This window comes from Haematobia irritans, chromosome 4, assembly GCF_050003625.1.
Source record: "Haematobia irritans isolate KBUSLIRL chromosome 4, ASM5000362v1, whole genome shotgun sequence".
NCBI lineage: Eukaryota > Metazoa > Arthropoda > Insecta > Diptera > Muscidae > Haematobia > Haematobia irritans.
Genome location: NC_134400.1, coordinates 114,365,097 through 114,509,275, shown reverse-complemented (window position 1 = coordinate 114,509,275; position 144,179 = coordinate 114,365,097). Strand labels below are relative to the sequence as shown.

Genomic DNA, 144,179 nt, shown 5'->3' with positions numbered 1-144,179 from the left:
AAATTATCTTCAAAAAGTAAATGTCATGGACCAATCTAACGTTTCAAATAAAGAACCGATGAGATTTTGCAAATTTTATGCGTTTTTTTTAAAAAAAAATTATCAAGCTCTTAACAAATCACCCTTTATATAATTGTGGACCGATGTGAACCAATTTTTGCATGGTTGTTAGAGACCATATACTAACGCAATGTACCAAATTTCAACCGGATCCGATGAATTTTGATTCTCCAAGAGGCTCCGGGGTCAAATCTGGGGATCGGTTTATATGGGGGCTATATATAATTATGGACCGATATGGACCAATTTTTGCATGGTTATTAGAGGCCGTAAACTAACATCAGGTACCAAATTTCAACCGGATCAGATGAATTTTGCCCCTCCAAGAGGCTCCGGAGGTCAAATCTGGGGATCGGTTTATATGGGGGCTATATATAATTATGGACCGATATGGACCAATTTTTGCATGGTTGTTAGAGACCATATACTAACATCAGGCTCACGCACACTCACGACTGAAAAATCATACTCACGCACACTCACGCACGATATTTTTTGGTAGGACTCACGCTCACGCACACTCACGAAAACAAAATTTGTACTCGCGCACACTCACGCACGAAAACGTCGTGACTCACGAAAAATACCGTAACTCACGAAAAATAGCGTGAATCACTAATAATTTTATGATTAATTTACCTTACCGAAGTGTCTGAAAACATGAGCATTATTAAAATCGAGAGTGTTATTAAACTCGTAACATCCCAAGTGTACTAAAATTGTAATTGAATTTAACTCTTAAGCGTTTTATGTTGGCGAGCAGGAATATTTTCGTGAGTGTAATTCTTTACTCACGCACACTCACGAAGATATTATTTTCGTGACTCACGCTCACGCACGACATTTTGGTTTGTTAATCACGCTCACGCACACTCACGCTGTTGTCATGACGTGACTCACGACTCACGCACGAATCACGAAATCTTTCGTGAGTCACGACAATTTCGTGTCACGTGCACACCTCTACTATATATAATTATGGAAAGATATGGACCAAGTTTTGCATGGTTGTTAGATACCATATACGTACACCACGTACCAAATTTCAAACGGATCGGATGAATTGTGCTCCTCCAAGAGGATCCGCAAGCCAAATCTAGGGGTCGGTTTATATGGGGGCTATATGTAAAAGTGGTCCGATATGGCCCATTTGCAATACCATCCGACCTACATCAATAACAACTTCTTGTGCCAAGTTTCAAGTCGATAGCTTGTTTCGTTCGGAAGTTAGCGTGATTTCAACAGACGGACGGACGGACATGCTTAGATCGACTCAAAATTTCACCAGGACCCAGAATATATATACTTTATGGGGGGGATAAACGGAATGACAAAGTTAATATACCCCCCACCCTATGGTGGAGGGTATAAAAAGGGGAAAACAAATAAAGCATAAAGATTTACTAAGTTCCATCGATTTTATCTTTACACTATTGATTATGGTATTGATTTCGATCCAAAGAAGCGGAGAATTTAAGACACAATTCTCTTTTAAATTAAAGTTTTGCGTATTAGATCTAAGACATGAAATCTTGGGCTTTACGACAATTTTTGTTTTCAGTGTGGGTTCACTATTTTTGAGAGTTGGAAGATACAAACATTTATGACGTTTTTCAAAATAAATTAAGAATTTACATAGACCAAAACTATTTAGCCATATTCTGTTTGTAGGGTATAGCGATTTCTTATGCAAAGACGTGCTGGAGTTGTTTCCATCAAACCGGTAAATAAAAACCCACTTCACTAATACAAAACAACTCTTTAGAAGTGATAATGGTTTTCATGCGATTTCTTCTTAGCTCCAAATCAACTACAACTTGCTGGAATTGTTGCACTTTGCGAATCTGCATTTCCTTTTGTTCGTTCTGGTTCTGGTTGAGATTTTCTTCGGTTGGTAGTGTTTTGTGCAAATTTTCTATGACTTTATTTTATGCGCGCGAGTGTGTGCGGTGTGTGTCTATTTTACTGGTATATAAAAAATTCTGGAAAACTTTATGCATAGATGCCTTGCATTCATTCGAACCAATAAAGAAATTGCGGTGTTTTCCATTCGAAAGATGGGAAAATTGTGCTAACGCACGAGCTGCACATAGACAGACATTTGGACGGACAGATATTCATACAATATATACGGAAAGACTAACTAAAAGACGGACAAATATTGAACCAGAAGAGCATTTATTTGCAATGGTTTGTTCGTTTTCTCACTTGGCTCTGGTGGCTTTTGCCGTTATAAAAGATGAATATGCTCCTTGTGCATATTCAAGTATTTCATGCATTTGGGTAAATTAAAATGTTTCTGGGGTGATTTTTTTCTTGGGTTTTCTTGCTGGCGTGCATCAACATGCCTCAAAAATGCAGAAAGGATTACTTGTCGAGCACAAGGATAAAGATATGAAATATGTTTTTGAAAGTGAACGTATCCGAAGCTATCCCATACGTACACTGAAAAAAATTATTTACGTGATATTAAAGATTACGCAACCTAAATTTTAGGATGCGAAATTTGCAAAATATTAAGGAAAAATTTCTTTAAAATGATGAAATTTCAATTAAAATAAAGTCTATAATCATTGCTTCAAAATTTTTTTTTCATTAAATTTTGGACAAAAGTTTTGTAAATTTGCGTCCCACCGTTAAAGTTGCATGTCATTGATCTAAGGCTAATTTTCATTAAAGTAAAGAAACACATTTTTGATTTAAAGAAATTGTCCTTAAATTAGCTGAAATATTGAAACTTTAGATTTAAGATAAAAACGCTTCAAATATAGACTACGACTTATTTTGAAGATTTAGCGTCTTTAGTTTAAAGTTTTTTTTTTTTTTTTGGAATTAAGAAAACAATTTTTACAAAGCAGTATTCGTTATATTTTTTTGTTGGATTTTTAAACTGGTATTTGTTTGTACGTGAGTATCACAATGGACTGAATAGTCTAAGTGATCCTAAAACTTAATCGGGCTGCCAATTTAAACTAACCTAATCTTGTACGTGAGTAGTTTTATTAATAAACCGCAAAAAGAGAATGAAAATTTGATAAATGAGATCTGTATCCCAATTGTAATTTTATTGGTCCTAGATTTAAAACCAGATAGGTCGTCTTTATTTTAAAGAAGCCGCATCTTTGGCTCGGAATCAATACCACAATTCTTAAGGGAAGGTCAAAATCTTTGGATACAAGTAAACTTTTGTTTTGAATGTACGTATATATACTCGTCTAAATTATGTTGAAGTGGGCACGAAGAACTTTGTTCTTTTTTTTATTGAAAAATAAAATCCTTGAGGTTCAAAAAGACCTTCTCTAATGGAACTTATATTGGTGTTGGTTTTTTGGAGAATTTCAATTAAGCTACATTAAGATAACACATGCACATCCAACTTTGAAGATAAGAAGTACATATTCGTGAAGATGATGTTGTTTAGTAAGATTTCGATTTAAGCAAAAACAATTGTGGAATATGAAACAAGATTACAGAATGCTCGATTCACAAAAAAAACGATTATATTATAAAATGGTAATCAATCAAAATAGACTTTGTTGAAATTTGTATGTGCTTGAAATTTGAGAATATAAAAAGAATTTAAAATTTTTCTAGATACACTGAAAAAAATATTGTCGTGAGGTCAAAGATTTCATGTCGTTAAAATACGAATGCAAATTTTGCTTAGAATAGAAGACGCATTTCTCTAATATAAAGTTTTTTCCTTGTCCAAAAGTCAATAAACTTTTCAATGTAATTAAGTGATTTCACTTAAAAATGGGTATCATAACATGAAAGAAAAAATGTTTGGGCTAAGGTCAACTTGACTTTAATAATTCAGAAAAATTCTTTAAATTTAATGAAATTGTCTTTATTTTTGTATTTTGACTACAAAGCAAAAAATGTTCTTCAACACTTTATTTTAAAGAAGTTTTTTACTTGAAACTTAGCATAATTTCTACTGAAAGTCGAGTCTGAATTTGGAAAAAAAAGTTGTCGTTAATTAGTTTTTAAAGGGCTTTGATAGCATATCAAGAAAAAAAGCTAAAAAGGCGAAAAATTAAAATTTGCTTCCTAGAAGCAAATACACAAAACCCAAATTTAAAAGAGAATTGCGTCTTAAAAGTATCCTTATTTGTATTCACCGCTTCTTTTCAGGAACGAAATTTCAAACAATTGCAATTGTTTTTTTGGACTTTAAAATGTTTTCTTTAAGAGTAAATAGAGCATATTAAAGATTATGGGTTGTGATAAATTCGAACTTATTTTTCTATAAAATAAAATATTTAAAAAATAGAATTCGTTTTCTTTTAACACTACAAAGATTTCTTTAAATATACAAATACAAAGTTTAGAGACAACCATTGAATCATAAATTCGGGTTTATTTGCTTTAAAAGAAAATGCTTTATAAAATATGGGAATTTCGTTTGTCTAAAATTTCATTGCGGACGAATGTAATTCTTTTTGGGTGCAATTGTAAAAAAATATCGTTTGCAAGAAAATTAATGTTTTGTTTTATCTGAATCATAACAAAGCTTTATTTTTTATTTAGTATTTTCTTTAGGCATAAATGTGTAGTATTTCTAACAACATTGTCTCTATTAAGTCCTATTAATCTTTGAAGAACATTTTATAAAGACAAAAAACAATTTTGTTTGTCCAAAAGGGAAAAAATCATTTTTGGTAAAATATGAAGCAGCAGAAGAAAAAACAAGTATAAACGACCGTAAGTTCGGCCAGGCCGAATCTTGTGTACCCTCCACCATGGATTGCGTAAAAACTTCTACGAAAGACTGTCATCCACAATCGAATTACTTCGGTTGTGGTATCTTAAATCGTTTTCTAAATTGTGAGTTAGTCCATGCGTGGTATATATTAGGCAAAAAAGGTATGTATAGGTAAGTCTACAAATAATTACGAATCGATATGGACTTTTGCACGGTACGTACACGGATGAAAAAGACTGTTTTTCATATGTTTGGCTATAAACATTATATGTTTGGAACACAAATTTTTAAACACAATATTTTTGAGTGCAAGCATATAATGTTCATAAACTAGCATAACATGTTTGGGACATATATGTTAATATGTTAGAACATATTATGTTTGGGACATAAAATGTTTTTAAATATAATATGCTTGGATGCAAACATATATCAATTTAGAAATAGCCTATAAACATATATGTGTTTAGTAGCTTGGAACGCTATTTAACAGGGAGCGATATTGAATTAAGTTGGTGGTTGTTGCTTGTTATTACAAAATTAACATTTTATTTTTCCTTGGGCAATTGATCAGCTACTTCTTTGATCCTTACAAACTGTGTGGTCCGCTGTTCGAATCCCCGTCCGGCAAAAGGTAAAATTAAAATAAAAAAAATAAAAAACAAACAATTGAATAATTTCTTCTACAATGTTTGTATTACAGAAAAAGGTGCTAAGAACTAAAAAATCTCGTGAAAGTGAGAAAGATGTGGTGGAATATACAATTGGGCAGAAACAAAATTTTGAGCATTCAGGTCGAAAACCTATGTTGTTAGCACCTATATTACCTGTTTATTTTCATAATTCATTATGATTGTAAATATATAAATAAACAAATAAAATTTTGAGCACAATATTGGTTGGGAGAATTTTTTTAAGCATATAATATTTTTGGGTGCAAAATGCTTCCAAACATATTATATGTTCACATAATAACATATTGTTTTTTGGAAGACAACATTATTGAATTTGGATGCAAAAATACAAAATGTTTGGAAATTGACTACCCAAACATATATTGTTTAGACCAATATGCTTTCAAACATATTATATATTGGAAGAGATCAAACATATAAATGTTTGGGCAATAGCCAAAAATGTATATGCTTGAAGCAAAATATGTTTGGGAGTATATGTTACAGAAGCGATTTTTCGTGAGCGTGTAGGGAGCCAGAATTGAAATATGGGGGTCGCTTATATGGGGGCTATATACAATTATTGATATGGACTAATTTTTGTGTGATTGGGGATCGATTTATCTGAGGGCTATATATAACTATAGACCGATATGGACCTAGTTAGGCATGGTTGTTAACGGTCATATACTAGCACAATGTACGAAATTTCAACTGACTCGGATGAAATTTGCTCCTCCAAGAGGCTCCAAAACCAAATCTCGGGATCGGTTTATATGGGGGCTATATATGATTATGGACTGATATGGACCACTTTTGGCATGGTTGTTAAATATCATATACTACCACCACGTACCAAATTTCAACCAGAGCGGATGAATTTTGCTTCTCCAAAAGGCAACGGAGGTCAAATCTGGTGATCGGTTTATATGGGAGCTATATACACACAGAAAAGAGATTGGTTAGCAATCGGTTGTAATAATGAACATTCTAATTATGGAACGAAATATCAACTGTATAAACAAATATTCTGTATTTACAACATGGGTTCTATTCCTAAGACCATCTGGGAGCGGTATCAAAAAAATGTTATTTATGATAATAGACAAACGATTGGGTTAACCAAATGCTTCAACTATGAATAATTTTATTGGAAATTGGTTGATACAACCTACCAAGAAAACATTTTGCAACTTTCATTCAGTACTCATCATAACCATACGGTTGCACAAACCGAATGTTATTGGAAATATTTTTGGTTTTCATTTTAATATTTGTCAACGACAAATTATTTATATTTGTTGTCGAGGAAAAAACAAAAACCTCTTCCTATAAAAGTCAAAAACGAGGCAATGATCAAAATTTGACTATAAAAGGGGCATAATTTTAATAACATCTTAAAGGTAAATTTTTATGATCAAATTGCTGTAATTTTCACTGATAATATATTTAATATTTACTCTCCAGACTGGACATTTAATTGCACAAAAGCCTTTACCATGAAAGTTGCAGTTTGAAATCTGATGCGCTGAACATGGTCAGTATGGGTTTTCTTTTTATAGATATCAAAAAATGTTTTAAAGCGATAATTTAATTAATGTATGTAGGTCCTTGGTCATGAGTAACATTTATTTCTGTGTATTGACGACTGTAATACAGTAATGTATTACACCTACAATGGTTTTTGGATACCCAATTCCGCGAGTCAGGTAAAAATTCTGATGGATTCTAAGTTACCAGCGGTTATATTCGCGTTGCCCGTTCATTCGACAATCCTGCAGTAGGCTACATGAGCTTCATCTAAAACCTTCGCGGATACTTAACTGTTTAAAGGAATCGTTTATTTTCATTTATATTAATATATAGATATATAATATTTTAATTTATACTCTATCAATATCTAAATAAAATAAATATATCTAAATAAAATAGAATATTTTTCGGAAAACTATTAATTTGCAATTCGGTTGTAGGTGCTATTTAGGTTGGGTAATGCAACCGAATGAAGAAGGTAGTAACGACCAATTCCATAGGTTAACACAATCAATACCATATTGAGTATTAGTTGCATCTCCCATAATTCGATTGAGTCGACCGAATTAGTCAGGTGGCACAACTGCCAACAGATATTTGCTACAACCTCCAAAATGAGGTTGGCAATAAATTCGGTTATCACAACCAATCTGTATTCTCTGTGTATAAATATGGACTGATATGAACCAATTCCTGCATGGTTCTTGGATACCATATACTAACATCACGTACCAAATTTCAACCGAATCGGATGATTTTTACTTTTCGAAGGGGCTCCAGAGGTCAAGTCTGGGGATCGGTTTATATGGGGGCTATATATAATTATGGACCGATTTCGACCAATTTTTGCATGGCCATTAGAGACCGTATACTAACACCATGTATCAAATTTCAGCCGGATCGGATGAAATTTACTTCTCTTAGAGGGTCTGCAAGCCAAATTTGGGGGTCCGTTTATATGGGGGCTATACGTAAAAGTGGACCGATTTGGCCCATTTGCAATACCATCCGACCAACATCAATAACAACTACTTGTGCCAAGTTTCAAGTCGATAGCTTGTTTCGTTCGGAAGTTAGCGTGATTTCAACAGACGGACGGACGGACATGCTCAGGTCAACTCAGAATTTCACCACGACCCAGAATATATATATACTTTATGGGGTCTTAGAGCAATATTTCGACGCTACAAACGGAATGACAAAGTCGATTATACCCTCCCCCATCCAATGGTGGAGGGTATAAAAACTGATCAGTGTACCTTATTCGCACAATTTCCTATGATCCTACATCAAAGATCTCGATTTCAAACACCCAACTCAAAAATACTTTCCCCCAGAATGAATTTTATGCAAACGAAATTGCTCTTCGTTATAAAGAGCCAATGTATTCGAATTTTATGATAAACATTGCAATGATTGTATTTAATATTTTTTATTTATTTTAAAAGACAACGTGTTTTTAGCACTGACCAAAAAATTTGTTTTTCTAAAAATTAGTTGCTGAGAAAAGAAAAGTCTTCTTTCAATGCAATGAAATTGTAATTGTCCATTAAATAATTTTCTAAATTGTTTTTATTAATTTAAAAATTGGCAATTTATAATAAAAGGAATTTTCTTACATGATAAAAGGATTTTTTTTTATTTGGCTCAAAGGTTATTTAGTAGACAAAATTAGTATATCTACAAAATAACGTTTGAGCAAAGAAAAAAAATCATTTTATCATGGAAAATTTTCTTTACGGACAAATACATTCGAATCTATAGCAATGCTTACATCCAAAGAATTTTAAAGAATTTTTTTAAACACAAAACTCATCTACCACATACACGCAAAAAAATAATTCTTTCCTCCCAAACGAAATTTTAGACAAACAAAGTTCGTTTCTCATTTGCTTTTCGTTGAACAGAAGTGTATTTGGAAGAAAAGTATATTTTTTTTTTTGTGATAAACGTTTATTCTTTTCCAGGATGTAAAAACAGTTTCATAAAGACTAACTCAAAAATTTTTTTTCTGGCTAATTGCATTTTCCCTCACATCTTTCTCACTTCCACGAAGTTTTTTAGTTCTTAGCACCTTTTTCTGTAACACAAACAATGTAGAAGAAATTATACGATTTTATAAATTTTTAAAATTTTTTTTACCTTTCGCCTGGACGGAGAATCGAACCGCGGACCATGCAATTTGTAAGCCAACACACTATCCACTGAGCCATGTAGCCGTTATTGTCATCAATAGACAATTACCCATATAACTAAGTTATATTTATATAGCATAGCTTGCGGCGCCCACGAGCCGATTAAACAAAGTTTATTTAAAAGAAAAATACATTTAGTTGGGCACCGTGGAGCAGTGGTTGCTACGTCTGACTTGCATACCAAGGGTCGTGGGTTCGATCCCTGCTTCGACCAAAGTTTTTTTTTTTTTTACTTATATACCAGATATGATCGGAAGATTCCGAAAAAATGTTCAACATTACATTCTACTATATTAAATTTTTACTATGAACTGTAAAATGTGTCTTATTAAAGACCTAAATTTAGAAAATAACAGTGTTTGATATAAACGAAATGGACTGTGTTGTTGGTTCAAAAATAACTTTTTTTATTGAAATAATAAAAATTTTGTAACAAACGAATTTTTTTGGTGATAAAAGTGTATACTTTTCGAAGCAATTCAAAAAACTCTAACAAAAGAAAAACGTTTTCGGTACACGTTTTCCAAACGTTTTTTTTCTTTGCGTGTATAGAAATTTGTGTTAATATTTGAATATTGTTATGTTTTTAATGTTATCATAATCATAAATTTTCGCATTATAATGAATGATAAATAATTTGTTTATATAGCCATTTGGCGGCTTTAGATTTATCATTAAATATTTATTTAATTAAACAGTTATAGTTATTAAGTTCATTATTCCATAAAGTTTACTTCATGAAATTTTCAATGGAAAATCTCTTTTCGTTATAGTAGTTGTTATAATTTCGTATGAATGACATTCAAATTCACTCACTAACACTCAATCACACAAAAGCACACTCATACACCCATGCACACTATTAACAGAGTGGAGAATATCACAATATAGCACTTTCTTTGTGCTAATTTGTAGTTAACTGGTTTTGTAATCAGGTCTCAAATTTGTTGACAGAATTTATGTAGTCGGTCCACTCTGATATATATATGTCAAGATACTACTTTAGATTGCAGAGAGTACATTTTCATAATGTCTTTTTTAGTTTATTAATGAATTATTAATAAATTGAATTCGATGTTTTGTTTTTTAAATATTAATTGAATTAAATATCCATTTCAGGTTAAATACCTTTTGTTGATTTAAATACACAGTTTTTGATTTTTTTTTTGTATAATAAATATCCCTTTTGGCGTGCTAGCAATTTTGTGAAAACTATGAATTGCTAATAATTGAATTTGATTAACCACTGTGGGTTTGGTATTGGTATGCGCACAGTGATCAAATTTATTTTAATCCGTTTGGGTTTAAGCACAACTTTTCACCTGGCCGCATATAGCACGACTGATAATGTAGATACTTTTCTCTAGCGGTTTTTAGTGTTAAGTAGACCGTCTGCCACACTATGTTTATTTTGTACGATTGAGTTGAGTACACACGTATGGTTATTATTGTTGTTTTTCACACTGACGGTGTTGCCACCATTGTTTGTTGTTGTCGTTGTTAACAAAAAAAAAAAAAAAACAAGCAAAGAAGCAGTGGTAGTAGTGTTGATAGCTCAACATGTTAATTGCGGCCGCGCATGCGCAGACTGCTCAGTCACAGTTGCTACATTCAATGGGGCTTGAGTTAGGTTCCACTGTACCACCACTCTTTCTTTCGTTTACTTGTTTTTCTTAGACTTTCTTCATTACCTTTTTTGTAGTTGTTGCTGAGAGTGTATTTTCTTTTGAGAGACGATACTCGGGCAGTCGCGTTTTACTCCAAGATGTGGTCGATTTGTTGGATGGGTTGTTTGTTAAGCTATGTTACTGAGCAATTTCACACCGCGACGCGTCTTCACACAACTGCTTGGTACGAGCAAATGTCTGCAACTGATCTGTGGCCATGACTTCGCTTACCACCAGACTTGTTTGAGCCATCTCAGAATTTCTTTTTTCCTACATTAAACTCTCTTTGGCCGCAATAAACATTGTTTTTGTTTTCACCTCATTACTTTTGTTGTACTGCCTTGTTTAATTTCTATGTTTGTATAGCGTTTCTTCTTATTCATATTTTCTTGGTATTTTTTTTTTATAGATCTATTATAAATGCTGTTGATGTCCAAGTTTTATTCGTTTCATGTATTATGAAAATGCTAGCCTAAATTCCCGTAAAGGGCTAAGCTATATTCCAGAGCTTATCTTTATAAGTTGTTAATATATTACTTCAGGTGTGCTATTCGAACATATCCGATGACTCAATTCAATTTGGAAAGGCGAAGGCTTATCGCATTAATTTACCAAACAATTATTAGGTATGTTTTGCGATTTGCTGAATAAAAGTGAAATATTTTCAAAAATTTTATAAGAAACCACAATGAAAGAAGAGTTTCCTTTCTGAGGAACGTAATTTTACACGAAAAATATTTTCTTTTGACACTGGAACATTTTATTTAAAACAAATAGAACAAGAAACAAGTAAGTAAAGTAGAAAGTCGGGCGGGGCAGACTATATCATACCCTAAACCACCATTACAGAATTCGTAATCATAAGCATTTTTGGGTAACATATAGGTCTGGGAGATAAACCGCAGTTGCATATTTAAGAAAATTAAGGGGTACATGTCTATGGGTGCTTTGTGTCAATCTGACTATAGCTCATAGTCAATGTTGCCACGGAAAATGTTCGGTTTACCCTACAAGGACAAAAAAAGTTCCCTACTTTCCCATACATTCCCAAACAATTTTCCCTACTATATTTTTCGTTGAATTTAAAAAATTTTACAAAACAAAAATGGTTCTAAGTACTTTATTATCTTAAAACATGAATATGCAATGTATAAAACTTAGAATATAAATCTGTATTACCACAACGGTTGCCACAGTTGGTAGAATTCTACCCAAATTAGTAATCTTTTTTGTTAAATCTCTATAAAAATAAAATTTTGGAAAAAGTTTCTATAAATTTTTGTGAGAAATTTTTCTATAGAAATAAAATTTTGACAATAAATTCTATAGAAATAAAATTTTGAAAAAAAATTCCACAGAAATAAAATTTTGAGAAAATTTTTTATAGAAATAATATTTTGAAAAAAAAAAATCTATAGAAATACAATTTTGACAAAATGTTCTATAGAAATAAAATGTTGACAAAATTTTCTATAGGAATAAAGTTTACCACACATTGTTAAAGATCAAGCCTTGCCGGCTTCTAATTTCCTCCTCTAGAGCCACCAAAATGTAAAAATTATTGCAAATTGTGTTGAATGAAAATGTCCTATATTGTGGCCCTACGTCCCTACAAGACGCTAAATATTAGAAAAACCCTACATACACACAAAAAAATTTTTGTTCTGATTCAATCACGAAATTAATTGATCCAATTAATTTTTAATTGAAATGTCTTCAGTTACAGAAATGATAGTATCAATTAAAAAATTAATTGAAGGTCAATTAAAAAGTTAATTGATCCAATTAATAAATTAACTGATACTATTATTTTTGTGATTGATTTTTGTTTCAATAAAAAAATTTGTTGAATCAATTAAATTTTTTAAAACTCAATTAAAATTTTAATTGGACAAATTTTCGTGAAATTTTTTTGTGTGTATAGGGAACTTCCCCTACTTCTAGCAACACTGGCTGTGTTGATATTGCGCCTACGGAGTTAGTATGCCACAAATATTGAGCCCATTATTAAAAAAGAGAAAATCGTTAAATTAGTGTGGGTAATAAATACAAATTTTTAAAAATCGAGCAATATTCTTATGTAAGAGCTACAAGTACGTATAAGTACGATCGGCTAGTACATCAAAATTTGAAATTTGAGTAACATTGGTTAATATATAAGAGTACTATGGCCAAATTTGGGAAAATGGAGCGATGCATATATATGGAAGCTATATCTAAATCTGAAGCAATTTGCATAATATTTTGCGGGTTTGATTAATACCACAAAAGGTTACCTTGGGCAAGATTTGAGTAAGATCAGTTAAGAAATGAGGCCTGTATGGTCAAACATAAGGTTATTAGGGGAGAATTTTTCAAAATCGGGTGATACATATATGGGAGCTATATCTACATCTGAACCGATTTCGATGAAATTTTGCACATATAGTTAGTACTATAGAGGACTGGGTCTAGCCAACTTTTAGTAAGATCGGTTACTAAATAAGGGTTCTATGGCCAAATTTGGTAAAATCGGGCTATACATATATATGGGAGCTATATCTAAATCTGAACCGATTTCGATGATTTTTTGCACATATAGTTAATGCTATAGAAGACTACATTTAGCCAAATTTGAGTAAGATCGGTTGATAAATAAAGGTTTTGTGGCCAAATTTGGGAAAATGGGGCGATACATATATATGAGAGCTATATATAAATCTGAACCGATTTGGATGAAATTGTGCAGACTTGAAGGGCGATGGAAAAGATTACCTTTTGCCAAATTTGGTGACGATCCGTTTGAAAAAACGCGCAACGTGGCCCCATTTGTCGAAATCGGGCGATACATATATATGGGAGCTATATCTAAATTTGATCCGATTTCTTCCAAATTTAATAGCGTTCGTCCTTGTACCCAAGAAACTCCTTGTACCAAATTTCATCAAAATCGGTTAATAATTGCGACCGGAATCCTGTGAACAACAAATACATGGACAGACGGACGGACGGACACCAATCGCTAGATCGACTCAGGAGGTGATTCTGAGTCGATCGGTATATATTTTATGGGGTCTAAAATCAATATTTCTGGTAGGCACATTTTTTGGCCGATCAAACTTATTATACCCTGACCACTATGTGGTTTAGGGTATAAAAAGTCGGGCGGGACCGACTTAGAGCTGCAAAACTATCGATAGCACTATCGATAGTATCGGTAGTTTTATTTTTAAGGTACTATCGATATTTATTTTCCGATAGCGATACTATCGAAGAAATAAACCAACAAGTATATACGGCCGTAAGTTCGGCCAGGCCGAATCTTATGTACCCTCCACCATGCATTGCGTAGAAGCTTCTACTAAAGTCGGTCATCCACAATTAAATTACTTGGGTTGCGGCCGATGGCAAGGCATCTTAAAACTTCTTAACATCATCTTCTAAATTGTAAGTTAGTCCATGCGGACTATTTATATATTAAACAAAAGAAAGGTCGATTAAATACGTCTATATCAGTTCTTGACCGGTATATATAAGGAAGAAATAATTACGAACCGATATGAACTTTTGTGCTGTAATTATATAGCCAGAATTGAAATATGGGGGTCGCTTTATATGGGAACTATATACGATTACTCGTATGATCACGAGTCTACCTATTATGGCAGATTTTTTACTGTTTGGTAAATTGGTAGATTTCTTGATGTTTGCAAGATTTTGCAACATATTCCTCTCCAACTAGGAAATGCTTCATAATTTTCTATAGAAATAACATTTTGACAAAATTTTCTGCAGAAATAAAATTTTGACGAAATTTTCTAAAGAAATAAATTTTTGGCAAAATTTTGTATAGAAATTATGTTTTGACTAAATTTCATTAAGACATAAAATTTTGAAAATTTTTTCTATAGAAATAAAATTTTCCATAGAAATATACAATTTTGACAAAATTTTTTATGGCAATAAAATATTAGAAGATTATTTTTGGCTCGATTGGCAATCGTGATTTTTCTGTGATTGAGGATCGGTTTATTTGAGGGCTATATATAATATAGATCGATACGGACCAATTTTGGCATGGTTGTTATCGGCCATACACTAGCGAAATGTACCAAGTTTCAACCGGATCGGATGAATTTTGCTACTTCAAGAGGCTCCGGAGGTCAAATCTGGGGTCGGTTTATATGGGGGCCATTATATAATTATGAACCGATATAGACCAATTTTTGCATGGTTGTTAGAGACCAAATACTAACACCAGGTACTAAGTTTCAACCGGATCGCATGAAATTTGCTTCTCTTAGAGGCTCCGCAAGCCAAATCTGGGGATCGGTTTATATGGGGGCTATACGTAAAAGTGAACCGATATGGCCCATTCGTAATACCATCCGACCTACATCAATAACAACTACTTGTGCCACGTTTCAAATCGATAGCTTGTTTCGTTCGGAAGTTAGCGTGATTTCAACAGACGGACGGACATGCTCAGATCGACTCAGAATTTCAACACGACCCAGAATATATACTTTATGGGGTCTTTGAGCAATATTTCGATGTGTTACAAACGGAATGACAAAGTTAATATACCCCCATCCTATGGTGGAGGGCATAAAAAATAACAATTCTGATTTATTTTAATGTCTAAAAATATATTATTTTAAAACAAGTAAGGAAAGTCTAAAGTCGGGCGGGGCCGACTGTATTATACCCTGTACCACTTTGTACATCTAAATTTTCGATACCATATCACATCCGTCAAATGTGTTGGGGGCTATATATAAAGGTTTGTCCCAAATACATACATTTGAATATCACTCGATCTGGACAGAATTTGATAGACTTTTACAAAAACTATAGACTTAAAATTTAAGATGGCTAATGCACTAGGGTGGAACACAATGTTAGTAAAAAACAAGTATATACGGCCGTAAGTTCGGCCAGGCCGAAGCTTATGTACCCTCCATCATGGATTGCGTAGAAACTTCTTCTAAACACTGCCATCCACAATCGAATTGCTTAAGTTGCGGTAACGCTTGCCGATGGCAAGGGATCTTCAAACTTCCTAACACCATCTTCTAAATTGTATGTAAGTTCATACGTGGTATATATTAAATCAAAAAAGATCGATCCAATACGTATATAATTCAGTTTGACAAAGTAGACATAAAATTTTGACAAAATTTTCTACAGAAAAAAATTTTAACAAAATTTTCTATAGAAATAAAATTTTCACAAAATTTTCTATAGAAATAAAAATTTTTACAAAATTTTCTATAGAAAGAAAATTTTGACAAAAATTTCTACAGAAATAAAATTTTAACAAAATTTTCTATAGAAATAAACTTTTGACAAAATTTTCTATAGAAATAAAATCTTGGTAGATTATTTTTGGCTCGAGTGGCAACCATGATTATGAACCGAATAAAATTTGAACAAAATTTTCTATAGAAATAAAATTTTGACAAAATGCTCTATAGAAATAAAATTTTGACAATGATGAAAATTTTATTATGAGCCGAATAAAATTTTAACAAAATTTTCTCTAGAAATAAAATTTTGACAAAATTTTCTATAGAAATAAAATTTTGACAAAATTTTCTATAGAAATAAAATTTTGGTAGATTATTTTTGGCTCTAGTGGCAACCATGATTATGAACCGATATGGGCCAATTTTTGTGTGATTGGACCAATTATGGTATGGTTGTTAGCGACCATATACTAACACCACGTTCCTAATTTGAACCGGATCGGATGAATTTTGCTCCTCCAAAAGGCTCCGGAGGTCAAATCTGGAGAATGTTTTATATGGGGGCTATATATAATTATGGACCGATATGGACCAATTCTGGCACGCTTGTTAAAGATCATATACTAACACCATGTTCCAAGTTACAACCGGATTGGATGAAATTTGCTTCTCTTGGAGACTTCGCAAGCCAAATCTGTGGATCGGTTTATATGGGGGCTATATATAATTATGAACCGATGTGGACCAATTTTTGCATGGTTTTTAGAGACCATATACCAACACCATGTACCAAATTTCAGCCGGATCGGATGAAATTTGCTTCTCTTTGAGGCTCCGCAACCCAAATCTGGGGATCGGTTTATATGGACGCTATATATAATTATGGACCGCTGTGGACCAATTTTTGCATGATTGTTAGAGACTATATACCAATACCATGTACCAAATTTCAGCCGGATCGGATGAAATATGCTTCTCTTAGAGGCCAAGTCAAGGGAAAACGCGTGTAAATCGGTGAAATCGTTTATTTAAAAAATCAAGTTAAATTTCTTTTTCAAGTTCAATTAGTATAAAATTCAGGAAAAATATTCAGTTAGGCTTTCACTTTTCAAAATCCGAATTGCCGGGCCTCACGCTTGACACCTGCCATCAGATTTTGTACAGCCACCTTGTCCACCTTCTTCGCCGCAGAAAGCCAGTTTGCCTTGAACTGCTGCTCGTCCTTAGCAGTTTTTTGGTCTTCTTTAGGTTCCGCTTGACAAGAGCCCAGTATTGCTCAATTGGGCGGAGCTCTGGCGTGTTGGGAGGGTTCTTGTCCTTTGGAACCACCAGCACGTTGTTGGCGGCGTACCACTCCATGGCCTTTTTACCGTAATGGCAAGATTCCAAATCCGGGCAAAACAGTACGAAACAACCGTGTTTCTTCAGGAAAGGCAGCAGACGTTTATTCAAACACTCTTTCACGTAAATATCTTGGTTGACAGTCCCGGAAGCTATGAAAATGCTGCTTTTCAAGCCACAGGTACAGATGGCTTGCCAAACCAGATATTTCTTTGCGAACTTTGACAGTTTTATGTGGTTGAAAATATCTGCTACCTTTCCCCTTCCTTTTGCCGTATAAAACTCCTGTCCCGAAAGCTGCTTGTAGTCGGCTTTGACGTAAGTTTCGTCGTCCATTACCACGCAGTCAAGCATCGTCGTGTACAGCCTCCGGGATCGCGCTTTGACCGTCGTATTTTGTTTATCATCGCGATTTGGAGTCACTACCTTCTTGTAAGTCGATAGTCCGGCTCGTTTGTTGGTTCGATGCACGGTTGTAGACGATACACCCAGCTTATTTGCGGCATCTCGGAGAGAGAGGTTAGGGTTTCGCTTGAAACTACCGGCAACTCTCTTTGTCGTCTCAGCGGCTTCCGGTTTTCGATTTCCTCCCGATCCAGACTTCCTGGCTGTCCACAAACGTTCCCCAAACACTTTAGTTACATTTGTAACGGTTGATTTGGCAACTTTTAGCGATTTTACCAGCTTTGCGTGCGAGTAGCTCGGATTTTCGTGATGCGCGAGCAAAATTTTGATACGCTGCTCTTCTTGCTTGGACAGCATTTTGACAACTGAAGAGTGAATTCCAAAATCAATATAGGAGCAACATTCTACACACACACACCTTCAAAATGAGGGGTGTTCAGGTTTTTTAAATGCAATATTGAAAGAAATACGTCAAGTTTATATTGACCAAATTTTGACCGTGTCACCCTTTATGGGAGCTATATCTAAATCTGAACCGATGTCAACCAAATTTGGCACGCATATCTACAATGCTAATTCTACTCCCTGTGCAAAATTTTAAGTAAATCGGAGTTAAAAATTGGCCTCTGTGGTCATATGAGTGTAAATCGGGCGAAAGCTATATATGGGAGATATTTCCAAATCTGAACCGATTTCAACCAAATTTGGCACGCATAGTTATAATGCTAATTCTACTCCCTATGCAATCTTTCAACTAAATCGGAGCAAAAAATTGACCTCTGTGGGCAAATGAGTGTAAATCGGACGAAAGCTATATATGGGAGCTATATCTAAATCTGAACCGATTTGGTTGATATTTTGCAAGTTTTTCGAGACTCATAAAATATTCGGATGTACGGAATTTGAGGAAGATCGGATGATATACACGCCAATTATGACCTAATCGGTGAAAAATATATATGGCAGCTATATCTAAACCTGAACCGATTTCAATAAAATTTGGCACACTTGACTACACAACTAATTGTACTCCTAGTGCAAAATTTCATCCAAATTGGGGTAAAACTCTGGCTTCTGGGACCGTATTAGTCCATATCGGGCGAAAGATATATATGGGAGCTATATCTAAATCTGAACCGATTTCAATAAAATTTGGCACACTTGTCTATACTACTAATTGTACTCTTAGTGCAAAATTTCAACCAAATTGGGGTAAAATGCTGGCTTCTGGGACCGTATTAGTCCATATCGGGCGAAAGATATATATGGGAGCTATATCTAAATCTGAACCGATTTCAATAAAATTGGGCTCACTTGACTATAGTACTAATTGTTCTTCTTGTGCACAATTTTTAGCAAATTAGGGTAAAACTCTGGCTTCTGGGGCCATATAAGTCCGTATCAGGCGAATTATATATATGGGAGCTATATCTAAATCTGAACCGATTTCTTCCAATTGGGATCTATTCTGAGCCAAAACACATACTTGTGGCAAATTTGAAGTCGATTGGACTAAAACTGCGACCTAGATTTTGATTACAAAAATGTGTTCACGGACAGACGGACATGGCTATATCGACTCAGTAGCCCACCCTGAGCATTTTTGCCAAAGACACCATGTGTCTATCTCGTCTCCTTCTGGGTGTTGCAAACATATGCACTAACTTATAATACCCTGTTCCACAGTGTGACGCAGGGTATAATAAAATGTGAATTTCAATCGCACAAGAAACATGATCATACTTTTGTTTAACGAAAAAGATTTCAAATCGGAAATAATAAGTTATTGCACAAAATCCGATAGTATCGATACTATCGATTGTTTTTATTGAAACTATCGAAAATATCGAATGGTGCGACTATCGATAGTTTTGCAGCTCTAGACTGACTATACCATACCCTAAATCAGCCCCACTGAATATGTAAACATAACCATTTGTGGCGTATCATTGAAATAGGTTTGGGAAATAAACCCTATTTCCATATTTAAGAACATTACGGGGTACATATTTATGGGAATTTTATCAAAATCTGAACATAAATGTCTGATATTAGGAGCTATAGTTGATTTTGCACATACAGAGTTAGTATGCCAATAATATTACATCCATCATTAAAAAAGAGTAAATCGCTCAATAAGTTGGGTAATAAATCCAAAATAGTGCAATATATTTATGTAAGTGCTACATGTAAGTGTAAATATGATCGGCTAATACATCAAACTTTAAGTAAAATTGATTAATAAATAAGAGTGTTATGGCCTAATTTGGACAAATCGGGCGATACATATATATGGGGGATATATCTAAATTTGATTCGATTTTTTCCAAATTCAATAGCTCTCAATAGTTTGTGCCAAAAAATCGCTTTGTACCAAATTTCATCAAAATCGATTAATAATTGCGACCGAAAATCTGCGAACAACAAATACATTGTCAGACGGACGGACAAGAAGCGTTAGATCGACCCTGGGGTGATTCTTAATAGAACGGTACATATTTTATGGGGTCTAAAATCAATCAGCGAAACAATGAATATTCCGTTTTGACAATTTTCCTAGGGGGTAAAATAGCCCTCTAGCTAAAAATTATTACACTGAAGTTATAGGTACAATTAATTGTTTATTTTATAACAAATATATACAGCCGTAAGTTCGGCCAGGCCGAATCTTATGTAGCCTCCGCCATGGATTGCGTAGAAACTTCTACTAAAGACCACAATCGAATTACCTGGGTTGCGGTAACACTTGCAGATGGTAAGGTATCCTAAAACTCTTAACACCGTCTTCTAAATTGTAAGTTAGTCCATACGGGGTATACTCGTATATTAAACAAAAGAAGCCGATAAAATACGTATATAATTCAGTTTGACAAAATTTCCTATAGAAATAAAATTTTGACAAAATTTTCTATAGAAATAAAATTTTGACAAAATTTTCTATAGTAATAAAATTTTGACCAAATTTTTTATAGAAATCAAATGTTGGTAGATTATTTTTGACGATATGGAGCAATTTTTGTGTGACTGGCGATCGGCAATATACAACTGTAGACCGATATAGACCAATTTTCGCATGACTGTTAAAGGCCATATACTAGCCCAATGTACCAAATTTCAACCGAAACGGATGAATTTTTCTCCTCCAAGAGGTTCTGGATTTAAAATCTGGGGATCCGATATGGACCAATTTTTGCATGGTTGTTAGAGACCATATACTAACACCACGTACCAAATTTTAACCGGATCGGATGAATTTTGCTCCTCCAAGAGGCTCCGGAGGTCAAATCTGGGAATCGGTTTATATTGGGGCTATATATAATTATGAACCGATATAGACCAATTTTTGCATGGTTGTTAAAGACCATATACTAACACCACGTACAAAATTTCAATTTTTGGACCAATTTTTGCATGGTTGTTAAAGACCATATACTAACACCACGTACCAAATTTCAACCGGATCAGATTAATTTTGCTCCTCCAAGAGGCTCCGGAGGTCAAGTCTGGGGATCGGTTTATATGGGGGCTGTATATAATTATGAACCGATGTGGACCAATTTTTGCATGGTTGTTAGGTACCATATACTTACACCACGTAAAAAATTGCAACCGGATCGGATGAATTTTGCTCCTCCAAGAGGATCTGCAAACCAAATATAGGGGTCGGTTTATATGGAGGCTATATGTAAAAGTTAACCGATATGGCCCATTTGCAATACCATCCGAAATACATCAATAACAACTACTTATCCAAGTTTCAAGTCGATAGCTTGTTTCGCTCGGAAGTTAGTGTGATTTGAACAGACGGACGGACGGACATGCTTAGATCGACTCAGAATTCCACCACGACCCAGAATATATGTACTTTATGGGGTCTTAGAGCAATATTTCGATCTGTTACAAACGGAATGACAATGTTAATTTACCACCCATCCTTTGAATAAAAAATCATAGGTTAAATCATCATAGGTTATAAACAGAGCAAGAATTAATAAAATGGTACAAATTATTCAAATTTTGTCGCAAAAATGCCAAATCCATTCTGGAAAAATCGATAATTTTTTAAAATATTCGAGGTCAAACGTTTCAGAGAAATGTAGAAATGCGGTAGAAATGATAAAAAACAAAAATTTTAAAAATTATTTATTTGGAAAAATATTACAAAATTTGTTAATTCGCATCCAAAACACTGAATTCGAATCACACGTTAAGAAGTGATGCTATGTCCATGTTAAATTCATAGCTTCTCTTGCCTTTTTGGCGACGGGTTTTTGCAGGGTAATTGAGATATTCATATATGAAAGAATATTTTTAATATCAATTACTATTTAATTAAATACACTAAAAATCAGACTCCACCAAATAATAAAGGAGCTTTAGTTATCAAACTAAAAATTCATTAAAGAACTTAAATCATAAGTCCAACCACATAATCATGCAAAAATTGGTCCATATCGGTTCATAATTCTATATAGCCCTAATATAAACTTAAATCATAAGTCCAAGCACATAATCATGCAAAAATTGTCCATATCGGTTCATAATTCTATATAGCCCTAATATAAACTTACCCTCAAAATTTTACTTCTGGAACATCATGGAGGAACAAATTTCATCCAGTTACGTTGAATTTGGTCTTTTAATTACCATACACGAATTGGTTGATATAGGTTCATAATTATAGACTTCTGTGTATAAACCGATCAAGAATTGCTGTGGCTTATATATGTATTTAGTCAGCCTTGTTTTATTTAATTATATCCTGCGTCACACTGTGGAACAGGGTATTATAAGTTAGTGCATATGTTTGCAACACCCAGAAGGAGTCGAGATAGACACATGGTGTCTTTGGCAAAAATGCTCATGGTGGGCTCCTGAGCCGATAAAGCCATGTCCGTCTGTCCGTGAACACATTTTTGTAATCAAAGTCTAGGTCGCAGTTTTAGTCCAATCGACTTCAAATTTGGCACAAGTATGTGTTTTGGCTCAGAATAGAACCATATTGATTTTGGTTCAGTTTTTTTTTAATGTTTATTTTCGGTTTATTGACTTGTGGTTACAGTTTGTACAACTATAAATAAACAAAAATAGATTTCTTATGAGTTATATATGATAAAATACATAGTCCATAAATTGGATACTCAAGTACATTATATATACAATAATTGATTTAATTGAATAGAAAATATTATCACTTGTAAATATTTAGTGTTGAGAGATCGATAACATTTTTTTATGTAATAAAAAACTTATAAAAACATTACTTGAATTTTTACTATATATGAAAAGAAGAAAAAAAAAGAAAAAGATGTTAGGAGAGATACAAAAGAGAGTTTGTGTTAATTAATTATCCACCAGTACAAGTTTTTATTTAGATTTATTCTCGTAACCAGGTCTTTTTTGGAAATGGAAGAATCAAATGGTAGATCATTGCTTAATATTAAATCGTTATTAATTGCCTTTATATTGGCCCTCCTATACAAATGGTAGAAATCGGTTCAGATTGAGATATAGCTCCCATATATATATTTCGCCCGATATGGACTTATATGGCCCCAGAAGCCAGAGTTTTACCCTAATTTGCTTAAAATTTTGCACAAGAAGAACAATTAGTACTATAGTCAAGTGTGCCAAATTTTATTGAAATCGGTTCAGATTTAGATATAGCTCCCATATATATCTTTCGCCCGATATGGACTAATACGGTCCCAGAAGCCAGAGTTTTACCCCAATTTGGTTGAAATTTTGCACTAGGAGTACAATTAGTAGTGTAGTCAAGTGTGCCAAATTTTATTGAAATCGGTTCGGATTTAGATATAGCTCCCATATATAGCTTTCGCCCGATTTACACTCATATGACCACAGAGGCCAATTTTCAACTCCGATTTAGTTGAAATTTTGCACAAATTTGGTTTTGAAATCGGTCCAAATTTAGATACAGCTCCCATATATGTCTTTCGTCCGATTTGAACTTATATTGCCACAAAAGCCAGAGTTTTGCCTTGATTTGCTTCAAATTTTGCACAAGGGGTACGTTTAATAGTATCGATAAGTGTATCAAATTTTGTTAAAATCGGTTCAGATTTAGATATAGCTCACATATATATCTTTCGCCCGATTTGGACTTATATGGTCTCAAAAGCCAGAGTTTTGCCCTGACTTACTTCAAATTTTGCACAAGCGGTACTTTTAACGATACTATTGTATTTGCCAAATATGATCAAAATCGATTCAGATTTAGATATAGCTCCCATATATATCTTTCGTCCGAATTGAACTTATATGGCCTCAAAATTCCGAGTTTTGCCGTGATTTGCTTCAAATTTCTCACAAGGAGTACGTTTAGTAGTATCGGAAATTGTGCCAAATTTGGTTGAAATCGGTTCAGACTTAGATATGGCTCCCATATATATCTTATGTCCGATTTGCACTCATATAACCAGAGGGCCCAAAGTTATACTCCCATTTACGTGAAATTTCGCATACACGCTCACAAAAAATCGCTTCTGTAACATATTCTCTCAAACATATTTTGCTTCAAGCATTTACATTTTTGGGTATTGCCCAAACATTTATATGTTTGATCTCTTCCAATATATAATATGTTTGAAAGCATATTAGTCTAAACAATATATGTTTCGGTAGTCTAAGTTTCAAACATTTTGTATTTTTGCATCCAAATTCAATAATGTTGTCTTCCAAAAAACAATATGTTATTATGTGAACATATAATATGTTTGGAAGCATTTTGCACCCAAAAATATTATATGCTTAAAAAAATTCTCCCAAACAATATTGTGCTCAAAATTTTATTTATTTATTTATATATTTACAATCATAACGAATTATGAAAATAAACAGGTAATATAGGTGCTAACAACATAGGTTTTCGACCTGAATGCTCAAAATTTTGTTTCTGCCCAATTGTATATTCCCCCACATCTTTCTCACTTCCACGAGATTTTTTAGTTCTTAGCACCTTTTTCTGTAATACAAACATTGTAGAAGAAATTATTCAATTGTATGATTTTTTTTTATTTTAATTTTACCTTTTGCCGGACGGGGATTCGAACAGCGGACCACACAGTTTGTAAGGATCAAAGAAGTAGCTGATCAATTGCCCAAGGAAAAATAAAATGTTAATTTTGTAATAACAAGCAACAACCACCAACTTAATTCAATATCGCTCCCTGTTAAATAGCGCTCCAAGCTACTAAACACATATATGTTTATAGGCTATTTCTAAATTAATATATGTTTGCATCCAAACATTTTATATTTACAAACATTTTATGTCCCAAACATAATATGTTCTAACATATTAACATATATGTCTCAAACATGTTATGCTAGTTTATGAACATTATATGCTTGCACTCAAAAATATTGTGTTTAAAAATTTGTGTTCCAAACATATAATGTTTATAGCCAAACATATGAAAAACAGCCTTTTTCATCCGTGTAGATAGCAGAATTATTATTCTAACTAAATTGTAATTCTAGAGATTTTGTAGAAGTAAACAAATTGTCTCCTTTATATAGCTCCCAGCAAATTTGAAGTACTTGAGATGGTAACACAAATATTTGTCTACATAGTGGTGAAGGGTATAATATAGTCGGCCCGTCCGACTTTAGACTTTACTTACTTGTTATACCCTAAACCACATAGTGGTCAGGGTATAATAAGTTTGATCGGCCAAAAAATGTGCCTACCAGAAATATTGATTTTAGACCCCATAAAATATATACCGATCGACTCAGAATCACCTCCTGAGTCAATCTAGCGCTTGGTGTCCGTCAGTCCGTCTGTCCATGTATTTGTTGTTCACAGGATTCCGGTCGCAATTATTAACCGATTTCGATGAAATTTGGTACAGGGTGTTTTTTGGGCACAAGGACGAACGCTAGTGAATTTGGAAGAAATCGGATCAAATTTAGATATAGCTCCCATATATATGTATCGCCCGATTTCGACAAATGGAGTCACGTTGAGCTTTTTTACAAACCGATCGTCATCAAATTTTGCACATTGTAAACTTTTTCATCACCCTTTAAGTCTGCAAAATTTCTTCGAAATCGGTTCAGATTTAGATATAGCTCCCATATATATGTATAGCCCGTTTTTGCCAAATTTGGCCATAAAAACCTTATTTATTAAGCGATCTTACTCAAACTTGGCCTTCTCTAATCTTTTATGGTACTGACAATATGTGCCAAAAATAATCGAAATCGGTTCAGATTTAGATATAGCTCTCATATATATGTATCGCCCGATTTTGACAAATTTGGCCGTAAAACCCTTATTTATCAACCGATAGTACTCAAAGTTGGCTAAATATAATCTTCTATACCTCTAACTGTATGTGCGCAATTTCATCGAAATCGGTTCAAATTTAGATATAGCTCCCATATATATGCATCGCCCGATTTTGCCAAATTTGGCCGTAAAACCCTTATTTATCAACCGATCGTAACCAAGGTTGGCTAAATGTAATCTTCTATAGCACTAACTGTATGTGCAAAATTTAATCGAAATCGGTTCAAATTTAGATATAGCTCCCATATATATGTATCGCCCGATTTTGAAAAATTTGCCCCTAGTAACCTTATTTTTTACCATAGGGGCCTCATTTATTAACTGATCGTACTCAAATTTTACACAAAGTGACCTTATGTGGTATCAATCATACCTGCAAAATATTATACAAATCGGTTCACATTTAGATATAGGTACCATATAAATGCATCGCTCGATTTTGTCATATTTGGCCACAATACTCTTATTTATTAACCTATGTTATTCAAATTTCAAATTTTGATGTACTAGCTGATCGTATTTAGACTTACATGTAGCTCTTACATAAATATATTGCCCTATTTGCAGAAATTTGGATTTATTACCCACAACTAATTGACCGATTTCCTCTTTATTTAATAATGGACTCAATATTAGTGGCATACTAACTCTTTTGGTGCAAAATAAACTATAGCTCCTAATATTAGACATTTCTGCTCAGATTGTGACAAGACACCCATAAACATGTACCCCCCTTTATGTTCTCCAAAAACTATACCAATGATACCCCACAAATGCTTATGTTTACTAATTCAGTAGGGGTGGTTTAGGGTATGACATAGTCGGCCCCGCCCGACTTTCTACTTTACTCACTTGTTATACCCTCCATCATAGGATGGGGGTATATTAACTTTGTCATTCCGTTTGTAACACATCGAAATATTGCTCTAAGACCCCATAAAGTATATATATTCTGGGTCGTGGTGAAATTCTGAGTCGATCTAAGCATGTCCGTCCGTCCGTCCGTCCGTCCGTCCGTCCGTCCGTCTGTTGAAATCACGCTAACTTCCGAACGAAACAAGCTATCGACTTGAAACTTGGCACAAGTAGTTGTTATCGATGTAGGTCGGACGGTATTGAAAATGGGCCATATCGGTCCACTTTTACATATAGCCCCCATATAAAGGGACCGTCAGATTTGGCTTGTGGAGCCTCTAACAGAAGCATATTTCATCCGATCCGGCTGAAATTTGGTATATAGTGTGTGTATATGGTCTCTAACAACCATGCAAAAATTGGTCCACATCGGTCCATAATTATATATAGCCCCCATATAAACCGATCCCCAGATTTGGCTTGAGGAGCCTAAAAGAGAAGCAAATTTCATCCGATCCGGCTGAAATTTGGTACATGGTGTTGGTATATGGTCTCTAACAACCATGCAAAAATTGGTTCACATCGGTCCATAATTATATATAGCCCCCATATAAACCGATCCCCAGATTTGGCTTGCGGAGCCTCAAAGAGAAGAAAATTTCATCCGATCCGGCTGAAATTTGGTACATGATGTTGGTATATGGTCTCTAACAACCATGCAAAAATTGGTTCACATCGGTCCATAATTATATATAGCCCCCATATAAACCGATCCCCAGATTTGGCTTGTGGAGCCTCTAAGAGAAGCATATTTCATCCGATCCGGCTGAAATTTGGTACATGGTGTTGGTATATGGTCTCTTACAATCATGCTAAAATTGGTTCACATCGGTCCATAATTATATATAGCCCCCATATAAACCGATCCCCAGATTTGGGTTGCGGAGCCTCAAAGAAAAGCAAATTTCATCCGATCCGCCTGAAATTTAGTACATAATATTGGTATATGGTCTCTAACAACCATGCAAAAATTGGTCCACATCGGGTCATAATTATATGTAGCCCCCATATAAACCGATCCCCCGATTTGGCTTGCGAAGTCTCCAAGAGAAGCAAATTTCATCCAATCCGGTTGTAATTTGGAACATGGTGTTAGTATATGATCTCTAACAACCGTGCCAGAATTGGTCCATATCGGTCCATAATTATATATAGCCCCCATATAAAATATTCTCCAGATTTGACCTCCGGAGCCTCTTGGAGGAACAAAATTCATCCGATCTGGTTCAAATTAGGCACGTGGTGTTAGTATATGGTCGCTAACAACCATACCAAAATTGGTCCAATCACACAAAAATTGGTCCATATCGGTTCATAATCATGGCTGCCACTAGAGCCAAAAATAATCTACCAAAATTTTATTTCTATAGAAAATTTTGTCAAAATTTTATTTCTATAGAAAATTTTTTCAAAATTTTATTTCTAGAGAAAATTTTGTTAAAATTTTATTCGGTTCATAATCATGGTTGCCACTCGAGCCAAAAATAATCTACCAAGATTTTATTTCTATAGAAAATTTTGTTGAAATTTTATTTCTGTAGAAATTTTTGTCAAAATTTTCTTTCTATAGAAAATTTTGTCAAAATTTTTATTTCTATAGAACATTTTGCGAAAATTTTATTTCTATAGAAAAATTTGTTAAAATTTTATTTCTGTAGAAAATTTTGTCAAAATTTTATGTCTACTTTGTCAAACTGAATTATATACGTATTGGATCGATCTTTTTTTATTTAATATATACCACGTATGGACTTACATACAATTTAGAAGATGGTGTTAGGAGGTTTTAAGATACCTTGCCATCGGCGAGCGTTACCGCAACTTAAGTAATTCGATTGTGGATGGCAGTGTTTAGATGAAGTTTCTACGCAATCCATGATGGAGGGTACATAAGCTTCGGCCTGGCCGAACTTACGGCCGTATATACTTGTTTTTTTACTAACATTGTGTTCCACTAATGCACCCTAGCCGACTTAAAGTTTGAGTTTATACACGCAAAGAAAAAAAAACGTTTGGAAAACGTGTACCGAAAACGTTTTTCTTTTGTTGGAGTTTTTTTGAATTTCTTCGAAAATTTTAAACCTTCATCAACCAAAATTTTTATTTTTTTAATAAAAAAAATATTTTTGAACCAACAACACAGTCCATTTCGTTTATATCAAGCACTGTTCTTTTCTGACTGAATTTTCTGAATTTTAATATAGTAATGTTATGTAATGTTGAACATCTTTTCGGAATCTTCCGAACATATCTGGAATATATGCCACTTCAACAACAGATTGATTTTGTTTTATTGTTTACTATTGTTAAAAATGAATTTTTCCCTTGAATTGATTACTTGAATTATTATTGAATTAAAGTCTATTTTAGATATAAGATAAATAGTAGTAGTAAAAAGCGGCAACCCTACTTACATTTCCTGGAGCCTTTTAACTGAAATACAACTACAGTCCATTGCAGAAAAGCCTGCTAGGAAATTGTACAATATGTAAAAAAAAAAACAAACAAAAACTTTTTGGTGTTCGGTCGAAGCAGGGTTCGAACCCACGACACTTGGCATGCACGGCGGACGTAGCAACCACTGCTCCACGGTGCCCAACTAAATGTTTGTTTCTGTTAAATAAAGTTTGATTAATCGGCTCGTGGGCGCCGCAAGCTATGCTATGTTAATATAACTTATATGGATAATTATCTATTGATGACAATAACAGCTACGTAGCTCAGTGGATAGTGTGCTGCCTTACAAATTGCTTGGTCCGCGGTTCGATTCTCAGTCCAGGCGAAAGGTAAAATTTTAAAAATTTATAAAATCGAATAATTTCTTCTACATTGTTTGTATTACAGAAAAAGGTGCTTAGAACCAAAAAACCTCGTGGAAGTGAGAAAAATGCAATTAACCAGAAAAGATTGTTTTTTCAGTTAGTCTTTATGAAATTGTTTTTACATCCTGGAAAAGAATAAACGTTTATCATAAAAAGTATATACTTTTCTCCCAAAGAAACTTCCTTACAGCGAAAAGCAAATGAGAAACGCACTTTGTTTGTCTAAAATTTCGTTTGGGAGGAAAGAATTATTTTTTTGCGTGTAGATTTTGTAGAAGTCTATCAAATTCTGTCCAGATCGAGTGATATTTAAATGTATGTATTTGGGACAAACCTTTATATATAGCACCCAGCGGATGTGATATGGTATCGAAAATTTAGATCTACAAAGTGGTGCAGGGTATAATATAATCGGCCCCGCCCGACTTTAGACTTTCCTTACTTGTTTTTTACTAACATTGTGTTCCACCCTACACAAAAAAATTTCCGTAGTTAAACTAACGCTAAATTTAACATATTTTTATTGGAAAAAAAATATTTGCTTGTAGTTAAATTTTATTATTTTTATCGAAATTTTCCACAGCTTAATGAAATCTTACTTTTTTTAAGTATGTCTCATAAATTTTATGAACTAAACGTGAGTATAAAGTTCAATGACCGTACACATAAGTTCAATATGAACTAAAGCAAAAGAAGATTTTCGTACGATTCCCAAAAATAGTAAGAATGAACTACTGTATGGTTAAAATGGTCATGATTTGGCGCCAATTCTTTCGATAATTTTCAGAAAATTTTACAAACGCTGACATCACGCCGGTATCACAAAAATAAGTAGATATTTTTCGACAAATTCAAGAAAATTTTTTAGACATAATTAATTTTTTTCAAGAAAATTTTGTAGTTTGAAGGAAGAAATTGGAGTTCAAAATTGAAAAAAATATCTTTAGTGTATCTTTATAGTAGGCGCACTGATCATGAAAATTGCTTGAAACTCAATGTAACATAAAATTTCCAGATTTTACTTCTCGTAATCCTTTAAACAATGGGGATGAAAATCCTCAGATTATAGATTTCAAATCAAGGCGTTATTGCATCATTTTCTTGCACTTACAAGAGATGTTTATGATTCCTCTAAAACTCAAACACAGAAAAAAAGTGTCTCGTAAATTTAAGAAGATTTTTACAATAATTTATTACAAGAATTTTCCAGAATTTTAGTTCATTTTTCGTATCTTCAACGAAAATTAACTACTCGAAAGGAAATTTTACAAATTCTAAGTAGCAATCGTTTAGTTCATGGCCTACAAAATACGATGGAAATTTCCTTAAAAAATTTCTTAACTGGTAGTTAAAAATTCGTTTGTTATGCTATAAAACTACTTGTGAAATGTAAAGTATTTTCTAAATAATAAGTGCAATTTACTATAAGATTTTTTTGTATGAGAAAATATTTTTTTACGAAAAATGAACTTGAAAGTGGATAGCAATTTCTTACTGACAATTCCTATAGTTAATAATTGTTGGTAAAAAATTACCCAATGAAATATTTTTAGTTCACATGTAATTAAATTTATAGACATTTTCGTCAAAAATGGTAGATAACATTTCATGAAAATTTTGCAAATTTTAAGTTAAACGTTTCATCGTTCATAAACTGGTGTGCCTTTACGAATATTATTCTCAGAGTAAATTTTCAGCAGATGCGATGAACTAATGCATTGTACAGAGATCTTTATCGGCATAGTAGAATGTGATTAATGTAAAGATGATGCTACTTGAGTTTTGTTGTGTATACATGAGCGTGGGGTTGTTTTTATTTTGGTTCATTTAGTGGTTTGTGTGTGTGTTTGTTATTCTTGGATGGTTTATTGGCTGGATGAGGTGTTGTTTTCAATAAAGGCACATGTGTTTTTGTTGTTGTAGGAATGTTTTGGCTTTGCTTGGTTTTGTTTGGCATGCTTCAGTTGTATAGTTGGCGTTGGCGTGGGCTGTTGCATCTTTTAATATGCAACAAGGGAATATGAAGGCATGGAGTATTTTGGAATTTTGAGACATATATTGGTGTTTGTTTATTAAACCTTTTAAATGAAAGTTATTAATATTTTATCGGTAGTTTCGACAAAAGTTATTAAGAATATTTAGGAAAATATGTTGAAATTGAAAGTGTATTGAAATTTTTATTATTCAATGTAAAAAATTAATATTCAATTCCAGATGAATTTGGAAAATTTTTGTTATATCTCAGCGTATAGTTTAGCCATTAATTGGTAAGTATTGTTTTTTTAATATGCACCCAGAAAAAAGTGACCCCTTCTTTAAGTTAAAATGAACTCATTGTGAAGAAAGTTGAACTTCGTATAGCGCCAAAGACGTTTTTATTTGTTTGAACGATGTGATTTTCGTAGAAATTAGGAATAATGCATTCCATATATTAGTTAACATTTTCCTATATTTATATACCACTATACTACAGAATAAAAAAATTTAACTAATTTGAATTCATATATGGAATGATTTTATTGAATTTTTTTCATTCATTTCGACAAATCTTACACATTTGTGGTAAAACTTTTACTTCATAATTAGAACTGCTTACCTTCGTTTTTAAATACACTTTTATTTATTTCTATAAGCAATTTTATCTTCAATAAAAGACATGTTTTATTAATATATTGAATATATTTATTAAGAATCAACAGCATCGAATCTCTTTGAAATATTAGTTTATTATTCCACTATTTCCAATTTCCGTGTGATATTATCAACTGTAAAACGCACTTTTTCTTCTTCTTGTACTTTTCACTTTTAATAAGTTGCTGCCTAACGATTTTGTCCTCCTTTTACAATTTCAATACCTACAAATATAAAAAATCATAAAACATTTTTGTTGCAAAAGGTTAGCGTCAATGAATATTACCTGATAATTGAAGATTCCAAAATGAAGACAAATGAAAGGGTTGTTATTCTGCTGGTGTTTTCTTTCTTTATACACTATCACGAACATTGATAGATTTATTTAAAAAAAAACTAAAATTTTTCTCACTAATTTAAAATAACAAATATTTTATATACTTTATTTGTTATTTATTATATTATTTTACCATATTATTTTTTTAACAATCTCTCCGTATACCAAAACAACGCGATTCCAACTAAAAAAACAACCGACGCGCAAATATATCGATTACACCCACGCGCAAACACATCGATTACGATGACAGGTATCGATTACAGGTAGACAATAGAAATTTAGGAAAATTTCCTATATTCTAACAAGTGTGTTTCCTTAAGTTTTGAAAGGATTGCATACTTCTTAGTACGAATGAACTAAAATATTTTTCTATGCCAAGTGTTGTTCGTATGTATGAAAAACTTTCTATTATAAAGGAAGTCGCAATTATCATTTTATAAGAAATTTTACTAATTTTGAGGAAACTTGGTTTTAGTTCGGTTTTTGTTTATTTTTACGAATGCTTTGTTATCGGTGAATAAAATTTTCTTTTTCAGTAGTAAATTCTTATACCCAGCGAAGAAAATAGTATGAGTAAAATTCCATGCCTTATTCTAGTTAATGAACTATTCCTAACTGCTTACAGTTTAGGATTTTTTTACTGAAACGAGTAAATTTTATTATTTTTCACAAAAATTTACCTTAATGGAAAAAAAATAGATAAACTATATTGATGAAAATTTTTTCCTTTAGTTTCGAAGGCACTTTTTTCTGGGTGTGGCTTTCTTTTAAAAATAATATTTTTTATGTATATTATTATTTGTTAATTATTTTTTTTTTGGAAACCAGTTTAATGTTTTTCTTTGTTGTAAAAGCAATATTTAATTTCAGAGCAACTCCAGATGGGTTCGAAAATAGAGAATTGGTAAGTTTTCTTTTAAAATTTGGCTTTCTTTCAAGTAGAATATTTACGTTTTTATGGCCCTTTTATCATCAAAATTATAGGTTTCTAATACCTTATTTTAGTATTTCTTTAATAATTTTTTTTGGAAACCAATGTAATATTTTAATGTAAAAAAAACAAATATTTAATTTCAGAATAACCCATTAAATATTTGAAAAAAATGTTGGTACTCCTTTGCTTGTAATTTAATAGTGAATTGGTAAGGATTCTTTAACTTTCTTTTAACCAGAATATTTGTTTTTTTATGCATAATATTATTATACCCTCCATCATAGGATGGGGGTATATTAACTTTGTCATTCCGTTTGTAACACATCGAAATATTGCTCTAAGACCCCATAAAGTATATATATTCTGGGTCGTGGTGAAATTCTGAGTCGATCTAAGCATGTCCGTCCGTCCGTCCGTCCGTCCGTCCGTCTGTTGAAATCACGCTAACTTCCGAACGAAACAAGCTATCGACTTGAAACTTGGCACAAGGAGTTGTTATCGATGTAGGTCAGATGGTATTGAAAATGGGCCATATCGGTCCACTTTTACGTATAGCACCCATATAAAGGGACCCTCAGATTTGGCTTGTGGAGCCTCTAACAGAAGCATATTTCATCCGATCCGGCTGAAATTTGGTACACGGTGTTGGTATATGGTCTCTAACAACCATGCAAAAATTGGTCCACATCGGTCCATAATTATATATAGCCCCCATATAAACCGATTCCCAGATTTGGCTTGCGGAGCCTAAAACAGAACCAAATTTCATCCGATCCGGCAGAAATTTGGTACATGGTGTTGGTATATGGTCTCTAACAACCATGCAAAAATTGGTCCACATCGGTCCATAATTATATATAGCCCCCATATAAACCGATCCCCAGATTTGGCTTGCGGAGCCTAAAAGAGAAGCAAATTTCATCCGATCCGGCTGATTTTTGGTACATGGTGTTGGTATATGGTCTCTAACAACCATGCAAAAATTGGTCCACATCGGTCCATAATTATATATAGCCCCCATATAAAACGATCCCCAGATTTGGCTTCCGGAGCCTCTAAGAGAAGCATATTTCCTCCGATCCGGCTGAAATTTGGTACATGGTGTTGGTATATGGTCTCTAACAATCATGCAAAAATTGGTCCACATCGGTCCATAATTATATATAACCCCCAATATAAACCGATCCCCAGATTTGGCTTGCGGAGCCTCAAAAGAAGCAAATTTCATCCGATCCGGCTGAAATTTGGTAAATGATGTTGGTATATAGTCTCTAACAACCATGCAAAAATTGGTCCACATCGGTTCATAATTATATATAGCCCCCATATAAACCGATCCCCAGATTTGGCTTGCGAAGTCTCCAAGAGAAGCAAATTTCATCCAAGCCGGTTATAATTTGGAACATGGTGTTAGTATATGATCTTTAACAACCGTGCCAGAATTGGTCCATATCGGTCCATAATTATATATAGCCCCCATATAAAACGTTCTCCAGATTTGACCTCCGGAGCCTCTTGGAGGAGCAAAATTCATCCGATCCGGTTAAAATTAGGAACGTGGTGTTAGTATATGGTCGCTAACAACCATACCAAAATTGGTCCAATCACACAAAAATTGGTCCATATCGGTTCATGATCATGGTTGCCACTAGAGCCAAAAATAATCTACCAAAATTTTATTTCTATAGAAAATTTTGTCAAAATTTTATTTCTATAGAAAATTTTGTCAAAATTTTATTTCTAGAGAAAATGTTGTTAAAATTTTATTCGTTTTATAATAAAATTTTCATCATTTTCAAAATTTTATTTCTATAGAAAATTTTGTGAAAATTTTATTTCTATAGAAAATTTTGTTCAAATTTTATTCGGTTCATAATCATGGTTGCCGCTCGAGCCACAAATAATCTACCAAGATCTTATTTCTATAGAAAATTTTGTCAAAAGTTTATTTCTATAGAAAATTTTGTTAAAATTTTATTTCTGTAGAAATTTTTGTCAAAATTTTCTTTCTATAGAATATTTTGTCAACATTTTTATTTCTATAGAAAATTTTGTGAAAATTTTATTTCTATAGAAAATTTTGTTAAAATTTTATTTATGTAAAAAATTTTGTCAAACTTTTATGACTACTACCTTGCCATTGGCAAGCGTTACCGCAACTTAAGTAATTCGATTGTGGATGGCAGTGTTTAGAAGAAGTTTCTACGCAATCCATGATGGAGGGTACATAAGCTTCGGCCTGGCCGAACTTACGGCCGTATATACTTGTTTTTTTCATTCGATTTTTTGGAAAACTATTTAATAATTTTATTTAATGTAAAAAATAAATATTTAATTTCAGAATAGCCCAAATAAATTTGGACAAATTTTTATATTTCCCCTCAGCGTACAATTTAATAGGGAATTGGTAAGTTTTATATTAAAACTCTGGCTTTCTTTCAACTAGAATATTTATTTTATTATATCCTTCACATCGATAACAACACAGTTTTATGAGTTTATATAGAATACTTCATTATTTCTCTAATTGTTTCAGGTACCAATTTTATGAGATACGTTTTCCAAAGAAAAGTTGAATTCCTTACACCATTCGATAAAATGCCCCCAAATATGGTAAGTTACAAGCTAAAATGAAGAATTAAAATTATATTTCATTACATGGTGTTAATTTTTAACAATTTTCATTATTGTTTCCATTTTTTTCCAGCAAAGATATGTGAAAAAATTACCTACGATGAATAAAAAAAGGATAAGTCAAAATGTCCAAACAGCGGGTTCTCTGTTCCACGTGGTCATAATTTTTATTCACAAAAAACATTGTATTAAGAACTTTCATCATAAGTTTTTATAATAAAGTACTTTTGCTTAAAGATAGTTTAATTTTAATGTATGAAAATTCTCATAATAGTAAAACGGTTTGTTGTTCCTTTATTTATTTAATTTCTCTATACTGTGGAATGATTGATTTAAAAATAGTCTAGTCGTCGACATTTTAAAGAGACTGTTAACCAATTTTTATTATCGGGTTTCCCACAAAATAAGCAAGTAAAACAAAATAATACTGACTTTTTAAATTGGTAGGGGTATATAAATCTTATGGTGTTGTAAAAATGAACTAAACTACAATGTTATAGATGAACTAAAATTTAAGAGAATTATAAACTAGACAAGTTGAAAAAAATCTTAAGGGCTAAATCATGGTCAATATTACTACAGTTTAGTTCATTTTGCAATGGAAAAGGATTCACTGTTTTTTCAGTGTATAAATTCAGAATCTGATCTAGTCTTCATAGGTAAAATCTTTACATTTATCTGTGGGAAGCGTACTGGTTGAACTGATCTGCGTGGGAAAATATCTATCATCAAACCCCCCTGAAATTTGCAAAGGAAACTATTATATTTGATTCATGGTGGTGGGTATTTAAGATTCGGCCCGGCCGAACTTATTACTGCATATACTTGTTCCAATTTAAACTGGCGAAAAACTGACTTTTTGCCGCAGAATCCGGTCACTTGCCCCATAGTGCAGTGTAGAAATATTACACCATTACAATATAAAATATTTTTGTATAAGGTTAATGAATATATGCACACAAAGAAAATTTCATTAAAAGTCAGCCAACTAAAAAAGTTTCATTGATATAACGAATCATTTTCATTAATACAATGAACATATTCGTTAATAGTACAAAACGTTACGTTATATTAACGAAGAAATTCGTTGTATTAACGAATTTGTTTCAATGGCTGACTTTTAACGACACATTTCGTTAATATAACGAAACTTTTTCTGTTAGTGTATATTGAAATAATTTTCAAGGAAATGTATACAATTGTGAAAATATTTAAAGTTAAGAATAATGTAACGCTTGACTTAATGACTATCATATTGCCCTTCCTCTGTATCACATACCACATTTTAGTCTTTAACGCAATTACTGCAAAAGACATTTGCGCTACTTATGTATTAGGGCGAGAACGTACACTCATATGGTCATGGTCCTTTCAAATGATAGCATGTGTATGGGTTTCGTGGTTGGATGGTGTTTTCAAAATTTAGCTGTGTTTGCGGTTCGGCGGTTAGATCATTTTAGCAATTTCGCTTTTACATTAATGGATATTTTCACGTATCCGACAACATTTCCTATGTATGTACATGCCTTGCCGCACATTCCGTGATTGTTTCGCTGGTGTTGATGTTGTCACCACCGCTGCCGTGGCTACCGTTTCTGTCCGCATTTTGGAAACAGAAACTGTCATGCCCAGCAGCGAGTTACTAATGACGGTTACCTGTTTGCTGCATGTGATATGTTCTCTTGTCTCTCCTGGATGGTTGGGTGGGTGGGTCTGCCCGCGATTGTGGGATTTATGAGTACGTCTCTATAAACCGCGAGCACTCAAAAGCAGTAGAGGCACATTCTTTCTTCAATAATGATGGTCATTCCACTTTTTAATTTTTCTTTGGACAGCTTATGCATTTAAATTTCTATGGAATGCGACCCATTTCTCTTACCGTATATTATACACACGTTCTTTCGTTTGGCGTACGGGCAATGTATGTGAGCTTGAATTCGCAATACGGTACGTGGGGACGAAAAACCTGTCATCAGGTACAACGTCTACACTGCCAACTATGAAATTTTTCGTTGACAAGGATGATGAAAAAGAATATTCTCAATGTGTGTTTCCCATAAAACAGTTACATTAAACCAAATTAATTTAAATATACATATTTATGTGTTAGCCTAATATCAATTCAGGCTGGTTTTATATCCAAACAAGTAAGGAAAGTCTAAAGTCGGGCGGGGCCGACTATATTATACCCTGCACCATTTTGTAGATATAAACTTTCAATACCATATCACATCCGTCAAATGTGTTGGGGGCTATATATAAAGGTTTGTCCCAAATACATACATTTAAATATCACTCGATCTGGACAGAATTTGATAGACTTCTACAAAATCTATAGACTCAAAATTTAAGTCGGATAATGAGCTAGGGTGGAACACAATGTTAGTAAAAAACAAGTATATACGGCCGTAAGTTCGGCCAGGCCGAAGCTTATGTACCCTCCATCATGGATTGCGTAGAAACTTCTTCTATACACTGCCATCCACAATCGAATTACTTAAGTTGCGGTAACGCTTGCCGATGGCAAGGTATCTTAAAACCTCCTAACACCATCTTCTAAATTGTATGTAAGTCCATACGTGGTATATATTAAATCAAAAAAGATCGATCCAATACGTATGTAATTCTGTTTGACAAAGTAGACATAAAATTTTGACAAAATTTTCTACAGAAATAAAATTTTAACAAAATTTTCTATAGAAATAAAAATTTTGACAAAATTTTCTATGGAAAGAAAATTTTGACAAAATTTTCTATGGAAAGAAAATGTTGACAAACATTTCTACAGAACTAAAATTTTAACAAAATTTTCTATAGAAATAAACTTTTGACAAAATATTCTATAGAAATAAAATCTTGGTAGATTATTTTTGGCTCGAGTGGCAACCATGATTATGAACCGAATAAAATTTGAACAAAATTTTCTATAGAAATAAAATTTTGACAAAATTTTCTATAGAAATAAAATTTTGACAATGATGAACATTTTATGATGAACCGAATAAAATGTTAACAAAATTTTCTCTAGAAATAAAATTTTGACAAAATTTTCTATAGAAATAACATTTTTGACAAAATTTTCTATACAAATAAAATTTTGGTAGATTATTTTTGACTCTAGTGGCAACCATTTTGGTATGGTTGTTAGCGACCATATACTAACACCACGTTCCTAATTTGAACCGGATCGGATGAATTTTGCTCCTCCAAGAGGCTCCGGAGGTCAAATCTGGAGAACGTTTTATATGGGGGCTATATATAATTATGGACCGATATGGACCAATTCTGGCACGGTTGTTAAAGATCATATACTAACACCATGTTCCAAATTACAACCGGATTGGATGAAATTTGCTTCTCTTGGAGACTTCGCAAGCCAAATCTGGGGATCGGTTTATATGGGGGCTATATATAATTATGAACCGATGTGGACCAATTTTTGCATGGTTGTTAGAGACCATATACCAATATCATGTACCAAACTTCAGGCGGATCGGATGAAATTTGCTTCTCTTTGAGGCTCCACAACCCAGATCTGAGGATTGGTTTATATGGGCGCTATATATAATTATGGACCGATGTGGACCAATTTTTGCACGGTTGTTGAGACCATATACCAATACCATGGATCATATTTCAGCCGGATCGGATGCAATTTGCTTCTTTTTGAGGCTTCGCAAGCCAAATCTGGAGATCGGTTTATATGGGGTCTATATATAATTATGGACCGATGTGGACCAATTTTTGCATGGTTGTTAGAGACCATATACCAACATCATGTACCAAATTTCAGCCGGATCGGATGAAATTTACCTCCCTTTTAGGCTCCGCAAGCCAAATCTGGGGATCGGTTTATATGGGGGCTATATATAATTATCGACCGATGTGGACCAATTTTTGCATGGTTGTTAGAGTCCATATACCAACACCATGTACCAAATTTCAGCCGGATCGGATGAAATTTACCTCCCTTTTAGGCTCCGCAAGCCAAATCTGGGGATCGGTTTATATGGGGGCTATATATAATTATGGACCGATGTGGACCAATTTTTGCATGATTGTTAGAGACCATATACCAACACCATATACCAAATTTCAGCCGGATCGGATGAAATATGCTTCTGTTAGAGGCTCCACAAGCCAAATCTGAGGGTCCCTTTATATGGGGGCTATACGTAAAAGTGAACCGATATGTCCTGTTTTCAATACCATCCGACCTACATCGATAACAACTACTTGTGCCAAGTTTCAAGTCGATAGCTTGTTTCGTTCGGAAGTTAGCGTGATTTCAACAGACGGACGGACGGACGGACGGACGGACGGACATGCTTAGATCGACTCAGAATTTCACCACGACCCAGAATATATATACTTTATGGGGTCTTAGAGCAATATTTCGATGTGTTACAAACGGAATGACAAAGTTAATATACCCCCATCCTATGATGGAGGGTATAACAAGTAAGTAAAGTCTAAAGTCGGGCGGGCCGACTATATTATACCCTTCACCCTTATGTAGGCCACAATTTGTGTTATCATTTGTGTTTTTTTTTACTTCTACAAAATCTCTAGAATAAAAATTTAAATCGGCTAACGCTATCCAGTTAATTGGAGGAAACTTCCATTGAAAATGGGACTAAAATGTGTAACAGTCTACCATATTTCCCCAACTCTGATGTACGTATATATGGGAGCTACATATAATCTGAACCGATTTTGACTAAATTTGACATGTATAGTTAGAATAATAATTCTGCTATCTATGCGAAATTTCACGTAAATGGCAGTATAACTTTGGCCCCCTGGTCATATGAGTGCAAATCGGACGGAAGATATATATGGGAGCCATATCTAAATCTGAACCGATTTCAACCAAATTTGGTACAATTACCGATACTACTAAACGTACTCCTTGTGCGAAATTTGAAGTAAATCACGGCAAAACCCTGGATTTTGAGGCCATATAAGTTCAAATCGGACGAAAGATATATATGGGAGCTATATCTAAATTTGAACCGATTTCAATCAAATTTACCAAGCATTGGTAGAATGTCAATTCTACCCTCCGTGCAAAATTTCACGAAGATCGGCGGTAAACTTTGGCCTCTGTGGTCATATGAGTCTAAATCGGATGAAAGATATATATGGGAGCTATATCTAAATCTGAACCGATTTGGCTGATATTTTGCAAGACTTTCGAGATTCATAAAATGTTTGGATGTACGGTATTTCAAGAAAATCGGTTGATAAACACGCTAACTATGACCAAATCGGGGATAAATATATATGGCAGCTATATCTAAATCTGAACCGATTTTTTCCAAAACCAATAGCGATTGTCTCTGTCCCAAGAAACGGCCCTATGTCAAATTTGAGGACGATCGGGCTTAAATTGCGAGCTGTACCTTGTGCACAAAATTACATATACAGACAGACGGACAGACAGACAGACAGACAGACAGACGGACGGACATCGCTAAATCAACTCAGAATTTAATTCTAAGCCGATCGGTATACTAAAAGATGGGTCTATGACCACTATTTCTTGGCGTTACATACAAATGCACAAACTTATTATACCCTGTACCATAGTAATGGTGAAGGGTATAAATATGGGAAACATTTAAATCTGAAGCAATTTTAAGGAAACTACGCAAACGTTTATTTATGATTTATCGCTCGATATATATGTATTAGAAGTTTAGGATAATTAGAGTCATTTTTACAACTTTTCGACTAAGCAGTGGCGATTTAACAAGGAAAATGTTGGTATTTTTACCTTTTTGGTGGAAATCAATGCTAATTCTACTCCCTGTGCAAAATCTCAACTAAATCGGAGCAAAAAATTGGCCTCTGTGGTCATATGACTGTAAATCGGGCGAAAGCTATATATGGGAGCTATATATAAGTCTGAACCGATTTCAATCAAATTTGGTACGCATAGATACAATGCTAAATCTACTCCCTGTGCAAAATTTCAACCAAATTGGGCCAAAACTCTAGCTATTAGAACCATATTAGTCCATATCGGGCGAAAGATTTATATGGGAGCTATATCTAAATCTGAACCGATTTCAATTAAATTTTGCACACATAACTGCACTACTAATTGTACTCCTAGTGCAAAATTTCAAACAAATTGGACCAAAAATCTGGCTTCTAGGACCATATTAGTCCATATCGGGCGATAGATATATATGGGAGCTATATCTAAATCTGAATCGATTTCAACCAAATTTGGCACACTTGACTATACTACTAATTGTACTCCTAGTGCAAAATTTCAACCAAATTCGGCCAAAAATCTGGCTTCTGGGGTCATATAAGTTCATGTCGGGCGAAAGATATATATGGGAGCTATATCTAAATCTGAACCGATTTCTTCCAAAATCAATAGGGTTCTATTCTGACCCAAATTATTCTGCCAAATTTTAAGGCGATTTTACTTAAATTGCGACCTAGACTTTGATCACAAAAATGTGTTCACAGACAGACGGACGGACGGACGGACAGACGGACATGGTTATATCGACTCAGGGAGCTACCCTGAGCATTATTGCCAAAGACACCATGTGTCTCCTTCTGGGTGTTACAAACATATGCACTAACTTATAATACCCTGTTCCACAGTGTGGCGCAGGGTATAATGAATAAATGAATTATGCGAGCTTTCTTGGACAAGACACTGAAAAGAAAGAACCAGATACCAATCTCTACAGGTTTCCGGAACGGTCCAATTTTCCTGCACCGCTCCGCTCCACGCTCCTTCTTAAAGAAAATGCAAAAATTGGTCCAAATCGGTTCATAATTATGTTTAGCTCCCCCATATAAACCGATCTCAAGATTTGACCTCCGAAGCTTCTTGGGGGAGCCAATTGAATTATAGCGAATTGAAATATGTTATGCGGTGTAAGCACACTCAAAAAAAAGTTAACCCTCTAGGGCACTAAGGCCAATTTCATTCTATTTTATTTCATGAAATTATCATATTTTGAGAAAGTTTGCTTCACTTTGCTAATTTTTTGCATATATTAGTTAAATTAACTAAAGCAGGATACAAACTTATACACAAATATTGTGCTTTATTATACCCTGCCCCACACTGTGGAATAGGGTATTATTAGTTAGTGCATATGTTTGCAACACCCAGAAGGAGACGAGATAGACACATGGTGTCTTTGGAAAAAATGCTCAGGGTGCGCTCCTTAGTCGATATAGCCATGTCCGTCTGTCCGTGAACACATTTTTATACCCTGCGCCACACTGTGGAACAGGGTATTATAAGTTAGTGCATATGTTTGCAACACCCAGAGGGAGACGAGATCGACACATGGTGTCTTTGGCAAAAATGCTCAGGGTGGGCTCTTGAGTCGATACAGCCATGTCCGTCTGTCTGTTTGTCCGTGAACACATTTTTGTAATCAAAGTCTAGGTCGCAGTTTTTTACAAATCGACTTCAAATTTGGCACTAGTATGTGTTTTGGCTCAGAATAGAATCCTATTGATTTTAATGAAATCGGTTCAGATTTAGATATAGCACCCATATATATCTTTCGCCCGATATGGACTAATACGGTCCCAGAAACCAGAGTTTTATCCCAATTTGGTTGAAATTTTGCACTATGAATACAATTAGTAGTGTAGTCAAGTGGGCCAAGTTTTATTGAAATCGGTTCAGATTTAGATATAGCTCCCATATATATCGTTCGCCCGATTTATACTCATATGACCACAGTGGCCAATCTTTTACTCCGATTTCAGATTTCGATATAGCTCCCATATATAACTTTCGCCCGATTTACACTCATATGACCACAGAGGCCAATTTTTTTGCTCCGATTTAGTTGAAATTTTGCACAGGGAGTAGAATTAGCATTGTAGCTGTGCGTGCCAAATTTGGTTGAAATCGGTTCAGTTTTAGATATAGCTCCCATATATATCTTTCGCCCGATATGGACTTATATGGCCCCAGAAGCCACAGTTTTACCCTAATTTGCTTAAAATTTTGCACAAGAAGAACAATTATTACTATAGTCAAGTGTGCTAAATTTTTATGAAATCGGTTCAGATTTAGATATAGCTCCCATATATATCTTTCGCCCGATATGGACTAATACGGTCCCAGAAGCCAGAGTTTTACCCCAATTTGGTTGAAATTTTGCACTAGTAGACAATTAGTAGTGTAGTCAAGTGTGCCAAATTTTATTGAAATCGGTTCGGATTTAGATATAGCTCCCATATATATCGTTCGCCCGATTTATACTCATATGACCACAGTGTCCAATCTTTTACTCCGATTTAATTGAAATTTAGCACAGGGAGTAGAATTAGCATTGCAGCTATGCGTGCCAAATTTGGTTGAAATCGGTTCAGATTTAGATATAGCTCCCACATATAGCTTTCGCCCGATTTACACTCATATGACCACAGAGGCCAATTTTTAACTCCGACTTAGTTGAAATTTTGCACAGGGAGTAGAAATAGCATTGTAGCTATGCGTGCCAAATTTGGTTGAAATCTGTTCAGATTTAGATATAGCTCCCATATATATGTTTTTCTGATCTCGACAAAAATGATCAACATACCAACATTTTCCTTGTAAAATCGCCACTGCTTAGTCGAAAAGTTGTAAAAATGACTCTAATTTTCCTTAACTTCTAATACAAATATATCGAGCGATAAATCATAAATAAACTTTTGCGAAGTTTCCTTAAAATTGCTTCAGATTTAAATGTTTCCCATATTTTTTACTAACATTGTGTTCCAACCTAGTGCATTAGCCGACTTAAATTTTGAGTCTATAGATTTTGTAGAAGTCTACATTTTCTTTAACATTTTCTTTAACAAGTGACAAAAATAACTATTGTCGAAAAATATTTACTTTGTTGGTTTGCAAAATCTGTTCGTTTTTTAAAATGTATTTTGCATCTGTGATTAGCATCCGAGACTGTTTTGTTGCAAGAAGTACACATAGTGTGCCGTAGTACATGCAATGATACATAATGGCTAATTTATTATCCTATCATCACTGGTTATTTGCATGGTGTATGGAAACGTAAAACTGTTGTCCATAACGGTTGGGAAGACAGCTGTTTCAGATTTCCATTGTGTCTTGGTTGTGGTGAAATTCTGTGTTGATCGAGCCATGTCCGTCCACTGGTAGAAAAAGTTTCGTTATATTAACGAAATGTGACATTAAAAGTGAGCCAATGAAACAAATTCGTTAATACAACGAAAATTTTCGTTATTATAACGAATTTTCTGTTAATTAACGTAACGTTTCGTACTATTAACGAATATTTTCATTGTATTATTGAAAATGTTTCGTTATATCTATGTAAAATTTTCGTTGGCTCTATTTTAATGAAATTTTCTTTGTGTGTCTATTTGTTGAAATTACGCTAACTTCTAAAAGCAACAAGGCACAAGTAGTTGCTATAGATATAAATCGTATGGTATTGTACATGGACCATATCGGACCACTTTAAAGTATAGCTTCAATATAAACCGATCCAAGATATGAATGTTGGAGCCTTCTGTAGGATAAAACGTTGACTTTTGTACATGAAGTAAGTATATCCATTCTAATAACCATGTATGTATTGGTTATGTATAGTACCCATATAAACTGATCGATCGGTTCGTTCGATACGGTTAAAATCCAATGCGGGATGTTAGCATATTTCTTCTAACAATTACGCAAAAATTGGACTTGCAGATCCTCTTGAAGAGTAACTTTCATCCGATCAAAATTCGTACTCGATGTTAGCATTTGCCCTCTAACAACCATGCACAAATTTATCCATATCGGTGCGTAATCATATACCATATAGCCCCTATATGAGCCCATCCTCAGATTTGATCTCCAGAGTCACTTTGACGAGTAAATATTTTCCTATTCGGTTGAAATTTTTTACGGAATGTTAGTATATGTCATCTACCAACCGTGCAAAATTTGGTCGACATCGGCCCATAATAATATACAGCCCCCCAGATTTGATTTCCGAAACAACTGATTTCCGGAGAAACCTGCATCTGATCGGGTTGAAATTCCATAAGTGATGTATGTATACGCCTTCTAACAAACCTACAAAAATTAGTCCATATCGACGCAAAAAACGGTTCCCAGATTTTACTTCCGGAAGCTCTTGGAGGAGTAAATTTTTTCCGGACATCTTAATCTCAGTTTCAAAAATCGGCACATATAGAGCATAAACTATATTTCTCAATAAAACTCTGAAGTCTATAGTCGTGTAGGTGCATTATGTATTGGATGTAGATACCCAACAATGAAAGGAACTTTCAAAAAAGTAGTTTGGATCTACAACTTGTGATTCGGAAGTAGTGTAATCAAAGAATAGGAAGGAAGAACTTCGTTTTCAGATCCTTTGTATTGCTTGGAAGTTCATTTGAACAAATTAACAAGTGAGTAAAGTAGAAAGTCGGGCGGGGCCGACTATATCATACCCTAAACCACCCCTACTGAATTAGTAAACATTGTTTGTGGCGTATCAATGGTACAGGTTTGGTGAAAACCCGCATTTCCATATTTAAGAACATTAATGGGTACATGGTTATGGGAGTTTTATCACAATCTGAACAGAAATGTCTGATATTAGGAGCTATAGTTGATTCTGAACTTACAGAGTTAGTATGCCACTAATATTGAGTCCATTATTAAACAAGTAAGTAAAGTAGAAAGTCGGGCGGGGCCGACTATATCATACCCTAAACCACCATTACAGAATTAGTAATCATAAGCATTTGTGGGGTAACATATTGGTCTGGGAGATAAGCCGCAGTTACATATTTAAGAAAATTAAGGGGTACAGTCTATGGGTGCTTTGTGTCAATCTGACTATAGCTCATAGTCAATGTTGCCAGGGAAAATGTTCGGTTTACCCTACAAGGACAAAAAAACTCCCTACTTTCCCATACATTCCCAAACAATTTTCACTACTACATTTTTCGTTAAATTTAAAAAATTTTACAAAACAAAAATGGTTCTAAGTACTTTATAATCTTAAAACATGAATATGCAACGTATATAACTTAGAATATAAATTTGTATTACCACCACGGTTGCCACAGTTGGTAGAATTCTACCCAAATTAGTAACCTTTTTTGTTAAATCTCTATAAAAATAAAATTTTGGAAAAAGTTTCTATAAACAAATTTTTGTGAGAAATTTTTCTATACAAATAAAATTTTAACAATAAATTCTATAGAAATAAAATTTTGAGAAAAAATTCCACAGAAATAAAATTTTGAGAAAATTTTTTATAGAAATAATATTTTGAAAAAAATTTCTATAGAAATACAATTTTGACAAAATGTTCTATAGAAATAAAATGTTGACAAAATTTTCTACAGGAATAAAGTTTACCACACATTATTAAAGATCAAGCCTTGCCGGCTTCTAATTTCCTCCTCTAGAGCCACCAAAATGTAAAAATTATTACAAATTATGTTGAGTGAAAATGTCCTACATTGTGGCCCTACGTCCCTACAAGACGCTAAATATTAGAAAAACCCTACATATAGAGAATTTCCCCTACTTCTAGCAACACTGGTTGTGTTGATATTGCACCTACGGAGTTGGTATGCCACTAATATTGAGCCCATTATTAAAAAAGAGAAAATCGTTAAATTAGTGTGGGTAATAAATCAAAATTTGTAAAAATCGAGCAATATTCTTATGTAAAAGCTACAAGTACGTATAAATACGATCGGCTAGTATATCAAAATTTAAAATTTGAGTAACATTGGTTAATAAATAAGAGTATTTTGGCCAAATTTGGGAAAATAGAGCGATGCATATATATGGAAGCTATATCTAAATCTGAACCAAATTGCATAATATTTTGCGGGTTTGATTAATACCACAAAAGGTTACCTTGTGCAAGATTTGAGTAAGATCAGTTAAGAAATGAGGCCTGTATGGTCAAACATAAGGTTATTAGGGGCGAATTTTTCAAAATCGGGTGATACATATATGGGAGCTATATCTACGTCTGAACCGATTTCGATGAAATTTTGCACATATAGTTAGTACTATAGAGGACTGAATCTAGCAAACTTTTAGTAAGATAGGTTGATGAATAAGGGTTTATGGCCAAATTTAGAAAAATCGGGCGGTACATATATATGGGAGCTATATCTAAATATGAACCGATTTCGATGATTTTTTGCACATATAGTAAGTGCTATAGAAGACTACAATTAGCCAAATTTTGGTCAGATCGGTTGATAAATAAGGGTTTTGTGGCCAAATTTGGGAAAATCGGGCGATACATATATATGGGAGCTATATCTAAATCTGAACCGATTTGGATGAAATTTTGCAGACTTGAAGGGCGATGGAAAATATTACCTTTTGTCAAATTTGGTGACGATGCGTTTGCTAAAACGCGCAACGTGACCCCATTTGTCGAAATCGGGCGATACATATATATGGGAGCTATATCTAAATTTCATCCGATTTCTTCCAAATTCAATAGCGTTCGTCCTTGTGGCCAAAAAACTCCCTGTACCAAATTTCATCAAAATCGGTTAATAATTGCGACCGGAATCCTGTGAACAACGAATACATGGACAGACGGACGGACGGACGGACGGACACCAAGCGCTAGATCGACTCAGGAGGTGATTCTGAGTCGATTGGTATATATTTTTTGGGGTCTAAAATCAATATTTCTGGTAGGCACATTTTTTGGCCGATCAAACTTATTATACCCTGACCACTATGTGGTTTAGGGTATAAAAAGAGGAAATCGCTCAATTAGTGTGGTAATAAATCAAAATTTCCGAAAATAGGGCAATAGATTTATGTAAGAGCTACATGTAAGTCTATATATATCGGCTAATACATGTACATTTGAGCAACATTGGTTAATAAATAAGAGTATTATGGCCAAATTTGGGAAATCGATCGATGCATATATATGGGAGCTATATCTAAATCTGAACCGATTTTGATGATATTTTCCAGATTTGGTTGATACGACAGAAGGTTACCTTGTGCGAAATAAGAGTAAGATCGGGCATTAAATAATACTATTATGGTCAGAAATAAAGTTATAAGGAGTACATTTTTCAAAAACGAGCGACACATATATATGGATCGTTAGGTTAGGTGGCAGCCCGATGTATCGGGCTCACTTAGACTATTCAGTCCATTGTGATACCACAAAGGTGAACTTCTCTCTTATCACTGAGTGCTGCCCGATTCCATGCTAAACTCAATGACAAGGGACCTCCTTTTTATAGCCGAGTCCGAACGGCGTTCCACATTGCAGTAAAACCACTTAGAGAAGCATTGAAACCCTCAGAAATGTTACCAGCATTACTGAGGTGGGTTAATCCACCGCTGAAAAACTTTTTGGTGTTCGGTCGAAGCAGGAATCGAACCCACGACCTTGTGTATGCAAGGCGGGCATGCTAACCATTGCACCACGGTGACTCCCCATATATATGGAAGCTATATCTAAATCTGAACCGATGTGGATTATATTTTGCAGGTTTTGTTGATATTGCAGGAGATTGCCTTTTGCTAAATTTGAGTAAGATCGGTTAATAAATGAGCCTATCGAAAATAGGGTTATAAGAGGGAAATTTTTGAAAATCGGGCGCTAGATATATATGGAAGCTATATCTAAATCTGAACCGATTTGGATGATATTTTGCACATATAGTCAGTACTGTAGAACATTAGAGTAAGCCAAATTTGAGTAAGAACGGTTTATAAATAAGGGTTTTATGGCAAAATTTGGGAAAATCGGGCGATACATATATATGGGAGCTATATCTAAATTTAAACCGATTACCATGAAATTTTGCACACTTAAATTGGGGTCAATTAGATTACTTTGTGGCAAATTTGACGCCGATCGGTTTGTAAATGAACGCAATATAACCCCATTTATCGAAATCGGGCGATACATATATATGACAGCTATAGCCAAATCTGAACCGATTTCGATGATTTTGTGCACATATAGTGAGTGCTATAGAAAATTAAATTTGGCCAATGTTGATTCAGATCGGTTTATAAATAAGGGACTTATGGCCAAATTTGGGAAAATCGGGCGATACATAAAATATATGAGAGCTATATCAAAATTTCAACCGCTTACCATGAGGTGGTCAATTAGATTACTTTTTGGCAAATTTGACGCCGATCGGTTTGTAAATGAACGCAATATGACTCCATATATCGAAATCGGGCGATACATATATATTGGAACTATATCTAAATTTGATCCCATTTTTCCCAAATTCATTAGCGTTCGTCCTTGGTCCAGAAAAACGACATATATCGAATTTCATCAAAATCGGTTAATAATTGCGACCGGAATCCTGCGAACAACAAATGCATGGACGGACGGACGGACACGAAACACTAGATCGACTCAGGAGGTGATTCTGAGTCGATCGGCATATATTTTATGGGGTCTTAAATCAATATTTCTGGTTGGCACATTTTTTGGCAGATCAAAGTTATTATACCCTGACCACTATGTGGTTTAGGGTATAAAAACAGGTATATACGGTCGTAAGTTAGTTTAGGCCGAATCTTATGTACCCTCCACCATGGATTGCGTACACGCACAGAAAAAAACATGTTTGGACATGGTTGCCGCATCCATTTAATGCTTATGTAGAGTATGTAATTGTCGCGAAAACCATGTATTTTGTCTTTGTTAAAATAATTTTCGAGCGGAGAAAATTATTCAATTTAAAAAAAAAATATTCATATAATCTCATGTGTAGAAAATTTTATTTATGCATAGGTATGTATACAATATTTTTATACCCACCACCATAGAATGGTGACGGGGTATAATAAGTTTGTCATTCCGTTTGTAACACATCAAAATATCGATTTCCGACTATATAATATATATATATATATATATATATATATATATATATATATATATATATATATATATATATATATATATATATATATATATATATATATATATATATATATATATATATATATATATATATATATATATATATATATATATATATATATATATATATATATATATATATATATATATATATATATATATATATATATATATATATATATATATATATATATATATATATATATATATATATATATATATATATATATATATATATATATATATATTCTTGATCAGGGAGAAATTCTAAGACGATATAACGATGTACGTCTGTCTGTTGTAGTCACGCTACAGTCTTCAATAATGAAGCAATCGTACTGAAATTTTACACAAACTCGTCTTTTGTCTGCAGGCAGGTCAAGTTCGAAGATGGGCTTATCGGTCCAGGTTTTGATATAGTTCCCATATAAACCGACCTCCCGATTTGGTGTCTTGGGCTTATAGAAATCGTAGTTTTTATCCAATTTGCCTGAAATTTGAAACCTAGAGGTATTTTATGACCATAAAGAGGTGTGCCAAAAATGGTGATTATCGGTCCATGTTTTGGTATAGCCCCCACATAGACCGATCTCCCGATTTTACTTCTTGGGCTTATAGAAACCGCAGTTTTTATTCAATTTACCTGAAATTGGAAATCTAGAGGTATTGTAGGACCACAAATACGTGTGCCAAAAATTGTGAGTATCGATCCATATTTTGGTATAGCCCCCATATAGACCGATCTCCCGATTTTACTTCTTGGGATTATAGAAACCGCAGTTTTTATTCAATTTACCTGAAATTGGAAATCTAGAGGTATTGTAGGACCACAAATACGTGTGCTAAAAATTGTGAGTATCGGTCCATGTTTTGGTATGGTCCCCATATAAAACGACCTCAAACGACCTCCCGATTTGGGGTCTTGGGCTTATAGAAACCGTAGTTTTTATCCAATTTGTCTGAAATTGGAAATCTAGAGGTATTTTAGGACCATAAAGAGGTGTGCCGAAAATGGTGAGTATCGGTCCATATTTTGGTATAGCCCCCATATAGACCGATTTCAAGATTTTGCGTCTTGGGCTTCTAGAATCCGAAGTTTTTATCCTATTTGCCTGAAATTGGAAATCCAGAGGTATTTTCGGGTCATAAAGAGGTGTGCCGAAAACGGTGAGTATCGGTCCATATTTTAGTATAGCCCCCATAAGAACGATCTCCCGATTTAACTCCTTAGGTTTCTAGAGACCGTAGTTTTTATCTGATTTGCCTGAAATTGTAAATATTCTGGTATTTTAGGCTCACAAAAACGTGTATCGGATTAAGTTTTTATCGATCCATTTGGTAATGCCTCCATATAGACCGACTTCACTTCTTGAGGGTGTAGAAGGCGCACTGATCATGAAAATTGCTTGAAACTCAATGTAAAATTTCCAGATTTTACTTCTACAGATTTAAGATTTCAAATCAAGACTTTATTTTATAATTTTCTTGCACACTTACAAGAGATGTTAATGATTCCTCTAAAACTCAAACAAAAATGGTTCTTATAAATCCAGAATCTGATATAGTCCTCATAGGTGAAATCTTTAAATTTATCTTCGGGAATATCCTCAAGTCCTCAAGCCCTCCTGAAATTTCAAAGGAAACCCTAATATTTGGTTCATGGTGGTGGGTATTTAAGATTCGGCCCGGCCGAACTTAGTGCTGTATATACTTGTTATAATATTAAATTGAGCCGACGGACTTTTTGGGCAACAAATAAATCAATGACTTCTTCAGTCGGCACATTTATTCGGCGATGAACCGACATTAATGCCAATCCTTTGGGTCTACTCTCGCTAGTCGAATTTCTAAGATACGTCTTTAATCTCTTCATTGTTGAAAATGAACGTTCGGATGAGCACGTAGTAACTGCAGGGATGGGAAAATGCAGTACTATAGTACCTTTTTCAAACCTTTTTCACCCCGGTAAGTATCGTAGTACCCCCGGGAATGATTTAGTACCTTTTGTGTAGACATTTTTGAGTCGATATCAGATTTATGGTACAATAGCTTTGACAAAATATTTTAATATTTTGAGAAAGTCTTTATTAACCTTATTTGCTAATAGTCTTTTACAAATATGGCAAAACAGACATGTTCATGTGGGAAGAAAATCTCGATTTTGTAAAAGACATAGTCAAAAACAGGATTTTATTGAACTTCAAGAAAGTTTTAGTCGAAAAAAGAATTCGATTCTATATTATCGATTTTTTATTTCGGTAGAAATAGTTGTCAACATTTTATTTCTATATAGAATTTTTGCAAAATTTTATTTTTATAGAAAATTTTGTCAAAATTTTATTGCAATTGAAAATTTTGTAAAAATTTTATTTCTATAGGAAATTTTTGCAAAATTTTATTTCTATAGAAAATTTTGTCAAAATTTTATTTTCTTTAAAATTCAGTCTCTTGGCAATAATCTTCCAGTGAAATTTTTGTTGAAATTTAGTAAAAAGTACCTTTCCGCTCAAAAAATACCTTTTTTGTACTTTCTTAAAAATTGTATTTTCCATCCCTGAGTAACTAGCAAAGTGACCAAAATTTTTAAAGGAATATGCGCGTTTGGAAAAATCTCTTTATTGCTTCCATCGCTGAATTAGGCAGGTTCTTTTCGCAGGTTTTGCGCCATTTCATTTACACATGTGTGTTTGGCTGTTTCGTTGTTGTTGCTATGGCCAAACAAAGCGAGTCATGTTCACAAAAAGAACAATAAACACACATAAAAAGCAGAAATACATTTTCCAAAAATGAAATTTGTGGTTCGAGAACAAAAATAATTTGTTTTTTTTTTTCAACCGTCGTTTGACTGGCTTTTCAACTAGTATTCTATGATTTGTGCAAGTTTTACAGGTAAGCGTTTTTCAAAATAAAACCTCCAGCTTTTCTTCAACATCTTCGATAAGATTTAGATCTATGCAGCTAAAAATATATATTTATTTATATAAAAATATTCATTCATTTCGGGGGGGGGGGGTTTGATCCCCCTCACCCCCCCCTGAATACGGCCTTGTCTAGAACCATTACATGGCCATAAAGACCATGTACATTTTTTTCGTGACCATTTAATTTTTTAACTTTTTTGCAGCGAAAATAATTTTATAAAAGCATTGAGCAGGTACACACGATTTTCATTTTGCGCGTCAGTCGTGTTGATTGTTTCTTGGAATGGACGGAGAATAGAGAATTGCTGTGTTTTGTGTTAATTTATTTATTCACGTGGTTTTATGTGAACACAAAAAAGGGAAGTGTAATTAAAAAAAAAAATTCAAAATGTTTTTCTTCTAGTTAAAAGAACATGGTCACAACCTAAAATGTTTTGATCTTTATGAAAAAACTTTTTTCATCGTCGAAAAAAGGACGCCACTTGAGAAAAGAAAACACAAAATTAACTTTATTTATTTGTTTTTATTTATTTATAAACTAATTCATTGTTTGTTTGTATTTATAATGTCGTGCACGCAAACATCACATATTTTTACACACACTATTTTATTTCAATTTCAACAATAAGTAATCATTCCATATTTACATCGTGTGCCCATCAAATGTACAAGCGCAGACATCATGTAACTGCAAATAAAAATAAATTATACCATATATCAAAAAGCAGAACAAAAAACAGGTATATTTTTCAATTACACTTTCCTTTTTTGTGTTCACATAAACCACGTGCCACTTCTGAATAAATAAATTAACACAAAACACAGTAAATCCGTATTCTCCGACCATTCCAAGAAACAATCAACACACGACTGACGCGCAAAATGAAAATCGTGTGTACCTGCTCAATGTTTTTATAAAATTCTTTTCGCTGCAAAAAAGTTAAAAAATTAAATGGTCACGAAAAAATGTAAATAGTATTTATGGCCATGTAATGGTTCTAGACATATCTATACTTAGCCTATAAAAATACTTTTTTCCCTGTAAAAAAGCAAAAAAAATTGAATGGTCAGGTACATGATTTTCCCGACCATTTAATGGTCTCAAATTCTATCATTTAAATGATAGAACATGTTTGCGGTATTTGATAACCATTCAAATGCTTATTGCCACCATACATTTTTCTCCGCTCGAAAACTATTTTTACAAAGACAAAATACATGGTTTCGCGGCAATTACATGCTCTAGATAAGCATTAAATGGATGTGGCAACCATGTCCAAACATGGTTTTTCTGTGCGTGCATCCTTTAATAGTCCATGCGGGATATATAGTAGACAAAAGAAAGGTCAATTAAATGCGTATATATTCAGTTCTTGGCCGGTATAAATAGGGAAGAAGTAATTACGACCGATATGAACTTTTGTGCGGTAATTATAGAGCCAGAATTGTAATATGGGGGTCGCTTTATATGGGGGCTATATACAATTATGAAAACGAGTCTACCAAAAATGGCAGATTTTTTACTGTTTGGTAGATTGCTGGAATTCTTGGTATTTTGGAAGATTTTGCAAAATATTCCTCTTCAACTATGAAATGCTTTATAAATTTTCTATAGAAATAAAATTCTGACAAAAATTTTCTATAGAAATAAAATTCTGACAAAAATTTTCTATAGAAATAAAATTTTGACAAAATTGTCCATGGCAATAAAATTTTGGTAGATTACTTTTGGCTCGAGTGGCAATCGTGAATTTTCTGTGATTGCGGATCGGTTTATTTGGGGGCTATATATAATATAGATCGATACGGACCAATTTTGGCACGGTTGTTATCGGCCATACTCTAGCGAAATGTACCAAATTTCAACGGGATAAGGTGAATTTTCTCCTCCAAGAGGCTCCTGAGGTCAAATCTGGGGATCGGTTTATATGGGGGCTAAATGTAATTATGAATCGATATGGACCAAATTTTTGCATGGTTGTTAGAGACCATATACTAACAACACGTACTAAGTTTCAACCGGATCAGATGAATTGGCTCCTCCAAAAGGCTCCGGAGGTCAAATCTGGCATGGTTTTTAGAGACCATATACTAACACCACGTACCAAATTTCAATTCGATCGGATGAAATTTACTTCTCTTAGAGGCTCCGCAAGCCAAATTTGGAGATCTGTTTATATGGGGGCTATATAACATATAATTACGGACCGATGTGAACCAATTTTTGCATGGTTGTTAGAGACCATATACCAACACCATGTACCAAATTTCAGCCGGATCGGATGAAATAGGCTTCTCTTAGAGGCTCCGTAAGCCAAATCTGGAGGTCCGTTTATATGGGGGAATATATGAAAATGTGTGGAACTACGTTTAGTTGATTTATTATGAATTAATTCTCTAGTTATGTTGAAGTATGATTTTTTGACTCATTTTTATAAAATAAACAAGTAAGAAAAGTCTAAAGTCGGGCGGAGCCGACTATATTATACCCTGCACCACTTTGTAGATCTAAATTTTCGATACCATATCACATCCGTCAAATGTGTTGGGGGCTATATATAAAGGTTTGTCCCAAATATATACATTTAAATATCACTCGATCTGGAAGAATTTCATAGACTTCTACAAAATCTATAGACTCAAAATTTAAGTCGGCTAATGCACTAGGGTGGAACACAATGTTATTAAAAAAATATGGGAAACGTTTAAATCTGAAGCAATTTTAAGGAAACTTAAAAAAAGTTTATTTATGATTTATCGCTCGATATATATGTATTAGAAGTTTAGGAAAATTAGAGTCATTTTTACAACTTTTCGACTAAGCAGTGGCGATTTTACAAGGAAAATGTTGGTATTTTGATCATTTTTGTCGAAATCAGAAAAACATATATATATGGGAGCTATATCTAAATCTGAACCGATTTCCACCAAATTTGGCACGCATAGCAACAATGCTAATTCTACTACCTGTGAAAAATTTCAACTAAATCGGAGTTAAAAATTGGCCTCTGTGGTCATATGAGTGTAAATCGGGCGAAAGCTATATATGGGAGCTATATCTAAATCTGAAGCGATTTCAACCGAATTTGGCACGCATAGCTACAATGCTAATTCTACTCCCTGTGCAAAATTTCAACTAAATCGGAGCAAACAAAATTTCAACCAAATTGGGGTAAAACTCTGGCTTCTGGGACCGTATTAGTCCATATCGGGCGAAAGATATATATGGGAGCTATATCTAAATCTGAACCGATTTCAACCGAATTTGGCACGCATAGCTACAATGCTAATTCTACTCCCTGTGCAAAATTTCAACTAAATCGGAGCAAACAATTGGCCTCTGTGGTCATATGAGTGTAAATCGGGCGAAAGCTATATACGGGAGCTATATCTAAATCTGAAGCGATTTCAACCGAATTTGGCACGCATATCTACAATGCTAATTCTACTCCCTGTGCAAAATTTCAACTAAATCGGAGCAAACAATTGGCCTCTGTGGTCATATGAGTGTAAATCGGGCGAAAGGTATATATGGGAGCTATATCTAAATCTGAACCGATTTCAACCAAATTTGGCACGTATAGCTATAATGTTAATTCTACTCCCTGTGCAAAATTTCAACCAAATTGGGGTAAAACTCTGGCTTCTGGGACCGTATTAGTCCATATCGGGCGAAAGATATATATGGGAGCTATATCTAAATCTGAACCGATTTCAATAAAATTTAGCACACTTTACTTTAGTACTAATTGTTCTTCTTGTGCAAAATTTTAAGCAAATTAGGGTAAAACTCTGGCTTCTGGGGCCATATAAGTCCATATCGGGCGAAATATATATATGGGAGCTATATCTAAATCTGAACCGATTTCTTCCAAAATCAATAGGGATCTATCCTGAGCCAAAACACATACTTGTGCCAAATTTGAAGTCGATTGGACTAAAACTGCGACCTAGACTTTGATTACAAAAATGTGTTCACGGACAGACGGACAGACGGACATCGCTATATCGACTCAAGAGCCCACCCTGAGCATTTTTGCCAAAGACACGATGTGTCTATCTCGTCTCCTTCTGGGTGTTGCAAACATACACAGATAAAAATAAGTTTGAGAACCAATAACTTTTGTTGGAAAACCAATAACAAAATTTGTTAATTTTCCTGCAACAAACTAATTTGTACTTTTAATAACCATTATTACAAAAAAGTTGTTAGCAATCGTTACCATCAGAAGGCAACAAATAATTTGTGTTCTTAATAACATAATTTGTAAGTAATTTGTTGAGCATCCAACAGTTCAAAATATTTGTTGTTGAACGTTACGTTTAATCCTCAACAAATATTTTTGAATATGAACGAAAAAATTTGTATGTGGTTTGTTGGAGTCTATCAATGACGTGCAACAAATTTATTGGTGTATTGACAAAAAATTAAATTGAAATTAAAATTGACAGAATTATGCTATGAATTGCACCCAAATTGCAAAAATGTCGGAAATATTTTGGAGATATTTTGTTAAGTACATACAGAGAAGGAATATGACCAAAATGTTATTTTTGGACGGGGAACATGTAACATTTTTGTGTCGAAAATCGTATACTCAGTTTTGTAAATGTATGACGATTATAAATTTGTGTAGTCCAGGGTCTAGCAAGCATTTTGACAACTAACACATTTAAGAAACTACAAAATTGAAAAATATAAATTTTTTGCAGACATTTATACATGCTTTTGTGTATTCTCTGATGAGTGAGCTCTTTGCTTGCTACTCATTTTGTTCTAACGGCATTCTTCGCTTACTTCTTTTAGCTTTCGTACATATTCTAGGCGATGGGCGCGAAACCACTCTTGTATTTTTGTTTTCATATCGATAGCAGCCAACTAATTTCGCAACAAAACAATTTGTTGAAAATTCAGAATATTTCTATTATTTCCTCTGTCAAGCATCTACAAACACATTTCAACAACAAATGCCTCATATTCAATAGACAAATTTGTTGAGCATCAGCAGATTTTACATACAAGTTGTTAATATTTATTTGCAGTTATTTTTTGTGTGTATGCACTAACTTATAATACCCTGTTCCACAGTGTGGAGCAGGGTATAAACATTAATTGAACCTATAACTTCAGTCAATTAATTTTTAGCTACACTCAAAAAAAAAAAGTGAACTCTCTATTTCACTAAAGCCAATTTAACTTTATTTTAGTTCATAGAAATATTATGTTTGGAGAAAGTGTTCTTTACTTTAATAATTTTTTGTGTACGTTAGTTAAATCAACTAAAACCGAGGATAATATATACTCAAATGAAGCATAAAGATTTACTAAATTCGTGTCTTCCACAAAATAGTTCAGAATTTCTTTAAATTTGTAAATTTTACCAAAAATGTGTCCATCATGAACTCCGTATGTCACTAAAGACATTCTTGCAATTTTGAACTCCAAGTTTTTCTTCAAACTACAAAATTTTCTTTAACAAGTGAAAAAACTTAGTTATGTCTAATACATTTTCTTGTATTTGTCGAAAAATATTTACTTATTTTTATGTCATCGGCGTGATGCCAACGTTTGTAATACTGTTTAGTTAAAATTTTCTAAAATTAACCGAAAGTTTTCTTGCTGGTGGGTTCACTGTTATTTCAGTGTAGAGTGGCTATGGCAACCCCACCCCCTTAGTTAAACGGGAAATAAATATTTTTGCATATTTTCTGCGTAAGAATTTAATTCTAAGACAATCAATATACTAAACGATGGGTATTTGAATGCTCCTTCTGGGCGCTACCAACAAACGCTCAAACTTGCTTTACTCAGTAGTAGGTAAATGGTATAAAAATACCTTCAACGAGTGTTAAACAAAACCTTTTGTAAAGTTTAAAATTTACAAAGAAAACCACTGCGCCTTCCTCGTTAAAAGAGACGGCATATCCATTTATGATTAATAAACAAATCTATGTACTTACGCTAATGTTTTTTGTCTGTGTATTTTTTTGGCCATGCAAACCCAATTGACGACATTTAACCCAGTACATACTCAGGGATTGGAAAAAAATGAAATTAACACTTCATAATTATATTCTAAGCACAGCGTTAGGTGGTATGCCATTGACTTTCCCGTCGTTTAATTCATTGGCGTTTTCGTGTTATTTATTCATGGCGGTGGTATTATTTTAAAACCGCATTGCATTTCGATTTCAATTGCCAAACGTTTTTGGCACTATTGTTGGTAAGTTTTCACTTTAACGGCCCTAAAATTTCAATTTCCTTTTTCGTTAGCATTATTGCTGTTATTGGCATTTCGACGAAGGTGGTCTGCGTGTGGTTATGTGTGTTTATGTAGTGCTGTTAAAATTGGCCAGTTTATACCAAAATACCATTGAAATCCTATTATTCCGGTTGATATTACAATTGGGATGACAAATTTATTATTATAAATTTATTATTCTCAAATTACATCACATCCTTACTGTTAGACAATTGGATGAGAGGAGAATAGATTCATGAATGTGGAAAATGATAAACGGCATTATGAATTTATTTTATTTAAAACATAGGATTTTTAATTGGAAAACAATACGTAATTTTATGAGTCCCTTGAAACACAATCCATTTTATTTACTAAAAAAACTTTATTACAAACGTCGATATCACGTCGATTTAATAAAAATAAGTATATATTTTTCGACATATTCAAGAAACTTTATAAGACATAATTACTTTTTTTCATCTGCACAAAAACAGTAAACTACCTCGTGTAAAAATTGAACTTAATTACTCCACATTTTGAGATTTGCACAAAGCATTTTTAAAACTAGGAAAATTTAATGTCCTGGTGTACTTTTTAACTAGAACTCACGAAATCACACCCTCTCATAGAAGAAGAAATTAATTAAAAATTAAGAAAAAACTCAATGCCGCCAAATCACCACCATTTTAAACATCCCAGCAAAAAAATTTGGAAGTTCTTCCAAAGGCACAACTTTTAAAGCACTTCCAGAAGATGCACTCCCAATGATGTTCCTTATTTTAACTACCCAGGAAGTTCTTTTTATTCAATTTTTATACCCTCCATCATAGGATGGGGGTATATTAACTTTGTCATTCCGTTTGTAACACATCGAAATATTGCTCTAAGACCCCATAAAGTATATATATTCTGGGTCGTGGTGAAATTTTGAGTCGATCTAAGCATGTCCGTCCGTCCGTCCGTCTGTTGAAATCATGCTAACTTCCGAACGAAACCAGCCATCGACTTGAAACTTGGCACAAGTAGTTGTTATCGATGTAGGTCGGATGGTATTGAAAATGGGCCATATCGGTCCACTTTTACGTATAGCCCCCATATAAAGGGACCCTCAAATTTGGCTTGCAATTGCTCTAAAAGAAGCAAATTTCATCCGATCAGGCTGAAATTTGGTACATGGTGTTAGTATATGATCTCACACAACCATGCAAAAATTGGTCCATATCGGTCCACTCTTACGTATAGCCCCCATATAAACGGACCCCCAAATTTGGCTTGCGATTGCTCTAAAAGAAGCAAATTTTATCCGATCAGGCTGAAATTTGGTACATGGTGTTAGTATATGGTCTCTAACAACCATGCAAAAATTGGTCCATATCGGTCCACTTTTACGTATAGCCCCCATATAAACGGACCCCCAAATTTGGCTTGCGAATGCTCTAAAAGAAGCAAATTTCATCCGATCAGGCTGAAATTTCGTACATAGTGTTAGTATATGATCTCACACAACCATGCAAAAATTGGTCCATATCGGTCCACTTTTAGGTATAGCCCCCATATAAACGGACCCCCAAATTTGTCTTGCGATTGCTATAAGAGAAGCAAATTTCATCCGATCCGGCTGAAATTTGGTACATGGTGTTGGTATATGTTCTCTAATGACCATGCAAAAATTGGTCCACATCGACCCATAATTATATATAGCCCCCATATAAGCCGATCCCCAGATTTGACCTCCGGAGCCTCTTAGAGGAGCAAAATTCATCCGATCAGGTTGAAATTTGGTACGTGGTGGTAGTATATGGCCGCTAAAAACTATTCAAAAAGTGGTCCATATCGGTCCGCAATTATATATAGCCCCTATATAAACCGTTCCCCAGATTTGATCTCCGGAGCCTCTTGGAGAAGCAAAATTCATCCGATCCGGTTGAAATTTGGAACGTGGTGTTAGTATATGGCCGCTAATAACCATGCCAAAATTGGTCGGTCTATGGTTATATATTGCCAAATTTTTGGCCTTATCATAAAACAGTTTTCCGAAACAACATACAAGCAGAAATTGTTCTCTTTTGATTCTTTTGCTGTGTTATGTTGATATTTTTCGACAACTCTCCCGGTTTCCATCTCTATTTCTTTTTCTATACTCTCTCTGTCGCTTTGAATAAAATATCACAGCATATGTATGTTTAGTCGAAATTTGTAAATTTATATAGGTTTGCATTCACACATATGATTTTTATGAAACATTCATGGTCCAAACTTAATATATTCTAACATATTAACATAGATGTCCCAAACAATTAGTGTTAGTTTAGGAACATTACATGTTCGCACTTAAATATATTGTGTTTTAAAATTGTGCCCGAAACACATTTTGTTTATATCGGAACATATGAAAAACATATTTTTCTAACAGTGTGGGCGCTATATATGATTATGGACTGTTATGGACCACTTTTGGCATGGTAGTTAAATGTCATATACTACAACCACGTACCAAATTACAATCAGATCGGATGAATTTTGATTCTCCAAAAGGAACCGGAGGTCAAATATGGGGATCGGTTTATATAGGGGCTATATAGAATTATGGACTGATATCAACCAATTCCTGCAAGGTTATTGGATACCATATGGTAACATCACGTACCACATTTCAACCGAATCGGATGAATTTTGCTCTTCCAAGGGGCTCCGGAGTTCAAATCTGGGGATCGGTTTTATGGGGGCTATATATAATTATGGACCGATTTCGACCAATTTTTGCATGGGTGTTTGATGCCATATATTTACATCACGTACCAAATATCAACTGAATCAGATGAATTTTGGTCTTCCAAGAGGCTCCGGAGGTCAAATCTGGTGATCGGTTTATATGGGGCTATATATAATTATGGACCGATGTGGACCAATTTTTGCATGGCCATTAGAGACCATATACTAACACCATGTACCAAAAAATGCAGCCGGATCAGATGAAACTTGCTTCTCTTAGAGGCTCCGCAAGCCAAATCGAGGGATCGGTTTATATGGGGGCTATATATAATTATTGACCGATGTGTACCCATTTTTGCATGGTTGTGAAAGACCATATACTAACAACATGTACAAAATGTCAGCCGGATCGGATGAAATTTGCTTCTCTTAGAGGCTCCCCATGCCAAATGTGGGGATCGTTTTATATGGGGGCTATATATAATTATTGACTGATGTGTACCAATTTTTGCACTGTTGTTAGAGACCATATACTAACACCATGTACCAAATTTCAGCCGGATCGGATAAAAATTGTTTCTCTTAGAGGCTCCGAAAACCAAATCGGGGGATCGGTTTATATGGGGGCTATATATAATTATTGGCTGATGTGTACCAATTTTTGCACTGTTGTTAGAGACCATATACTAACACCATGTACCAAATTTCAGCCGGATCGGATAAAAATGGTTTCTCTTAGAGGATCCGAAAACCAAATCGGGGGATCGGTTTATATGGGGGCTATATATAATTATGGACCGATGTGGACCAATTTTTGCATGGTTGTTAGAGACCATATACTAACACCATGTACCAAATTTCAGCCAGATCCGATGAAATTTGCTTCTCTTCGAGGGTCTGCAAGCCAAATTTGGGGGTCCGTTTATATGGGGGCTATACGTAAAAGTGGACCGATATGGCCCATTTGCAATACCATTCGACCTACATCAATAACAACTGCTTGTGCCAAGTTTCAAGTCGATAGCTTGTTTCGTTCGGAAGTTAGCGTGATTTCAACAGACGGACGGACATGCTCAGATCGACACAGAATTTCACCACGACCCAGAATATATATACTTTATGGGGTCTTAGAGCAATATTTCGATGTGCTACAAATGGAATGACAAAGTTAATATCCTATGGTGGAGGAAATTAGGAAATTAGGGTAAAACTCTGACTTCTGGGGCAATATAAGTCCATATGGCTGCCCGATATTTTGAGAAAATACGTTTATAAATATGTCAATTATGACCATATCGGTGATAAATATATATAGCAGTTATATGGCAGCAGCTATCTGAACCATTTTTTTCAAAATCAATAGCGATTGTGTGCCAATGTAAACCTCTGTGCCAAATTTGAGGACGATCAGACTTAAACTGCGAGCTGTACTTTGCACACAAAATTACATATACAGGCAGACGGACGGACGGACAGAACCGATTTCTTCCAAAATCAATAGGGTTCTATTCTGAGCCAAAACACATATTTGTGCCAAATTTGAAGTCGATTGGACTAAAACTGCGACCTAGACTTTGATTACAAAAATGTGTTCACGGACAGACGGACTTGGCTATATCGACTCAAGAGCCCACCCTGATCTTTTGCCAAAGACACCATGTATCTATCTCGTCTCCTTCTGGTTGTTGCAAACATATGCACTAACTTATAATACCCTGTTCCACAGTGTGGCGCAGGGTATACATATATATGGGAGCTATATCTAAATCTGAATCGATTTCAACGAAATTTGGTATACTTAATGATGCTATTAAACGTACTCCTTGTGCAAATTGTGAAGCAAATCAGGGCAAACTCTGGCTTTTGAGGCCATATAAGTTCAAATCGGACGAAAGATATATATGGGAGCTATATCTAATTCTGAACCGATTTGGCTGATATTTTGCATATCTTTCGAAAGCCCCAATATATTGGCTGCCCGATATTTTGAGAAAATACGTTTATAAATACGTCAATTATGACCATATCGGTGATAAATATATATAGCAGTTATATGGCAGCAGCTATCTGAACCATTTTTTTTTTCAAAATCAATAGCGATTGTGTTTGAGCCAATGTAAAACTCTGTGCCAAATTTGAGGACGATCAGACTTAAACTGCGAGCTGTACTTTGCACACAAATTACATATACAGACAGACGGACGGACGGACAGACGGACATCGCTAAATCGACTCAGAATTTAATTCTAAGACGATCGGTATACTAAACGATGGGTCTCAGACTTTTCCTTCTTGGCGTTACATACAAATGCACAAACTTATTATACCCTGTACCACAGTAGTGGTCTGTCGAAAAACTTGCAAATATTATCCAAATCGGTTCAGATTTAGATATAGCTCCCATATATATCTTTCGTCCGATTTAGACTCATATGGCAACACATGCCAAAGTTTACTACTGATTTTCGTGAAATTTTGCACAGAGAGTAGAATTGACATTCTACCAATGCTTGGTAAATTTGGTTAAAATCGTTTCAGATTTAGATATAGCTCCCATATATATCTTTCGTCCGATTTGGGCTTATATGGCCTCAAAAGCCAGAGTTTTGTCCTGACTTACTTCAAATTTTGCACATGGAGTACGTTTAATAGTATCGGTATGTGTTCCAAATTTAGTTGCAATCGGTTCAGATTTAGATATAGCTCCCATATATATCGGCTCAGATTTAGATATAGCTGTCATATGTATTTATAACCGATCAGGTCAGAAATGACGTATTTATCAACCGATCTTCTTCCAATTTCGTATAATCGAGTATTTTTTGAGTCTCGTAAATGCAAAATATCATTCACATCGGTTCAGATGCAGATGTAGCTCTCATATATAGCTTTCGCTCGATTTACACTCCTATGGCCTCAGAGGCCAATCTTTTGTTCCGATTTACGTGAAATTTTGCACAGGGAGTATAATTAACATTATAAATGTCCACACCGAATTTGGTTGAAGTCGGTTCAGATTTAGATATAGCTCCCATATATAGCTTTCGCCCGATTTACACTCCTATGACGCCAAAGGCCAAATGTTTACTCCGAGTTACGTGAAATTTTGCACAGGGAGTAGAATTAACATTATAAATATGCGTACCGAATTTAGTTAAAATTGGTTCGGATTTAGATATAGCTCCCATATATATCTGTTGTGCGATTTACACATATGACCACAGTAGATCAAAATTTTCCTCCGATTTACTTAAAATTGTACACAGGAAATGGAAATAACATGCATACCAAATTTAGTTGAAATTGGTTCAGATTTTGATATATTTCCTCCGATACGAACTTATATGGCCGCAGAGGTCAAAATTTCACGCCGATTTACTTGAAGTTTTGTACAGAGAATAGAACTAAAATTCTTGCAACACATGCCAAATTTGGTTGAAATCGGTTCAGATTTAGATATAACTCCCATATATATCTTTCGCCCGATTTAGATTCATATGACCAAGGAGGCCAAAGTTTCATTTCGAAAATTTTGAAGTTTTGCATTGAGCGTTCAATTAAAATTTTAGCAATGTGTGCCAAATTTTATCAAAGTTGGCTCAGAATTAGACAAAGCCCCCATATATATGTTCTTCCAATTTTAGCAAATATGGCCAAAATACCCACATGTTCCTTGTAAAATCGTCACTGTTAAGTCGAAAACTTGCAAAAATTATTCAATTAACCTATACTCTAATTAGTATATATCGACCTATAAATCATAAATGCAGATTTGCTAAATTTTATGCAATTTAAATATTTCCGATATTTTTACTAACATTGTGGTCCGTCCCGGTCCTCAACCAATTTAAATTTTAAGTCCAGACATTTTGTGAAAGTTTAAAACATGTCAAAATCGTTCATATTTAAATATTTGTATATGGGAATATAAACCTTTATGTAGTTCCTAACAAATTTGAAGGTGTTAAGATGTTATTGATATAACAGGTTGGCTGATAAGTCCCCAGTCTGACACATAGATAGCGGTTCTAGTATTAAATGCATATTATTTTTATATAGTACCAACCTACAAATGATTCGTGTCAAAATTTAACGTCTGTAGTTCAATTAGTTTGTGAGATAGAGCGTCTTTTGTGAAGCAACTTTTGTTATTGTGAAAAACATGGAAAAAAGGAATTTCGTGTTTCGATAAAATACTGTTTTCTGAAGGTAAAAAATGTGGTGGAAGCAAAAACTTGGCTTTATAATGAGTTTCCGGCCTCTGCCCCAGGGAAATCAACAATAATTAATTGGTATGCAAAATTCAAGCGTGGTGAAATGAGCACGGTGGACGGTGAACGCAGTGGACGCCCGAAAGAGGTGGTTACCGACGAAAACATCAAAAAATCCACAAAATGATTTTGAATGACCGTAACATGAAGTTGATCAAGATAGCAGATCAAAGGAACGTGTTGGTCATATCATTCATCAATATTTATTTGGATATGCAGAAGCTCTGCATAATGATATATATATATATATATATATATATATATATATATATATATATATATATATATATATATATATATATATATATATATATATATATATATATATATATATATATATATATATATATATATATATATATATATATATATATATATATATATATATATATACATATATATATATATATATATATATATATATATATATATATATATATATATATATATATATATATATATATATATATATATATATATATATATATATATATATATATATATATATATATATATATATATATATATATATATATATATATATATATATATATATATATATATATATATATATATATATATCTTTTGCTCCCATATATATGCACTTTTATGGCCCCAGAATCCACAGTTTTGCCCTAATTTGTTTTCAATTTTGCACCGGGAGTGGGAGTAGCATTAATATTGTAGTTAGATTTTAACCAAATTTGGTTAAAATCGGTTCAGATTTATAAAGGGTGATTTGTTAAGAGCTTGATAACTTTTTTTAAAAAAAAACGCATAAAATTTGCAAAATCTCATCGGTTCTTTATTTGAAACGTTAGATTGGTCCATGACATTTACTTTTTGAAGATAATTTCATTTAAATGTTGACCGCGGCTGCGTCTTAGGTGGTCCATTCGGAAAGTCCAATTTTGGGCAACTTTTTCGAGCATTTCGGCCGGAATAGCCCGAATTTCTTCGGAAATGTTGTCTTCCAAAGCTGGAATAGTTGCTGGCTTATTTCTGTAGACTTTAGACTTGACGTAGCCCCACAAAAAATAGTCTAAAGGCGTCAAATCGCATGATCTTGGTGGCCAACTTACCGGTCCATTTGAGATGAATTGTTCTCCGAAGTTTTCCCTCAAAATGGCCATAGAATCGCGAGCTGTGTGGCATGTAGCGCCATCTTGTTGAAACCACATGTCAACCAAGTTCAGTTCTTCCATTTTTGGCAACAAAAAGTTTGTTAGCATCGAACGATAGCGATCGCCATTCACCGTAACGTTGCGTCCAACAGCATCTTTGAAAAAATACGGTCCAATGATTCCACCAGCGTACAAACCACACCAAACAGTGCATTTTTCGGGATGCATGGGCAGTTCTTGAACGGCTTCTGGTTGCTCTTCACTCCAAATGCGGCAATTTTGCTTATTTACGTAGCCATTCAACCAGAAATGAGCCTCATCGCTGAACAAAATTTGTCGATAAAAAAGCGGATTTTCTGCCAACTTTTCTAGGGCCCATTCACTGAAAATTCGACGTTGTGGCAGATCGTAAGTCTATTCATGATGAAATGTCAAAGCATACTGAGCATCTTTCTCTTTGACACCATGTCTGAAATCCCACGTGATCTGTCAAATACTAATGCATGAAAATCCTAACCTCAAAAGAATCACCCTTTATATATATGTGGGCGCTATGGAAAAGTCAAAAGTCGGACGTGGCCGATTGTATTATACCCTGAACATTTTGTAGGTCTACATTTTCGATACCATCTCAAATCCTTCCTATATATAAAGGTTTATTTTCCCACATGGAAGTTGCATTGCATCATACCGTTCATTGATGAATTGAATAATACAATGGAATCTACCTTGCGTAAAAATTTATTTAGTTACAAAAATGTGAAGTGTTACAAAAAACATATTTTAGCGGATTCGGTGTCGAGCAAAATGTTTACCACGCCGGCTCCAGCAAAATCTTGAGACTCCAACTTCGGCTCCACAGCCGTGGTTACGATCACAGGTGTTTGTGGTTTTGATTGTAATTACAATTCATAGTCCATTTTTGTGCGACTAAAGTCCACATCCGGGCCAACACTACCATTGATGACCTGAATAGCAACAAGTGATGCGGGTTTCAGCAATTTTCTTTAAGAAATTTGTTTTCATGCGCTCAACGCTGGAACCTATGATTCGGCATAGGTCTATGTATAATATTTTAATAAAGACTAGACTAGGATACGTGAATGGGGTTCTCCCAAAATGTAATCATTTTTTATTTCTTTTGTGATTATCCATCCGTTTGGCTAAATATCTACGAATAATTCTTATGTGCGGCTCTTTCTTAAGCTAATTCCTTTCTTGAGATCTTCCCCTTCAACAGTTTTTAGTTTCTTTTGACTTGATATATGGAATAAATTATCAGCCACAAGTGGAATCTATCCACAGCGAAAACGTTCCCACACCCAAAAGTATTTGCGATTCAGAACGTACCGCAATCACAATCAGTAAACACTTACAGTAGACACTGATTTACATAGAAAACTAGTTTACCCAAAAATAAAATAAAGAAAAAATAGCTCAGACACGAAGACCAAAATTGATATGCGTTGCTGTAACTATCAATCGCTGGAAGTGAGAAGATCATAAAAAGCAACCAATATGAAATAAGAGAAGAAAAAAAGTAATCATCACAATAAACTGCGACCATTCAAGAATCAATAAAAAGAAAAAGTTTTTTTTTTGTTTTAGTATCGAAAAAAAAAACAAAAAAAAAAAGAAGAAATCCGCTTCTGCTCCGACAAAGCTGATGCCATCCAGCCATTGATGGTCATTGACGACGGACGTCGCTTTTACTTTCATCGGTCATTATTACCAAGACATGAAATATGTACACATCAATGTAGCTGCTACAATGGGCCAGCCTATAGCCGATACTAAGCAACCTATCTATATACCCATTTATTCCAGCCAAATGACCGGACAAACCACAATCATTGTTGTTGATGAGGCACGCGCACAGGAAGGGAAAGCTCTAGCCACACCGAGTTTCTTCAATTCATACCTCGATTGTTGTTTTTTTGTTTTTTTTTTTTTTTTGGTAAATTGGAAACGTTGGACGACGACCATGGTATTGGCCAGGGCCAAGGAGCGGGTTACCGTGAGTTACAATTTAAAGAAAAGCAAAAGTTTCTACCAGAGATTCGTGAAGTCTGCTCACTGACATACTCCAGCCAACTCATACGGTAAGAAAACAAATCAACAGTGGCCAAACCCAAGCAATTCATGACAACAATAACAACACCAATATATGACATTCTTTAACACTTTTTATTCATATTCAAGTAAAACTGGCTAGTTGGGGGCACTTTCTCTTTTCCCATCCCAAAGTGGCTTCTTGTTGGTGGCGGCGGCGTCATCGATATTGGTTAGCATGTTCCACTTGTAATGTTAGTGTATAACTAACTGCCAATGTATATGGGCAAGAAGTAAATGTACCGTACGTTTTTATCGATAAATATAAATGAATGATGTCTCATATAAAAAGGTTTTATTCTTCATTGATTGGTACAGCTGGCGAAATGTACTGGAGTGGGACACTAACCCTTTTAACTGCATGAATACATATAAACTGTAATTACTACTATTATTGCAAACATGTATTCATAAATATAAACCACTGTATGTATGTGCACATATTTTAACTCTTTCACTACCGATGTCCACTACAGAGGACATTCGAAAATGAACCCAAACTTTAAATCCCCACTTAGCTTCGATTTATTTCTCGATGATATTTTAAAGTAGAGGCTCTTATCTAAATAAGCTAAAAATATTTTCCATATTGCTGGGCCATAAAATGTATTTTCATAACATTTCTTGACAATAAACAAAAAATACAAAATGTTGAGACAATTTTTCTACTATACGTGTCTAGTAAATCGATGTTCATATAAAAACTATAGCCTATATTATTTCAGATTCTTTTTTGATTTTTTCCAACACTTCAACAGATATTACAGACCAAATAGCGTTTAGTTTCGTATGACCAGTTGGTCACAATTCAAGAATTAAGTTATCAGAACAAACACATATATGTTAGCTTTATAAATAATTGAGGTAGGCCTTCCAAATTGCAATATTTTTTCTACTTGCTGTTAGTACACGCACAGAAAAAGCATGTTTGGACTTGGTTGCCGCATTCATTTAATACTTATCTAGAGCATGTAATTGTCACGAAAACCATGTATTTTGTTTTTGTAAAAATAATTTTCGAGCAGAGAAAAATGTATGCTGGCCAAAAAGCGAGGTATAAACAGAAAAAGTTAAGTGGTTTGGAAACTTCCATCTTTGTTATGAACACATGTTAACTTTTGTTTCGATCTGGCAACTCCTTCATATAGAAACAGGTGTTCAAAAAAGATGCATCCGCAATTTTTATACCCTAAACCACATAGTTGTTAGGGTATAATAAGTTTGATCGGCCAAAAAATGTGCCTACCAGAAATATTGATTTTAGACCCCATAAAATATGTACCGATCGACTCAGAATCACCTCCTGAGTCGATCTAGCGCTTGGTGTCCGTCCGTCTGTCCATGTATTTGTTGTTCACAGGGTTCCGGTCGCAATTATTTACCGATTTTGATGAAATTTGGTTCAGGGAGCTTTTTGGGCACAAGGACGAACGCTATTGAATTTGGAAGAAATCGGATCAAATTTAGATATAGCTTCCATATATATGTATCGCCCGATTTTGACAAATGGGGTCACGTTGCCGTTTATTTCAAACGGATCGTCACCAAATTTGGCAAAAGGTAATCTTTTCCATCGCCCTTCAAGTCTGCAAAATTTCATCCAAATCGGTTCAGATTTAGATATAGCTCTCATATATATGTATCGCCCGATTTTCCCAAATTTGGCCACAAAACCTTTATTTATCAACTGAACTTATTCAAATTTGGCTAAATATAATCTTCTATAGCACTTACTATATGTGCAAAAAATCATCGAAATCGGTTCAGATTTAGCTATAGCTCCCATATATATGTTCCGCCCGATTTTTCTAAATTTTGCCATAAAACCCTTATTTATCAACCGATCTTTATCAAATTTGGCTAAATGTAGTCTTTTATAGCACTAACTATATGTGCAAAAAATCATCGAAATTGGTTCATATTTAGATATAGCTCCCATATATATGTATAGCCCGATTTTCCCACATTTGGCCATAGAACCCTTATTTATTAACCGATCTTACTAAAACTTGGCTAGATCCAGTCCTCTATAGTACTAACTATATGTGCTAAATTTCATCGAAATCGGTTTAGATGTAGATATAGATCCCATATATGTATCACCCAATTTTGAAAAATTCGCCCCTAATAACTTTATGTTTGACCATACAGGCCTCATTTCTTAACTGATCTTACTCAAATCTTGCACAAGGTAACCTTTTGTGGTATTAATCAAACTCGAAAAATATTATGCAAATTGGTTCAGATTTAGATATAGCTTCCATATATATGCATCGCTCGATTTTCCCAAATTTGGCCATAGTACTCTTATTTATTAACTAATGTTACTCAAATTTCAAATTTTTATGTACAAGCCAATCGTATTTATACGTACTTGTAGCTCTTACATAAGAATATTGCTCGATTTTTACAAATTTGTATTTATTACCCACACTAATTTAACGATTTTCTCTTTTTATACCCTAAACCACATAGTGGTTAGGGTATAATAAGTTTGATCGGCCAAAAAATGTGCCTAACAGAAATATTGATTTTAGACCCCATAAAATATATACCGATCGACTCAGAATCACCTCCTGAGTCGATCTAGCGCTTGGTGTCCGTCCGTCCGTCTGTCCATGTATTTGTTGTTCACAGGATTCCGGTCGCAATTATTAACCGATTTTGATGAAATTTGGTTCAGGGAGCTTTTTGGGCACAAGGACGAACGCTATTGAATTTTTTAATAATGGGCTCAATATTAGTGGCATACTAACTCCGTAGGTGCAATATCAGCACAGCCAGTGTTGCTAGAAGTAAGGGAAATTCCCTATATGTAGGGTTTATTTAGCGTCTTGTAGGGACGTAGGACCACAATGTAGAACATTTTCACTCAACACAATTTGTAATAATTTTTACATTTTGGTGGCTCTAGAGGAGGAAATTAGAAGCCGGCAAGGCTTGATCTTTAACAATGTGTGGTAAACTTTATTCCTGTAGACAATTTTGTCAACATTTTATTTATATAGAACATTTTGTATAAATTATATTTCTATAGAATTTTTTTTCAAAATATTATTTCTATAAAAAAATTTCTTAAAATTTTATTTCTGTGGAATTTTTTCTCAAAATTTTATTTCTATAGAATTTATTGTCAAAATTTTATTTCTATAGAAAAATTTCTGACAAAAATTTGTTTAAAGAAATTTTTTCCAAAATTTTATTTTTATAGAGATTTAACAAAAAAGATTACTAATTTGGGTAGAATTCTACAAACTGTGGCAACCGTGGTGGTAATACAAATTTATATTCTAAGTTATATTTATACGTTGCATATTCATGTTTTAGATAATAAAGTACTTAGAGCCATTTTTGCTTTGTAAAATTTTTTAAATTTAACGAAAAATATAGTAGGGAAAATTGTTTGGGAATATATGGGGAAGTAGGGTCCTTGTAGGGTAAACCGAACATTTTCCTTGGCAACATTGACTATGAGCTATAGTCAGATTGACACAAAGCACCCATAGACATGTACCCCTTAATTTTCTTAAATATACAACTGCGGTTTATCTCCCAGACCTATATGTTACCCCACAAATGCTTATGATTACTAATTCTGTAATGGTGGTTTAGGGTATGATATAGTCGGCCCGCCCGACTTTCTACTTTACTTACTTGTTTTACAAAGGAAAAATTAGAAATGCGTGCTGTCATTAAATATTTACATAAACAAGTAAGTAAAGTAGAAAGTCGGGCGGGGCCGCCTATATCATACCCTAAACCACCCTTACTGAATTAGTAAACATAAGCATTTGTGGGGTAACATTGATATAGGTCTGGGAGATAAACCGCAGTTGCATATTTAAGAAAATTAAGGGGTACATGTTTATGGGTGCTTTGTCTCAATCTGACTACAGCTCATAGTCAATGTTGCCAGGGAAGATGTTTGGTTTACCCTACAAGGACAAAAAAAGTTCCCTACTTTCCCATACAATTTTCCCTACAATATTTTTCGTTAAATTAAAAAAAAAAATCTAAGTACTAAAATGGTTCTAAGTACTTTATTATTTTAAAACATGAATATGCAACGTATATAACTTAGAATATAAATTTGTATTACCACCAGGTTGCCACAGTTGGTAGAATTCTACCCAAAATAGTAATCTTTTTGTTAAATCTCTATAAAAATAAAATTTTGGAAAAAGTTTCTATAAACAAATTGTTGTGAGAAATTTTTTTATAGAAATAAAATTTTGACAATAAATTCTATAGAAATAAAATTTTGAGAAAAAATTCCATAGAAATAAAATTTTGAGAAAATTTTTTATAGAAATAATATTTTGAAAAAAAATTCTATAGAAACACAATTTTGACAAAATTTTCTATAGAAATAAAATGTTGACAAAATTTTCTACAGGAATAAAGTTTTGACAAAAAATTCTATAGAAATATTTGTTTGTTAGATTTGTGGTAATCTTCAAATTTTGTTAGATTTTTTTTGGTACGAGTGGCAACTGTTGTTACCACACATAGTTAAAGATCAAGCCTTGTCGGCTTCTAATTTCCTCCTATAGAGCCACCAAAATGTAAAAATTATTACAAATTGTGTTGAGTGAAAATGTCCCTACATTGTAGCCCTACGTCCCTACAAGACGCTAAATATTAGAAAAACCCTACATATAAATTTCCCCTACTTCTAGCAACATTGGCTGTGTTGATATTGCACCTACGGAGTTAGTATGCCACTAATATTGAGCCAATTTTTAAAAAAAGAGAAAATCGTTCAATTACCCAACAAAAAATTTTGGAAGTTCTTCCAAAGGCACAACTTTAAAAGCACTTCCAGAAGATGCACTCCCAATGATGTTCATTATTTTGACTACCCAGGAAGTTCTTTTAATTCAATTTTTTATAACTTGGTTTTTTAAAACTTTTAATGGGTAATTTTAACTTTTTTTTTGTTTCAAATACGTTAAAAACGGAGTAAGAATTCATAAAATGGTACAAATCATTTAAATTTTGTCGAAAAAAATGCAAAATCCAATCTGAAAAATTGTGAATTTTTGAAAATATTTGAGGTCAAACGTTTCCGACAAGCGTTAGAATCCATTAAAAATTATAAAAATTATTTATTTGACAAAATATCACAGAATTTTTTAATTTACATCCAAAACATTGAATTCAGATCACACCAAAAGAAGTGATGCAAATTCAGTGCAACGGCTGTTGAAATGGAGAATTTCTGTCCTATGACAAGCCCATGTTAAATTCATCGCTTCTGCGTCAATTTTGCACCACTTCCGGATCCAAAAAGAACATTTTCATTACGCGACGCTTTTTTTGCTGGGTAGTGTGGGTAATAAATCCAAATTTGTAAAAATCGAGCAATATTCTTATGTAAGAGCTACAAGTACGTATAAATACGATCGGCCAGTACATCAAAATTTGAAATTTGAGTAATATTGGTTAATAAATAAGAGTACTTAGGCCAAATTTGGGAAAATCGGGCGATGCATATATATGGAAGCTATAACTAAATCTGAACCAATTTGCATAATATTTTGCGGGTTTGATTAATACCACAAAAGGTTACCTTGTGCAAGATTTGAGTAAGATCAGTTAAGAAATGAGGCCTGTATGGTCAAACATAAGGTTATTAGGAGGGAATTTTTCAAAATCGAGCGATACATATATGGGAGCTATATCTACATCTGAACCGATTTGGACGAAATTTTGCACATATAGTTAGTACTATAGAGGACTGGATCCAGCCAACTTTGAGTAAGATCGGTTAATAAATAAGGGTTCTAAGGTCAAATTAGGGTAAATCGGGCTATACATATATATATGGGAGCTATATCTAAATCTGAACCGATTTCGATGATTTTTTGCACATATAGTTAGTGCTATAGAAGACTACATTTAGCCAAATTTGATAAAGATCGGTTGATAAATAAGGGTCTTATGGCCAAATTTAGAAAAATTGGGCGGTACATATATATGGGAGCTATAGCTAAATCTGAACCGATTCTGATGATTTTTTTTGCGCATATAGTTAGTGCTATAGAAGATTACATTTAGCCAATTTTGAGTAAGATTGGTTGATAAATTAGGGTTTTGTGGCCAAATTTGGGAAAATCGGGTGATACATATATATGAGAGCTATATCTAAATCTGAACCGATTTGGATGAAATTTCGCAGACTTGAAGGGAGGTAAAAAAGATTACCTTTTGCCAAAGTTGGTAACGATCCGTTTGAAAAAAAAGGGCAACGTGATCTCATTTGTCGAAATCGGGCTATACGTATATATGGGAGCTATATCTAAATTTGATCCGATTTCTTCTAAATTCAACAGCGTTCGTCCTTGTGCCCAAAAAACTCCCTGTACCAAATTTCATCAATATCGATTAATAATTGCGACCGGAATACTGTGAACAACAAATACATTGACAGACGGACGGACGAACGGACACCAAGCGCTAGATCGACTCAGGAGGTGATTCTGAGTCGATCGGTGTATGTTTTATGGGGTCAAAATCAATATTTCTGGTAGGCACATTTTTTTGGCAGATCAAACTTTTTATACCCTGACCACTATGTGGTTTAGGGTATAAAAAGGTTTATCGGGACAAGAAATTCATAATGATATGGTGAATGCGAATGTGCTCATTCATATGCAACAGTAAACAAGTAAGGAAAGTCTAAAGTCGGGCGGGGCCCACTATATTATACCCTGCACGATACCATATCACATCCGTCAAATGTGTTGGGGGATATAAAGGTTTGTCCCAAATACATACATTTAATTATCACTCGATCTGGACAGAATTTGATAGACTTCTACAAAATCTATAGACTCAAAATTTAAGTCGGCTAATGCACTAGGGTGGAACACAATGTTAGTATGTTAAAAAAAATATGGGAAACATTTAAATCCGAAGCAATTTTAAGGAAACTTCCCAAAAGTTTATTTATGATTTATCGCTCGATATATATGTATTAGATGTTTAGGAAAATTAGAGTCATTTTTACAAATTTTCGACTAAGCAGTGGCGATTTTACAAAGAAAATGTTGGTATTTTGACTATATCTAAATCTGAACCGATTTCAATAAAATTTTGCACACTTGACTACACTACTAATTGTACTCCTAAAGGGTGATACGGTCAAAATTTGGTCAAGGGAAAACGCGTGTGAATCGGTGGAATCGTTTATTAAAAAAATCAAATTAAATTTCTTTTTCAAGTTCAATTAGTATAAAATTCAGGAAAAATATTCAGTTAGGCTTTCGCTTTTCCAAATCCGAATTGCCGGGCCTCACGCTTGACACCTGCCATCAGATTTTGTACAGCCACCTTGTCCACCTTCTTCGCCGCAGAAAACCAGTTTGCCTTGAACTGCTGCTCGTCCTTAGCAGTTTTTTTGGTCTTCTTTAGGTTCCGCTTGACAATAGCCCAGTATTTCTCAATTGGGCGGAGCTCTAGCGTGTTGGGAGGGTTCTTGTCCTTGGGAACCACCTGCACATTGTTGGCGGCGTACCACTCCATGGCCTTTTTACCGTAATGGCAAGATGCCAAATCCGGCCAAAACAGTACGGAACAACCGTGTTTCTTCAGGAAAGGCAGCAGACGTTTATTCAAACACTCTTTCACGTAAATTTCTTGGTTGACAGTCCCGGAAGCTATGAAAATGCTGCTTTTCAAGCCACAGGTACAGATGGCTTGCCAAACCAGATATTTCTTTGCGAACTTTGACAGTTTTATGTGCTAGAAAATATCTGCTACCTTTCCCCTTCCTTTTGCCGTATAAAACTCGTGTCATGGAAGCTGCTTGTAGTCGGCTTTGACGTAGGTTTCGTCGTCCATTACCACGCGGTCAAACTTCGTCAGCATCGTCGTGTACAGCCTCCGGGATCGCGCTTTGGCCGTCGTATTTTGTTTATCATCGCGATTTGGAGTCACTACCTTCTTGTAAGTCGATAGTCCGGCTCGTTTTTTGGCTCGATGCACGGTTGTAGGCGATATACCCAGCTTATTTGCGGCATCTCGGAGAGAGAGGTTAGGGTTTCGCTTGAAACTACCGGCAACTCTCTTTGTCGTCTCAGCGGCTTCCGGTTTTCGATTTCCCCCGGATCCAGACTTCCTGGCTGTCGACAAACGTTCCCCAAACACTTTAATTACATTTGTAACGGTTGATTTGGCAACTTTTAGCGATCGATGTAGCGATGTCCGTCCGCCTGTTGAAATTTAAGTGTTACCATATAACGTTCATAAACTAGTATAACATGTTTGGGGCACATATGTTGGAGGTTCGGTTTATATGGTAAATGTATATAATGCATGGTTATTAGAGAGCGTACTAAATTTCAACCGGATCGGATGAAATTTGCTCTTCCAAGAAACTCCGCAAAAAAATTTTGGGGTCGGCCTAAACGGGGCCACACCTATAAGTGCACCATGTGGTCCATATGCAAAACCGTCCGACCTACATCAATAACAACTACAACCGAATTTCAAGTCGATAACTTGTTTCGTTCGGAAGTTAGCGTGACGGACGAACATCACTATATCGATGGGAGCCTACGCACAGTGCAAAAAAGTATTTGCTCCGATTTTTATTCCAATTTCTATTTTTAATAATCTATGATTTCGGGCTTCGGATACAAGAATAACATTTTGCTACAACTGACTAGAATAATTTCTATTTTTTTTCAATTTTAAGCTTTTTTCGAAAATGGGGTTAAATTACGTGGATGGTGTAAAAGAGCGAATGGTCCGATTTTAGCCAAGTTAAATATTTTGTGTACGTAATGGCGGTGGATTTAATACCCTCCACTATAGGATGGGGGTATATTAACTTTGTCATTCCGTTTAGTTAGGTTAGGTTAGGTTAGGTGGCACCCGATGTATCAGGCTCACTTAGACTATTCAGTCCATTGTGATACCACATTGGTGAACTTCTCTCTTATCACTGAGTGCTGCCCGATTCCATGTTCAGCTCAATGACGAGGGACTTCCTTTTTATAGCCGAATCCGAACGGCGTTCCCCATTGCACTTAGAGAAGTTTTGAGACCCTCAGAAATGTCACCAGCATTACTGAGGTGGGATAATCCACCGCTGAAAAACTTTTTGGTGTTCGGTCGAAGCAGGAGTCGAACCCACGTCCTTGTGCATGCAAGGCGGGCATGCTAACCATTGCACCACGGTGGCTCATTCCGTCTGTATCACAACGAAATATTGCTCTAAGACCCCATAAATCACGCTAACTTCCGAACGAAACAAGCTATCAACTTGAAACTTGGCACAAGTAGTTGTTATTGATGTAGGTCGGATGGTATTGCCAATTGGCCATATCGGTCCACTTTTACGTATAGTCCCCACATAAACGGACCCCCAAATTTGGCTTTCCGATCCTCTAAGAGAAGCAAATTTCATCCGATTCGGCTGAAATTTTGTACATGGTGTTAGTATATGGTCTCTAACAACCATGCAAAAATTGGTCCACATCGGTCCATAATTATATATAGCCCCCATATAAACCGATCCCCCGATTTGGCTTGCGGAGCCTCTAAGAGAAGCAAATTTTATCCGATCCGGTTGAAACTTGGGACATGGTGTTGGTAGATGGTCTCTAACCACCATGCAAAAATTGGTCCACATCGGTCCATAATTATATATAGCCCCCATATAAACCGATCCCTCGATTTGGCTTGCGAAGCCTCTAAGAGAAGCAAATTTCATCCGATCCGGCTGAAATTTGGTACATGGTGTTAGTATATGGTCTCTAATGACCATGCAAAAATTGGTCCACATCGGTCCATAATTATATACAGCCCCCATATAAACCGATCACCAGATTTGACCTCCGGAGTCTCTTGGAAGACAAAAATTCATCTGATTCAGTTGAAATTTGGATCGGATGCCGCATCGGATTAAATTTGCTTCTCTTAGAGGCTCCGCAAGCCAAATCTGGGGATCGGTTTATATGGGGGTTATATATAATTATGGACCGATGTGGACCAATTTTTGCATGGTTGTTAGAGACCAGGGATCCGGAGCGGAGCGGAGCGTGGAGCGGAGCGGAGCAAGCCCTTTTTTAGCCGGAGCGGGAGCGGCATTTCTAAAATCCGGAGCGGAGCGGTTTCCAAATGAAAAACCGCTCCGCTCCGAATAAAATATTACTTGAATGAAATGTGTAACTTTGAAATTACACTGTGTAGGTAATTTCAAATTTAGCTAGTACTTAGCGTAGTGTGAGCAAACGTTTAAAATGTACGATATGTATTTTTGTACGTACGTACATTGGGGAAAACACAACGTGTTTTTTTAGTAATTGTTTTCAAAAACGGCAAATGTCAAAATATATCTCTAGTATGTGTTGTAAAAGTAACAACAGTACTTTCGACCAATTTCATCCCGTATTACTACAAAGATGTTTGTAATGAACGTCAAATAAATGCAATTAAACGATCTTATTTATATTTATTTTTTTAGTTTTCTACACTGAAAAAAATATTGTCGTGAAGTCAAAGATTCCATGTCCTTAGAATAAGAATGTAAATTTTGTTTAACATGGAAGACGCATTTCTCTAAAATAACGTTTTTTTTCTTGTCCAAAAGGCAATAAACTTTTGAATGAAGTTGTAATGTCCTTATAATTAAGTGATTTTACTTAAAAATGTGTATCATAACATGAAAGATAAAATTTTTTAGGTAAGGTCAACGTGACTTTAATAATTAAGAAAAATTCTTTAAAATTAATAAAATTGTCTTTAAATTTGTTTCCTTTTTGCATCTTGCCTACAAAGCAAAAAATCGTTAAAAATAAGACATGTTTTTCAACACTTTATTTCAAAAACGCTTTTTACTTGAAACATAGCATAATTTCTACTGGAAGTCGAGTCTTAATATGGAAAAAAAAATAACTCGTTAACTCGTTTTTAAAGGATTTTGATAACAACTGACGAAAAAAATCTAAAAAACTGAAAAATTAACATTTGCTTCCTAGAAGCAAGTACATAACCCCCAAATTTAAAAGAGAATTACGTCTTTATAGTATCCTTACTGTTAAAGTAAAGACAAAATCTTTGGAACCGGGCATGCTTTTTTTCAGTGTAAGGACATTCATATTGCTTTACTATTGTACTATATCCTAGCATTCTCTTGTTTCTGATATTAGTTCTCGAAAATTTTATTAAAATTATGGATAGTTTAAATTTTGGTTGAAAAATAGTCGCATATACATTTATTATACAATAAAGGGGAAAAAAGCGAAATTAGGTAACGCTAGATCTGAGTAAGAATATTCGTAGGTATACCACGGACTGATGTCGATGGAGGTTGTTGCAAACATAAACATACACACACACACATTACAAATATAACAAAACCTCTTCTCTACGTCTGTTGCAAAACAAAAACAAGTAAGGAAAGTCTAAAGTCGGGCGGGACCGACTATATTATACCCTGCACCACTTTGTAGATCTAAATTTTCGATACCATATCACATCCGTCAAATGTGTTGGGGGCTATATATAAAGGTTTGTCCCAAATACATACATTTAAATATCACTCGATTTGGACAGAATTTGATAGACTTCTACAAAATCTATAGACTCAAAATTTAAGTCGTCTAATGCACTAGGGTGGAACACAATGTTAGTAAAAAAATATGGGAAACATTTAAATCTGAAGCAATTTTAAGGAAACTTCGCAAAAGTTTATTTATGATTTATCGCTCGATATATATGTATTAGAAGTTTAGGAAAATTAGAGTCATTTTTACAACTTTTCGACTAAGCAGTGGCGATTTTACAAGGAAAATGTTGGCCTCTGTGGGCAAATGAGTGTAAATCGGGCGAAAGCTATATATGGGAGCTATATCTAAATCTGAACCGATTTGGCTGATATTTTGCAAGTTTTTCGAGACTCATAAAATATTCGGATGTACGGAATTTGAGGAAGATCGGTTGATATACACGCCAATTATGACAAAATCGGTGAAAAATATAAATGGCAGCTATATCTAAATCTGAACCGATTTTTTCCAAAATCAATAGGGATCGTCTTTGAGCTGAAACAGGACCCTATACCAAATTTTAGGACAATCGGACTAAAACTGCGAGCTGTACTTTGCACACAAAAATACATCAACAGACAGACGGACAGACAGACGGACATCACTAAATCGACTCAGAATTTAATTCTAAGACGATCGGTATACTAAGCGATGGGTCTTAGACTTTTCCTTCTTGGCGTTACATACAAATGCACAAACTTATTATACCCTGTACCACAGTAGTGGTGAAGGGTATAAAAACTTTCGGGGAGTAGTTACTTCTACTCTGTGTATAGACTTTCAATTCCAATCAGCGTTGCCGTTTTGGTCCGATCGGACCAAAATTGGTCCAAAAGATTTCTAATTTTTAAATTTGGTCCGATGGTCAGACCAAACAGAATTTGGTCCATTTTGGTCCATTTTCATAAATTTGGTTTCTATCACATATTAAATAGTAGATGGTGCACCGCAAAGAATATTGTCGGGAGGCCAAATATTTCGCATGCTTAAAATACGAATTTTGCTTAGAATAGAAGACGTATTTCTCTGAAAAAAAGTTTTTCCTTGTCTAAAAGTCTCTAAACTTTTCAATGAAGTCTGTTTATCCTTATAGCTAAGTGATTCGACATAAAAATGTGTATCCTAACATGAATGCAAATTTCGTTTTAATGAAGTCAAAATGGATTTAATATTTCTGAAAAAATCTTCAAAATTAATAAAATGTTTCAACACATTGTTTTAAAGTCATTATACCCTAAACCACATAGTGGTTAGGGTATAATAAGTTTGATCTGAAAAAAAATGTGCCTACAAGAAATATTGATTTTAGACCCCATAAAATATATACCGATCGACTCAGAATCACCTCCTGAGTCGATCTAGCGCTTGGTGTCCGTCCGTCTGTCCATGTATTTGTTGTTCACAGGATTTCGGTCGCAATTATTAACCGATTTTGATGAAATTTGGTACAGGGAGTTTTTTTGGGCACAAGGACGAACGTTATTGAATTTGGAAGAAATCGGATCAAATTTAGATATAGCTCCCATATATATGTATTGCCCGATTTCGACAAATGGGGTCACGTTGCACTTTTTTACTAACCGATCGTCGTCAAATTTAGCACAAAATAATCTTCTGTATCACCCTTTAAGTCTGAAAATTTCATCGAAATCGGTTCAGATTTAGATATAGGTCCCATATATATGTATCGCCCGATTTTGCCAAATTAGGTCATAAAACCCTTATTTATCAACCGATCTTACTCAAAGTTGGCGAAATGTAATCTTCTATAGCACTGACTATATGTGCAAAATCGGTTCAGATTTAGCTATAGCTCCCATATATGTACCGCCCGATTTTTCTAAATAAAATAAAACTCAATTGAACAAATAATGCAATGTTTGTACTATAATTTTCTCGAAGAGGAGCGGAGCGGAGCGTGGAGCGGAGCGGAGCGATTTTTTTTTTCTCGGAGCGGAGCGGTTTTTTTTTCTCCGGAGCGGGAGCGGAGCGGAGCGAAAAAAATGGACCGCTCCGGATCCCTGTTAGAGACCAATTACCAACACAATGTACCAAATTTCAGTCAGATCGGATGAAATATGCTTCTCTTAGAGGATTGGCAAGCCAAATTTGGGGGTCCGTTTATATGGGGCTACACGTAAAAAAGGACCGATATGGCCCATTTGCAATCCGACCTACATCAATAACAACTACTTGTGCCAAGTTTCAAGTCGATAGCTTGTTTCGTTCGGAAGTTAGCGTGATTTCAACAGACGGACGGACGGACATGCTCAGATCGAGTCAAAAGTTCACCACAACCCAGAATATATATACTTTATGGGGTCTTAGAGCAATATTTCGATGTGTTATAAACGGAATGACAAAGTTAATATACCCCCATCCTATGGTGGAGGGTATAATTATATATAGCCCACATATAAAGCGATCCTCAGATTTGACCCCGGGTGCCGATCTGGTTGAAATTTGGTAGTAGTATATGATATTTAACAACCATGCCAAATGTGGTCCATATCAGTCCATAATCATATATAGCCCCCATATAAACCGATCCCGCGATTTTATTTTGGAGCCACTTGGAGGAGCAAATTTCATCCGAGTCAGTTAAAATTTGGTACATTGTGATGTATATGGCCGTTAACAACCATGCCTAACTAGGTCCATATCGGTCTATAGTTATATATAGCCCTCACACCCAGAAAAAAGGGGCTCTAATGCCAACTGAACTTTATTTTAGTTCATGAAGATTAGTTGATTTTAGTTTAATTTTGCAAAATATGAGTATATGTTCCTTATTTGAATAATTTTTTGCAAACTTTAATGACGTGAACTAAAAATAAGAAAAAAAGTTGTAGTCAAATATAATGCACAATTTTACTACAAAATGAAATATTTCATATTTTCCTAAAATGGCAGAAGTTTGCTTAAATTGAGTTCATAAGTCTCTAAAATGAGTAAATTTTACTAATAGTGTACCTGTCTTGAACTTCGTATAGCGCTAAAGACATTTTAACAATTTTTAAATCCAATTTTTTCTTACATATGAAATTTTCTTAAACAACAGAAAAAAATTAATTATTTGTAAAAAGATTTTTTCAGTTTGACAAAAAGTATTAACTTATTTATAACATGTTGCAATTAGAAAACTATTTTAGTTAAAATTTTCTAAAATAAATCTACATTTTCTTCCACGGTGGGTTCACTTTTTTTTGGGTGCATATAGATCGATTCCCAATCACACAAAAATAGGTCCATATCAAGTTCATAATGGCTCTCTACGTACCGTGCAAAATCCATATCGATTCGTAATTATTTGTAGACTTACCTATACTTACCTTTTTTGTACAAACTTGAAAAATTGTCAAATTTATATTTGCCTAAATTTATTTTTTGGTTTTAGTTAAAAACAAGTATATACGACCGTAAGTTCGCCCAAGCCGAATCTTATGTACCCTCCACCATGCATTGCGTAGAAACTTCTACGAAAGACTGTCATTCATAATCGAATTACGTGGGTTGTGGTAATACTTACTGATGGCAAGGTACCTTAAAACTTCTTAACATCGTCTTCTAAATTGTAAGTTAGTCCTTACGTGGTATATATTAGAAAAAAAGGTATATATAAGTAATTCTACAAATAATTATGAACCGATAGGGATTTTTGCGCGGTAATTAGAGACCCAGAATTGAAATATGGGGGTTGCTTTATATGGGGCCTATATACAGTTATGAACCGATATGATCCAATTTTTGTGTGATTGGGGATCGGTTTATTTGAGGGCTGTATATAACTATAGACCGATATAAACCTGGTTTGGCATGGTTGTTAGCAGCCATATACTAGCACAATGTACCAAATTTCAACCGAATCGGAAGAAGTTTGCTCCTCTAAAAAGTCAAATCTGGGGATCGGTTTATATGGGGGCTATATATAATTTTCCTAGGGGGGGCTATAGCCCCCCCAGCTAAAATTTAATGGACTGAAAGTGAACAAGTATATACGGCCGTAAGTTCGGCCAGGCCGAAGCTTATGTACCCTCCACCATGGATTGCGTAGAAACTGAAGACTGTCATCCACAATCGATTTACTTGGGTTGCGGTAACTTTTGCCGATCTTAAAACTTCCTAATACCGTAATATATACCGCGTAGTCCATACGTGGTTTATATTAAACTTAAAATGGCCGATTAAATACGTATATAATTAAGTTTGACAAAATTTTCTATAGAAATAAAATTTTGACAAAATAAAATTTTGACAACATTTTCTATAGAAGTAAAATTTGGACAAAATTTTCTATAGAAATACGATTTTAACAAAATTTTCCATAGACATAACATTTTGACGAAATTTTCTATAGAAATAAAATTTTTACTAAATTTTCAAACGATTTAAAATTTTGAAAACATTCTCTATAGAATTAAAATTTTGACAACATTTTCTACAGAAATAAAATTTTGCCAAAATTTTCTATAGAAATAAAATTTGACAAAATTTTCTATAGAAATAAAATTTCGACAAAATTTTCTATAGAAATAAAATTTCGACAAATTTTGCTAGATTATTTTTGCTCGAGTGGCAAGCATGATTATGAACCGATATGGACCAATTTTTGTGTGATTGGGGATCGGCTATATATAACTACAGACCGATATAGACCAATTTTGGCATGGTTATTAGCGGCCATATATTAACACCACGTTGCAAATTTAAACCGGATCGGATAAATTTTTCTCGTCCAAGTGGCTCCGGAGTTCAAATCTGGGGATCGGTTTATATGGGGGCTATATATAATTATGGACCGATATAGACCAATTTTTGCATGGTTGTTAGAGACCATATATTAACACCACGTACCAAACTTCAGCCGGATCGGATGAAATTTGCTTCGCTTCGAGCAATCGCAAGCCAAATTTAGGGGTCCGTTTATATGGGGGCTATACGTAAAAGTGGACCGATATGGACCAATTTTTCCATGGTTGTTAGAGACCATATACTAACACCATGTACCAAATTTCAGCCGGATCTTAGAGCAATCGCAAGCCAAATTTATATGGGGGCTATACGTAAAAGTGGACTGATATGGACCAATTTTTGCACGGTTGTTAGAGACCATATACTAACACCATATACCAAATTTCAGCCAGATCGGATGAAATTTGCTTCTCTTAGAGCAATCGCAAGCCAAATTTGGGGGTCCGTTTATATGGGGGCTATACGTAAAAGTGGACCGATATGGCCCATTTGCAATAACATCTGACCTACATCAATAACAACTACTTGTGCCAAGTTTCAAGTCGATAGCTTGTTTCGTTCGGAAGTTAGCGTGATTTCAACAGACGGACATGCTCATATCGACTCAGAATTTCACCACGACCCAGAATATATATACTTTATGGGGTCTTAGAGCAATATTTCGATGTGTTACAAACGGAATGACAAAGTTAATATACCCCCATCCTATGGTGGAGGGTATAAAAAAATTGAAAAGTTGATAACATAAACTTTTTTCCATAGTGGAGGGAACCAAATTTAGAGACCTGTCAGTGAGTTCTGGTCCACCTAGGGTCTCAAACTTTGGCTCACTACTTGGTCAATATCTCGGCTCTAACCATGCAAAATTTGATCTATAAGAGTGTTCTATAACCGTTCCCAAATGACGGACATTTTGTTATTTGTGTTATCTCACCATTTTATGCAATCAGATATTTTTGATCTATTTGTATAGGATGTACGTGAAGAAGTGGTCCAATCGGATTTTAGCAATTGCCATAGTTTTGACCATTGTTGCGTGGTCTTGATCCGAAACTCGAAGTTTTTCTGAAGGCACACACCATTTAACCCTTCTGGTTAGATCTGGCAAATATTCCATTAACCATCGCCCCCAGAAGCCATTCTTTAAATTTTTTAAAATGCGCCATTGTTTTCGCAAATTCACCAAACTGGCATCGAACGCCGCGGGAGTTTGTGTTGAGTTGGTGGTTCCAATTAAAAAGTGGTTGGGGGTAAGGGGCTCAGGATCGTTTGGTTTTAAAGGCAAGTGTGTGAGTGGTCTAGAATTCACAATATTTTCTGCTTCCAACAGTAGGCTTTGAAAAACTTCGAGTTTCGGATCAAGACCACGCAACAATACTTCAAGAGATTTTTTAATGGACTGTATTAAGCGCTCCCAAGCCCCACCAGCGCTGGGATCCGCAGGGGTATTAAAGATCCATTTTATTCCGAGTGAAGATAAAAAACAATTAATTTGATTATGATCCAGAAAGTCTTTTTCGTTTCTTAATTCTTTCTGCAGACCAACAAAGTTTTTCCCGTTGTCACTTCTCACTTGCAAAGGAATTCCTCTTCTATTCATAAAATTTCTTAAACTTAAAATGAAAGAGTCGGTAGATAAATCTGCAACTATTTCCATATGAACAGCTCTTACAGTCAGGCACGTGAATAATGCCACATATCTTTTTTCTGTCGACCTTCTTATTTTAATATTAAAAGGCCCAAAAATATCCACTCCGGTATAAGAAAATGGACGCACAAATGGTGTAACTCTATCAATAGGTAAGGCTGCCATTACCGGTTGCGAGTGTTTCGCTTTTCTTAGTTTGCACGAATTACATTGCATTTCAACTGACCTTAGTAGGCTTCTTATTGATGGAATCCAAAATTTTTCCCGAACATCACAGATTACCTTTGCGGAATTTTGATGACAATTTTTCCGATGATAGTATTCCACAACTAGACGGCTATATCGGTGCCCTTTAGGAAGTATTACAGGGTTTCTTGCTTGTTCTGAAAGGCAAGTCGCATTTTGAAGACGGCCATTGGCTCGAATTATGCCTTTTTCGTCCAGAAACGGTAATAACGTCAATAAAGGGCTTGATTTCGAAACAGGCTTTCCTTTACTTATATCTGAATATTCTTCCCAAAAAGTTTCTTTCTGAATCTGTATCAAGATGAGATTTTCGGCTTCGGATATCTCTTCAGCAGACAACTCATGTCTAAATATTTCGTCACCGTGAATAACTTGACGAGTGTTGTTGATGAATCTTAATATCCAAGCTACTATCCGGCGTACCTTGATATATTTGGAATTACCGTTCACAATCTTTTCTAAGATGCTAGGAGATTCTATTGCAGCACACGTCATATGTTTTTGTTTTAACTCTTCCTTACATCTGTCAGATATTCCCAAAATATTACATTCGTTAGGCCAATCGAATTCCGATTGAATAAGAAATTCAGGTCCGTTTTTCCATTCATCTTCAGGGTCATATTTAAACGGGAAATGGGCTCTCGTTGCTTTATCTGCTGGGTTTTTTGAAGTTGGACACCAACGCCACTGAGATTCATATGAATATTCCAAAATTTCGGATACCCTATTTTCGACATATTGCTTGTATTTCATTTGGTCCGATCTGATCCAACTTAACACTGTACGAGAATCTGTCCATAAAAAACATTTGTCAAATTCTATCTCATGGCATTCTGCTATGGTTTTCTTTAATCGGGCTGCGTACACCGCTCCTTGTAGTTCCAGCTTTGGTATTGAATGAAATCTCAAGGGGGCGCATGCCGTTTTGCCAATAATAAAATTTATTGTTATGGAATTATCCTCATATTCTATTCGCCAGTAAGCCACAGCAGCTACTGCTTGTTCACTCGCATCACAGAATATGTGCAGTTGGATCGATTTCCTTTTACGCCCATCAAAATACCATCGAGGGATTTCAAAGCATTCAAGTTTTTTGATCTGTTGCAACCATTGTTTGAATTTTGAATATATAGTTTCCGGCAATTTCTCGTCCCAACCAATACCATTCTTCCATGCTTCCTGCATTAGTATTTTGGAACCGATCATATAATTTGCAACAAACCCAAATGGGTCAAACACCGACATAGCTATGCAGAGTAATTCTCTTTTTGTGGGTATTCGTTTCAAGTTCAATACGTCCTCTGGAACTTTATGAAATTTTAATATGAACGTAAACTTGTCATATTTTGGCAGCCAATGCATTCCTAAAATCCTTTCTGCGGTTTTTCCTACATTCACCGAATCATTTTGCATTTCAATACCTAGTTGATTCGCCACAAAATCTGAGTTGGTAACAAAATTGTGCATTTCAAAACCTCCAGCTTTATGTATTTCTATCACGGATCGAACCACTTGAACAGCTTCCATTTCACTTTCAAAGCAATCTACAAAATCATCCACATAGTGCTTATCCTTAATTGACTTGACAGCTCTAGGAAAAGAATCAACAAATTGTTCAGCGTTTTTATTTTTGACATATTGTGCAATTGTTGGAGAACACGTAGCTCCAAATATTAAACGTTGCATCACATAGCCTCGTACTGGCTTTGATGGGTCCCCTTCCCTCCATAGGAAACGCTGTGCTTCTTGGTCCGATCTCTTAATGCATATTTGATGAAACATCTCTTTCAAGTCGCCGCAAACAGCTATTTTTTCTTCTCTGAATTTAAAAAGAACTTTTAGAAGGGGTTGGTTCAAGTCGGGTCCAGCAATTAAATTTTTATTTAAAGATACTCCATGGGTTTCAGCCGCTGCATCAAAAACTAATCTCATCTTTTTCTTGTTCGGATTCATGACACCGAAATGAGGCAAATAAAATGTTTTACTGGTTTTCATATTCGCTTCTTCTTCCTCCATAATTCTTGCGTACCCTTTCTGTACATACTCATCGATTTTGGCGCAATATTCTGTTGCATATTTGTAATCCTTTTGCATTTTTCGCTCAACCGTAAGCAATCGTTTAAATGCCATTTCGTAGGATTCCGGAAACAAAACGTTATCATTTCGCCACAACAAACCCGTTTCAAATCTATCTCCATACTTCCTAGTACTCAAATTCAAAATGTCTAATGCTCTTTGGTTATCTCTGGAAACCAATGGTTTCACAGGAGTCTTGATTCCGAAAGTTTCTTGGCCAAAATAATCTCTCATCATATTATCCAATTCATTCTGGGACCTTTCTTCATTTTCTGACCTTTTAACATGACATGAAATGTATTTTGATTTTGGTTTATCAACTGGCCCATATATTATCCACCCAAGTCTCGATTTTGCAGCTATGGGTCCAGAAGGAGAGAGTACTTTAGGTGTATCGATCGTGACTGTCAAATATGCATGCGCCAGACTTATAATCATTTTTGCTTTTATATTAGTGTATCCATGTAAATTAACTCCAGGAAGATTAAGTTGTTTAGCTTCTTCAGATATCTCGGAGGGATTAAAAGTTTGAACTGGTAAGTTCAGTTTCGAGGTAATATAAACATTCCTCATTGTGTACTTGCTTGAGTCTTGTTCTATCCCACTTATTTTGACTGTTACAACCTGTGTCTCTTCTCTAGAAACATGGTTGTTTATCCACTGTAATTCCAAAGTATCTTTTTGTCCAGTAATTTCTAGTCTACGAGCAACCTGTTCGTCAATCATAGACACATTGGCCCCATCGTCTATAAACGCATAGATAATTTCTGAGGTCGTGGGACCAAACACTCTGACAGGAATTACTTGGAATAAAACCGAACAATTTCTAGGATTTATTTCAGCAAGACAATTACGGCCTAATGTTTGCTGGGAAGAATTTGGCTGTTCTACGCCATCGTTATTGGTCAAGTTATTAATCTGAGTTATATTATTCTGGTCCTTATGTAATAGTCGATGATGGAACCGCATACAAGAGTTTATGTCACATTTTTTCTTCTTAAAACATTTTGAAGATTGATGGTTTCCTTTTAGACATATAAAACATACTTTAAATAATTTAGCCTTTTGCCATCGAATTTCCAAAGGCAGTTTTATAAAATCGCCACATTCACCTAACGATTTGCAATGTTTTGAGCATAAAATGCATCCTTTACTTTCAACAGACGCGCTAGTACAAGCAAACTTTTTAGATCGTTTATCATTCTCGGTCGAGGTGATGGGCAGAGAGTCAGCTACCATGTGGATGATTTTTCCTTGATCATGCAACCACTTGGAAAAATCAAGAATAGTTGGGGCACTTCCCAAGCTTAGACATGTTTCGGCCCAGTGAATTCTCTTTGATACCGGTAATTTCGATATAAGCTCGCTTAAAAGCATTGGATTTGCCAAATGAAAATCTCCCCCTACTGACTGCAAAAATGTTGTCATATTTGTCACTTTTATAGAAAAATTCAGGAGGCCATCGAAATCAGTTTCTTTTATGTTGGGAAGCACTCGCACCTTTTGAATTTGTGACTTTATCAACTGGTCTGGCCTTCCAAAGGTTTCCGCCAAAACGTCCAAAATTGCTCCTACATTTTTAGAGTTTGTTAAGAGCGATTCTACCGTTTCACGAGCCTTTCCATATAAAGATTCACGTAAACGCATAATATTATGCAAATCAGAATACTGAAACTCTACCGTAGTGCTATTGAAAGATTCAATAAAAGTTTGCCAATCTTCAGGTGAGCCCGAAAATTTTGGCAAATCATATATTTTCTTATGACGATGCAAATTGGCGTTATTGTCCTGAGGCAATGGAGTAAATGAAATATTACCTCCCGACGTCGTAGGATACGGCATAGCACGTGAGTGATTTAAATATGAAGAATCATTAGCAATTTGGTATGGATATAAACACGGACCTGCACGTACGGATGTTAACGTTGGCATTGTATATTGGCTAAAGTTTGGTATATTCGATTGGAATGACGTAGTTGAAGTTGTATATGTACTGTCGAATGTTGTATTAAATTGTATCTGGGATATAGTTGGGTTTGAAATATTATAATTCGAGTCGGCAAGATGGGTTAAATTTCCCATATTTGTTGATATTGCATTATTCGCGTTCGAGAAACTCACCCGCATTTCATTGTTAGATGCATTATTTTGAAACTCACTTCTTAGAGATGAAATCGTGTCTCTAATTTGTACATTGCTGCTTTCAACCATTGATTGCATTGCGTTAATTTGCCTTAAGAAATTTGACTGCATTTCCTCCATTTGTCTTGCAAATCGTGCAGATATTTCTTCTACACTATCTATTGTTAATACTGGCTGTTGATTATTTCCATCGCCAGAGCCTTGTCTGTGCGATTCAGGATGGCCTTTGGAGCCGGAACTCTGATCTTGACTGACGTTACGTTGTGGAGATCTTTCCAAAGGCATCTCAATCGACGTAGATTTTCCACTCCTAAGAAGCATATAGAGATGCGGATTCGTACTTAAAGAATAAACTTCGATGGGACTCTCAAACGGCAAAGAGAGAACGACAAATGATCATCAAACTTCGCTGGAACTCTCAAACGGCAGAGAGAGAACGACAAATATTTTATATTATCCTTACACAAAGATATAATCCAAACGCCAATGTTCACATTTATGATTTCCAAATTAACTCTTAGATTATCTGGATTTCTCACAAGGCAAAAGAGAAATCAACCAGATTTTCCTCGGAATTCTTTCAATTTGAATAAAAATGTTATTAATGTTGCCAAAAAAAACCAAAGGGCCTTTGATAAACAGGAATTGTTCAATTCGTTTATTCAAATTGTAGACCCTTCCGCAACATTGAAAATTCAAACACAAATGAAAAAGTAATAGAGAAAATTAAGTTTCAATAATTACAAAAACAAAGTCTACTACGATGAAAACTAATTTATATAAGTACATATGTTCAAATAAAGAATTAAAAAACCAGTATAACAAACCTACTATAACAAAAAATAATACTACGGTCAAATCTGTATATAACAACCATCAATAAGGCCCTTCAGTTTCGCTTTCATACAATGCCTGCTTATATTTTTGTCCATTCGGTGTATGCACCGTGGTGCAATGGTTAGCATGTCCGCCTAGTTTCGATCAAACACCAAAAAGTTGTTCAACGGTGCTTGTGGCATTACTGAGTGTTTCAAAATTCGAAATCGGCTTTAAAAAAGGCTAAACATAGAACCGGGCAGCACTCATTCATAAGAGAGAAGTTCACCACATGTGGTACTACACACAAAAAACTTTTTTCTGATTCAATAACGAAATTAATTGATCCAATTAATTTTTAATTGAAATGTCTTCAATCACAGAAATGATAGTATCAATTAAAAAATTAATTGAAGGTCAATTAAAAAGTTAATTGATCCAATTAAAAAAGTAATTGATACTATTATTTTTGTGATTGATTTTTGTTTCAATTAAAAAATTTGTTGAATCAATTAAATTTTTAATTGAATATTTTTTAAAACTCAATTAAAATTTTAATTGGAAAAATTTTCGTGAAATTTTTTTGTGTGTAGAATGGACTCAGAATTTCTCCACGACCCAGAATATATACCAATATTTCGATGTGTTTCAAACGGAATGAATAGTACATTAAGTAACTTAACTTAATGTACTATTTCGAAGTATTAAAGTTTTTCAGCAATTTATGTAGTGGTAATTTTGTATACAATTTAATTTCAATATTTGCATATTAGATTATCTTAAGTAACATTGTCGATAGCCAACAAAAATAGAAAACTTTTACTGGCCAATTCCCCAATTCTTGACTATTTGCGAATAGTGTCGTGTCTTCTCTCACACTACAACAGACCTCATTTACCCGGGCAATGGAACAGGAATTTCATCAACCATTATGGCAATACAAGAATCTATAGAAACGAATTCCTCTTTTCAATTCATTCCAGTGCTTTGCCCAATGGCTCGGTCATTTTTGTGCAACTTCACTTTAATTTCTAGAGCTGCATGATGAGAGCTATGGAATGGTACTGTTGCTTTAGCATTTTAAATGCTTTCTTTTCGCCAGTTGGTTTTATTTCTCCTCTTCACATTCTTTGAATTTGAATTGTGATCATAATTTTCAATTCCAATGTGGGTTGATGGTTTGTTGTTATTCCTCCACTTTTTGTGTTTATTGTTTGGTTTTTTTTTGGTTCTTTTTCTTCCTCTTCTAAGCTGCCGCTTCTTTCACTCCGTATTTGGTCATTTGGTTTTTATGCCATGGCTACCGGGATTCACTTTATTTGTGAAGTGGTTCTTGGGTGGGGGAAATGTGTTGAATTGAATCCAATAAATATGCAAATAGACATTCAACTATCGTCAATGCCAAGTAGATCTTGGTTCATAGCTGAAGCTACTATGGCACGCTTAAGTGGGTTCTATTCACAGTTCTTTATCGTCGTCGTAAGTGGGGTTTCTCTATTCAATTTTATCTGTCGATCATAATTTGGAATTTTGAATAGAGATGTGCACGTGACACGAAATTGTCGTGACTCACGAAAATTTTCGTGATTCGTGCGTAAGTCGTGAATCACGTCCATGACAACAGCGTGAGTATGCATGAGCGTGATTAACAAACCAAAATGTCGTGCGTGAGTGTGAGTCACGAAAATAATATCTTCGTGAGTGTGCGTGAGTAACGAATTACACTCACGAAAATATTCCTGCTCACCAACATAAAACGCTTAAGTGTTAAATTCAATTACACTTTTAGTGACACCTGGGATGTCAAGAAGTTAATAACACTCTTGATTTTATTAATGCTCATGTTTTCAGACACTTCGGTAAGGTAAATTAATCATAAAATTATTCGCGAGTCACGATATTTTTCGTGAGTCACGGTATTTTTCGTGAGTCACAAATTTTCTTTTCGTGAGTGTGCGTGAGCGTGAGTCCTACCAAAAAATATCGTGCGTGAGTGTGCGTGAGTATGATTTTTCAGTCGTGAGTGTGCGTGAGCGTGAGTATACTATTACTCACGTGCACACTTCTAATTTTGAATCTTTGTTTAACGGTGTTGTTGTTGGTATTGGGTATGAAATTATTTAGTCATACATGTAACACTATGGGCTATGTTTTCGCCCTGGGCCCTATAAATATTTCTCTACACCCTCAAAAATAGAAAAAAACAAGTAAGTAAAGTCTAAAGTCAGGCGGGGCCGACTATATTATACCCTTCACCATTATGTAGACCAAAATTTGTGTTACCATATCAACTTCTTCAAATTTGTTGGGAGTTATTATCAAAATTTATATTACTATATACAAATATTTATATCTGAAACGATTTGGAGACAATTTTTTGTACTTCTAAAAAATCGCTAGAATTAAAAATTAAATCGGCTAACGCCCTGGGATGAAACATATATATACATATGTATTCGAGATATAGGACAATTTGAGTAATATTTAAAATTTTTGCTACTCAGCAGTGGCGATTTTGCAAGGATATTGGTCAAATTAGAGGTGTGCACGTGAGTAATATTTTACTCACGCACACTCACGACGGAAATATCTTACTCACGTACGATATTGTTTGGTAGGTCTCATGTTCAGGCACACTCACGAAAAGGAAACTTGTACTCACGCACGAAAATGTCGTGACTCACGAAAAATACCGTGACTCACGAAAAATATCGTGACTCACGAATAATTTTATGAGTAACTTACCTGAGGGACGTGTCTGAAATCATGAGCACGATTAAAATCGAGAGCGTTATTAAATTCTTAACATCCTAGGTGTCACTAAAATTGCAAATGAATTTGACTTTTAAGCGTTTTATGTTGAAGAATGGGATTATTTTCGTGAGCGTAATTCGTTACTCACGCACACTCACGAAGATATTGTTTTCGTGACTCACGCTCACGCGCGACATTTTGGTTTGTTAATCACGCTCACGCATGCCGTGGACATGAGCGTGACTCACGACTCACGCGTGAGTCACGAAAATTTTCGTGAGTCACGACAACCTCTAGGTCAAATCTCGTCAAGATATGTGGTAAATTGTGGGTTGTGATATATTATTTGGCCAATTCGGGCGATATTTCCACAAGTCGGAGGTTTATTGAAAATTCGACCATTCTGTGGAAAGTATGGCATTACAGTGTGTAGAATATGACTACGATATGGGGAAATCATCACAGAATTTTGTGTAAAATGTGGGTATTTTGGCCATATTAGATTAAGATGCCACACTTAAATAGCATATTAAATGTATTCTCTGTGCAAATTATCGAGTCAATTGGAGAAAACTCCCATTGAAAATGGGTCTAAAATATGAAACATTCTACCATATTTCCCCTACTCTGGCATACATATATATGGGAGCTATATCTAATTATGAACCGATTTTGACCAAATTTGACATGCATAGTTAGAATAATAATCCTGCTATCTCAGCAAAAACGTAAATGGGAGAATAATTTTGGCCTCCGTTATAAATATGGGTGTAAATCGGGCGAAAGATATATATGGGAGCTATCTCTAAATCTGAACCGATTTCAACCAAATTTGACACACTTAATGATACTATTAAACGTACTCCTTATGCAAAATTTGAAGCAACTCAGGGCAAAACTCTGGCTTTTGAAGCCATATAAGTGTAAATCGGACAAAAGATATATATGGGAGCTATATCTTAATCTGAGCCGATTTCAACCCAATTCAGCGCTATTACCAATACTATTAAACGTACTCCTTGTGCAAAATTTGAAGCAAATCAGAATAAAACTCAGGCTTTTTTGCCATATAGGTAAAAATCAGACAAAAACAAGTAAGGAAAATCTAAAGTCGGGCGGGGCCGACTCTATTATACCCTGCACCACTTTGTAGATCTAAACTTTCGATACCATATCACATCCGTCAAATGTGTTGGGGGCTATATATAAAAGTTTGTCCCAAATACATACATTTAAATATCACTCGATTTGGACAGGATTTGATAGACTTTTACAAAATCTATAGACTCAAAATTTAAGTTGGCTAATGCACTAGGGTGGAACACAATTTTAGTAAAAATAAAAAAATATGGGAAACATTTAAATCTGAAGCAATTTTAAGGAAACTTCGCAAAAGTTTATTTATGATTTATCGCTCGATATATATGTATTAGAAGTTTAGGAAAATTAGAATCATTTTTACAACTGTGGCGATTTAACAAGGAAAATTTTGGTATTTTTTCGAAATCAGAAAAACATATATATGGGAGCTATATCTAAATCTGAACCGATGTCAACCAAATTTGGCACGGATAGCTACAATGCTAATTCTACTCCCTGTGCAACTAACTAAATCGGAGTTAAAAATTGACCTCAGTGGTCATATGAGTGTAAATCGGGCGAAAGCTATATATGGGAGATATATCCGCATAGCTACAATGCTAATTCTACTCCCTTTGCAAAATTTCAACTAAATCGGAGCAAAAAATTGGCTTCTGTGGGCAAATGAGTGTAAATCGGGCGAAAGCTAAATATGGGAGCTATATCTAAATCTGAACCGATTTGGCTGATATTTTGTAAGTTCTTCGAGACTCATTAAATATTCAGATGTACGGAAATTGAGGAAGATCGGTTGATATACACGCCAATTATGACCAGATCGGTGAAAAATATATATGGCAGCTATATCTAAATCTGAACCGATTTTTTCCAAAATCAATAGGGATCGTCTTTGGGCCGAAACAGGACTCTATACCAAATTTTAGGACAATCGGACTAAAACTGCGAGCTGTACTTTGCACACAAAAATACACCAACAGACAGACAGACAGATGGACAGACAGATGGACAGACAGATGGACAGACAGACGGACATCGCTAAATCGATTCAGAATTTAATTCTAAGACGATCGGTTACTAAACGATGGGTCTCAGACTTTTCCTTCTTGGCGTTACATACAAATGCACAAACTTATTATACCCTGTACCATAGTAGTGGTGAAGGGTATAAATATATATGGGAGCTATATCTTAATCTGAAAAGATTTCAACGAGATTTGGTATACTTAACAAGTAAGTAAAGTCTAAAGTCGGGCGGTGCCGACTATATTATACCCTTCACCCCTATGTAGGCCAAAATTTGTGTTACCATCTCAACTACTTTACATTTCCTGGAAGCTATATAACATAAAGGAGACAATTTTTTTACTTCTACAAAATCTCTAGAACTAAAATTTAAATCGGCTAACGCTATCCAGTTAATTGGAGGACACTTCCATTGAAAATGGGTCTACAATGTGTAACAGTCTACCATATTTCCCCAACTCTGGTGTACGTATATATGGGAGCTATATATAATCTGAACCGATTTTGACTAAATTTGACATATATAGTTAGAATAATAATTTTGAGGCCATATAAGTTCAAATCGGACGAAAGATATATATGGGAGCTATATCTAAATCTGAATCGATTTTGACCATATTTGGCACATACAATAGTATCGTTAAAAGTACCACTTGTGCAAAATTTGAAGTAAGTCAGGGCAAAACTCTGGCTCTTGAGACCATATGAGTGCAAATCGGGCGAAAGATATATGTGAGCTATATCTAAATCTGAACCGATTTTAACAAAATTTGACACACTTAACGATACTATTAAACGTACCCCTTGTGCAAAATTTGAAACAAATCACGGCAAAACTCTGGCTTTTGTGTCCATATAAGTTCAAATCGGACGAAAGATATATATGGGAGCTATATCTAAATTTGCACCGATTTCAATCAAATTTACCAAGCATTGGGAGAATGTCAATTCTACCCTCTGTGCAAAATTTCACGAAGATCGGTAGTAAACTTTGGCCTCTGTGGTCATATGAGTCTAAATCGGACGAAAGATATATATGGGAGCTATATCTAAATCTGAACCGATTTGGCTGATATTTTGCAAGATTTTCGAGATTCTTAAAATATTTGGATGTACGGTATTTCAAGAAAATCGGTTGATAAACACGCTAACTATGACCAAATCGGGGATAAATATATATATGGCAGCTATATCTAAATCTGAACCGATTTTTTCCAAAACCAATAGCGATTGTCTCTGTCCCACGAAACGGCCCTGTGCCAAATTTGAGTACGATCGGACTTAAATTGCGAGCTGTACTTTGTGCACAAAATTACATATACAGACAGACGGACAGACAGACAGACAGACAGACAGACAGACAGACAGACAGACGGACGGACATCGCTAAATCGACTCAGAATTTAATTCTAAGCCGATCGGTATACTAAAAGATGGGTCTATGACCACTATTTCTTGGCGTTACATACAAATGCACAAACTTATTATACCCTGTACCACAGTAGTGGTGAAGGGTATAAATATAGGAAACATTTAAATATGAACCAATTTTGAGGTAACTTCGCAAAAGTGTATTTATGATTTATTGGTCGATAGATGTGTAATAGAGTAGTAGGAAAATTTGAGTCACTTTGATAAGTTTTCGACTTAGCAGTGGCGATTTGATAAGGAAAATGTAGGTATTTCGCCCAGTTTTGCCTAATTAGGAAAAACATATATATGGAATCTATATCGAAATCTGAACCGATTGCAATCAAATTTCACATGCATAGTTACTATGTTGAATGTACTCCCTGTGCAAAATTTCACGTAAATCGGATAACAACATTGACCTCTGTGGTCATATGACCGAAAATCGGGCGAGTATATATATGGGAGCTATATCAAAATCTGAACCGATTTCAACCACAATAAACACGCATATACAGAACCTTAATTCTACTGCCTGTGCAAAGTTTCAAGTTCAATTCTACTCCCTCTGCAAAATTTCATGTAAATCAGAGTAGCACTTTTGCCTCTGTGGGCATATTAGTCCAAATCGGGCGAATGATATATGGGAGCTATATCTAAATCTGAACCGACTTCAACTAAATTTTGCACAATTAACGATAGTATTAAACGTACTTTTTGTGCAAAATTTGAAGCAAATCAGGGCAAAACTCTGGCTTTTGGGGCCATATAAGTCCAAATCGGTCGAAAGATATATATGGGAGCTATATCTAAATCTGAACCGATTTCAACTAAATTTGGCACAATTAACGATACTATTAAACGTACTCCTTGTACAAAATTTTAATCAAATCAGGGCAAAACTCTGGCTTTTGAAGCCATATAAGTCAAAATCGGACGAAAGATATATAGGGGAGCTATATCTAAATCTGAACCGATTTCAACTAAATTTGGCACAATTAACAATACTATTAAACGTACTCGTTGTGCAAAATTTGAAGCAAATCAGGGCAAAACTCTCGCTTTTGGGGCCATATAAGTCCAAATCGGACGAAAGATATATATGGGAGCTATATATAAATCTGAACCGATTTAGCTGATATTTGGCAGTTTTTACGGGACTGACAAAACATTCAGATGTACAAAATTTGAAGAACGTCGGTTCATAAATACGTGAATTATGATCAAATCGGTGATAACTATATATGGCAGCTATATCTAAATCTGAACCGATTTTTTTCCAAAACCAATAGCGATTGTCTTCTACCCGAAGAAAGACGTTATGTCAAATTTGAGGACTATCGGACTTAAACTGCGACCTGTACTTTGTGCACAAAATTACATATACAGACAGACGGACGGACAGACAGACAGACGGACATCGCTAAATCGACTCAGAATTTAATTCTTAGTCGATCGGTATACTAAAAGATGGGTCTATGACAATTATTTCTTGGCGTTACATACAAATGCACAAACTTATTATACCCTGTACCACAGTAGTGGTGAAGGGTATAATGATGCTATTAAACGTACTCCTTGTGCAAATTTTGAAGCAAATCAGAATAAAACTCTGGCTTGTGAAGCCATATAAGTGCAAATCGGACAAAAGATATATATGGGAGCTATATCTAAATCTGAACCGATTTTTGATATTTGGCTGTCCGAAATTTTGAGAAAATATGTTTATAAATACGTCAATTATGATCAGATCGGTGATAAATATATATGGCAGCTACATCTAAATCTGAACCGATTTTTTTTTTCAAAATCAATAGCGATTGTCTTTGAGCCAATGTAAACCTCTGTGCCAAATTGAGGACGATCAGACCTAAACTGCGAGCTGTACTTTGCACACAAAATTACATATACAGACAGACGGACGGTCAGATAGACGGACATCGCTAAATCGACACAGAATTTAATTCTAAGACGATCGGTATACTAAACGATGGGTCTCAGACTTTTCCTTCTTGGCGTTACATACAAATGCACAAACTTATTATACCCTGTACCACAGTAGTGGTGAAGGGTATAAAAACGCTTCTGTAACATATACTCCAAAACACATTCTGCTTCAAGCATATATATTTTCAGGATTGAACCAAGCAAAATGCTGTTTGTATTGTTCAAACACATTATGTTTCGCCTAAGGCAAGGTAGAAAAAACTTTATGCTGTTGTTGGTTCTTTTGATTCTAGAGACAATGCGGATGAATTTCTGTTCCTTGTGTGTTGTTGGTATCTTTTGTAATAGCGAGATCAGAATTTCATACTTTTAATGGGTAATTTGAACTTTTTTGTTTCAAATGGATTAAAAACAGAGTAAGAATTAATAAAATGGTACAAATTATTTAAAAAATGCTAAATCTATTCTAGAAAAATTCAGAATTTCTTATAATATTTTGGGTAAAACGTCTCAGACAAGCATTAGAATGCATTCAAAATCATAAACAAATTATAAAAATTATTTATGTGACAAAATATCACAAAGTTTTTTAATTCATATGCAAAACACTCAATTCGGATCTTTAAGAAGTTATACAAATTCAGTGTGTGGAGGCCCCATTATTTTTATTATAATTATAATTATACTTTAAATATTAAATTTTAATTTTCATCAAGTAACCTTAGATTTGAATTTTCTTATCTATGTTTGTATTAATTAAAAAAAAATATTTTAACAAAGTAATTTTAACATTAGCTTTCTTGTCAAGTATGTAATGTTAATATATTATATTTTTGTTTTAATGTTTGAAATTTGCATTAGAATATCTACCCAATAAGCACAGGATGAGCGTTTTTCAAATGCAAAAACTTTTCAGTTTGAGGGTAAATATAATTTTCAACAAAAATTCAACTTGACTTGAAATAGCTCATCTTCAATACATATTCAAATTGTTTGCGAATTACTTTCAATTTGCCAAAATGTTGACGAAATCTTTGAAAAGGTGTTGAAGATAATATGAGAAAACTTTGACAAAACACTACCATAAAATGCAACGAAAAAACCATGTGGTTTTCAATACTTATTTGTGCAACGAAGTTCGTGGTCAATTGCAAGAAATTAAAAAAATGGAAAATTTTAGACAAATAACCAAATAGTTTATAAAAATAGGTAAGAAAAAATGAAATAAAACTTTAAGGAAGTCACTAAATGTATATATCTTTGTAGAAAACTATAATTATGGATTCTACGTTCTTGAAAACATTAAAAAGCTGACCAATGAAAAAATGGTGGACAATTAACTGGAACTGCTTCAAATAGTTTATACGTCAATATGAAAAATTAAATCAACACTTTAAAGAAGTCACTAAATTTAAATCTCTTTGCAGAAAACTAAAATCTTTGGATGCTACATTCTTGCAAACAATAAGAAGCCGACCAATGAAAATGAGTGGCTTATCGACAAGAAAAAGTTTCCAGAAACATTACAAGTGCAACCAATTAAAATTGTTAAAAACAACAAATTGTTGAAATCAACAACTTCTGGATGAAAATGTGCATCACATTATCAGTTTATTTCATATACTATTATCAGTTTAGGATATTTTGTGAATTCCTTCTGCTGGAAATCAATTCTAACACGCGGTCCAGTACGTTCCTAATTTCAAATTGCCGGCATGTTAATAAAAGGAAGGAACCAAAAGGAAGGAAATCGAATTATCAATGCAAAAGTGTTTACTAGTAATGTTTAAGATATTTAAAGTTTTGTTGTTTGTTTTTTTTCTTATTTGTTGATATGTTTAGTAAGATTATTATTTATCAATTGATATTGTAGTGTATTATGTAGTATAGTGTATTATTATATATTTTATTTTGATGAAAATGAATAAATTATACAAAATCCATAGAATTTTGGCTTTGACTATCAATTTGAAGTGGGGATATTATTCATACAAATTTAGGTTGAAAAGTATTTGCAACGATGTTAATTTTGAATTTGACTCGCATCGAAAATTGTTTGACAAATTATTGAGTAGCGATGCATTACAATTTGAGAATAACACTTGAGATATTATTGCTAATGTGTTGAATTTTAATGTTGAGGGTAATGTCTGTTTTTTGTTGAGAACGCGATTTTCTCAACAATTTCTCAACTTGAATATTACACTAATCCTTTGAAAAAATATTTGAAAATTTGTTGAAATTTAGCAATTTTCAAACGTTTGTGTTTATTGGGTAGTAGGCATTGCATTTTTGTTGCTTGCCTTAATTTTCCAATACATATTTTTTGGAGTCAGTTAGAAAATATTTGTAGACGTATTAAAAAGAGACAAGTATATATGACCGTAAGTTCGGCCAGGCCGAAGCTTATGTACCCTCCACCATGGATTGCGTAGAAACTTCTTCTAAACACTGTCATCCACAATCGAATTACTTAAATTGCGGTAACGCTTGCCGATGACAAGGTATCTTAGAAACTCCTAACACCATCTTCTCAATTGTATAAGTCCATACGTGGTATATATTAAATTAAAAAAGATCGATCAAATACGTATATAATTCAGTTTGACAAAATTTTCTATAGAAATGCAATTTTAACAAAGTTTCTATAGAATTAAAATTTTAACAAAATTTACTATAGAAATAAAATTTTGATAAAATTTTCTATAGAAATAAAATTTTGACAAAATTTTCTATAGAAATAAAGTTTTGACAAAATTTTCTATAGAAATGAAATTTTAACAAAATTTTCTATAGAAATAAAATTTTGGTAGATTATTTTTGGCTCGAGTGGCAGCCATGATTATGAACCGATATGGACCAATTTGTGTGTGATTGGCGATCGTCTATATATAACTATAGACCGATATGGACCAATTTTGGTATGGTTGTTGGCGGCCATATACTAACACCACGTTCCAAATTTGAACTGAATCGGATGAATTTTGCTCCTCCAAGAGGCTCCGGAGGTCAAATCTGGAGAACGGTTTATATGGGGGCTATATATAAGTATAAAATCTGGGGATCAGTTTATATGGGTGTGTTATATATATATATGAACCGATGTGGACCAATTTTTGCATGGTTGTTAGAGGCCATATACCAACATCATATACCAAATTTCAGACGGATCGGATGAAATGTGCTTCTCGTTGAGGCTCCGCAAGCCAAATCTGGGGATCGGTTTATATGGGGGCTATATATAATTATGGACCGATGTGGACCAATTTTTGCACGGTTGTTAGAGACCATATACGAACACCATGTACCAAATTTCAGCTGGATCGGATGAAATTTGCTTTTCTTTGAGGCTCCGCCAGCCAAATCTGGGGATCGGTTTATATGGGGGCTATATATAATTATGGACCGATGTGGACCAATTTTTGTATGGTTGTAAAATACCATATACAAACACCATGTACCAAATTTCAACCGGATCGGATGAATTGTGCTCCTCCAAGAGGCTCCGCAAGTCAAGTCTGTGCGTTGGTTTATATGGGGACTATACGAAAAAGTGGTCCACTATGGTCCATTTTCATACCATCCGACCTATATCAATAACAACTACTTGTGCCAAGTTTCAAGTGGATAGCTTGTTTCGTTCGGAAGTTAGCGTGATTTCAATAGACGGACGGACATGCTTAGATCGACTCAGAATTTCACCACGACCCTGAATATATATACTTTATATATACGATGTATTACAAACGGAATGACAAAGTTAATATACCCCCATCGTATGGTGGAGGGTATAAAAATAAACCTACCATCTTTTTTGTAAAATGTGTGTTTCAAAATACCACCTCAAGTGCAACGGCTGTTGAAATGGTGGACATCCGTCCTACACACAAAAAATTTCACGAAAAATTTTCCAATTAAAATTTTAATCGAGTTTTAAAAAATATTCAATTAAAATTTAATTGATTCAACAAATTTTTTAATTGAAACAAAAATCAATCACAAAAATAATAGTATCAATTAATTTTTTAATTGGATCAATTATTTTTTTAATTGACCTTCAATTATTTTTTTAATTGATACTATCATATCTGTGATTGAAGAAATTTCAATTAAAAATTAATTGGATCAACTAATTTCGTGATTGAATCAGAATTTTTTTTGTGTGTATGCAAGCCCTTATTAAATTCATCGCTTTTGCGCCAGTTGTGGACCACTTCCGGATCCAACGAGAACATTTACACTACTTTTTTGGCGATGCTTTGTAGCTGGGTAATTCATAATTTTGTGAACACTATAAAAAATGAATAAATATTTTTTTTTATGTGTATATGTTACTGAAGCGATTTTTGTTTAGTAGTAGACATCAATTTTATATAATTGGAAGTCCATTAGTAACATCTGCGATTATGTGACTGTTACTGTGCATTAAGTGTTTATTATATTTTATATACTTGATGTCTAAGCTCAAGTGCTCCCTAACAAGCGACTTCATTTGGAGAAATGCTGTTCTTAAATCCCACATTATGAGTAATCTATGAACTTTTATGCTTCTAACACTGTGAAGTAGAATATTGAATAAGAAAAAGGTAACGAGAAAACAAAAACTCCCCACAACGTCTGGGGCATTTGATTATTCCGTAATTATTATTGATAACATTCTGTATGCTCCAAAAAATCATTGATTTCTCTTTGAACGCACTTCGCTTTCAGTTGTTTGCTATTAGGGTGGTGCAAAAGCTGGAAATGGTTGTACACTTCGCAGCACCTTTTTCCTACTTTTTGCTTGGGTGTTACTTCTGATCTAGCTTTGTTTGGCAATGCTTCAAAGTTTGGCTGCACTAATGGAAATATAATTTGCTTGGGGAATTGTTTTCGCTGTGATAAAATGAACAGAATAAAGTCAAGTAAATTACTTCAATACATATCTAAAATCTTCCCAGATTACTGCCAGGGGCTGACACCAAATGTATTGGGCTTGATTGTAGGATAATATTCTGATGACGTGATTGCTTAAATTGTCATTTTGTTATGAAGGGGGTAGGGGCGGCATAAGTAGTACAAACTCAAAGGTGTGATATTTAATGGCACATTTAGAGATGAAAAATATTAAAAAAATAGTCGTCGCCATTAAAGTGAACTCTTTGAAAAATTCATAAAATAAATACAAATAAAAAGTAAATTGGCATTGAAGTCGACTGGGCCGAAGCTCATAAACGCTTTACCATTGATTTAAAGATGTTGGTCTCGCTGTAAAAAGTCTTCAATAATTTAAATGTTAGGATATATATATAGGATATATATATATATATATATATATATATATATATATATATATATATATATATATATATATATATATATATATATATATATATATATATATATATATATATATATATATATATATATACAACAATGTGTAACAAAATATGTATGGGTACAAAAACGTTGTGTTTGAAAGCTAGTAGTAAAAGAAATGTTAAAAATCCTCTCAGAGTTCAATATTTGGCTAACTGTACAGGAATGTAAAAAAGTAAAAATATTAACAATGTCAAACAAAAATCAAAAGAAGTATTGTGATTTGAATTAATATTTTATCAAACATGGAAACAGGTAACCCAGCAAAAAAAAGTTGGAAGATTTTCCAAAGGCACAACTTTAACAGCAATTCCAGTAGATGCACTGTTCATCATTCATTATTTTAACTACCCAGGAAGTTCTTTTAATTCATAAAAAGGAGGTCCCTTGTCATTGAGCTTAACATGGAATCGGGCAGCACTCAGTGATAAGAGAGAAGTTCACCACTGTGGTATCACAATGGACTGAATAGTCTAAGTGAACCTGATGCACCGGGCTGCCACCTAACCTAACCTAAACTAGCAATTAAACATCAAAAATAGCTAGATCTATCTACAAATAGCTTTAAGCCGATAGCCTATATTGCTAGTTGCTTTCTTGTTTTGTTATCTATTTATTATAATTTGTAATTATAATAAAGATTTTAATAAATTAATAAAAGAAATAAATAGCTAAATTGGCATCACTGCCCGGAACATACAAACAAGCAAATAAACAAACATAACTTGGATTTTATTTATAGAAAAGATTTTATTGCAGTATCCGTTAGGATATCGAAAAAACTAGAGTATAATAATAATTTCCTCACTCTTCATAATTTTGACGTAAGTTGATTGTTAAGTGTTTATGTTTATTGAATAGAGAACTTTCTAAAGGAAAAAGAAAATATGTGAAAGAGATAATCAAACTATACTCTATACTAGTTCACCAAGCAACTGATGTATTTTAACTTGTTTGTAGAGAGTGTCATCTTTCCGCCCATTTTTAATGCTGCATGGTTGTAAATTCAAATCCATGGCAATTTCCAAAAGGCACACACAATTGTTTCCATTTGGTTTCTTTTGGTGTCCAAAAGTCATTTGTGTCCTTTTGGGTCCATTTCTCTGACGATTCATGACTACACGCAGAAAAGTATTATGTTCGGTGTGACTTCATTCGAAAGAATTGTATTCGTGGGAGGACGATTACACACCACAATTGCACCACCCTGAAAACAAAATACAATGTACAATCTGTCTCTCTCTCTCTTTAGCTAATCTAATGAGATCACGGTTGCCACTCGAGCCAAAACTATTCTACCAAAATTTGGAAAAAAATCTACCAAACAACAAAACTTATTTTGCACAATTTTTTTTCTATAGAAATTTTGTCAAATTTTATTTTGTCAAAATCTTATTTGTCGAAATTGTATTTCTATAGAAAATTTTATTTCTACAGAAATGTTGTCAACATTCTATGTTGTAAAAATTTTATTTTTATAGAAAATTTTGTCAAAATTTTATTTCTATAGAAAATTTTTTCAAAATGTTATTCCTATAGAAAATTTTATTGATATAGAAAATTTTGTCAACATTTTATTTCTAAAGAAATGTTGTCAAAATTTTATTTCTATAGAAAATTTGTCAAAATTTTATTTCTATAGAAAATTTGTCAAAATTTTATTTCTATAGAAAATTTTGTCAAAATGTTATTCCTATAGAAAGTTTTATTGAAATAGAAAATGTTCTCATAATTTTTTTTCTATAGAAAATTTTGTCAAAATTTTATTTCTATAGAAATGTTGTCAACGTTCTATTTCAATAGAAAATTTGTCAAAATTTTATTTCTATAGAAATTTTTTTCAAAATGTTATTCCTATAGAAAATGTTATTGATATAGAAAATTTTGTCAAAATTTTATTTCTAAAGAAAATGTTGTAAAAATTTTATTTCAATAGAATATATTGTCAAATTTTTTTTTAATTTTCTATAAATTTTCTCAAAATTTTATTTCTATAGTTTTGTCATAATTTTATTTCTATAGAAAATTTTGTAAAAATTTTTTGCTATAGAAAATTTTGTAAAAATTTTTTGCTACAGAAAATTTTCTCATAATTTTATTTCTATAAAATATTTTGTCAAAATTTTTTGCTATAGAAAATTTTCTTATAATTTTATATCTATAGAAAATTTTGTCAAAATTTTATTTCTATATAAAATTTTGTCAAAATATTATTTCTATAGGAAATTTTGTCAAAATTGTATTTCTATAGGAAATTTTGTCAAAATTTTATTTCTATAGAAAATTTTGTCACTCCTCTTAGTTGAATAATTTGCAAATCTACCAAAACATCAAGAAATCTAACAATCTACCAAAGAGTAGAAATCTACTAATTTTGGTAGAATCCTACCAACTGTGGCAACAGTGAATGTCATCCATGAGCAGTGTTGCCAGTATTGGGAATTTTCTCCAATTTGGGGATATTTTTTCGTGGATGGTGACGAAAATTCTGAGTTGACGATTTGGGGATTTGGTGAAGAATACCCTTAAATTTTTTATACCCTCCACCATAGGATGGGGTATATTAACTTTGTCATTCCATTTGTAACACATCGAAATATTGCTCTAAGACCCCATAAAGTATATATATTCTGGGTCGTGGTGATATTCTGAGTCGATCTGAGCATGTCCGTCCGTCTGTTGAAATCACGCTAACTTCCGAACGAAACAAGCCAAATTTGGCTTGCGATTGCTCTAAGAGAAGCAAATTTCATCCGATCCGGCTGAAATTTGGTACATGGTGTTAATATATGGTCTCTTACAACCATGCAAAAATTGGTCCATATCAGTCCACTTTTACGTATAGCTCCCATATAAACGGACCCCCAAATTTGGCTTGCGATTGCTCTAAGAGAAGCAAATTTCATCCGATCCGGCTGAAATTTGGTACATGGTGTTAGTATATGGTCTCTAACAACCACGCAAAAATTGGTCCATATCGGTCCACTTTTATGTATAGCCCCCATATAAACGGACCCCCAAATTTGGCTTGCGATTGCTCTAAGAGAAGCAAATTTCATCCGATCCGGCTGAAATGTGGTACATGGTGTTAGTATATGGTCTCTAACAACCGTGCAAAAATTGGTCCATATCAGTCCACTTTTACGTATAGCCCCCATATGTGTCCAAAAGTCATTTGTGTCCTTTTGGGTCCATTTCTCTGACGATTCATGACTACACGCAGAAAAGTATTATGTTCGGTGTGACTTCATTCGAAAGAATTGTATTCGTGGGAGGACGATTACACACCACAATTGCACCACCCTGAAAACAAAATACAATGTACAATCTGTCTCTCTCTCTCTTTAGCTAATCTAATGATATCACGGTTGCCACTCGAGCCAAAACTATTCTACCAAAATTTGGAAAAAAATCTACCAAACAACAAAACTTATTTTGCAAAATTTTTTTTCTATAGAAAATTTTGTCAAATTTTATTTTGTCAAAATCTTATTTGTCGAAATTGTATTTCTATAGAAAATTTTATTTCTATAGATATGTTGTCAACGTTCTATGTTGTAAAAATTTTATTTCTATAGAAAATTTTGTCAAAATTTTATTTCTATAGAAATTTTTTTCAAAATGTTATTCCTATAGAAAATTTTATTGATATAGAAAATTTTGTCAACATTTTATTTCTAAAGAAATGTTGTCAAAATTTTATTTCTATAGAAAATTTGCCACTTTTACGTATAGCTCCCATATAAACGGACCCCCAAATTTGGCTTGCGATTGCTCTAAGAGAAGCAAATTTCATCCGATCCGGCTGAAATTTGGTACATGGTGTTAGTATATGGTCTCTAACAACCACGCAAAAATTGGTCCATATCGGTCCACTTTTACGTATAGCCCCCATATAAACGGACCCCCAAATTTGGCTTGCGATTGCTCTAAGAGAAGCAAATTTCATCCGATCCGGCTGAAATTTGGTACATGGTGTTAGTATATGGTCTCTAACAACCGTGCAAAAATTGGTCCATATCAGTCCACTTTTACGTATAGCCCCCATATAAACGGACCCCCAAATTTGGCTTGCGATTGCTCTAAGAGAAGGAAATTTCATCCGATCCGGCTGAAATTTGGTACATGGTGTTAGTATATGGTCTCTAACAACCATGCAAAAATTGGTCCATATCGGTCCACTTTTACGTATAGCCCCCATATAAACGGACTCCCAAATTTGGCTTGCGATTGCTCTAAGAGAAGCAAATTTCATCCGATCCGGCTGAAGTTGGGTACGTGGTGTTAATATATGGTCTCTAACAACCATGCAAAAATTGGTCTATATCGGTCCATAATTATATATAGCCCCCATATAAACCGATCCCCAGATTTGTCCATATCAGTCCATAATTATATATAGCCCCTATATAAACCGATCCCCAGATTTGAACTCCGGAGCCACTTGGACAAGCAAAATTCATCCGATCCGGTTTAAATTTGCAACGTGGTGTTAATATATGGCCGCTAATAACCATGCCAAAATTGGTCCATATCGGTCTATAGTTATATATAGCCGATGCCCAATCACACAAAAATTGGTCCATATCGGTTCATAATCATGCTTGCCACTCGAGCAAAAATAATCTAGCAAAATTTGTCGAAATTTTATTTCTATAGAAAATTTTGTCAAATTTTATTTCTATAGAAAATTTTGGCAAAATTTTATTTCTGTAGAAAATGTTGTCAAAATTTTAATTCTATAGAGAATGTTGTCAAAATTTTAAATCGTTTGAAAATTTAGTAAAAATTTTTTTTCTATAGAAAATTTTGTCAAAATATTATGTCTATGGAAAATTTTGTTAAAATCGTATTTCTATAGAAAATTTTGTCCAAATTTTACTTCTATAGAAAATGTTGTCAAATTTTTATTTTGGCAAAATTTTATTTCTATAGAAAATTTTGTCAAACTTAATTATATACGTATTTAATCGGCCATTTTAAGTTTAATATAAACCACGTATGGACTACGTGGTATATATTACGGTATTAGGAAGTTTTAAGATCGGCAAAAGTTACCGCATCCAAAGTAAATCGATTGTGGATGACACTCTTCAGTAGAAGTTTCTAGGCAATCCATGGTGGAGGGTACATAAGCTTCGGCCTGGCCGAACTTACGGCCGTATATACTTGTTTCCTATTAGGTTTATAATAATGGTTTACAAGAAATTGTTTTTATTTCTATGTTATCAAAAAAGAACCAAATCGTCAACTTTTAAGACAACTTTGCTCCATTTTATTCCACGGCAAACAAAATGGTGCAAATGTAGTATTTGGACTAGAAATGGGCACAGGATTTTAATTTGGGCACCCAACAGCTAATTTATAATTTTACTCTGCGTGGCTAAGACATTTTTCAACAATTGCAAAATCATTTTGTGAGGCTTGGGCCTAAATGTTTCCCCTAATCAGTGTTCGTTACTGTTCGTCCTATCTATCAGTCACCAAATTTTATTAGTGGATATTAAGGTGTAAATTTCACATTTTCATTTTTTGAAAATTTGGACAACGATAAATTTATTTATTTTTCAATTCCTAAATTATTACTGACTGATCTAGAGCAGAGCATATTTCTTTCTTTTCGTTTTTCATAAAAACTTGTCAAACATGAGTAGGGGATTTTTGGTGGAAACCATCCTAATTTTTGGACAAAAGCTAGAAAAATACTGGCCATGAGACCTACATTTAATTCCTATTGCCTTCAACTTTCGCTAACTTAGAACATATCGTCACCAAGTAATGATATCCATACCAAAAGCATTTCCATCTATTGCATTCAGAATAAAGTTATACGTAATGGAATTCTGGCGCGATTTCTATTGAAAGGGTGATTTTTAGCTATTAGCTGATTTTGGACCGTGAACATGTAACATGTTTTTCGTAAGCATGTTATTTTCATAAACATTATGTACCCCATTTCGACTAAAGCCAATGAAGTTCCAAAAGTGCAAGAACTTACCGATTCACAAAAAATGTTTATTGGCAAGAAAGAGCTTCGCTTGCACCAAAGTGATTAGTTGCCGGATTTTGTTTTCTACGACAAGAAGTCATTTCATATTGACCAGTTAGTAAACAAAGAAAATGAAAACTGATTTACTTGAAAATGTACACCTTCGGTTGGTCACGAGAACTTTAGCACGGCGTATGGTAATGGTGTGGGCTGCCGAAACGGCCGATAGTTGTTCCCCACACGTATCGAAGGCCGCTCGCTATGAAGTCCTGGGCAGAAAAACATCTCGACCGTAGAACATAGACATTTCCACAGGACTCTACAACATTCGACTCAGCTAACGTCAACCAACAATGGTTTAAGAAGGAGGTTCTTCGCTCACTTCTACCGCACAATAACCAAAATCGCCGGATCTCATTCCGAAGTGACGATCTTCTCAAGGGGGCGCTTCGCCTGGAATGGGTTAAAATACCGCAGAGCCACTTTCGTGCAGCGTGTGATGGCTTTGTTGGTTGGACCTTTGATAATTGTTGCTAAAATTTGATGTTATTTCCGACATGTTCTAGCTTTTGAACAATACAATTAAAAGTAAAATGAAACAAGTATATATGGCCGTAAGTTCGGCCAGGCCGAATCTTATGTACCCTCCACCATGGATAGCGTAGAAACTTCTACGAAAGACTGTCATCCACAATCGAATTACTTGGGTTGTGGTATCTTAAATCGTTTTCTAAATTATGAGTTAGTCCATACGTGGTATCTATTAGACAAAAAAGGAATGTGTAGGTAAGTCTACAAATAATTACGAATCGATATGGACTTTTGCGAGGCACGTAAATAGCCAGAATTGAAATATGGGGATCGCTTATATGGGGGCTATATACAATTATGAACTTGATATGGACCAATTTTTGTGTGATTGGGGATCGATTTATCTGAGGGCTATTTATAACTATAGACCAATATGGACCTAGATATATAACTATAGACCGATGTGGTTGTTAACGGCCATATACTAGCACAATGTACCAAATTTTAACTGACTCGGATGAAATTTGCTCCTCCAAGAGGCTCCAAAACCAAATATCGGGATCGGGACTGATATGGACCACTTTTGGCATGGTTGTTAAATATCATATACTACCACCACGTACCAAATTTCAACCAGATCGGATGAATTTTGCTTCTCCAAAAGGCACCGGAGGTCAAATCTGGGGATCGGTTTACATGGGGGTTATATATAATTATCGACTGATATGAACCAATTCCTGCATGGTTGTTGGATACCATATACTAACATCACGTACCAAATTTCAACCGAATCGGATGAATTTTGCTCTTCCAAGGGGCTCTGGAGGTCAAATCTGGGGATCGGTTTATATGGGGATATATATAATTATGGACCGATTTCGACCAATTTTTGCATTGGTGTTTGAGGCCATATATTAACACCACGTACCAAATTTCAACTGAATCATATGAATATTGGTCTTCCAAGAGGCTCCGGAGGTCAAATCTGGTGATCGGTTTATATGGGGGCTATACATAATTATGCACCGTCATTAGAGACGATATACTAACATCATGTACCAAATTTCAGGCGGATCGGATGAAATTTTCTTCTCTTAGAGGCTCCGCAAGCCAAAATTGGGAATCGGTTTATATGGGCGCTATATATAATTATGGACAGATGTGGACCAATTTTTGCATCATTGTTAAAGGCCACATACTAACACCATGTACCAAATTTCAGCCGGATAGGATGAAATTTGCTTCTCTTAGAGGGTCTGCACGCCAAATTTGGGTGTCCGTTTATATGGGGGCTATACGTAAAAGTGGACCGATATGGAACATTTGCAATGCCATCCGACCTACATCAATAACAACTTCTTGCGCCATGTTTCAAGTCGATAGCTTGTTTCGTTCGGAAGTTAGCGTGATTTCAACAGACGGACGGACGGACGGACATGCTCAGATCCATTCAGAATTTCACCACGACCCAGAATATATATACTTTATGGGGTCTTAGAGCAATATTTCGATGTGTTACAAACGGAATGACAAAGTTAATATACCCCCATCCTAAGGAAAGTCTAAAGTCGGGCGGGGCGGACTATATTATACCCTGCACCACTTTGTAGATCTAAATTTTCGATACCACATCACATCCGTCAAATGTGTTGGGGGCTATATATAAAGGTTTGTCCCAAATACATACATTTAAATATCACTCGATCTGGACAGAATTTGATAGACTTCTACAAAATCTATAGACCCAAATTTAAGTCGGCTAATGCACTAGGGTGGAACACAATGTTAGCAAAAACAAGTAAGGAAAGTCTAAAGTCGGGCGGGGCCGACTATATTATACCCTGCACCACTTTGTAGATCTAAATTTTCGATACCATATCACATCCGTCAAATGTGTTGGGGCTATATATAAAGGTTTGTCCCAAATACATACATTTAAATATCACTCGATCTGGACAGAATTTGATAGATACAAAATCTATAGACTCAAAATTTAAGTCGGCTAATGCACTAGGGTGGAACACAATGTTAGTAAAAAATATGGGAAACATTTAAATCTGGAGCAATTTTAAGAAAACTTCGCAAAAGTTTATTTATGATTTATCGCTCGATATATATGCATTAGAGGTTTAGGAAAATTAGAGTCATTTTTACAACTTTTCGACTAAGCAGTGGCGATTTTACAAGGAAAATGTTGGTATTTTGACCATTTTTGTCGAAATAAGAAAAACATATATATGGGAGCTATATCTAAATCTGAACCGATTTCAACCAAATTTGGCACGCATAGCTACAATGCTAATTCTACTCCCTGTGTAAAATTTCAACTAAATCGGAGTTAAAAATTGGCCTCTACGGTCATATGAGTGTAAATCGGGCGAAAGCTATATATGGGAGATATATCTAAATCTGAACCGATTTCAACCAAATTTGGCACGCATAGCTACAATGCTTATTCTACTCCCTGTGCAAAATTTCAACTAAATCGGAGCAAAAAATTGGCCTCTGTGGTCATATGAGTGTAAATCGGGCGAAAGCTATATATGGGAGCTATATCTAAATCTGAACCGATTTCAACCAAATTTGACACGCATAGCTACAATGCTAATTCTACTCCCTGTGCAAAATTTCAACTAAATCGGAGCAAAAAATTGGCCTCTGTGGTCATTTGAGTGTAAATCGGGCGAAAGCTATATATGGGAGCTATATCTAAATCTGAACCGATTTCAACCAAATTTGACACGTATAGCTACAATGCTAATTCTACTACCTGTGCAAAATTTCAACTAAATCGGAGCAAAAAATTGGCCTCTGTGGGCAAATGAGTGTAAATCGGGCGAAAGCTATATATGGGAGCTATATCTAAATCTGAACCGATTTGGCTGATATTTTGCTAGTTTTTCGAGACTCATAAAATATTCGGATGTACGGAATTTGAGGAAGATCGGTTGATATACACGCCAATTATGACCAGATCGGTGAAAAATATATATGGCAGCTATATCTACATCTGAACCGATTTTTTCCAAAATCAATAAGGATCGTCTTTGAGCCGAAACAGGACCCTATACCAAATTTTAGGACAATCGGACCAAAACTGCGAGCTGTACTTTGCACACAAAAATACATCAACAGACAGACAGACGGACAGACAGACAGACAGACAGACAGACAGACAGACAGACAGACAGACAGACAGACAGACGGACATCGCTAAATCGACTCAGAATTTAATTCTAAGACGATCGGTATACTAAACGATGGGTCTCAGACTTTTCCTTCTTGGCGTTACATACAAATGCACAAACTTATTATACCCTGTACCACAGTAGTGGTGAAGGGTATAAAAATATAGGAAACATTTAAATCTGAAGCAATTTTAAGGAAACTTCGCAAAAGTTTATTTATGATTTATCGCTCGATATACATGTATTAGAAGTTTAGGAAAATTAGAGTCATTTTTACAACTTTTCGACTAAGCAGTGGCGATTTTACAAGTAAAATGATGGTATTTTGACCATTTTTGTCGAAATTAGAAAAACATATATATGGGAGCTATATCTAAATTTGAACCGATTTCAAATTTGGCACGCATATCTACAATGCTAATTCTACTCTCCGTGCAAAATTTCAACTAAATCGGAGTTAAAAATTGGCCTTTGTGGTCATATCAGTGTAAATCGGGCGAAAGCTATATATGGGAGCTATATCTAAATCTGAACCGATTTGGCTGATATTTTGCAAGTTTTTCGAGACTCATAAAATATTCGGATGTACGGAATTTGAGGAAGATCGGTTGATATACACGCCAATTATGACCAGATCGGTGAAAAATATATATGGCAGCTATATCTAAATCTGAACCGATTTTTTCCAAAATCAATAGGGATGGTCTTTGAGCCGAAGCAGGACCCTATACCAAATTTTAGGACAATCGGACTACAACTGCGAGCTGTACTTTGCACACAAAAATACATCAACAGACAGACAGACAGACGGACATCGCCAAATCGACTCAGAATTTAATTCTAAGCCGATCAGTATACTAAAAGGTTGGTCTATGATTACTCCTTCTTGGCGTTACATACAAATGCACATCGGTTGATATACACGCCAATTATGACCAGATCGGTGAAAAATATATATGGCAGCTATATCTAAATCTGAACCGATTTTTTCCAAAATCAATAGGGATGGTCTTTGAGCCGAAGCAGGACCCTATACCAAATTTTAGGACAATCGGACTACAACTGCGAGCTGTACTTTGCACACAAAAATACATCAACAGACAGACAGACAGACGGACATCGCCAAATCGACTCAGAATTTAATTCTAAGCCGATCAGTATACTAAAAGGTTGGTCTATGATTACTCCTTCTTGGCGTTACATACAAATGCACAAACTTATTATACCCTGTACCACAGTAGTGGTGAAGGGTATACAAATATAGGAAACATTTAAATCTGAAGCAATTTTAAGGAAACTTCGCAAAAGTTTATTTATGATTTATCGCTCGATATACATGTATTAGAAGTTTAGGAAAATTAGAGTCATTTTTACAACTTTTCGACTAAGCAGTGGCGATTTTACAAGGAAAATGTTGGTATTTTGACAATTTTTGTCGAAATTAGAAAAACATATATATGGGAGCTATATCTAAATTTGAACCGATTTCAAATTTGGCACGCATATCTACAATGCTAATTCTACTCTCTGTGCAAAATTTCAACTAAATCGGAGCAAAAAATTTGCGTCTGTGGTCATATGAGTGCAAATCGGGCGAAAGCTATATATGGGAGCTATATCTATATCTGAACCGATTTCAACCAAATTTGGCACGCATAGCTACAATGCTAATTCTACTCTCTGTGCAAAATTTCGACTAAATCGAATTGAAAGATTGGCCACTGTGGTCATATGAGTGTAAATCGGGCAAAAGATATATATGGGAGCTATATCTAAATCTGAACCGATTTCAACCAAATTTGGCACGCATAGCTACAATACTAATTCGACTGCATGTGCAAAATTTCAACTAAATCGGAGTAAAAAATTGGCCTCTGTGGTCATATGAGTGTAAATCGGGCGAAAGCTATATATGGGAGATATATCCAAATCTGAACCGATTTCAACCAAATTTGGCACGCATAGTTACAATGCTAATTCTACTCCATATGCAAAATTTCAACTAAATCGGAGCAAAAGATTGGCCACTTTGGTCATATGAGTTTAAGGCGGGTGAGAAAGATATATATGGGAGCTATATCTAAATCTGAACCGATTTCAATAAAATTTGGCACACTTGACTATAGTACTAATTGTTCTTCTTGTGCAAAATTTCAAAATTTTAAGCAAATTAGGGTAAAACTCTGGCTTCCGATTCCATATAAGTCCATATCGGGCGAAATATATATATGGGAGCTATATCTAAATCTGAACCGATTTCAACCAAATTTGGCACGCATAGCTACAATGCTAATTCCACTCCCTGTGCAAAATTTCAATTAAATCGGAGTAAAAGATTGGCCACTTTGGTCATATGAGTTTAAATCGGGCGAGAAAGCTATATATGGGAGCTATATCTAAATCTGAACCGATTTCAATAAAATTTGGCACACTTGACTATAGTACTAATTGTTCTTCTTGTGCAAAATTTCAAACTGTTAAGCAAATTAGGGTAAAACTCTGGCTTCCGATTCCATATAAGTCCATATCGGGCGAAATATATATATGGGAGCTATATCTAAATCTGAACCGATTTCAACCAAATTTGGCACGCATAGCTACAATGCTAATTCCACTCCCTGTGCAAAATTTCAATTAAATCGGAGTAAAAGATTGGCCACTTTGGTCATATGAGTTTAAATCGGGCGAGAAAGCTATATATGGGAGCTATATCTAAATCTGAACCGATTTCAATAAAATTTGGCACACTTGACTATAGTACTAATTGTTCTTCTTGTGCAAAATTTCAAAATGTTAAGCAAATTAGGGTAAAACTCTGGCTTCTGATTCCATATAAGTCCATATCGGGCGAAATATATATATGGGAGCTATATCTAAATCTGAACCGATTTCTTCCAAAATCAATAGGGTTCTATTCTGAGCCCAAAACTCATACTTGTACCAAATTTGAAGTCGATTGGGCTAAAACTGCGACCTAGATTTTGATTACAAAAATGTGTTCACGGACAAACGGACATGGCTATATCGACTCAGGAGCACACCCTGAGCATTTTTGCCAAAGACACCATGTGTCTATCTCGTCTCCTTCTGGGTGTTGCAAACGTATGCACTAACTTATAATACCCTGTTACACTGTGTGGCGCAGGGTATAAAAATTTAATGCTTTACTTTGTTGCATTATATCTTTTATGGAGCCTGAAACCAATATTTTAATGCATTACAAACGGAATGGAAAAGTTAGTATACCCACCATCCTATTGTGGAGTATATAACAATTTTTTTTTTACGCCGCACAAAAATTTACATATTGGACCAATTAATGCTTTAAATAATTTTTCTCGGTGTGCACAGAGGAGTTAACAAATGTTATGATTACGTTATTCCCTTGGAGATTTAGATATTTTTGTGACCTTCTTATCGTTGATTACGCATTTAGATCTATTTGTTACACTCATTGCTGCATTACACAACCGACTCGGTCCATAGGAAATCAAAGCGCCTGGCATAACTGTGAAGAGACCATAATGCCACAATAGCAAGAAATTGCGGCCAGGACTAGAATACGACGTCATTGATTTACTATTTGGGTTTACGTCTTGAAACTTTTTTTTGACAGGACTTTTAGATGTGATGGTGCACGGAGCACCATCTGTTCTCATTTTGTTTTGGTTTCCGTTGAATTTCCTGCACTTTGGGTGATTTATTTAGGAAATCTTTAAGGATTAGCCATGTTTTAGTCGTAATAATTTCAAATGCTAAATGTCAAGCTTCGTGGCTAATGTCACCGTTGTATAGCTGCACAAAGGCTAAGTCTTCTAATGGCTAAATTGTAATTTCCTTCTATTATAAATAACACAAAGGAAACGCAAGCGTGGCAACAGACGCTGAAATTATTTTTTTAAAATCACCACCCCCATCTAGACAGGTTCATGTACTGAGAATCATATGGCACAGAGATGGTCTCTTAAATGGTATAAATTACCAGTAAATTTTTAATGTCAAATTTCATCTTTTCTGTTGTTTATGTGATACACTGCAAAAATATTGTCGTGAAGTCAACGATTTAATGTCCTTAACAGCGTTGCCAATTTAGCTTTTTTTCCCGCTAGATTTGGCTTTTTTTGACGACGTTTAGCGGGGAAAAAAAATGCATTTAGCTTTTTTTCTGGCTTTTTTTCATGGCCCTTTTAGCTATTTTTGGCTTTTTTTATTTTCGACATGTTCCTATTGAAATATGGATAAAACTTCGTTTTTATCTAAGCCTTGCTGTCAGAATAAGGTTTTCCACATATTTCAATTCCTTATATAAACTGTCAGTAAATTATTAGGAATATTAGCATTTGACTCGTTTATTATGATATAACTAAATTAAAATAGTAGATGTGAATTGCTTTGTACATTGAAAAAATATTGTTGTGAGGCCAAAGATTTCATTTCCTTAAAATACGAACGCGAATTTTGGTTATAATAGCATTTGTGAATTTTTCTTATATAAACTGTTTTCCTTGTCCAATAGCCGATAAATTCTTTTTGTCCTTATAGTTAAGTGATTCAACTTAAAAATGGGTATCTTTTCATGAAAGAAGGCTAGGGTCAATTCTAAAAAATTCTTAAAATTAATGAAATAGTCTTTAAATTTGTGGAGTTTTTGTATCTTGACCACAAACCAAAATAGCGTTCAAAAATAGAAGAGGTTTTTCAACATTTTATTTTAAAAATGTATACATAGAATCATTTCTACTTAAAGTCGAGTCTGAATTTGGAAATTTAAGTTGTCGTTAGCACGTTTTTAAAGCACTGTGATAGCTCATGAAGAAAAAGCTGAAAAAAAACGAATATTTAAATTCAAATTTGACTCGGAATCAATACCAAAATCATTAGTGTACAAAATCTTTGGAACCGAATATAGAAATAATTAAGGAAATAAAGTTTTGAATGTGGTATTATTTTTTTAACATCAAAAAATGCAATGAAAAAATTCGTAGTGATAGGATCAAAACAAATCTGCTATATATTAATGGAATGGATTTACATTTACGAAAATTGGACAACAATAGGTTTGTATGGGAAATTTTCGAATAAAAGTTATTCAATATAAACTTGCAAGACAGTTAGATGGGTTTTATTCTCTTGGGTAAAATTAGGAGAAGTGTTCACGTTCAAGAATTTATCATTAATTCAGTTAAAACGAAATATATTGATATTTTCTAATGCAGTTCTATGTGACATTGTGCAATATATCGCACATTGGACTTGTTGATGATTAACCAGCTGGCAATTGCAAGTTTACTGGGAAAAATGTTTTTACTAGGAAATATAAACGAAGGACTTCCATTAAAAATTTGTGATAGTAATCAACATGTATCGGGTACGCAAACAGAGCTAATATGACTTAAATTTTCTTACAGTCTCACAGAAATTGAATTAAAATGAATACAATTAAAATAATATGCATTTTAAGTGATATAAAGCCTTTAAGTTTGTTAAATTTCAATCAAAAATGTGACTTTTGATACAAAAAATTTTAGCTTTTTTTCTAGCTATTTTTTAAAATTTTTTAGCTTTTTTTGGCTAGTTTTTTGGACAAATCTAGCGGTTTTTTGTGAAACAATTCTGGCAACGCTGGTCCTTAAAACACGTATGCGAATTTTGCTTAGCATAGAAGACGCATTTCTCTGATATAGAGTTTTTCGATTTCTCTGATATAAGGTCCTTGTCCGAAAACCGATAAACTTTTCAATGAAGTCGTTTTGTCCTTATAATTAAGTGATTCGACTTAAAAATAGGTATTTTTATTTGAAAGAAAATTTTGTTTGACTAAGCTCAACTTGGTTCTAACCCTTAAATGCGCACTATATCTTTTAAGATACAACTAGAAAAAAATTCTTGTCTTAAAATTTTGACCCAATTCTACGAAATCAAGTTTATTGCATTTAAAACATCAAAACGCAATTTTTTTTAAATATATTTTTCCAGACTGTTGTTGTACGAAGTACATTATTGTACTCTAGTACATGTAATGATATTATGGCTCATATATATGAGTCTATCATTACTCAGGGTATTATAAGTTATTGCATATGTTTGCAACACCCAGAAGGAGACGAGATAGACACATGGTGCCTTTGGTAAAAATGCTCAGGGTGGGCTCTTGAGTCGATATAGCGATGTCCGTCTGTCCGTGAACACATTTTTGTAATCAAAGTCTAGGTCGCAGTTTTAGTCCAATCGACTTCAAATTTGGCACACACACACACACACACATATATATATATATATATATATATATATATATATATATATATATATATATATATATATATATATATATATATATATATATATATATATATATATATATATATATATATATATATATATATATATATATATATATATATATATATATATATATATATATATATATATATATATATTTATATATATATATATATATATATATATATATATATATATATATATATATATATATATATATATATATATATATATATATATATATTTCGCCCGATATGGACTTATATGGCCCCAGAAGCCAGAGTTTTACCCTAATTTACTGAAAATTTTGCACAAGAAGAAAAATTAGTACTATAGTCTAGTGTGCCAAATTTTATTGAAATCGGTTCAGATTTAGATATAGCTCCCATATATATCTTTCGCCCCATATGGACTAATACGGGAGTAGAATTAGCATTGTAGCTATGCGTGCCAAATTTGGTTGAAATCGGTTCAGATTCAGATATAGCTCCAATATATAGCTTTCGCCCGATTTACACTCATATGACCACAGAGGCCAATTTTTGCTCGGATTTAGTTGAAATTTTGCACAGGGAGTAGAATTAGCATTGTAGCTATGCGTGCCAAATTTGGTTGAAATCGGTTCAGATTCAGATATAGCTCCCATATATATCTTTCGCCCGATATGGACTAATGTGATCCTAAAAGCCAGAGTTTTAGCCCAATTTGGTTGAAATATTGCACAGGGAGTAGAATTAGCATTGTAGCTATGCGTGCCAAATTTGGTTGAATTGAAATCGGTTTAGATTTAGATATACGATTTCTACGAGTTCAAGATATTGAACTCTTTAATTAAATGGCAGATCGAGAAGTTCAGAAACAAATCGTGGAATAAACTATTAAAATCACTCAATAAGGGTTCCGCCCCTTTCTACAATCTCACGAAAATCATAAGGAAGAAATCGAGGGCCATTCCTATTTTAAAAGAGAATAGTGTCCGTTACGTAACTACTATTGACAAATGTCACATTTTGGGTAAAACTTTTAGTGGAAAACACCAGATCCCTCAAAATGCAAACTCCTCTGTAGATAATCTTGTCAGAGAGGAAGTCACTCGATTCAATCTCTGCCTTGACCAGACATTTACTGCTGCTACAGAAGCCGAAATCACCAACATAATTAAGGGCCTTAAACGCAAAAAATCTCCCGGTCTTGATGGTATCAATAACGTATGTTTGAAATCGCTTCCAAAAAAAGTAATATCGTTTTTAACAGTTTTCATCAACAGTTGCCTAAAAACGGGGTATTTCCCCAATGAATTCAAAGAGGCAAAAATTATAGCTATTGTGAAACCAAATAAACCCGCGGATTCACCAACCTCTTACCGCCCAATCAGTCTGCTTTCATCTATTAGCAAATTGCTAGAAAGGGTAATTAAGAATCAAATAACTGATTTTATAGACAATCATGATATTTTGCCTGCACAACAATTCGGTTTTCGTAGGGATCACAGTACAGTGCATCCCCTCGTGAGGATAAGAGAATTAGTTAAATCCAATTTCGATAAACAAATGTCGACCGGAATGGTTTTAATTGACATTAAAGCTGCGTTTGACTCAAATAAGTTTAAAAATTAGCCCTTGGCATGAAGGGCTAATTTTTAAACTTATTCGCTTAAAATTTCCACTTTATTTAGTTAGAATCATTAAGAACTTCCTTACGTCAAGGTCATTCAGGGTACATATTGGTTCATCTTACTCCGAGAGATTTAGTATTGACACAGGTTGTCCACAAGGCTCATGTTTATCCCCAGTTTTTTACAACATATATACTTCAGATATCCCCATTATGGGTAACTGCGTCATTTCGATATTCGCGGACGACACCGCGATTCTTTGTTCAGGAAAATTATCTGCCGATATCATTGCAAATTTACAACAGGGACTTGGAATCTTATTCGACTATTTCTCAAAATGGAAAATATCTGTGAATTGCAGTAAGAGTCAGGCTATATACTTTACAAGGAAAAGGAAATTATGTTTCCTCCCTCAGGAAGAATTAGCAGTGGTGTTATTAAGTGGGAAGATAAGGTCAAATACTTAGGTGTTTATTTAGATCCTAAACTTAGTTTTAGAGAACATATTTCATATATTGTAAATAAATGTAATATATTAATTAGAACTTTGTATCCATTCATTAATAGATCTTCTGCTCTGAACATTGACAATAAAATGTTAATATTTAAAGTAATTTCCCAGGCTGTTATATATTATGCAGCTCCCGTCTGGGGTAAAACAGCCATAACTCACATTAAGAGGATTCAAGTAATACAAAATAAAATCTTAAAACTGATCAATAATTTGCCTAGATATTATTCTACGGCCCGTTTACACAAGGACGCTGGAATCGAACTTGTACATGTCAAAATAAACTATTTAATAGAACGTTTTAATGTCAAATGTTCATATTCTGATTATAATCATATCTCCGAGCTAGTCTCCTAAGATATGAGCCTAGTTTATACGATTTTTAACTAACAAAATTTGTATAGGTTTTTGTAAATTTTTCCCTTCAATTAAAATATTAATCTCATTAAGTTAATTCATTAATTCCAGTGCTATGTTTAAGTAGAAAAAGTATAAAAAACCTTAAACTCTTTGAATTGTACATATAGTGGTTAACCAAATTGTAAATAATATATATATCAATAAACATACATCTAATCTAATCTAAAAAAATTTCGTTTGGGAGGAATGAATTATTTTTTGCGTGTAAGATTACACGCAAATTAATTTCACACTTAAAATAGAAATAAATGTAGGCTGTTTAACGGAGTTGGATTCGTGATTTACGTTATAATATATCCAATAGCCAATTCACATTAGGTTCGAAATCTAAATCTGGATTTTAAGTCATTTTTTTATAAGGCAAATGGCATTTGAAATCTAGTTTAAGAAAGCATTTATTTAAAACATAATATGATAATGGCATTAATTTAAAGCACAATTATTATGAAATATTTGTGATAAAAATTTCTTAGCGGAAAAATGTTCAGAATTGCCGTTACATTACATATTCTTTTTGATTCTTTAAGTAAATGCTCAATTATGTGAATAATTATACCTAACGGTACCAACATTTATTCTATTTTATTAAGTCATTAACAGCCAACTGCCTAAAAGTTTGAGAATAACAATTCGAAAATTACCGAGAAGTATTTATTTCTGTCATTACAAGTTAGTCATTATAACTCACCGCAATGTAATGCAACGTGTAATGACAGCTTTACTCCTGGTAATGCCAATTGTAATGACATGTGGTTACCTTGTTTTTGCTGGGATGTTTGTGGAACAAGTTCCATTTGTTTTGCCTTAATTCTCTGAAAATTTCTTGTAAATCGCAGAAGTTTACTTACACTTTAAAGAACAAAATCGTGCTAGAGTAAGATCCCACTCACCGGCCAGATATCGAAAAATCAGGTATCCCATATTTATGTCATAACCTCTCCCCTGTCTCACACAAAAGTTCATGAGATTTTGGAGGACTTAAAATTGGTTTTTATTATACCCTCCACCATATCATGGGGGTATATTAACTTTGTCATTCCATTTGTAACACATTGAAATATTGCTCTAAGACCCCATGAAGTATATATATATATATATATATATATATATATATATATATATATATATATATATATATATATATATATATATATATATATATATATATATATATATATATATATATATATATATATATATATATATATATATATATATATATATATATATATATATATATGTATATATATATATATATATATATATATATATATATATATATATATATATATATATATATATATATATATATATATATATATATATATATATATATATATATATATATATATATATATATATATATTCTGGATCGTGGTGAAATTCTGAGTCGATCTGAGCATGTCCGCCGTCCGTCTGTTGAAATCACGCTAACTTCCGAACGAAAGAAGCTATCGACTTGAAACTTTGCACAAGTAGTTGTTATTGATGTAGGTCGGATGGTATTGCAAATGGGCCACATCGGTCCACTTTTACGTATAGCCCCCATATAAACGGACCCCCAAATTTGGATTGCAGACCCTCTAAGAGAAGCAAATTTCATCCGATGCGGCTGAAATTTGGTACATGGTGTTAGTATATGATCTCTAACAACCATGCAAAAATTGGTCCATAATTATATATAGCCCCCATATAAACCAATCCCCCGATTTGGCTTTCGGAGCCTCTAAGAGAAGCAAATTTCATCCGATCCGGCTGAAATTTGGTACGTGGTGTTAGTATATGGTATCTAATGAGCATGCAAAAACTGGTCCACATCGGTGCATAATTATATATAGCCCCATATAAACCGATCACCAGATTTGACATCTGGAGCCTCTTGGAAGACCAAAATTCATCTGATTCAGTTGAAATTTGGTGCGTGGTGTTAATTTATGGCCTCAAACACCCATGCAAAAATTGGTCGAAATCGGTGCATAATTATATATAGCCCCCATATAAACCGATCTCCAGATTTGGCTTGCGGAGCCTCTAAGAGAAGAAAATTTCATCCGATCCGCCTGAAATTTGGTACATGGTGTTAGTATATGGTATCTAACAACCATGCAAAAATTGGTCCACATCGGTAAATAATTATATATAGCCACCATATAAACCGATCCCCCGATTTGGCTTGCGGAGCCTCTAAGAGAAGCAAATTTCATCCGATCCGGTTGAAATTTGGTACATGGTGTTAGTATCCCAGCAAAAAAAGCGTCGCCAAAAAAGTAATGAAAATGTTCTTTTTGGATCCGGAAGTGGTTCAAAATTGACGCAGAAGCGATGAATTTAACATGGGCTTGTCATAGGACGGAAGTCCTCCGTTTCAACAGTCGTTGCACTGAACTTGCTTCACTTCTTTAGGTGTGATTCGAATTCAATGTTTTGGATGTAAATTAAAAAATTCTGTGATATTTTGTCAAATAAATAATTTTTATAATTTTTTATAATTTTTAATGGATTCTAACGCTTGTCGGAAACGTTTGACTTCAAATATTTTCAAAAAATCACAATTTTTTAATTTGAATTTAGCATTTTTTCGACAAATTTTAAATGATTTGTACCATTTTATGAATTTTTAACATGCTATGTTTTTAACCTATTTGAAACACAAAAAGTTAAAATTACCAATTAAAAGTATGAAAAAACCAAGTTAAAACAAGTATATACAGCCGTAAGTTCGCCCAGGCCGAAGCTTATGTACCCTCCATCATGGATTACGTAGAAACTTCATCTAAACACTGCCATCCACAATCGAATTACTTAAGTTGCGGTAACGCTTGCCGTTGGCAAGGTATCTTAAAACCTCCTAACACCATCTTCTAAATTGTATGTAAGTCCATATGTGGTACATATTAAATCAAAAAAGATCGATCCAATACGTATATAATTCAGTTTGACAAAGAAATAAAAAAAGATAGAAATAAAATTTTAACAAAATTTTCTATAGAAATAAAAATTTCACAAAATTTTCTATAGAAATAAAAATTTTGACAAAATTTTCTATAGAAAGAAAATTTTGACAAAAATTTCTACAGAAATAAAATTTTAACAAAATTTTCTATAGAAATAAAATTTTGACAAAATTTTCTATAGAAATAAAATCTTGGTAGATTATTTTTGGCTCGAGTGGCAACCATGATTATGAACCGAATAAAATTTGTACAAAATTTGCTATAGAAAAAAAATTTTGACAAAATTTTCTATAGAAATAAAATTTTGACAATGATGAAAATTTTATTACGAACCGAATAAAATTTTAACAAAATTTTCACTAGAAATAAAATTTTGACAAAATTTTCTATAGAAATAAAATTTTGACAAAATTTTCTATAGAAATAAAATTTTGGTAGATTATTTTTGGCTCTAGTGGCAACCATGATTATGAACCGATATGGACCAATTTTTGTGTGATTGGACCAATTTTGGTATGGTTGTTAGCGACCATATACTAACACCACGTGCCTAATTTGAACCGGATCGGATGAATTTTGCTCCTCCAAGAGGCTCCGGAGGTCAAATCTGGAGAATGTTTTATATGGGGGCTATATATATATATATATATGGACCGATATGGACCAATTCTGGCACGGTTGTTAAAGATCATATACTAACACCATGTTCCAATTACAACCGGATTGGATGAAATTTGCTTCTCTTGCAGACTTCGCAAGCAAATCTGGGGATCGGTTTATATAGAGGCTATATATAATTATGAACCGATGTGGACCAATTTTTGCATGGTTGTTAGAGACCATATACCAATATCATGTACCAAATTTCAGGCGGATCGGATGAAATTTGCTTCTCTTTGAGGCTCCGCAACCCAAATCTGGGGATCGGTTTATATGGGCGCCATATATAATTATGGACCGATGTGGACCAATTTTTGCACGGGTGTTAGAGACCATATACCAATACCATGTACCAAATTTCAGCCGGATCGGATGAAATTCGCTTCTCTTTGAGGCTCCGCAAGCCAAATCTGGGGATCGGTTTATATGGGGGCTATATGTAATTATGGACCGATATGAACCAATTTTTGCATGGTTGTTAAAGACCATATACCAACACCATGTACCAAATTTCAGCCGGATCGGGTGAAACTTGGTTCTCTTAGAGGCTCCGCAAGCCAAATCGGGGGATCGGTTTATATGGGGGCTATATATAATTATGGACCGATGTGGACCAATTTTTGCACGGTTGTTAGAGACCATATTCCAACACCATGTACCAAATTTCAGCCGGATCGGATGAAATTTGCTTCTCTTTTAGGCTCCGCAAGCCAAATCTGGAGTTCGGTTTATATGGGGGCTATATATAATTATGGACCGATGTGGACCAATTTTTGCATGGTTGTTAGAGACCATATACCAATACCATATACCAAATTTCAGCCGGATCGGATGAAATATGCTTCTGTTAGAGGCTCCACAAGCCAAATCTGAGGGTCCCCTTATATGGGGGCTATACGTAAAAGTGGACCGATATGGCCGATTTTCAATACCATCCGACCTACGTCGATAACAACTACTTGTGCCAAGTTTCAAGTCGATAACTTGTTTCGTTCGGAAGTTAGCGTGATTTCAACAGACGGACGGACATGCTTAGATCGACTCAGAATTTCACCACGACCCAGAATATATATACTTTATGGGGTCTTAGAGCAATATTTCGATGTGTTACAAACGGAATGACAAAGTTAATATACCCCCATCCTATGATGGAGGGCATAAAAATTGAATTTAGAGAACTACCTGGGTAGTTAAAATAAAGAACATCATTGGGAGTACATCTTCTGGAAGTGCTTTTAAAAAAATTCGGAAGAACTTCCGAATTTTTTTGCTGGATATGATATCTAATGAGCATGCAAAAATTGGTCCACATCGGTGCATAATTATATATAGCCCCATATAAACCGATCACCAGATTTGACCTCTGGAGCCTCTTGGAAGACCAAAATTCATCTGATTCAGTTGAAATTCGGTACGTGTTAATATATGGCCTCAAACACCCATGCAAAAATTGGTCGAAATCGATCCATAAATATATATAGCCCCCATATAAACCGATCCCCAGATTTGACCTCCGGTGCCTTTTGGAGAAACAAAATTCATCCGATCTGGTTGAAATTTGGTACGTGGTGGTAGTATATGATATTTAACAACCATGCCAAAAGTGGTCCATATCAGTCCATAATCATATATAGCCCCCATATAAACCGATCCCGAGATTTGGTTTTGGAGCCTCTTGGAGGAGCAAATTTCATCCGAGTCAGTTGTGCCGTTAACAACCATGCCTAACTAGGTCCATATCGGTCTATAGTTATATATAGCCCTCAGATAAATCGATCCCCAATCACACAAAAATTGGTCCATATCAAGTTCATAATTGTATATAGCCCCCACATAAGCGACCTCCATATTTCAATTCTGGCTCTCTACGTATCGTGCAAAAACTCCATATCGATTCGTAATTATTTGTAGACTTACCTACACATACCTTTTGTGTCTAATATAGACCACGTATGGACTAACTCACAATTTAGAAAACGATTTAAGATACCACAACCCAAGTAATTTGATTGTGGATGACAGTCTTTCGTAGAAGTTTCTACGCAATCCATGGCGGAGGGTACATAAGATTCGGTCTGGCCGAACTTACGGTCATATATACTTGTTTTTTTTTTTTTGCTACTTTGCGTGTCAGGCCTTGTAATAATTTCGAAATTACAATGTGTTTAGTGAACAATTGCCACATCTGTTGTCCTCAGAGCAATCAGAAATCTGCTAACAGGATTTGAAAAAGAACATCCAAAACAAATCCTTCACTAAATACAAGCGAGAACATTGTTGGTATATGCGGAGACAGTATTGGTCACACTCACCAATGTTATACGAGCAAACAATACGACATTCATTCCTGCGGAGTACTTCAGTACATACAGCAAACTTGTGCATTTTCAGTGGTTGGTCTTTGCCTCTTCTCTTGTTTTTGGTATTGTTAAATTGGGTAAAACACAAACTATTTTCCCTGGCCAAAGGGGGATGAGAGCTGGTCAACCGAGTAACCGACCCTACAGCATGGAGTAAACATTCATACATTTGGATTTTGACACAATTTGATTTCATTTACACAATCACATTCAAAACTGACCATTTGAGGCCGCACTTGCAGAAGGAATGACAACAAAAAAAGTAAATGTGGGAAATCACCCTTAAGGGAATTTGCATTTTTGAGCTCTTTGTAGGTTGTTGGCATGAAACTGCCATAGGAATTCCTATTATGTGTTGGCCAATGTTATGCGTCCTGGAATAGGCGTAACTGATTAATATACCAACACATGACACATATGCTTCAAATGATTAAACTGAAGCCAACAGGGGTAAATTTGCAAGAAGAATTAACTCTAGTTAAAATGCCCCAAATGTGCAAAAAAAAAATGAAAATTCTCTATAAACCTAATATGGAATTTTCTTAAAAAATGAAAAAGCTCCTGATGAAATATTCCCCCAATGCAATGAAAATCTTCATCCATATCTTGTACATGGAAAATCTATTTCCTGCATGTCCATATAACGATTCAAACAAAAAATAATAATAATAATAATAAATAAATAAATACACCCGAAAGTTCGGCCAGGCGGAAGATATCTTGTCATCAAATTACAAATTGTGTACTAAATTGCAACTTTGTCCATATGGAGTTTATGTTAAATAAACAGAGGAAGATTAATAACTTTATTTCTTGATTGGTTTATATAATTACAATCCTATATGAGCCAATTTACGCATGGTAATTAAAAGGCAAATTTCAAAGCGACTGGGGCTCCAGAGGAAAAATCTTGGCAGTCGGTTTACATTGGTGTTGGTACCATATGGGTCAATTTTTTCCATGATTTGTAAAAAGCATATACCGAAATCACGTAGTGAATTTCAAACGAATCTGAAGAAATTTGCTCCTTCATGAGGTCCGAAGGTCAAATCCGGGCATCGGTTTATATCGGAGCTATATATAATTATGGCCGATATCGACCAAGTTTTGCATGATTGGTAGAGCACATATACAAACACCATGTACCAAATTTCAACAGGATCGAATGAAATTTACTCCTTAAAGAGGCTCCGCAAAATAAATCTAGGGATCATTTTATATGGGGGCTATATATAATTCTGGATCGATATCGACCAATTTTTACACGACTGTTAGTGGGCACATATTTTTGATAAGTACCAAATTTCAACCGGATTGGATGAGATTTGCGCCTTTCAGTGGATCCGGACTTCAACTCTGGGTATCGGTTTATATGGAGGGCTATATACAATTATAGACCGATTTGGCACGGACATCGCTAGATCGACTGAAAATTTCACCAGGACCCAGAATATTCATATATACTTTGTGGGGTCTGAGACCAATATTTCGATGTGTTACAAACGGAATGACAAAGTTACTTCTCCTACGGTGGACGTTATAAAAATGTAGAAGCAAATATCAGATTTGATACATTATTTTTAAATTTTACCTTTTGCACAGAGAATCCAAAATGAGCTGCAAACGACTTATGCTCTCTTTCTTACAAACGATGTAAGAAATATTGATTTTAGACCCCATAAAATATATACCGATCGACTCAGAATCACCTCCTAAGTCGATCTAGCGCTTGGTGTCCGTCCGTCCGTCTGTCCATGTATTTGTTGTTCACAGGATTCCGGTCGCAATTATTAACCGATTTTGATGAAATTTGGTACAGGGAGTTTTTTGGGTACAAGGACGTCTGTCCATGTATTTGTTGTTCACAGGATTCCGGTCGCAATTATTAACCGATTTTGATGAAATTTGGTACAGGGAGTTTTTTGGGTACAAGGACGAATTTGGAGGAAATCGGATCAAATTTAGATATAGCTCCCATATATATGTTTCGCCCGATTTCGACAAATGGGGTTACGTTGCGCTTTTTTTCAAACGGATCGTCACCAAATTTGGCAAAAGCTAATCTCTTTCACCGCCCTTCAAGTCTGCAAAATTTCATCCAAATCGGTTCAGATTTAGCTATAGCTCCCATATATATGTACCGCCCGATTTTTCTAAATTTGGCCATAAAACCCTTATTTATCAACCGATCTTACTCAAATTTGGCTAAATGTAGTCTTCTATAGCACTAACTATATGTGCAAAAAAACATCGAAATCGGTTCAGATTTAGATATAGCTCCCATATATATGTATAGCCCGATTTTCCCAATTTGGCCATAGAACCCTTATTTATTAACCGATCTTACTCAAAGTTGGCTAAGGGTAATCTTCTATAGCACTTACTATATGTGCAAAAAAACATCGAAATCGGTTAAGATTTAGATATAGCTCCCATATATATGTATAGCCCGATTTTCCCAATTTGGCCATAGAACCCTTATTTATTAACCGATCTTACTCAAAGTTGGCTAGATCCAGTCCCCTATAGTACTAACGGTATGTGCAAAAAATCATCGAAATCAGTTCAGATTTAGCTATAGCTCCCATATATATGTATCGCCCTATTTTGCCAAATTTGGCCATAATAACATTATTTTTGACCATAGAGTCCTCATTTATTACCTAATCGTACTCAAATTTTGCAAAGTAACCGTCTGTGGTATTAATCAATCCCGAAAAATATTATGCAAATTGGTTAAGATTTAGATATAGCATCCATATATATGCATCGCTCTATTTTCCCAAATTTGGCCACAGTACTCTTCTTTATTAACCAATGTTACTCAAATTTTAAATTTTGATGTACTACCCGACCCTATTTATACGTACTTGTAGCTCTTACATACGAATATTGCTCGATTTTATAAATTTGGATTTATTACCCACACAAATTGAACGATTTTCTCTTTTTTAATAATGGGCTCAATATTAGTAGCATACTAACTCCGTAGGTGCAATATCAACACAGCCAGTGTTGCTAGAAGTAGGGGAGATTCCCTATATGTACTGTTTTTCTAATATTTAGCGTCTTGTGGGGACGTAGGGCCACAATGTAGGGACATTTTCACTCAACACAACTTGTAATCATTTTTACATTTTGGTTGGCTTGATCTTTAACTATGTGTGGTAACAACTGTTACCACTCGTGCCAAAAAAATCTAACAAAATTTGAAGATTACCACAAATCTACCAAACAAATATTTCTATAGAAATTTTTGTCAAAACTTTATTCCTGTAGAAAATTTTGTCAACATTTTATTTCTATAGAAAATTTTGTCAAAATTGTATTTCTATAGATTATTTTTTCAAAATATTATTGCTATAAAAAATTTTCTCAAAATTTTATTTCTACGGAATTTTTTCTCAAAATTTTATTTCTATAGAATTTATTGCCAAAAGTTTATTTTTATAGAGATTTAACAAAAAACAGATTATTATTTTGGGTAGAATTCTACCAACTGTGGCAATCGTGGTGGTAATACAAATTTATATTCTGAGTTATATACGTTGCATATTCATGTTTTAAGATAATAAAGTACTTAGAACCATTTTTGTTTTGTACAATTTTTTAAATTTAACGAAAAATATTGTAGGGAAAATTGTATGGGAAAGTAGGGAACTTTTTTTGTCCTTGTAGGGTAAACCGAACATTTTCCATGGCAACATTGACTATGAGCTATAGTCAGATTGAGACAAAGCACCCATAAACACGTACCCTTTAATTTTCTTAAATATGCACCTTCGGTTTATCTCCCAGACCTATATCAATGTTATCACACAAATGTTTATGATTACTAATTCAGTAAGGGTGGTTTAGGGTATGATTTAGTCGGCCCCGCCCTACTTTCTACTTTACTTACTTGTTTTAAAGACGATTTTGACTTAAAACAAAGAATAATTTATATTTGCAGTCGAGCTTGAACTTTTAAATGTCGTTTTTAAAGGACATTGATTGCTTATAAAGAAACAAGCAGAGAAAATCAATAAATTCAAATTTGCTTCCTAGTATCAAGTAAGAAAGAAATGGACTGTTATTTTGGAACAAAAAATAAAGATTCAGAAAACAACAGTTCTTCATAGAAACGGATAGAATATTAGGCAAACAATGTTTTCTTTTGACACTAAGAAAATTTATTTAAAAGCAAATAAAAAAGTTAAGAGACAATCGTTGAATCTCTTATTATAAATGAGCAATTATTTGCTCTAGAAGAAAATGCTGTATACACTTAAAAAACAGTGAACCTTCCAGGAAGAAAAAAATGTGGTTAATTTTAGAAAGTTTAGATTACTTTTAGAAAATTTTAACTAGACAATATTACAGACGCTGGGATCACGCCGATATCACAAAAATAAGTAAATATTTTTCGTCAAATTAAGAAAATTTATCAGACATAATTAATTTTTATACCCAATGGTGATGGGGGTATAATAAGTTTGTCATTCCGTTTGTAACACATCGAAATATCGATTTCCGACCATATAAAGTATATACATATATATATATATATATATATATATATATATATATATATATATATATATATATATATATATATATATATATATATATATATATATATATATATATATATATATATATATATATATATATATATATATATATATATATATATATATATATATATATATATATATATATATATATATATATATATATATATATATATATATATATATATATATATATATATATATATATATATATATATTATATATATATATATATATATATATATATATTCTTGATCATGGAGAAACTCTAAGACGATATAAGCATGTCCGTCTGTCTGTTGTAATCACGCTACAGCCTTCAATAATGCCGCTATCGTCCTGAAATTTGGCACAGATGCGTGTTTTGTTTGCAGGCAGGTCAAGTTTGAAGATGGGCTATATCGGGCCAAGTTTTGATATAGTCCCCATTTAAACCGACCTCCCGATTTGGGGTCTTGAGCTTCTAGAAACCGTAGTTTTATCCAATTTGCCTGAAATTAGAAATCTAGATGTATTTTAGGACCATAAAAAGGTGTGCTGAAAATGGTGAGTATCGGCCCATGTTTTGGTATAGCCCCCTGTTGGATTATCATCCAAACAAGATGAGTATACTTTTCATACTAATTTATTTACAAAAATATTCTTCCTTATATACTCTTACAAACTAAACTGCCTGTGCATTAGTCCAACTGATCGTCGCACACAGCTATCTCTTATCTGTTTTGTTACATTAAGATCCCACACACATGCGCTCTTATCAGCTAGTACAATGATTTTATGGCGATCCTAAGTAAACAAATGCGTCTCTAATCTCTATCTAATGATAGGGACCAATTCTAAGATATTTCTATTGTCGGCGTTATCGCATTCATGTTCAAAATATATTTATTTTGAACACCCCCATATAGACCGATCTCCCGATTTTACTTCTTGGACTTCTAGAATCCGCAGTTTTTATTCAATTTACCTGAAATTGGAAATCTAGAGGTATTTTAGAACCACAAAGAGATGTGCCAAAAATGGTGAGCAGCGGTCCATGGTTTGGTATGGTCCACATATAAACCGACCTCCCGATTTGGGGTCTTTGGCTTATAGAAACCGTAGTTTTTATCCAATTTGCCTGAAATTGGAAATCTAGAGGTATTTTAGGACCATAAAGAGATGTGTCGAAAATGGTGAGTATCGGTCCATGTTCAGGTATACCCCCATATTGACCGATTGCCCCAGTTTATTTCTTGGTCTTACAGAAACCGTAGTTTTCATCCAACTTGCCTGAAATTGGAAATCTAGAGGTATTTTTCGGACCATAAAGAGGTGTGCTGAAAACGGTGAGTATCGGTCCATATTTTAGTATATCCCCCATAAGAACGACTTATCTATTTTGCCTTAAATTTTAAATATGCTGGTATTTTAGGTTCGCAAAAACGTGTATGGGATTAAGTTTTTATCGTTCCATTTGGTATGGCCTCCATATTCTCGAGGGTATAGAAGGCGCACTGATCATGAAAATTGCTTGAAACTCAATGTAAAATTTTTAGATTTTACTCCTCGGGTGAAAATCTACAGATTTAAGATTTCACATCAAGACATTATTTTATAATTTTCTTGCACACTTACAAGAGATGTTAATGATTCCTCTAAAACTCAAACAAAAATGATTCTTATAAATCCAGAATCTGATCTAGTCTTCATAGGTAGAATCTTTAAATTTATCTTCGAGAAGTGTACTGGTTGAATTGATCTGCTTGGGAGAATATCTGTCATCAAACCCTCTTAAATCCTACATATATTTTCAAGATACCCGCACTATTATATTTGATTCAGCCAAACTTACTACTGTATGTACTTGGTTTTTCACTTGTTAACTAAAGAAAATTGTGTATTTTGTAGACCAAAATTGGAGTTTAAAATTGCAAGAATGTCTTTAGTACCATACGAAGTTCAAGATGGGCACATTTTTAGTCAAATTTACAAATTTAAAGAAATAATGACCTATTTTGTGAGAAGTACGAATTTTGCTTCATTTGTGTATAATTTTCCCCCCGGTTTTTAGTTAATTTATCTAACGTACGCAAAAAATTATTAGACTAAAGGACATTTCTCCAAACATAATAATTCTATGAACTAAAATAAAGTTAAATTGGCTTTAGTGAAACAGAGGTATCCCTTTTTTATACACTCCACCATAGAATGGGGGGTATATTAACTTTGTCATTCCGTTTGTAACACATCGAAATATTGCTCTAAGACCCCATAAAGTATATATTCTGGGTCGTGGTGAAATTCTGAGTCGATCTGAGCATGTCCGTCCGTCTGTTGAAATCACGCTAACTTCCGAACGCTAACTTCCGAACGGAACAAGCTATCGACTTGAAACTTGGCACAAGTAGTAGTTATTGATGTAGGTCAGATGGTATTGCAAATGGGCCATATCGGTCCACTTTTACGTATAGCCCCCATATAAACGAACCTTCAGATTGGGCTTGCGGAGCCTCTAACAGAAGCATATTTCATCCGATCCGTTTGAAATTTGGTACATGGTGTTACTATATGGTCTCTAATGACCATGTAAAAATTGGTCTACATCGGTCCATAATTATATATAGCCCCCATACAAACCGATCCCCCGATTTCGCTTGCGGAGCCTCTAAGATAAGCAAATTTCATCCGATCCGGCTGAAACATGGTGTTAGTATAGTCATTAACTGGGGAGCCACCGTGGTGCAATGGTTAGCATGCCCGCCTTGCATACACAAGGTCGTGGGTTCGATTCCTGCTACGACCGAACACCAAAAAGGTTTTCAGCGGTGGATTATCCCACCTCAGTAATGCTGGTGACATTTCTGAGGGTTTCAAAACTTTTCTAAGTGGTTTCACTGCAAGGTGGAACGCCGTTCGGACTCGGCTATAAAAAGGAGGTCCCTTGTCATTGAGCTTAACATGGAATCGGGCAGCACTCAGTGATAAGAGAGAAGTTCACCACTGTGGTATCACAATGGACTGAATAGTCTAAGTGAGCCTGATACATCGGGCTGCCACATAACCTAACCTAACCATAGTCATTAACTGAATGACCATGCAAAAATCGGTTAACATAGGTCCATAATTATATATAGTCGCCATATAAACCGATCCCCAGATTTGAACTCTGTAGCCTCTTGGAGGAGCAAAATTCAACCGATCCTGTTGAAATTTGGTACGTGGTGGTAGTATATGATAGTTAACACCCATGCCAAAAGTGGTCCATATCAGTCCATAATCATATATAGCCCCCTAATAAACCGATCCCGAGATTTGGTTTTGGAGCTTCTTGGAGGAGCAAATTTCATCCGAGTCAGTTGAAATTTTGGTACATTGTGCTAGTATATGACCGTAAACAACCATGCCTAACTTGGTCCATATCGGTCTATAGTTATATATAGCCCTCAGATAAATCGATCCCCAATCACACAAACATTGGTCCATATGAAGTTCATAATTGTATATAGCCTCCACATAAGCGACCCCCATATTTCAATTCTGGCTCTCTACGTATCGTGCAAAAAGTCCATATCGATTCGAAATTATTTGTAGACTTACCTATACATAACTTCTTTGTCTAAGAAAGGGTGAAACGGTCAAAATTTGGTCAATATAAACTTGACGTATGTCTTTCATTTGCATTTAAAAAAACCTGAACACCCCTCATTTTGAAGGTGTGTGTGTGTGTAGAATGTTGCTCCTATTTTGATTTTGGAATTCACTCTTCAGTTATAAAAATGCCGTCCAAGCAAGAAGAGCAGCGTATCAAAATTTTGCTCGCGCATCGCAAAAATCCGAGCTACTCGCACGCAAAGCTGGCAAAATCGCTAAAAGTTGCCAAATCAACCGTTACAAATGTAATTAAAGTGTTTGGGGAACGTTTGTCGACAGCCAGGAAGTCTGGATCGGGGGGGAAATCGAAAACCGGAAGCTGCTGAGACGACAAAGAGAGTTGCCGGTAGTTTCAAGCGAAACCCTAACCTCTCTCTCCGAGATGCCGCAAATAAGATGGGTGTATCGTCTACAACCGTGCATCGAGCCAAAAAACGAGCCGGACTATCGACTTACAAGAAGGTAGTGACTCCAAATCGCGATTATAAACAAAATACGACGGCCAAAGCGCGATCCCGGAGGCTGTACACGACGATGCTGACGAAGTTTGACTGCGTGGTAATGGACGGCGAAACCTACGTCAAAGCCGACTACAAGCAGCTTCCGGGACAGGAGTTTTATACGGCAAAAGGAAGGGGATATGTATCAGATATTTTCAAGCACATAAAACTGTCAAAGTTCGCAAAGAAATATCTGGTGGAGGGTACATAAGATTCGGCCTGGCCGAACTTACGGCCGTATATACTTGTTATACCCTGCTCCACACTGTGGAACAGGGTATTATAAGTTAGTGCATATGTTTGTAACACCCAGAAGGAGACGAGATAGACACATGGTGTCTTTGGCAAAAATGCTCAGGGTGGGCTCCTGAGTCGATATAGCCATGTCCGTCTGTCCGTCTGTCCGTGAACACATTTTGGTAATCAAAGTCTAAGTCGCAGTTTTAGTCCAATCGACTTCAAATTTGGCACAAGTATGTGTTTTGGCTCAGAACAGATCCATATTGATTTTGGAAAAAATCGGTTCAGATTTAGATATAGCTCCCATATATATATTTCGCCCGATATGGACTTATATGGCCCCAGAAGCCAGGGTTTTACCCTAATTTGCTTAAAATTTTGCACAAGAAGAACAATTAGTACTATAGTCAAGTGTGCCAAATTTTATTGAAATCGGTTCAGATTTAGATATAGCTCCCATATATATCTTTCGCCCGATATGGACTAATACGGTCCCAGAAGCCAGAGTTTTACCCCAATTTGCTGGAAATTTTGCACTAGGAGTACAATTAGTAGTGTAGTCAAGTGTGCAAAATTTTATTGAAATCGGTTCAGATTTAGATATAGCTCCCATATATATCGCTCGCCCGATTTACACTCATATGACCACAGAGGCCAATTTTTAACTCCGATTTAGTTGAAATTTTGCACAGGGAGTAGAATTAGCATTGTTGCTATGCGTACCAAATTTGGTTGAAATCGGTTCAGATTTAGATATAGCTCCCATATGTATGTTTTTCTTATTTCGACAAAAATGGTCAAAATACCAACATTTTCCTTGTAAAATCGGCACTGCTTAGTCGAAAAGTTGTAATAATGACTCTAATTTTCCTAAACTTCTAATACATATATATCGAGCAATAAATCATAAATAAACTTTTTCGAAGTTTCCTTAAAATTGCTTCAGATTTAAACGTTTCCCATATTGTTTTACTAACATTGTGTTCCACCCTAGTGCATTAGCCGACTTAAATTTTGAGTCTACAGATTTTGTAGAAGTCTATCAAATTCCGTCCAGATCGAGTGATATTTAAATGTATGTATTTGGGACAAACCTTTATATATAGCCCCCAACACATTTGACGGATGTGATATGGTATCGAAAATTTAGATCTACAAAGTGGTGCAGGGTATAATATAGTCGGCCCCGCCCGACTTTAGACTTTCCTTACTTGTTTTCATATAACATACTATTAAAATCCATTACAAGCGAGTTAACGACAACATAATTTTTCAAATTCAGACTCGGCTTCCAGTAAAAACTATGCTATGTTTCAAGTAAAAAACGTCTTTAAAATAAAGTGTTGAAAAATCTGTCCTTTTTTGACCACTTTTTTGCTTTGTAGTGAAGATGCGAAAGGACAATAAGTTTAAAGACAATCTCATTAATTTTAAAGAATTTATCTGAATTATTAAAGTTAAGTTGACCTTAGCCTAAAAATTTTTTCTTTCATGTTATGACACCCATTTTTAATTCGAATCACTTAACCCTCTAATGCCCATTCTCAGCCTTTAGGCGGGTTTCATTTAATAAGGAAGTTTTTAGTAAAACACACCTTAAGACAACAAAAATGGATACAATAAAAAGAAAAAGAAGATTAAACTGTTCAAGAGGCTTTGCAGTAGAGGTGTGCGCGTGACACTTAATTTTCGTGACACGCGTGATTCACCCGTGAACTCTCGTGAATGTGCGGGAAAGGGACTAAAATGAATATGTCGTGCGTGAGAAATAAAATCGGTTCATGAGTGTGCGTGAATAAAATTTCTGCAAAATTACACGCTCACGAAAAAAAATCAATATTTAATTCATACTTGTATGTAAACTGATATTAATTTAGCTCTCGAACTATATTCTATTTTTGAATTTTATTACCTTTGCTGATTTTCGTTTGGAAAATGTCGTGAGTCTTGTGAATTTGTCGTGAATCACGTGAATTGTCGTGAATCGTGCGTGAGTCTGAGTCTTTAAAGGTAGTTCGTGCGTGAGTACTGGTTTTCATTTCGTGAATGTGCGTGAGGGTGATTGACTACCACACGTATCGTGCGTGAGCGTGCGTGAATAAACATTTTGCTTCGTGAATGTGAGTGAAATTTCAGTCACGCGCACACCTCTACTTTGCAGCATATACTAAATTTTACCGTATAAATTTTTCTTGTTTAGTTTTCTAGCTTTTGTATCGTTTACATTGAAAATTTAATCAGCTGGCAAAAAATTGGGGCAGTAGAGGGTTAACTATAAGGACAAATCGACTTCATTGTAAGGTTTATCGACTTTTGGCAAAAGGAAAAAAAAACTTTATATCAGAGAAATGCGTCTTCTGTGCTAAGCAAAATTCTTATTCGTATTTTAAGGACATGAAATATTTGGCCTCACGACAATATTTTTTTTTTTTCAGTGTAGATGGTCTCACTCAATCATACAAACTTTTTGTTTTGTAGAGTAAAAATCTCTTAAATCAAAAGTCGCATTAAGATACATTTGTTCATTGTAAGCCATATGAAGGCATCGATCATTCAAAGACCACTTGTGGATATGAATTTCTTTTTCGGACACTTTGGTTTTTTGCACATTCCCGATTAAGTCCAACCGAACCAATTAAATAACCCAAATCAAACTATTAAGAAAGGAATTTAGATTCTCGTTTACTTTCTCGTCCGTACCACAATTTCATTTGTAGCAATAAATCACTCTAGCGCCATATGTGGCAATCATTGTCCTTCGATTGCCTCGACTTCACATCCAACATCAGATTGAAACAAAAAAACAGTCATCGAACAACACCACTGTTAACTAAATTCTACCAACATTAACACTTGAAATCCAATTACTTCTTAACTACAAAAATCCAAGTGCACCAACAAAGATAGGGGCAATGGGGGAGAGGTTGGTCATTTTCGCTCGAACAGTCATGTGTGGATCTTAGCAAAAAGAAACAAACACAGAGGGAGTAGTATATCCCAAAAGTATTCCACAAAATCATGTGTTTTGATATGTTTATTTGACAAGGGTCAAGTCAATATGTCAGACCGTTGGATAAACGAAAGTATATTGACAGGACAACGCAGCTTATTTCATAGACACCCATATATTCGTGAGGACAGTGAAGGTGTAAAAGAAAAAATTTCTTTAACAAAATATTCTTAAGTTAAAATTTATTTTATA

General features: G+C 34.4%; 2 protein-coding genes across 5 annotated transcripts in view; both read right to left on the bottom strand.

Annotated features, from left to right (window-relative positions):
• LOC142235114 (uncharacterized) overlaps positions 1–11,030 on the bottom strand; it is a 170,058-nt gene extending 159,028 nt beyond the window's left edge. For 3 of the 4 annotated variants that reach the window (XM_075306350.1, XM_075306352.1, XM_075306353.1), the window contains exon 1: positions 10,862–11,030. The gene's annotated coding sequence lies outside the window, so the exon portion shown is untranslated. Of the gene's footprint in view, positions 1–10,298; positions 10,528–10,861 lie in introns of those variants that run through there. The other variant, XM_075306351.1, reaches the window with a different exon arrangement.
• A 26,850-nt stretch (positions 11,031–37,880) lies between these two features.
• LOC142235727 (uncharacterized) lies at positions 37,881–108,659 on the bottom strand. The gene is made up of 4 exons (XM_075306987.1): positions 108,473–108,659; positions 108,353–108,413; positions 88,207–93,445; positions 37,881–38,150 (listed from the first exon to the last, which is right to left on the bottom strand). Exons 1-4 carry the CDS (start codon positions 108,657–108,659, stop codon positions 37,881–37,883), a joined length of 5,757 nt encoding a protein of 1,918 aa, XP_075163102.1.
• Between the last annotated feature and the right edge of the window lie 35,520 nt (positions 108,660–144,179).

Coding starts and splice junctions, on each gene's coding strand:
- LOC142235727 (XM_075306987.1), bottom strand. CDS start 108,659: ATGAATCGTCAGAGAAATGGACCCAAAAGGACACAAATGACTTTTGGA. Junction 93,446..108,352: donor TTACGTCAAAATTATGAAGA/GTGAGGAAATTA, acceptor TATGCTTCTTAG/GAGTGGAAAATCTACGTCGA. Junction 38,151..88,206: donor CGGCGTTCGATGCCAGTTTG/GTGAATTTGCGA, acceptor CGCGGTTTATAG/AGACGTACTCATAAATCCCA.